Here is a 144,179-nt window from a genome sequence, read left to right as displayed (position 1 = left end):
CTAATTCCAAAACCAGACAAAGATGCCACAAAAAAAGAAAACTACAGGCCAATATCACTGATGAACATAGATGCAAAAATTCTTAACAAAATTCTAGCAAACAGAATCCAACAACATATTAAAAAAATCATACACCATGACCAAGTGGGCTTTATCCCAGGAATGCAAGGATTCTTTAATATCTGCAAATCGATCAATGTAATACACCACATTAACAAATTGAAAGATAAAAACCATATGATTATCTCAATAGATGCAGAGAAAGCCTTTGACAAAATTCAACACTCATTAATGATTAAAACTCTCCAAAATGCAGGAATAGAAGGAACATACCTCAACATAATAAAAGCTATATATGACAAACCCACAGCAAGCATCACCCTCAATGGTGAAAAATTGAAAGCATTTCCCCTGAAATAAGGAACAAGACAAGGGTGCCCACTCTCACCACTACTATTCAACATAGTCTTGGAAGTTTTGGCCACAGCAATCAGAGCAGAAAAAGATGTAAAAGGAATCCAGATAGGAAAAGAAGTGAAACTCTCGCTGTTTGCAGATGACATGATCCTCTACATAGAAAACCCTAAAGACTCTTCCAGAAAATTACTAGAGCTAATCAATGAATATAGTAAAGTTGCAGGATATAAAATTAACACACAGAAATCCCTTGCATTCCTATATACTAACAATGAAAAAACAGAGAGAAATTAAGCAAACAATACCATTCACCATTGCAACAAAAAGAATAAAATACTTAGGAGTATATCTACCTAAAGAAACAAAAGACCTATACATAGAAAACTATAAAATACTGATGAAACAAATCAAAGAGGACACAAACAGATGGGGAAACATATTGTGTTCATGGATTGGAAGAATCAATATTGTCAAAATGGCTATTCTACCCAAAGCAATCTATAGATTCAGTGCAATCCCTATCAAGCTACCAACAGTATTTTTCACAGAACTAGAACAAATAATTTCACAGTTTGTATGGAAATAAAAAAAAAACCTCGAATAGCCAAAGTAATCTTAAGAAAGAAGAATGGAACTGGAGGAATCAACCTGCCTGACTTCAGACTCTACTACAAAGCCACAGTCATCAAGACAGTATGGTACTGGCACAAAGACAGAAATATAGATCAATGGAACAGAATAGAAAGCCCAGAGATAAATCCACGAACCTATGGACACCTTATCTTCAACAAAGGAGGCAAGCATATACAATGGAAAAAAGACAACCTTTTTAACAAGTGGTGCTGGGAAAACTGGTCAACCACTTGTAAAAGAATGAAACTAGACCACTTCCTAACACCATACACAAAAATAAACTCCAAATGGATTAAATATCTAAATGTAAGACCAGAAACTATAAAACTCCTAGAGGAGAAGATAGGCAAAACACTCTCCGACATAAATCTCAGCAAGATCCTCTATGACCCACCTCCCAGAATATTGGAAATAAAAGCAAAACTAAACAAATGGGACCTAATGAAACTTAAAAGTTTCTGCACTACAAAGGAAGCTATAAGTAAGGGGAAAAGACAGCCCTCAGATTGGGAGAAAATAATAGGAAATGAAGAAACAGACAAAGGACTAATCTCAAAAATATACAAGCAACTCCTGAAGCTCAATTCCAGAAAAATAAATGACCCAATCAAAAAATGGGTCAAAGAACTAAGCAGACATTTCTCCAAAGAAGACATACAGATTGCTAACAAACACATGAAAAGATGCTTCACATCACTCATTATCAGAGAAATGCAAATCAAAACCACAATGAGGTACCATTACACGCCAGTCAGGATGGCTACTATCCAAAAGTCTACAAACAATAAATGCTGGAGAGGGTGTGGAGAAAAGGGAACCCTCTTACACTCTTGGTGGGAATGCAAACTAGTACAGCCACTATGGAAAACAGTGTGGAGATTTCTTAAAAAACTGGAAATAGAACTGCCATATGACCCAGCAATACCACTTCTGGGCATACACACTGAGGAATCCAGATCTGAAAGAGACACGTGCACCCCAATGTTCATTGCAGCACTGTTTATAATAGCCAGGACATGGAAGCAACCTAGATGCCCATCAGCAGATGAATGGATAAGGAAGCTGTGGTACATATACACAATGGAATATTACTCTACCATTAAAAAGAATGCATTTGAATCAGTTCTAATGAGGTGGATGAAACTGGAGCCTATTATACAGAGTGAAGGAAGCCAGAAAGAAAAACAGCAAAACAGTATACTAAGGCATATATATGGAATTTAGAAAGATGGCAATGATAACCCTATATGCGAGACAGCAAAAGAGAGACACATGTATAGAACAGTCTTTTGGACTCTGTGGGAGAAGGTGAGGGTGGAATGATTTGAGAGAATAGCATTGAAACATATATATTAACATATATGAAACAGATCACCAGTCCAGGTTCGATGCATGAGACAGGGTGCTCAGGGCTGGTGCACTGGGATGACCCAGAGGGATGGGATGGGGAGGGAGGTGGGTGGGTCAGGATGGGGAACACATGTACACCCATGGCTGATTCGTGTGAATGTATGGCAAAACCACTACAATATTGTGAAGAAATAAGCCTCCAAATAAAATAAATAAATTTAAAAAAAATAAACAAAAAGCTTCTGAAGCATAAGAAAATATTTTCATGTTATCAGTGCAGATAATATTTTAACGGAATGATCATTATGTTCAACTATATTAAAATTCATAGAGTTTATATTTCAAAATATACATTGGAAGCATAGATCAGGAGAAAAAAAAAAACTGTGTACTTACTAATGCACACAGTCATTTTATTTCTATAGAAAAAAACTGGGAATAACCAAAATATTCCTCAATAAACATTAAACAAACCATGGTCCATCCATAGCATGGAAGATTACTTAGCAATAAGTAAAAGAAACTACTAATACATGCTACAACTTGAATGGATCCCAAAATCACTTTGCTGAGGAAAGAAAAGCCAATCTCAAAAGGTGATGTGCTTAACGACTGCAGGTATGCACCATTCTCAAAATGACAAAACTATAGAAAAGACTAAATTAGTGGTTGACACATTAGAAATTTTGGAGGAGTGAAACAGATGTGACTCTGAAGCGATAGCAGGAAGGGAAACTTCATGGTGATGAGACCGTTCTGCATGTCAGTTATAGTATCATTACACAGACCACATGTGACAAGACAGTGGAGCTGTGGACACACACTCTGCCAAAGTCAGCTCTGAGTCTGATGCCCATGAATTGTGAGCTCTGCACTACCTTTGAGACTTCCTACAAATTCATAATTATTAATATAAAAACTTAAAAAGCATATCACACTGTGTTTCCTACTAAAATAGCAAGCATCGACACTCACTTCCAATATCTGGCCTCAGCTTCTTATCATATTCTCTTAGCAACTTGTTGAGAATAAGAGTCACATCTGTGTCTTGAGATTTCGGAGCCAAGACCCACTTCTGGTTTGATGATGTATCTTCATATTCATCTTCTTCCACCTTCCTGGTCCTGTAATTACAGCACAAAGTGTGACATGTAAGTTGTAGCAATGATGCCAGGAAATGTCTTAAGCTTTGGCCTGCCCGAGCACCACTGAAATAGGTAGAAAATTCCCAGTACACTCAGCCCATTCAAAAAACTAACCCTAAAATCTTACAAGTAAAACAAGACACACAAAAAGAATCCAATAAAAATGCCAGTGCTATTAACGTAACATGATGCTTTCATTAAATGTCATAAAAAATATTACAAGTCCATGTTAAATCATAGACATCATAATAAGTAATGCAATTCATGAAGGCCAAGGAGCAGAGAGTCAGGCTTCCTTGTATCAACCTTGAGGTCTTCTGAAGGTCAAGGCAAAAACAACTCACAGCTTCCACTTCTCGTTGCCAAGACCTCATTTTAGCTTAAGGTGAACAGTTTTTGCAGAATGCACTCATTGAAAATAGTTGAGTCTGACTCTGTGTTTCTCATGGAGCACCTTTGGTCTAGGCAGACACAGGGACATAAGGAGGCAATACGCTTGGTCGGCACCCGTGTGGGGTGCCAAGGAAGAGATACTGGTTAGTAAGTACCCTCTGGTGATTTCACATACCTCTACCACACAAACTGATTCACCTCGTGCAGAGCAGGCTTGTTGTTATTGTTCAGCCACTCAGTCATGTCTGACTCTTTGTGACCCCACGGACTGCAGCAGGCCAGGCTTCCTGTCCTTCACCATCTCCTGGAGCTTGCTCAAACTCATGTCCATTGAGTCAGTGACGCCCTCCAACCATCTCATCCTCTGTCGTCCCCTTCTCCTCCTGCCTTCAATCTTCAAGCATCAGAGTCTTTTCTAATGAGCCAGCTCTTCACATCAGGTGGGCCTCAACTTCAGCATCATATTAAGGATTGATCTCCTTTATGATGAACTGGTTGGATCTCCTTGCAGTCCAAGGGAATCTCAAAAGTCTTCTCCAACACCACAGTTCAAAAGCATCAATTCTTTGGCACTCAGCCTTCTTTATGGTCCAACCCTCACATCTATACATGACTACTGGGAAAACCATAGCCTTGACGATATGGACCTTTGTTGGCAAAGTAATGTCTCTGCTTTTTTATATGCTGTCTAGGTTTGTCACAGCTTTTCTTCCAAGGAGCAAGTGTCTTTCAATTTCATGGCTACAGTTACCACCTGCAGTGACTTCAGAGCCCAGGAAAATAAAATCTCTCACTGTTTCCATTGTCTCCTCATCTATTTGCCATGCAGTGATGCCATGATCTTCGTTTTTTTGAAAGTTGAATTTTAAGCCAGCTTTTTCACTCACCTCTTTCACCTTCATCAGGAAGCTCTTTAGCTCCTCTTCTCTTTCTGCCACAAGGGTGGTGTCATCTGCATATCTGAGGTGACCGATATTTCTCCTGGCAATCTTGATTCCAGCTTATGCTTCATCCAGCTTGGTATTTCTCATGATGTACTCTGCATATAAGTTTAATAAGTAGGTTGACAATATACAGCCTTGACACATTCTTTTCTCAATTCTGAACCAGTCCATTGTTACATGTCCTTTTCTAACTGTTGCTTCTTGACCTACGTACCGGTTTCTCAGGAGGCAGGTAAGGTGGTCTGGTATTACAAAAATTAAAATCTTTCTAGTGTCTGTAGCATTTGGCCCTTTAATAGATGAATCCAAATGAATGCTGAGCATCAGAATCTGCCCCAAGCAGGGCTAAGCCCGACAGTCACCTCTCCCGGGTGTACTTGAATGGAAAAGTCTCAATATAACAAGCTAGTTTCTTTAGTGAGTGAGGCCATCTCAGCAGCACAGCAATTTGGGCCTGAAAAGAGGAGAGTCTCCTCTTCAAAGCAGCATTTCCAGGGGGCCTGCTATTTACCAATGCAAAAAAGCCTGTCACACAAATAAAACAAGCAAACTTCTTCCTTCATGGCTTGTCAGTGTGTGCACCATAATAACACATCTTCCTTCACAAAAGATAACAAAATAGAAAATAGAAAATTGCATTGAGGTTTATTTGTCCTGATTAAGTATAAGCTCATCTCTGTTTAGCTTTCCAGATGGAAGCCAAAATGGCAACAACTTCACAAGGGAGTTGGCTTCTGGGACATGTGTTTTTATGTTAATTTTTGTCATTGTTTACTCGCTCAGTCATGTCCAATCCAACTACCTGTGACTCCATGGACTGCACCACACCAGGCTTCTCTGTCCTTCACTGTGTCCTGGAGTTTATTCAAACTCATGTCTATGGAGTTGATGCTTCCATTCAACCACCTAATACACTGTCACCCCCTTCTACTACTCACAATCTTTCCCAACATCGGGGTCTTTTCCAAAGAATCAGCTGTTCGCATCAGATGGCCAAAGTCTCCAATGAACATTCGGGGTTGATTTCCTTTAGGCTTGACTGGTTTGAGTTCCTTGCAGTCCAAGGGACTCTCAAGAGTCTTCTCCACCTCAGTTCAAAAGCATCAGTTCCTCAGCTCTCAGCCTTCTTTATAGTTCAGCCCTTCAATCCATACATGACTACTGGAGAAACCATATCTTTGACTACAGGAATCTTTGTTGGCAAAGTGACATCTCTGCTTTTTAATATGCTGTCTGGGTTGGTCATAGCTTTTCTTCCAAAAAGCAAGCAGTTTTTAATTTCATGGCTGCAGTCACCATCTGCAGTGATTTTGGAGCCCAAGAAAATAAACTCTGTCACTGTTTCCTTTTTCTTCCCATCTATTTGCCATGAAGTGATGGGACTGGATGCCATGATCCTCGTTTTTTGCACACTGATTTTTAAGCCAGCTTTTGCACTCTCTGCTTTCACCTTCATCAAAAGGCTCCTTAGTTCCTTTTCACTTTCCGCCATTTGGGTGGTATCATCTACATATCTGAGGTTACTAATATTTCTCCCAGCAATCTTGATTCCAGTTTGAGATTCATCCAGCTTGGTGTTTCACATGATGCACTCTGCATACTGGAGAGGGAAACGGCAACCCACTCCAATATTCTTGCCTGGAGAATTCTAGGGACAGAGGAGCCTGATGGGCTGCAGTCCATGCGGTCACAAAGAGTCGGACACGACTGAGCAACTCACACACACACACACACACACACACACACACTGCATAGAAGTTAAATAAGCAGGGTGACAATGTACAGCCTTGATGTACTCCTTCCCAGTTTTGACCAGTCTGTTTTTCCACATCCGGTTCTGATTGTTGCTTCTTGACCTGCTTACAGGTTTCTCAGGAGACAAGTAAGGTGGTATGGCATTCCCATCACTTAAAGAATTTTCCATAGTTTGTTGTGACCCACAGTCAGAAGACTTCAGCATAGTCAGTGAAGCAGATGTTTTTCTGGAATTCTCTTGCTTTTTTATGATCCAATGGATGTTCGCAATTTGATCTCTGGTTCCTCTGCCTTTTCTAAATTCAGCTTGCATATCTGTTACCAGTTCTCATACTGTTGAAGCCTAGCTTGGAGGATTTTGAACATTACCTTGCTACCATGTGAAATGAGTACAACTGTGCAATAGTTTGAACATTATTTGGTATTACCCTTCTTTGGGATTAGAATGAAAACTGACCTTTTCCAATCCTGTGCTAGGTTTTCCAAATTTGGTGGCATATTGAGTGCAGCACTTTAACAGCATCACCTTTTAGGATTTGAAATAGTTCAGCCGGAATTCTATCACCTCCACTAGCTTAGTTCGTAGTAATGCTTCCTAAGGCCCTCTTGACTTTACGCTCCAGGATGTCTGGATGTAAATTTTTTAGTATAGTGCTAAAGAACCTTCCTTCTAACACAGAAGACACAGGTTGGATCCCTGGGTTGAGAAGATCCCCTGGAGATGGAAATGGCAACTCATTCCAGTATTCTTGCCTGGGGAATCCCATGAACAGAAGAGCCTGGTGGGCTACAGTTCATGGGGTTGCAGAAGAGTTAGATACAACTTAGCAACTGAACAACAACAACATAATATAATAATATTATAACATAAGTATAATATATAACATCTGTAAAATCTTATGTATATGTCATATGGTATGCACATGATTCTTTTATTAAGTATTAACTAGCTTTAACATAGATCAGAGCAGTATCAGCCTAGCTCTGTATGAATATATGCATGTACATGAAGTTTTGATAATAGTATATGGCATCTATCTTGAAGATTGAATTAATTTAACTTTTCCCTTGGCTAAGATCCCCTGGAGAAGGAAATGACAACCCATTCCAGTACTCTTGCCCGGAAAAATCTCACAGACAGAGGAGCCTGGTAGGTTAAAGTTCATGTGGTCACAAAGAATTGGACACAACTCAGTGACTAAACGATAATAACAATATTAAACTATAATTCTATTTCTTGACAGAAAGCTTAGAATATATATATATCATCCATAGGAACTATAAGTTGCCATGGATTTTTTGCACTGAATATTCACCATCAATAGGAACCTAAAAAATTTGGGACTGATATTCAAGAAGTGATATGCTTCATTTAATTACTGGTAAGACTTTACTTTTATAAATAATATTATCAAATCTAAAATGTTACAGAAGAATATTTTATTTATCACAAATATTAATTTTATCATCTTTAAAAGAAGTGGGTTGAGCATCACTCATTATCAGAGAAATGCAAATCAAAACCACAATGAGGTACCATTACACGCCAGTCAGGATGGCTGCTATCCAAAAGTCTACAAGCAATAAATGCTGGAGAGGGTGTGGAGAAAAGGGAACCCTCTTACACTGGTGGTGGGGATGCAAACTAGTACAGCCGCTATGGAGAACAGTGTGGAGATTCCTTAAAAAACTGGAAATAGAACTGCCATATGACCCAGCAATCCCACTCCTGGGCATACACACCGAGGAAACCAGATCTGAAAGAGACACGTGCACCCCAACGTTCATTGCAGCACTGTTTATAATTGCCAGGACATGGAAGCAACCTAGATGCCCATCAGCAGACGAATGGATAAGGAAGCTGTGGTACATATACACCATGGAATATTACTCAGCCGTTAAAAAGAATTCATTTGTATCAGTTCTAATGAGATGGTTGAAACTGGAGCCCATTACACAGAGTGAAGTAAGCCAGAAAGATAAAGACCAATACAGTATACTAACACATAAATATGGAATTTAGAAAGATGGTAACGATAACCCTGTATGCAAAAGAGAAAAAGAGACACATATGTACAGAACAGACTTTTGGACACTGTGGGAGAAGGTGAGGGTGGGATGTTCTGAGAGAATAGCATTGAAACAAGTATACTATCAAGGGTGAAACAGAGCACCAGCCCAGGTTGGATGCATGAGACAAGTGCTCGGGGCTGGTGCACTGGGAAGACCCAGAGGGATGGGATCGGGAGAGAGGCGGGAAGGGGAATTGGGATGGGGAATACATGTAAATCCATGGCTGATTCATGTCAATGTATGGGAAAAAGCAGTACAATATTGTAAAGTAATTAGCCTCCAACTAATAAAAATAAATGAAAAATAAATAAATAAATAAATTGGAAAAAAAAAAAAGAAGTGGGTTGAGGAAGGACATGGATTGCTGGGAGCCAACCACTGCCCACAGGCCTGGCAACTCAGTCCACAGCAAAGGCACTCGGGCACTGTGGGCAGAGGGCCAGCTCACCTGGGCAGGATCTCATGTAGCATCTTCAGGACTCCTTCCAACTCGCCCCCAGTACAGTCCTCTGCCCCTCTGGGGTCTGTCTTCCCTACTCCCCTCCCCCAGAGACAGCTTACTAATACAGACCAGACCATGCTTTCCACGCTCTGCATCTTCTCCTGCCCCAACACTCTATGTACACAGAAGCACACTAACTCTGAGACAGTTCTCTGTATGCACAGCAGTAGTTTCTGAAAAATACTTTGAGCTACTTCAATAACAGGTATTATAATGAGACTAATTCTCCCTCTAGCGGTGAAGTGGTGATGAGTGTTTTCCTGAAATTGCGTAAGCTTCCTGGTTCAGGGTAGGTGAAGGGGGAGACAAAGAAAAGAACAGCAACAGCTTCTTCAGCACCTTCCCCTTCAGAAGGTGAAACGGGGCACCTGCACCTCTGTGGCTGGGTTGGGGGGAGAGCAGGCAGGCACAGGCTGAGATGCTCTGGGCCAACACTGGGCTCCTCCCAATCCCGAAGCCTCATCAGTTTGTGCAGGACTTCAGAGAAGGAAATCAAAGCTTCCCAGCACTAGGGCCAGACCACCAGCCCTACAGAAAAGCTTACCTTTGTAGAGAACCCAACCTTATCTCAAGGACTCACCAGAATATGAATAAAACAAAAATGTTCTGCTTTTCTAAATTCCAAGTGGGTTATATATAATATTCATGAGTGTTCTGTTATCAGGATTGTTGGATCCTAAATGCCATCATTAGCTTTTTCTTAAAAACAAATCCACGATACACTTACAGTTCAGCCCTCAGATGGTATTTTCACGTCTTACAACTTCTCTTCAACTGCAAGGGCACAGACAAAGCTGGATGTATCCGTAAACATAAAAAGGACCTCCTAAATTTCAGGCAGCACTAAGGCATTCACTTACAGTGTCACTAAGCCCCAGGTGTGACTTAAGTGTTTTTAATGTAGAATAAGTTCTTCCAAGGGTGTCAGAATGGGGTGCTTTGCTCTTCTCAGAGCTGCCAACCTATCACCACAGAGCACAACTGTCAGAACCTTCTCTAGGGCTTTTCAACACCAGGAAGGCAGGCCAGAGCACAAATGAGAACTCTCTCAGAATTAATAATGGTTTTGAAAGGTGAGGGCTTCCCTGGTGGCTCAGATGGTAAAGAATCTGCCTGCAATGCAGGAGACATAAGTTCGATCCGTGGGTTGGAGAGATCCCCTGGAAAAGGGGATGGCAACCCACTCCAGTATTCTTGCTTGGAGAATTCCACAGACAGGAGGAGCCTGGTGGACCACAGCCCAGGGGGTCACAAAGAGTCAGACACGACTGAGTGCCTAACATTTGAAAGGTGATGCTGGACACTGGATTACTTCACATGTCTGTAACCCATTCAAAGAACAAAGATACTTTCAAAAAAGAGGCATATAGCAATAAAATTAGTTTAAAACTTGGATTATTTTCAACCGATTTGCAACTTCTATTATCAAGGCCATGGAATCAACCCAGACAAAGAATATATTAAAGTTGTTACATCTGCCTTGGCAAAATGGAAGGATGAAGAATACCCAGGAACCCCTAGACTACCTGAGTGCTTCAAATCAGACACCCAGGTATCTTCCTACTAAGCACATAAAATAATGAGAACAATAAGCAGATTTCCTTCTAACATGTTAAGTATCTATAGATCGAAACGGCTGATTTTCTAACCCTCAACTGCAGGTCACTTCATCCAGTCAGTAGCAGTAGGAAATTCAATCAGACATAACCTCAGATCGAGATATGACCTGGGACATCTACATTATGCCTGGTGGTGTTTGTTTCTAAACAGAGATACATCCAAGCGGGGTCAGCCTCGGGGAGCACACTACCATTTCCTTCCCAGCTCATTCCTTAGACAGGAAGAAACTTCAGTTGAAGGACCAAGGAGTGTGCTGCTTGGTTGAGAAAGGTTCCAGTGAGTCTGCCTTCCCCAGCACATACAATCCGCCTCTCTTACTCTCAACTCTTTGCAAAGACCAGCAGTCTGTGGCAGGGAGGAACAGGACTTTCTTCCTCACAGTCTGTCAAAGGGAGGGAGGGAGAACTATGACCTTTTCAAATTTATGTCTTGTAGGATTTGTTAATGTGCCTTCCTAGTTCCTCAGGGGGCTTAACTCAGTGGTTCAGTGGTAAGGAACCCGTCTGCCAATGAAAAAGATGCAGGTTCAATCCCTGGTTCTGGAAGACCCCATGGAGAAGAAAATGGCAACCCACTCTAATATATCTGCCTGGGGAATTCCATGGACAGACAGAGCCTAGTGTAGCCCACTAGGACTGTAGCCCAGTCCATGGAGTCACAAAAGTCAGGCACGACTGAACAAGTTCCCCAGTACTTCATGAATTTGAATGAACATGCAAGACCTCCCAGGACTGCACGCTGATACTTGCAGAGCTTATGACCCATAGGAAGGCTCCCTAGCCCCCGACCTAGGAAACGAAGAGGGTATCAAAAGTGTTTGGAGAGTCGAGGTGCTTGGAGATTTTTGGGGTCGTGAGGGGAGCAGAAGGAAGGGAGCTGCTCTAATTTTTAAAGCACAGAGCAGTCTCTAGGCTCTTGACCAGAGATCGAGTCCGAGAGAGAATTAAAGGAACCAAACCCAGAATCTCCATTTATATTTACAGCGACAGGGTTTAACCCTTCTAGTTCCACTGTCCTTCCATCCTCATGAACCATCTTCATCTCTTCCTGGATTATTTTTAAGGTCCCATCAGCTGGCTGGTGTACTGGGAGGAAGGGTAAGGGTGTCCACGGTAAGGTAATTTCCCACAGGCATTAGGTAGAAACCTCATTATCAACTTCAGCATGCTTGCTTCATTTGGGTCGGTTCGTGCATGCTGCTGCGTGTGAAAATGGCTCATACGGAAGGGGAGCTTATGTGCAGCGTGCATGTGCTCGCAGAAGCTGGGAGGGGAATCCTTTCCGAGAAGCAGGGCTCCTGGCTGCCCACCATGCCCCCATCCTCCTCCGTCTGCCTTCACTCCTGCTACTCCTCAAAAAGACCGGTTTAAACTCGGCAGCTCGGAAACCTGACTCCGGGGTCCCGGGAGATTTCAAGGAGGGATATGATACAGGACGTTGATGTGTGTGTGTGTGTGTGTGTGACATACAGAATGTTGGTATGTATCTCTGTGTGTGTGTGTTCGCGCGCCCGGGGGCGCGCGCGGAACCCTGAAACACTTGGGGGAGGGGGAGGAGCGAGATAAAGAGGTAGACACCGGCTTCCCCCAGTGATGCTGGTCTTCGAAATCCCTTAAACCCACCAGACCTTACAAGGTTCAGAAGAGCCCATTAGTCTCGGAGTCCCTGCGCTTCAGGCTGCAGAGAAGGCTGCGGTCGCCTAGCCCGGAGAGGCAGACGGCCGTGGCCGAGGGAGACGGGACAAGTAAAGAGCCTGCGACTCCCCGTCTCCTGCCCGCTCGGCCCCGGCGGAAGACGCCGCAGCCCAGACGACGATGGCCGGGCGCGCCGGGCACTGGGGACCGACGGAGAGCGCGCCGCCGCCCGCCCGCCAGGCTCCGCACCCCGGGCACCACTCACCGCGCGTGCAAGCCGGAGAGCAGGCAGAGGAGCAGCAGCAGCTTCGGGGCCATGCCGCCGCGGAAGGGGGCGCGGGGTCGGCGGCCCCAGGCCGAGGGAGGCTCCCTGCGGGGCGCGGGCCTCCGCTCCGCGGCTTCTCCTGGCCCTCGCTGCCTCCGACGGCGCCGGGCCTCTGCGGCGGGACAAGTGCGGACTCGGGCAGCGGCCGCGCCCCCGACGGCCGGCGGGTCTGCGCGCGCTTCCGCGGGGCCCACGCGGGACGCCGGCCCCGCCCGCGCCCCGGCGCGGGGTCCGCGCAGCGGGCTGGCGGGCGCGGGAGGTTCGCGGCCCGGATACCCGCGGCCCCGCGCCGCCCACCGCGCCCGAAGCGAGAGCCGCGCGGCGCGCAGATGCCGGGCGGTGGGCTCTACGCCGGTCGCGCGGCCGCGGCGCTCGGGGGTGGGGCGGGGAGGCGGCCGCTCCTCTGGCGGGCAGCGCCTCCGAGGCGGCCTGGGAGGGGAGGAGTTCCCCCAATTACACGCTCGACAATGCGCGAGGCCAAGAGAGGTTTGAATGGACCCGGAGCATGAGGCCGGGAAGGGGGCGGGGAGGCTCTGGGATCCCGCCGGGAGCCTACGAGAGGGTCCTAGAATCGGCACCCCTGGGTCTAGAAAGATCCCTGCATCCAGAAAGACCCCTTGCTTTAGAAGTCCCGAAGGGATGCACTCTCCCTGGCATTTCAGCACCGCATTGTGGTTCTCTGCGCTCCCAGACCTCCCAGAACGTCCCCACCTAGGCGCCCTGGCGAAGGCGCGAGATGGTCTGCTGAGCAACCGGTCCTTCGCACACGTCGTTCTAAATCGACTGAACCCCTTCAGTGCACTGCTGAGATTCTGCATGGAAAAGTGGCTTGCTGGGGAGTACTTTGAAAAAAGCAACCCCGGAGTGTACCTTTCACACACAGGGAGAGACTAATACATACCACTGAGCAGCAGTAGTGAAAGAGAATGTTGAAGGTTGGAGACCAAGACCTCTCCCTAGGTAAAAGCAAAAGACATGTGGTTGAAGTATGACACGCAGCTCATCGAATATATTTTCAGACTCAGACTGAAAATTGCCTTTATTTTCATTAGTAATAACCATTCAGAATGTTAGTCTTTCACAATTTAAGTATTACAGATCAGCATACCTTAGACTACATTCACTAAGAGGTTGGCTTTTATATTGGGGAAAAAAATAGGTCTTAGAAAGTATTTTTTTTTTTATTCTGAACTACAGTTCATAGAATTATAAGGATGTGATGTTTGTTTAATATACTGTCAAACAGCTGTGTTCTTAGGATATATGCAAGGGTAAGTAGAAAATTGCCTGGTTTTTCCCTCTTTATTTCTGGGTTCACCAACATGAGCGTGGTTGCAGAGTAAAGTTGTTGATGATGAGGACATACAGATATAGAATAGATAGATAGGGGCTTCCTGGGTGGTGATAGTGGTAAAGAACCCACCTGCCAGTGCAAGAGACCTAAGAGATGTGGGTTTGATTCCTGGGTCAGGAAGATCCCCTGGAAGAGGGCATGGCAACCCACTTATTCTTGCCTGGAGAATCTGGACAGAGGAGCCTAGTGGGCTACAGTCCATAGGGTTGCAAAGAGTTGGACATGACTGTAGCAACTTAGCACACACACATAGATAGATAGATAGACAGATAGATGTATGTATATATAGGGGGTTTCTCAAGTGGAGCTAGTGGTAAAGAACCTGCCTGCCAATGAAGGAGACACAAGAGACCACTGACTCCCTGGGCAGAGAAAATCCCCTGGAGGAGGGCATGACAACCCCCTCCAGTATTCTTGCCTGGAGAATCCCATGGACAGAGGAGCCTGGCGGTCTATGGTCCATAGGGTCGCAGAGAGTCAGACATGACTGAAGCAACTTACATAAAGTGTGTATATAGATACGCTTTAACAGTCAAGCCCCTGGCCTTCTTTGCATTGTCATCTTCTTATCTCTGTCTCTGTCTCTGCCTTGAGCTTGCTCCAGGTCATCCTTTCCCGGGGCCCTTCTGACATTCCCCACTGCCTTCCACATCTTTCTCCCTCAGGTCATGACGCTAAGAAGGCTCCCAACCCTCCTACATTCTGCCACTTTCAACAGCTTCAACACTTCTTCCAGCTTCAAGGGAACATGAACATTTATCATACTCTGCTCTAATATTTCATTTTCTCTATCCAACAAGTAAGTTGAGCATTTCAGAAATCAGTTAGATTATGATCTATTTGTTAATTGCTTATAGAAATATGTTGTCTCCAGATACTTATGTGTGTTGTGAGAAAACTGCATGTAAAAAGAAACAATTCATCTGTGCCTCAGTTTTAACCACAGTAATAGGAACTTGAGTAAAATAACTATCAGACATTGATAAATGAACTAATTTTAACTCTCACAACGGTATACCCATTTCAGAGATGGATGAAACACACAGAGAAATTGTCATTCCACAGCTAGGAAGTTGAGGACTGGGAGTTAACACCCAGGGAGCAGGTGCCAACATTTCTTAATCACTACACCACACTGCTTCTCAGATGAATAGGAACTCAGTAAACATTTGTTTCTTGGTTCTTCACCAATGTTTCAGACTCCTTGCTGTATTCTTTATTATTTCAACATGACTACAGATGCTTTCAAGTTGTTTGTAATAGAAACAGACGGATACTTGAATGTATTTGCAAAATTTCAGTATAATGGCAAGTGTCCAGGGACGTTTTTAGAATACAAACAGTGGAAAAGAAAATGTGATGCCTTTTTTACATCTCTTTATTGTTTATTCTTTTCCTTTCTTGCATATTTTCAATCTGTTATCATGATCTCTTCCGGCTCTTGACTCCATTTATTAGACTTGGCGGGTCAGCTTGACAGGCTTGAATATTTTACCATAGAAAGCACCCCTTTCCATGGTGCTGTCTGAAAAAAGATTTTTTTTAAGCCAAATGAGTTGAGGAAAGGCAAATTCAAAGCAAGCTTCCTGGGCAGAAGTGTGAAAGCAAAATTCAAGGTCAAGAATCTACACTCTTCAAAGGAAAATCTTTCTGGCTTTGATTTTCCTGCTTTGCCCAGCTTAACCAGCTTGGGGATAGGGGACTGTGGCGGGGCAGGCGGGGAAGGGAGGGGCAGACATTCAGAGACGAGGAAGGTGTGTGGTGCGGAGCGGGCGGGTCGGGGTGGGTGGGTGGCCAAGATACTTTACGGAGCATGCGCGATGCTCACTCTCCAGTTTTTTTGTGAGGATTTTATTGCCTCAGTCCTCTTCGTCCTCAGCTCTAAACAAGCTGACAATTCGGTTCCACTTGGAAGAGCGGCATTTGCATTCCATTCCCCAAGTTCCCAGGAAATGGGAAATAAAAAGTAACCTGAGAGGTAAGGGTTGGCGCACATGCACTTCTGAGAGGATGGAACACTCTCCAGTGATGCGTGCTGTTTGTTGCAAATGTTGGCATCTGTTCCAGACTCTAGGCTTCCGGGGAAGACCTGGGGTGGCCGCTGCGTCTGGCAGGAGACTGGAAAGAAGAGCCCTAGAGGGCGGCAAAACTGGGTTACCTATACTTGAGACCTGTACTTGAGACCCTCTCCAACAAATACTTCAGAATCTCTTGCCTAGCCTGACTTCACCTTCTACAGGTGTGAAGAAGTTGGCGAGCTATGGTGCGGAATATAATTGAACTGCTGCCTCAGCTGGTCTTATTCTTTACTGCTTCTGGGTTTTTCTCTTTGAATAAAATCTCTCACACTCTCAAAAGTATACTTATGAATCGCATTACAATGTTTCATGGTTTAAAAAAAAAAAAAACTTTCTTGCTCGATTTTTAAATAATTTTATTAATGTATTTTTAATTGAAGGATAATTGCTTTACAGTGTTGTGTTGGTTTCTGCCAAACATCAGCCTGAATCAGCCATAGGAATACCTATGTCCCCCACCTCCCACCTCCCTCCCCACCCCACCCCTCTAGGTTGTTTTTATTGGAAGAGGGCAACCAGGATGAAACAGTTGGTAGCATCACTGACTCAAAGGACAGGAGTTTGAGCAAATTCTGGGAGATAGTGACGGACAGGGAAGACTGGCATGCTGCAGTCCATGAGGTCGCAAAGAGTCGGACATGACTGGCTGCCTGAAAAACAGCAACAATACACATACAACAAAATGCACTCACCTTAACCGTATGGGCCAATGTATTTTTACACATGTATATACCATATGTATAAGAGTAGCATGTGTTTATAGCCCAGACTAAGATAAAAAGCATTTTCCCAAAGCCCTCTCCTGAGTGCTGAGCTAGCTTTGCTGCCAACACCAACTCTGGTAATCACTATTCCGTGTTCCATCACAATGGACTGGTTTTGCCTGCTCTTGAATCTCACATGGAATTGTGTAGTGTGTCCCATATTACCTGTGGCTCTCTCATCCAACATAATGTGTTCTGGATGTATCCACAATGTCACTTTTTATTCTGCATGTGGTGTTTCACTGTGGTATTCAGTAGGCACACAATATTTAGCTGATGGACATACTCGTACATGTCTTTTGGTTTGGCGTATGTGCTGATTTCTCCTGGCTACATGACTAAAATTGTACTTTTTAGAATATAGGGAAGGCATTTTTGTTTAGTGATAATAAACATTACTAGAGATTTCCAAAGTAGTGGTATCCATTACTACCAATTGTCTGTGTATGAGCTCCATCAGTTCAGTTCAGTTCAGTCACTCAGTTGTGTCCCACTCTTTGCGACCCCATGAACCGCAGCACGCTAGGCCTCCCTGTCTATCACCAACTCCCGGAGTCTACTCAAACTCATGCCCATTGAGTCGGTGATGCCATCCAGCCATCTCATCCTCTGTCATCCCCTTCTCCTCCTGCCCCCAATCCCTCCCAGCATCAGGATCATTTCCAATGAGTCAACTCTTCACATGAGGTGGCCAAAGTACTGGAGTTTCAGCTTCAGCGTCAGTCCTTCCAATGAACACCCAGGACTGATCTCCTCTAGGATGGACCACTGGATCTCCTTGCAGTTCAGGTTACCCAGGTTCAATTCCTGGGCAGGAAACTAAGGCCTCCCTTCAGGAATGCCCACTGCTGTCTCTCTGAGATCAATTTTGTTTGGTTATAGCCATTCTGATATTTCATTCTGGTTTTAATTTCATTGAGCTCCTTTCAAAGTCATGAAAGTGAAAGTTGCTCAGTCATGTCTGACTCTTTGTGACCCCATGGACTATATAGTCCATGGAATTCTTCAGGCCAGGGTGCTAGAGTGGATAGCCTTTCCCTTCTCCAGGTGATCTTCCCAACCCAGGGATCAAACCCAGGTCTCCCACATTGCAGGCAGATTCTTTACCAGCTGAGCCACGAGGGAAGCCCAAGATCCTCTGCAATGGATCTTCCTGACTCAGGAAACCAAGGTCTCCTGCATTGCAGGCGAATTCCTTACTATCTTGTTTTAGAAAGTATCATTCAAGTCTCTTTCCCATTTTTAAACTAGGCTGTTTGTCTTCTTTTTGTTTGTAGAAGATTATGGCATTTTTGATATGAGTCTTTTAATGTGTGTGATGAATATCTTCTCTCAGTCGATGGTTTGCCTTTACTCTCTGCAAATAGAGTCTTTTAATAACCTTATTGCTTTGTATGCTATTTAGCAAATTATTGCCTATCCAGAGGTTATATAAGATAGTCTACTGTGTTTTCTTCTAGAAGCTTTAGAAGAAAGCTCCTTTTAGGTCTAGGCTTCATTTCAAATCAATTTTAGTATATTGTTTAATTTATGAGACAATATTTTATTTACTTCCAAACTGATAACCAATTGATTTAACGTGACTTATTTAAAATACTATCTTACTATCTTTTTTACCAGTTTGTATAAATCATGTGACCATATATGAATGCATTTTTATGAGCTCTGTTCTCTTGATCTATTTGTCAACTTGCATCATTGCCACTTTTTTATTAGTATAACTTTAAAATTTGTTCTTAATATCTACTTTTTAGTACTCTGAATTTATCCTTTTGGCTGTTCTCGGTTCTGCATTTTCGAATGTCAGCTTGAAAAGTTTCCCGAAATCTTAAGACTACTTAATATGAAATATTCACAAGGTTAAAAAGAAATGTGTAAGAATCATATGAAAATTTCCATATATTATAATCTACAGTCCACAGTCTAATTTTGTTAATTGTTGCAGTCATACCTTCAATATCATTTTCCCCCCACTGGTCCAAAATCCTATACAGGATAACACAATTATTGTCAGTTATCATGCCTTTTAGACTGCTTTTAATCTAGGGCAATTGCTTGGCCTTTTGCAGCATCATGACAGTTTCCATAGAGACAAGTGATTTTATAGAATGCATCTCAGTTTGAGTCTGTCTGCTGTTTCCTCATGATCAGGTTCAGGTTATGTATTTTGGGCAGAGATACAATGTAAGTAATGTTGCTTTTCTCAGAGCATCATTGGTAAGTAATGCTGGTTTGTCCTACTGCGGGTCATGTTAATCCCTTGGTTAAATTAGTATTTGCCAGCCTTCTCCCCTGTGAAGTTTCTTTTTCCTTCTTATATTGTTAAATATTCTTTGGAGGAAATTCTTTAAGAACATTTAAGCGTTTTAGTTTTAGCTTTCATTGATGATTCTTGTCTGCTAGCTGTAAAATGGAGAACTGCTAACTCAATTGTTTCTTCTGCATTTATAAATTGGTATTTTATGGTGAGGAAGCACTTCCATGATGCCTCTATTACTATTTTTGATATGAACTCATGACTTGTCTCACTCAATGCATTTTAGTCTATCACTGTTTTTATTTATTGTTATTCTCAAGGTATCCAAGGTTTAGACAGTAGGGGCCTCTTCAACCTGACACCTGGCTCATTTTAGCATGTCTCCAATGTATTTGTTTTAATTTATTTATTTTTTAGTTGAAGATAATTGCTTTCCAGGATTTTATTGGTTTCCACTAAACATCAGCATGAATCAGTCATAGGTCCCCTCCCTCTTGAAACTCCCTCCCATCTTCCTTCCCATCCCACCACTCTAGATTGTTATAGACCTCCTGCTTGAGTTCCTAAGTCACATAGAAAATTCCTATTGGCTATCTATTTTACACATGGTAATGTAAGTTTCCATGTTACTCTCTCCATACATCTCACCAACTCCATCCTCCACCCCCTGACCCTGCCATGTCCGTAAGTCTGTTCTCTATCTGTGTCTGCATTGCTGCCCTGCAGAAAATTTCACCAGTACCATCCTTCTAGATTCCATATATACACATTAGTATAATATATTTATCTTCCTCTTTCTGACTGACTTCATTCTCGGTTCATCCACCTCATTGGAACTGACTCAGATGTGTTCCTTTGTATGGCTGAGTAATATTCCATTATATATATGTACCATAGCTTCTTTATTCATTCATCTGTCAATGGACATCTAGGTTGGTTGCTTCCATGTTCTAACTATTGTAAATAGTGCTCCAGTGAACAATGAGATACATGTGTCTTTTTCAATTTTGGTTTCCCCAGGGTATACGCCTACTAGAGGGTCATACGGTGGTTTTATTCCTTGTTTGTTAAAGACTCTCCATACTGTTCTCCATGTGGCTGTATCAATTTACACTCCCACCAACAGTGCAAGAGGGTTCCCTTTCACCCACAGTCTCTCCAGCATTTATTGTTTGAGGACTTTTTGAGGATGGCCATTCCAACTGGTGTGAGGTGATGTTTCATCATAGTTTTGATTGGCATTTCTTTAATAATGAGTGACATCAAGCACCTTTTCGTGTGCTCATTAGCCATCTGTCTGTCTTCTTTGGAGAAATGTCTGTTTAGGTCTTTTTCCCAGTTTTTGATTGTGTTGTTTTTATGGTATTGACTTGTATAAGCTGCTTGTATATTTTGGAAATTAATCCCTTGTCAGTTGTTTCATTTGTTTTTATTTTCTACCATTCTGAAGGTTATCTTTTCACCTTGTTTATAGTATCTTTACTGTGCAAAAGCTTTTAAGTTTAACTAGGTCCCACTTGTTTATTTTTGTTTTTATTTCCATTACTCTAGAACATGGGTCATAGAGGATCTTGCTTTGAATTATGGCATCAAGTGTTCTGTCTATGTTTTCCTCTAAGAGTTTTATACTTTCTGGTCTTCATTTAGTTCTTTAATCCATTTTGAGTTTATCATTGTGCATGGTGTTATCAGTTCAGTTGCTCAGTCATGTCCAATTCTTTGTGACCCCATGAATTGCAGTACGCCAGGCCTCCCTGTCCATCACCAATTCCTGGAGTTTACTCAAACTCATGTCCGTAATGTCAGTGATGCCATCCAAACATATCATCCTGTGTGGTCCCCTTGTCCTCCCGCCTTCAATCTTCCCTCACCTCAAGGTCTATTCTAATGAGTCAGTTCTTTCGCTTCAGATGGACACAGTTTTGGAGTTTCAGCTTCAGCATCAGTCCTTCCAATGAATGTTCAAGACTGATTTCCTTTAGGATGGACTGGTTGGGTCCCCTTGCAGTCCAAGGGGCTCTCAAGAGTCTTCTCCAACAGCACAGTTCAAAAGCATCAATTCTTCAGTGCTTAGCTTTCATTATAGTCCCACTCTCACATCCATACATGACTACTGGAAAAACCATAGCTTTATCTAGATGGACCTTTGTCTAGGTAAAGTAATGTCTCTGCTTTTTAATACCCTATCTAGGTTGGTCACAGCTTTTCTTCTAAGGAGCAAGTGTCTTTTAATTTCATGGCTGCAGTCACCATCTACAGTGATTTTGGAGCCCAAAAAAATAAAGTCTCTCACTGTTTCCATTGTTTCCCCATCTATTTGCCATGAACTGATGGGACCAGATGCCATGATTTTAGTTTTCTGAATGTTGAGTTTTAAGCCAATTTTTTTCACTCTCCTCTTCCACTTTCATCAAGAGACTCTTTAGTTCTTTGCTTTCTGCCATAAGGGTTGTGTCATCTGTGTATCTGTGTATAATGTCATCTGTGAAACATTATTGATGTTTCTCCCGGCATTTTTGATTCCAGCTTGTGCTTCATCCAACCTGGTACATCCCATGGTACATCCCATGATGTACTCTGCATATAAGTGAAATAAGTAGGGTGACAATATACATCCTTGACGTACTGCTTTTCCTATTTGGAACCAGTCTGTTATTCCATGTCCATTTCTAACTGTTGCTTCTTGACCTGCATACAGATTTTTCAGGAGGCAGGTCAGGTGGTCTGGTATTCCCATCTCTCAGAATGTTCCACAATTTTTTGTGATCCACATAGACAAAGGCTTTGGCATAGTCAATAAAGCAAAATTAGATGTTTTTCTGGAACTCTCTTGCTTTTTTGATGATCCATCGGATGTTGGCAATTTGATCTCTGGTTCCTCTGCCTTTTCTAAATCCCGCTTGAACATCTGGAAGTTCATGGTTCACATACTGTTGAAGCCTGGCTTAAAAAATGTTGAGCATTACTTTGCTAGCAGGTGAGATGAGTACAATTGTGTGGCAGTTTGAACATTCTTTAGCATTGCTTTTCTTTGGGATTGGAATAAAAACTGACCTTTTCCAGTCCTGTGGCCACTGTTGAGTTTTCCAAGTTTGCTAGCATGTTGAGTGCAGCACTTTCACAGCATCATCTTTTAGGATGTGAAATAACTCAACTGGAATTCCATCACCTCCACTAGCTTTGTTCGTAGTGATGCTTCCTAAGGCCCACTTGACTTTGCACTCCAGGATGTCTGGCTCTAGGTGAATGATCCCACCATCGTGTTTATCTGGGTCATGAAGATCTTTTTTGTACAGTTCTTCTGTGTATTCTTGCCACCTGTTCTTAATATCTTCTGCTTCTGTTAGGTCAATAGGGTTTCTGTCTTTTTTGTGCTCATCTTTGCATGAAATATTCCCTAGGTATATCTAATTTTCTTGAACAGATCTGTAGTCTTTCCCATTCTATTGTTTTCCTCTATGTCTTTTCATTGTTCGCTGAGGAAGGCTTTCTTATCTCTCCTTGCTATTCTTTAGAACTCTGCATTCAAATGGGAATATGTTTCCTTTTCTCCTTTGCCTTTAGCTTCTCTTCTTTTCATAGGTATTTGTAAGGCCTCGTCACACAACTATTTTGCCTTTTTGCAATTGTTTTTCTTGGGGATGGTACAGTGTATGGTGTTAAGAATTGCTTTAATTTCATTCTTTTGTATGCAGCTCTCCAGTTCTCCCAGCACCACTTACTGATGCGTCGGTCTTTTCTCCATTGTATGCTCTTGCCTCCTTTGTCAAAGGTAAGTTCCCCATAGGTGTGCGGGTTTATCTCTGGGCTTTCTCACTTATTCCTGTGGTCTGTATTTCTGTCTTTGTGCCAGCACCATGCTGTCTTGATGACTGTAGCTTTGTAGTATAGTCTGAACTCAGGGAGGTTGATTCCTCCAGCTCTAATTCTCCTTCTCAAGACTGCTTTGGCTATTCAGGACCTTTTGTGTTTCCATATGAATTGTGAACATTTTTGTTCCATTTCTCTGAGAAATGCCATTGGTAATTTGATAGGGATCACATTGAATCTGTAGATTGCATTTGGTAGAATAATCATTTTCTCAATATTGATTTTTCCTACCGAGGAACATGAAATCTCTCTCCATCTGTTTATGTTGTCTTTGATTTCTTTCATCAGTGTCTTATAATTTTCTGTATATGCTTATTTTCTCTCCTTCAGTTCAAGTCAGTCACTCAGTCATGTCTGATTCTTTGCGACCCCATGGACTGCAGCATGCCAGGCCGCCCTGTCCATCAGGAATTCCCAGAGCTTGCTCAAACTCATGTCCACAGAGTCAGTGTTGCCATCCAACCATTTCATTCTCTGTGGTCCTCTTCTTCTGCCTTCAATCGTTCCCAATATCAGGGTCTTTTCCAGTGAGACAGTTTTTCACATCAGGTGGCCAAACTATTGGAGCTTCAGCTTCAGCATCAGTCCTTCAGACGAATATTCCGAACTGATTTCCTTTAGGACTGACTGTTTGATCTCCTTGCAGTCCAAGGGACTCTCAAGAGTCTTCTCCGACACCACAGTTCAAAAGCATCAATTCTTCAGTAGCTTCCTTTATAGTCCAACTCTCACATCCATACATGACTACTGGAAAATATCATAGCTTTGACTAGACGGACTTTTGTCAGCAAAGTAATGTCTCTGCTTTTTAATATACTGTCTAGGTTGATCATGGGAGAAGGCAATGGCACCCGTACTCTAGTACTCTTGCCTGGAAAATCCCATGGACAGAGGAGCCTGGTAGGCTGCAGTCCATGGGGTCACTAAGAGTCCGACATGACTGAGCGACTTCACTTTCACTTTTCACTTTCATGCATTGGAGAAGCAAATGGCAACCCACTCCAGTGTTCTTGCCTGGAGAATCCCAGGGACGGGGGAGCCTGGCGGGCTGCCGTCTATGGGTTCGCACAGAGTCGGACAGGACTGAAGCGACTTAGCAGCAGCAGGTTGATCATAGCTTTTCTTCCAGGGAGCAAACGTCTTTTAATTTCATGGCCACAGGCACCATCTGCAGTGATTTTGGAACCCAAGAAAACAAAGTCTGTCATGGTTTCCCCATCTATTTGCATTGAACTGATGGGACCAGATGCCATGATGTTAGTTTTTGAATGTTGAGTTTTAAACCAGCTTTTTCACTCTCTTCTTTCATTTTCATCAAGAGGCTCTGCAGTTCTTCTTTGCTTTCTGCCATAAGGGTGGTATCTGCATATCTGAGGTGATTGATATTTCTCCCGGCAATCTTGATTCCAGCTTGTTCTTCATCCAGCCTGTCATTTCTCATGATGCACTCTGTATATAAGTTAAATAAGCAGGGGGACATTATACAGCCTTGACGTACTCCTTTCCCAATATGGAACCAGTCTGTTGTCCCATGTCCGGTCCTAACTCTTGCTTCTTGACCTGCATACAGATTTCTCAGGAGGCAGGTAAAGTGGTATGATATTCCCATCTCTTGAAGAATTTGTCCCCTTAGGTAGGTTTATTCCTAGATATTTTATTCTTTTTGTTGCAATTATGAATGGGATTGATTCCTTAATTTCTCCTTCTGATTTTTCATTGTTAGTACATAGGAATGCAAGTGATTTCTATGCATTGATTTTGTATCCTGCAATTTTGCTAAATTCACTGATTAGTTCCAGTAATTTTCTGATGGTATCTATTTTTGAGCACATCCTTACTTTCTTGTACAAGACGTTTTTCCAGACTGACTCATAATTTCCTTTTCTCAGCCCTTAAGTCACACTTTCTTCCTGGTTTCTTTTAATTAAAAACAATATTTAGAAAATTTTAGGCAAAAGGAGAAGAGGGTGGCAGTGGATAAGATGGTTAGATAGCATCATTGACTCGATGGACATGAACTTGAGCAAACTCCAGGAGATAGTGGAGGAAGGGAATCCTGGAACACTGTAGTACATGAGATCACAAAAAGAGTCGGACAAGACTTAGCAACTGAACAACAAAAATATTTAGGAAACAAGATCTAATTGTTTTAAAATATCATTGTTTAGAACTAAGAGATGAGAATTAGCTCCACATAGTTCTAATTTTCATTTTTCTTGTTATGAATAGTCTTGAACATTTTAAAATATTTGTGGCCCATTTCTATTTTAGCAAATTATCTTTTCATACCCCTTGCACATTTTTCTATAAGATTTCTTCATATCTTATCCTCAACTTTTGAGCATTTCTGATTTTCTGTAGCATATGTGGCAAGTAATTTCTTCCCATTTGTCATTTTTCATTTGATTTGTTTGTATTTTTCTCATCCTACAAATTTAAAATATTCTTCTGTAGTAAAATTTATCAGTATTTTATTGCATCTTTATTTAACTACATAAGTAAATAATAGTTGGAAACCTTCCCCATACACCGAAGTTATAAAAACATTCCCTCATGATTTATTCTGATCACTTATATATTTATATCTCTAATCCACTTGGAGTACATTCTGATGTATTATGTGAGGCATGTTGCTATTTTGACGTTTTCCAGCTGGTTATCCAGATCTCCACACACTACTTATTCAAAAGTTTAACTTTGCGCTCAGTTGCTCAGTCATGCCCAACTCTTTGCAACCCGATGGACTCTAGCCCACCAGGCTCCTTTGTCCATGGGGTTTCCTGGGCCAGAATACTGGAGTGGGTTGCCATTTCCTCCTCTAGGGGATCTTCCTAACCCAGGGGTAGACCTCAAGTCCCCTGGGTATCCTACATTGGCAGGTGGATTTTTTACCACTGAGCCACCTGGGAAGTCAAAATTTCAACTTTACCCTACTATTTTTAAATACTTTATCATATTCTAAATGTCTGTCTATATTATAGAAATTAGTTATTATTCATGCATATAAATGTTCTGTTATTTTTTATTACTTTTATAGCCTACTTGCTTTCTGAATTCTCCTGATGTTTGAATTAATTGATCATTGATTCTCTAGTGTTTTCCAGTTTATCACATTATCTACAAATAGAGGTAGATTTTCTTTAATGTCATCCAGTTTCATGCTTTCAGTATTTCATTTTTGTTTAATTCCAGGAGCTAATACTTTAAGTAGGATGATAAAGAAGAGAGGAAGGAGTGAAGGAAATTTCTTATTCCAAATCCCATTGAAAAGTCTCTGTGGTCTCTTAGTGAGACAGAGGCATAGGAGAAAGACACGCCCAATAAATTATTATTATTGGGTGTTTTTTTAAACAAATCAGAAATTAATATTGAATTTGTCATATTTGTAGCATCAATGGAGTTAATCAAATGATTTTTCCCATAGATGATTCATAATGAAATTTAAATCATTAAATTTCCTAATATTGAATAATTCTTCCACAGTTGAAGATAAACTGAGAAGTTTTTCTTCATTTTCCATGTTCTTAAACAATTTATTTAAATTGAGGTTCTAAGGTCTCCAAAAGGTTAGTGAAATTCCCCTGTGAAGACATCTGGGCCCTTTGTGTGTACCTGTGTGTGTGTGTGTGTAGAAGTTTCTTTGATGAAGTTCTCTTTTATTCTTCTATGGCAAATTGACCTCCTTAACTTTATATCTCTAGTGGAGTCAGTTTCAGTAAACTTTATTTCCTCCAAGAAGCCATCCATCTCATCCATGTTTCAGTGTTACTGATCAAAAGTGTGCTAAGTAGTCTTTTATGACTGCTGCTTGCTTTTCTTGGTTTTATGTAATTTGTTTCTTATTTTGTGTGTGTTACCCCCTTTTTTCTTTAGTGGATTATAAATTTCATTTCATTAATCCCCGTTCTTTTGATTCATTAGTTGTTTCCACTGTTTTTATATGTGCTATACAATTAAATTTAGCTTTTTATCTTTACTTTACTTACCTTGTATTTTCTTTTGGTTTATTTCATTGTTCTACTTCTAGAGTTTTGAGTGGAAATTTAACTCTTTTTAAATTTTCATTTGTATTGATATAAATGTTTAAGAGTATGGATTTTCTTCTGATGTGCCTTAAATGTATCCCATAGATTTTTATGTGTAATTTTACATTACTTTTGAGTTTTAGAAATTTTGGCAATTTTTGCATCTCCCTTCAACCTTGTGCTATTTAATAGAAAAAAATCTAAATTTCCAGTTGGAAGAGATATTTTAAATTTTATTTTTAATTTCTAGGTTTATCATCAGATAGTTATCATTATTTATGAAATATCTACTTTATAAATATGCCTATATTTCTTAATCTTACTAAATAAACTAATATGAGATTAATTTTGTTACTGGTCCTTGTGAATTTGAAAAGGAAGTCTATTCTTAATTATGAGATGTAATGTCAAAATACATCATAACACCTGTCTCATTATGTTGTTTAATTTTTTTGTATCTTTATTTACTTTTTATTCTCTTGACTTATTTTATCCTAATGTTAAAGTCTTTAATGTGTATGTATTTATATGGGTCTCCTTTCATCTTCTGTCATTTCTGCTTTATATGGGTGATGGCCATACTTTTTGGTGTATTTCTAGGTGTATTCTAACTGGTGTATCTTTGCTTTTAAATGTGTTTTGTTGTGTTAAATCTCCTTATAACTGAATGTTACCATGCCTGATGTTAGGACTTCAAGCTCTGCTTTCTTCTAGTTTTCATTTGCCTGGTATATCTTTGCTGATACTTTCTTTAGCCTTTTAGGATCACTGGGTTTTGTGTGTGTGTTTTTCTGTATCGCATAGAGTTGAGTTCTGCTTTATGAAACTATTTCAAAATATTTTCCTTTTGATAGAAGTAAATTCTTCACTTTTATGATAAGACTTAATTAGGTACCAAGTCTGAACTTTCTCTACATGTGTTCTTTGCTGTTTTTGGATTTCAGTTGGAATACAGAAAGTTTTGCGGTTTTGTCCTGGTGCTTGTAATCCTTTTTCTTATCTAACCTTTCGGCTGTTTGTCGTTTTGAATGCCCTACTCTGACTTTTACCTACTATCTCTACAGCAGACAATGGACTAGCTTCATTTTCCCCTTTCACTTTCCTTCCTCCGCTCATCAGTACAATTCTTCATGCTCTGTCCCAGCATTCAAGATTTATGTCCTACACTTCTGTCCTCATTCCGACCTTTCCATTTTAGGTCCACAATTAAACATATTGAATGCTCACCATCAGTTCTTATAATGAAGATTCCCTGAGGCCTGCCAGGATTAAGTTACAAGCTCTTTACTCCATCAGAAATAAGTATTATATAACATATGACTTTATATTACATGTATAACATAACACATAAGAGTATGTTAACTCTATTAAGGCAGCTGCTTTCTGGTATATCCAGGAATTCATGTTTATTTTCTTCATACACACTGAGTTATTTTTAATTGCTTTGTGTGCTCAGTGTGAGTTTGGATTTATCAGCATACTTGCAACATTTTTGCTCACATTTCTTTCTTTTATATCAGAGCTGCTTTCTAGGATCTCCTTCCACTGCCTAGAATTCCTTTTAGTGAGGATCATTTGGCATCCTTAGATTTTTATTAACCTAAAAATGTCACCAGTGTGTTTTCTTTCTTAAAATGTAGTTATCCCAGGTATAGAATTCAGTTTGAAAGTTATTTTCTCTTAGCTGTCATTGTTCTCTGGCCTCTCATATGCTATGGAGAAGGTATCAGTTTAACTTTAATTTGGCCTTTCTTCCCTCTGCATTTTTTTGAAAATCGCTGTAACTTTTAATTAAACTTAAAAAACATTAAAGAATTGTAGATTCAACACGAACTTGTAAAAATGAAACAGAAAAATCCCACATAAGGTTTGCTAAGTTTCCTCCAAAAGTAACAACTTAAAAAACTGTGGTACAATATCATAAGCAAGATATTGGCATTGATATATCAAGACCTTGAACAGTTCCATCACTGCTAAGGTCTGTCATGTTGCCCGTTTAATAGCTACACCCACACGCTCCCATCTCCACTCCCTCCTGGGTCCCTGGTATGTCCACTCTTTAGTCCTCTGTCATAATTTACAGCACAGAAACCATGATCACCTTTCCCTTCCAGAAGAGTGGGGTGACTCAGATGCCATGGGCCTGCTCTTGCTACATTACACTCTGCGTCTCAGCCACAGCTGTGGCCTCCTGGGCGATTCCCTGCAAACTGTTGGATGAAGGAAAATAACTGCAGCCTGATTTCCAGGTGATTCTGTACACTATGCAGACAGCACGTGAAAGCAGACAGCAGAAGCACTGTAACCTCTCTCTGGGACACCCCTGAAGCGCAAGGAGAAGGGGAGATCCTTTGAACTGACAGAAGCTCAAACAATAGGTCTCATCCGTTTTGCCTAGAAGGAAAGAGGTCTAGAGGTACGAGTCTATTCTTTGTCATGGGCTTTGGCCAGTGGCGTGGCTGGATGGTCAAAGGTTTGGGAGAGAACACAGTTGAGTAATGGTGAAAGGGCGGCCTGAGGAAGGAATATGTGGAGAGACCTTTCTGTGTGCACACAGAAGGAAGACGCATCCTTTATGAATGCTCCCCAGCCAATGACTGCAGCAGAGATGAAGCTTCACAGTTAACTAGGCAGTTAGACCCGTCCTTGGGATGCTAGTCAGCCTCTTTATCCACCCTGTCTAGCCCAGTGGGCCTCATGAGCAAAGTGGGCATGGTAGCAGGGACTGAGTTTTTGCCTAGGTCTAGCAACATGGACTTCCCTCAATAAGGCTGGCCTGGCTACGGCCGCTGCTGAGAGCCCTGTCTGCCAGCGGTAGAGAGCAACACTGAGTCCCCAGAATGGCACTATTTCTCATGGTGACCAGCCAGCTACCTGGTGGCGAGACTGGAGTGCTTCCATCATGAAAGGGGTGATAGTTTACTCTAAATATACAGTTACCCTTCTGCCAAAACCACTGTCTACGGACTTAGAGAATTCCTTTTCCACCCCAGTGTTATTCCATAGACCACACACCATTACTCTGATCAAGGAATGCATCTCACAACAAATAAAGTGTGACAATGGGCCCAACTCATGGACTTCACTGGTCTTACTATGTTTCCCCTTATCCTCCAGAGGCCTTCTTGATAGAACAGAGGAATAGTGTTCTCAACTGAATATTGGTGTACCTTCTCCAAAAGGTACATGTTGGCATGCCAAGGTCCCCCTGTGATGGCTTAGGAAACCAGGTCTTTGTGTCGTGAGTATGACATGTGTGAAACGAGTCATGAGTGTGGAGCCCGAGTGATGGGGTTAGTGCCTAAGGAAGAGACTCCTGAGAGCTTGCTTTCTCTGTCACTGCTCTCTCCTGTGTGAGGATACAACAGGAAGACCACCATTGGAAGACCAGAAACTGGGCCCTCGTCAGACACGGGGTCTACCTTGACCTTGGACCTGCCATCCTCCAGAATTTTGTGAAAGAAATGTTTGTTGTTTCAACCACCCACTCTATGGTAATTAGTTACAGCAGCCATTGAAAACTCATCTATGACACCAGCCAAGTGGCAATATCTAGAAAAATTTTGGATCCTATCTCCTTGATCTTATACTATGCTGGTCTAGAGGTCTCAGTTCCAAAGAGGGGAGTGCTTCCACCTGGGGGCCATGACAAGGATTCCACTGAAAACAGAATAAGACTGGCCGTGCATTTGGAGCTCAGGCCTCTGATCTACAGGTCAAAAAGGAAATTGACTCTGCAGGCTTGGTGATGAATCCTGACAACCACAGGGAAACTGGAGTGCTGCTCCACAAGAGAGGTTAGGAAGAGTATGTCTGGAATGTAGGAGATCTCTTCAGTTCAGTTCAGTTCAGTCGCTCAGTCATATCTGACTCTATGCAACCCCATGAACTGCAGCACGCCAGGCCTCCCTGTCCCTCAACAACTCCTGGAGTTTACTCAAACTCATGTCCATCAAGTCGGTGATGCCATCCAACCATCTCATCCTCTGTCGTCTCCTTCTCCTCCTGCCCTCAATCTTTCCCAGCATCAGGATCTTTTCAAATGAGTCAGCTCTTCACATCAGGTGGCCAAAGTATTGGAGTTTCAGCTTCAACATCAGTCCTTCCAATGAACACCCAGGACTGATCTCTTTTAGGATGGACTGGTTGGATCTCCTTGCAATCCAAGGGACTCTCAAGAGCCTTCTCCAACACCACATTTCAAAAGCATCAATTCTTTGGCACTCAGCTTTCTTTATAGTCCAACTCTCACATCCATAGATGACCAATGGAAAAACCATAGCCTTGACTAGATGGATCTTTGTTGACAAAGTAATGTCTCTGCTTTTTAATATGCTGTCTAGGTTGGTCATAACTTTCCTTCCAAGGAGTAAGTGTCTTTTAATTTCATGGCTGTAATCACCATCTGCAGTGATTTTGGAGCCCAGAAAAATAAAGTCAGCCACTGTTTCCCCATCTATTTGCCATGAAGTGATGGGACCAGATGCCATGATCTTAGTTCTCTGAAGATTGAGATTTAAGTCAACCTTTTCAACTCTCCTCTTTCACTTTCATCAACAGGCTCTTTAGTTCCTCTTCGCTTTCTGCTGTAAGGGTGGTGTCATCTGCATATCTGAGGTTACTGATATTTCTCCTGGCATGTTGATTTCAGCTTGTGCTTCATCCAGCCCAGCATTTCTCATGATATACTCTGCATAGAAGTTAAATAAGCAGGGTGACAATATACAGCCTTGACATACTCCTTTTCCTATTTGGAACCAGTCTGTTGTTCCATGTCCAGTTCTAACTGTTGCTTCCTGACCTGCATACAGATTTCTCAAGAGGCAGGTGAGGTGGTCTGGTATTTCCATCATTTTCAGAATTTTCCATAGTTTATTGTGATCCACACAGTCAAAGGCTTTGGCATAGTCAATAAAGCAGAAACAGATGTTTTTCTGGAACTCTCTTGCTTTTTTGATGATCCAGCGGATGTTGGCAATTTGATCTCTGTTTCCTCTGCCTTTTCTAAAACCAGCTTGAACATCTGGAAGTTCATGGTTCACGTATTGCTGAAGCCTGGCTTGGAGAATTTTAAGCATTACTCTACTAGTGTGTGAGATGAGTGCAATTGTGGGGCAGTTTGAGCATTCTTTGGCATTGCCTTTCTTCTGGATTGGAATGAAAACTGACCTTTTCCAGTCCCGTGGCCACTGTTGAGTTTTCCATATTTGCTGGCACATTGAGTGCAGCACTTTCACAGCATCATCTTTCAGAATTTGAAATAGCTCAACTGGAATTCCATCACCTCCACTAGCTTTATTCATAGTGATGCTTCCTAAGGCCCACTTGACTTCACATTTCAGGATGTCTGGCTCTAGGTGAGTGATCACACCATTGTGATTATCTGGGTCATGATGATCTTTTTTGTACAGTTCTTCTGTGTATTCTTGCCACCTCTTCTTTATATCTTCTGCTTCTGTTAAGTCCCTACCATTTCTGTCCTTTATTGAGCCCATCTTTGCATGAAATATTCCCTTGGTATCTCTAATTTTCTTGAAGAGATCTCTAGTCTTTCCCATTCTGTTGTTTTTCTCTATTTCTTTGCATTGATCACTGAGGAAGGCTTTCTTATCTCTCCTTGCTATTCTTTGGAACTCTGCATTCAAATGGGTATATCTTTCCTTTTCTCCCTTGCTTTTCATGTCTCTTCTTTTCACAGCTATTTTTAAGGCCTCCTCAGACAGCCATTCTGCTTTTTTGCATTTCTTTTTCTTGGGGATGATCTTTTTTCCTGTCTCCTATACAATGTCACAAACTTCTGTCCATAATTCATCAGGCACTCTGTCAGATCTAGTCCTTTTAATTATTTCTCACTTCCACTGTATAGTCATAAGGAATTTGTTTTAGGTCATACCTGAATGATCTAGTGGTTTTATCCACTTTCTTCAATTTCAATCTGAATTTGGCAATAAGGAGTTCATGATCTGATCCACAGTCAGCTCCCAGTCTTGGTTTTGCTGACTCTATAGAGCTTCTCCATCTTTGGCTGCAAAGAATATAATCAATCTGATTTCGGTGTTGACCATCTGGTGATGTCCATGTGTAGAGTCTTCTCTTGTGTTGTTGGAAGAGGGTGTTTGCTATGACCAGTGCATTCTCATGGCAAAACTCTATTAGCCTTTGCCCTGCTTCATTCTATACTCCAAGACCAAATTTGCCTGTTACTCCAGGTGTTTCTTGACTTCCTACTTTTGCATTTCAGTTCCATATAATGAAAAGGACATCTTTTTTGGGTGTTAGATCTAGAAGGTCTTGTAGGTCTTCATGGAACTGTTCAACTTCAGCTTCTTCAGTGTTACTGGTTGGGGCATAGACTTGAATTACCATGTATTGAATGGTTTTTGAGGTTGCAACCAAGTACTGCACTTCAGACTCTTTTGTTGACCATGATGGCTACTCCATTTATTCTAAGGGATTCCTGCCCACAGTGGTAGATATAATGGTCACCTGAGTTAAATTCACCCATTCCAGTCCATTTTAGTTCACTGATTCCTAGAATGTTGATGTTCACTCTTGTCATCTTCTGTTTGACCACTTCCAATTTGCCTTGATTCATGGACCTAACATTCCAGGTTCCTATGCAATATTGCTCTTTACAGCATCAAATCTTGCTTCTATCACCAGTCCCATTCACAATTGGGTGTTGTTTTTGCTTTGGCTCCATCCCTTCATTCTTTCTGGAGTTATTTCTCCACTGATCTCCAGTAGCATATTGGGCACCTACTGACCTGGGGAGTTCATCTTTCAGTGTCCTATCTTTTTGCCTTTTCATACTGTTATGGGGTTTTCAAGGCAAGAATACTGAAGTGGTTTGCCATTCCCTTCTCCAGTGGACCACACTCTGTCAGACCTCTCCCCATGACCCGTCCATCTGGGGTGGCCCCATATGGCATGGGTTAGTCTCATTGAGTTAGACAAGGCTCTGGTCCATGTGATCAGATTGGCCAGTTGTCCGTGATTGTGGTTTCAGTCTGTCTGCCCCCCTGATCCCCTCTGTCAGTGCCTACTGTCTTACCTGGGTTTCTCTTACCTTGGACTTGGGATCTCTCCTCACGGTTGCTCCAGCAAAGCGCAGCCACTGCCCCTGACCTCAGGCATGGGGTATTTCCTCTCGGCCGCTGCCCCTGACCTCCTGCCCTGACTAGGGAATATTTTAGTATTTTCATGTTCTGTGATAAAGAACTTAAACAAAAATCTGGGTCAGCGTGTCAGGCAAAACACCATCACCAACTGAAATGTTTGCTGAGGGTAAAGCGAATATGAAATGATTAGTGGATGGTGGCATTTATAAATACTAGTTATAATGATGTGACCAGTTTAAAAAAATTAGTCTAATAGTTATGAATATTTCTTCTTTATTTTGGTATAAATATGCTTTTGTGTAAATAAAACTATTGTTGTTTTCTTACCTCTATTATCCCCTTATCTAATATAAAGGATGTTAATAACAGTTAATTTTATGTCTCATTATTTAAGTTATAAGATACCAGAGGATAAGTGAACAGTACCCAAAGACTTCATGTTCTCTTCTAGAGAAAGTGTTAGCATGTTTTGGGTTGTAGGTGCGTTACATACATGTGTGCTCAGTCGTGTCTGTCTCTTTGTGATCCCATAGATTGTAGCCTGCCAGGCTCCTCTGTTCATGGGATTCTCTAGGCAAGAATACCAGAGTGGGTTGTCATTTCCTCCTCCAGGACATCTTTCTGACCCAGGGATCAAACCTGTGTTGTGTCTCTTGCATTGCAGGTGGATTCTTTACTCCTAAGCCACCTGGGAAGCCCGTGTAGGTAGGTTAGTTGTATCATACACATCTCTTTAAACCATATGTATTTAATTTCCAAATAAAGACAGTAACAAAGTTACTAAAATGTAGGTAGGTTAGTTGCATCATTTTAGGCAGAAATACAACTTTGTTACTGTCTTTATTTGGAGATTAAATATGGTAGAAGAGATGTACATGGGTGCCAAGTTGGCGAGGGGAAGACTGTAGTGGCATTTTGATATGTCAGCTTGGTTAGGCTGCTGCTGCTGCTGCTAAGTCACGTCAGTCATGTCCGACTCTGTGTGACCCCATAGATGGCAGCCCACCAGGCTCCCGTCCCTGGGATTCTCCAGGAAAGAACACTGGAGAGGGCTGCCATTTCCTTCTCCAGTGCATGGAAGTGAAAAGCGAAAGTGAATAGCTCAGTCGTGTCCAACTCTTCGAAACCCCATGGACTGTAGCCTACCAGGCTCTTCCGTCCATGGGGTTTTCCAGGCAAGAGCACTGGAGTGGGGTGCCATTGCCCTCTCCGTTGGTTAGGCTACTGCCCCTGATTATTTAATCAGACAGGCATAAATCTAGCTGCTGTTGTAAAGGAATTTGTAGGTATAATTAAAATCCCTAATCAATTGACTTCAAGTTAAGGACATTTTCCTCAGGGGGCCTTGATCTAATCCGGTGTAAAGCCGTGAAAGCTGGGTTGAGCCTTTCTGGAGAGAAAGAGGCAGACACTGAGAAAGAGAAAAGACTCCCAGCCGTGGGCAGCATCTTCCCCCAGTGTCCCTGGAGTCCCAGGCTGCTCCTGACGGCCCCTTCCTAATGGCCTCTCTGTAGACTCTGAGCTTGCCCAGCCAGGCCCGCAGTGTGTGAGCAATACCTATGTATATCAGTCACATACATCTATGTATTTATAAATCTATATATGTATCTCTTACAGGTTTTCTTCTCTGGTTTATTGCTGAAGAATATAAAATCATGTCAAAGGAGTCACAAAAGTATTCAAGCTACTTCCTCTAACAGACAATGCTCAGGAGTTCAGAAGAGTGGTTTCCAATGACCAGAATTTGCCTTACCTTTGCTTCTTTCATGCCCAGATACTTCAGTTAGAATACTTTGCTAAGAAAATCCCCTCCATATAATCAGGATCTATTGACTCACTCCTGTAAGCAAAAACAACTGGTTGGAAAAGTAGGAAATATTTCTTTTCCCTTCTCTTATTTACCATGTGAAAATTTTAGGATGTTGAAGATTAGGTATAGTTTCTAGTAAAGCATGGAACTTTCAGGAAGAAATTAAGGTTAGAAATTAACCATTTTAAATGTGAGGTATTCTCAAGGACAAGACATGGTCAGTAGCTATATGCAACAAAAGAAAATAGCCAAGCTTTTCTTAAAGAGTTCCCACAACCCACCTTCTCACCTTTTGTCATGTGGAGTCAAGAAAAAAATAAAATTCTGATTCGGACTATGTTTTTTAAATGGCTTAAAATAGTGATGGGGCATAGTAGAATTTAAAATTAACTTATTTGAAAGTAAGGTGCACGTTTTCTGACATGCTCCAGTTCAAACTCGTCTAAAAAAGATGCTGCAGACAAAGTCTGTAGGATCAGTTAGATCCACTCTGGAGATAACTGAAGCAGAGGGATTGGGAACTGTAGGAACTCAATAGTGGATTCCCAGTCCAAGGCAGAGTGAACACAAGTCTGAATTTGCTCAAGTCAATTTTGATTTATGCCTGTTTTCATGGTGTAATTATCAGTCTTGAGTCCTCTTATAAGTGCCCTAGTGTGAACAATGAATTCCTAATTTACTCCCGTTATGTTTTGAGAAAGTACTTGATATGATTTTAATCTTTTAAAGTGTATGTAGACTTCTTTCATGGCTCACAAATTGCTCTATCCTGGAGAACAGCACAGGTGCACTTGTAAAGAAGGTGTGTATGTTCTGCTGTTGCTGGGTAGAGTGTTCTATTAATAGCAGGTAAGTCAGGTTGGTTAGTAGTGCTCTTCCTGTCTTCTGGCTCCATGCTGAATTTCTGTCCAATTGCCCTATCAGTTACTGAGAGTAGAGGAGCATTCATGTTTTCAACTATTATTGTTGAAATATCTATTTCTCCTTTTAATTCTGTCATTTTTTGCTTCATATATCTTGGGACTCTGTCCTTAGGTGTGGATCTGCTTTGAATTTTTAGATGTTCCTGATGAACTGATGGTTTTATTGCTATAAAGTGTCCTTTTTGTCTCTAGCAATACTTTTATATTAAAGTTGTTTTTTTCTGATATTGCTATAATCATTCCAGCAGTCTTTTGGTCTTCTGTACGCATGCATGGTGTATCTTTTTCATCTTTTTGCTTTCAACATATTTGTGCCTTTGAATCTGAAATCTCTCTTATTGACAGCCTGCTGCTGCTGCTGCTAAGTCACTTCAGTCGTGTCTGACTCTGTGCGACCCCATAGACGGCAGCCCACCAGGCTCCCCCGTCTGTGGGATTCTCCAGGCAAGAACACTGGAGTGGGTTGCCATTTCCTTCTCCAGCACATGAAAGTGAAAAGTGAAAGTGAAGTCACTCAGTCGTGTCCGACTCTTAGTGACCTCATGGACTGCAGCCTACCAGGCTCCTCTGTCCATGGGATTTTCCAGGTAAGAGGACTGGAGTGGGGTATTGACAGTCTACAGGGGGGTAATTTTGTAAAATTTAGTCTGACTCTCTCTACCTTTTGATTGGACTACCAAATGCATTTTTAACATAATCATTGATATGATTGAATTACATCTCCTGCTTTGCTTTTTGTTTTCTTGTATCTTCTTTGGTCCTGTGTTATTCCTTTTCTGCTTTCTTTTGTGCTAGATATTTCCTAGGGCACCACTTAAATTTCTTTGTTGGATTCTTTACTCTTTTTTTGATTTTACTTGTTTTCTTAGAGCAAGGAGATTAAAAATGCATATTATTAATATTTCATAGACATTGATCTATTTGATGGTGCTTTACATGGATCTTCCAAATCCCCCAGTATTCTTGCCTGGGAAATCCCATGGACAGAGGAGCCTGGTGGGCTACAGTCCATGGGCTGCAAAAGAGTCGGACACGACTTAGCGGCTAAATAGCAACACTGAGTGTTTCAGTTACTGTACTTTCATTTTTATTTAAATTTTATTTTTCCATTTATTTTTATTAGTTGGAGGCTAATTACTTTACACTATTGTAGTGGTTTTTGCCATACATTGACATGAATCAGCCATGGATTTACATGTGTCCCCCATCCCGATCCCCCCTCCCACCTCCCTCCCCATCCCATCCCTCTGGGTCTTCCCAGTGCACCAGGCCCGAGCACTTGTCTCCTGCATCCAACCTGGGCTGGTGATCTGTTTTAAACTACAGAGTTTCTAGTTGGTTCTTTTTCAAAGTTATTTCTCTATTGCTGTTATCTATTTTGTGAGACAATGTTGTCCTACTTTTCTTTATTTTTTTTTATTTTTTAATTTTTAAGTTTTTAAAAAATTTTAACTCCAAAAACATTTTGTGTGGGGGTATAGCCGATTAACAATGTTGTGGTAGTTTCAGGTTAACAGTGAAGGGACTCAGCCACACACACACATGTATCCATTCTTCCCCAAACCCCGCTCCCATCCAAGCTGGCACATAACATTGAGCAGAGTTCCATGTGCTATACCATAGGTTTTTGTTGGTTTTGGATTTTAAGTGTAACAGTGTATGCACTGTGACCTTGGTGTCCTTCAGTTCTTTGAACATATATATAAAAGCTGATTTAAAGGCTTCCACTATGCTGAACATCTGAGTATCCCAAGGTTAGTTTCTTTGAATTGTTTTGTTTCCTATATATAGGCTATACTTCCCTGCTTCTTTGTATATCTCATAGTATTTGTTGAAAACTGGGCATACTAGATTATTTTAGTAACTTTGAAATCCAGTCATCCCTTCTGGTCTGCTGGTTGTTGTTGTATATTTTATTGTTGAAAATTAGATCTTTTTTTTTTTTTTTTTGCTGTTTAGTAATTTTCCTTGACTGGTGTTGGTATTTCCTGTAGTATGAACTTTAATTTTGTTTAATTTTTAGTTTTGGCTTTGTAGGTGTCATTCCTGGATCAGCATAGCTCTGTGCTCTTTCTTTACTGTTCACACAGCCCTGAGTATGCACAGGAGTTTCCAGATCTAGCAACATGTCAGAGGTTTTCATAGTCCACTACAGAGATGTGAGTCCCTACATTACCTTTTTACATTTTTGGCTGGACTCTTTTTAGCCCCAGCTCACATCACAGCCTGAGGAGCCTGTACAGTTTACCTTCCCTAACTGCTACTGATTTTTATTGTTATCAACACCACCCTGGGAATGAGGCTTTGCTGTGGGGCTGCAGGTCGGGACAAAAGGTGCCGTTGGTCTCCACGGGGGCACGCAGGGAACTGGCAGGGAGGGGGAGGACCCCCGAGGCAAAGTGTCGCAGACGCCACTGCTGTCACTGAGGTCAGCAGTTTTCTTCAACAAACACTACTTTAATTTGTTGTGTGCCTTTAGCTAAATATCCAGAGTTCTGAGATGGTTGCTTTAACAATCTTGCCATACTTGTCATTGCGTTTTGAGGAGAGACGATGTACTGAGGTGCTTGCTTCACCATCTGGAAGTTTCACCTCTGCATAGTAAATTATATGGTCATTTACCTAAAGGGTCTGCCTGCTACTCAGGCCAAGCCAATTGTTGCTGTTTAGGAGGTTGTGTTCCCAGTGTTGTTATGTGGAATAGGAATAGGTTTGCAAAAATTTCAAAAGTCTTATCTTATAAACTCTAACCCAAAGAGGTTGCATCACATCTAGTCCACCCACTTTCCAATATTCTCTCCCTTCATCAGTTTACTGTCACTGAGCACCTGTCACTGGCCTGGAATAGTGTTCACTGCTAGGGAGACCACACATAGAATATACAATAAATTGGACTTAAATTACTATATTGAGTCACTTAAACCTAATTTCAAATTTTCCTTTTTTAAAAATTTTATTTTCAATTGGAGGATAACTGCTCTACAATATTGTGATGGTTTCTGCCATACATCAACATGAATCAACCATAGGTATACATATGTCCCCTACCTCTTGAACCTCCTTCCCACCTTCCTTCTCATCCCATCCTCTCTAGGTTGTCACAGAGCACAGATTTTCCTTTTAAGGATGTACACTGTAAAATGTAGTATCTGATATTTGGCTTTTTATTGTTGTGCAGAAGCTCAGTTGTGTCCAACTCTGTGACCCCATGGCCTGCAGCATGAAAGTCTTCCCTGTCCTTCACCATCTCCCAGAGCTTGCTCAGACTCATATCCATTGAGTCAGTGATGCCATCCAACCATCTCTTCCTCCTTCACTTGTCTTTCAATTTGAATTCAGAAAAACTAAAGAAAACCCTTTCTTCAGACTTTTATACTAGGGAAATTCTAAGCAGTAAATATTTTTCAATCACAAGTTTCCGTAAAGAACCCATGCTCATATTGTAAAGTAATTAGCCTCCAACTAATAAAAAATAAAACGAAAAAAATAAATAAATAAAATAAACTACAGAGCCACTGAGATTGGAGTTGAGATATCTATTGAAAATGGCATCAACAAACACATAATCATGTAAATCTTTGATGAAATGAACCTTTTTGCACACTTCAAAAGGATTATATCACTGCAAACCTGGCAAGTAATTGCAATGATCAGAGTAATTCATATTCAAATATTCACCATGTTTGTTTATGGTGTTGTTAGTCCCAGATGTGCTAGTATTGTAGAAGAGACATTAAGAATAATTTTTAAATATTTAAAATACTATTTTCACTGAGAGAACTATAGCATTTCCAATTAAAAAAAAAATAAAGTTCTTTGTGATTTCAAGCTAGTTCTTACAGTGGAGCTGTATTGCTTGAAGACTCTGTGTCATCATAGTTCTGCTGTCTCCTTGAGTAGACCCCCCCCCCCCCCCCGCCCCAGTCACCTTAATCATTTGCACGGGTGCTCAGCGAGGAACAATCACATCCAGACACTGGGTTCTAGCCAGTCAGTGCTCCTCACTCTTCGCTCCCTGCAGCCTTGCTCCTTCCTTCCTCTCTGTGTCAGATGAGGAGAGTGCTACCATGACAGGTCTATTCTATCAAGAGGAGTTTCTAAGATCACAGAAGCACAGAAATCTTATATAAGAAGGAACAAACTTAAAGGTCACATTTTCAGTATAAAAAAAATATTCTCCAGAGCATTCTTAATAGATAATCAGATAATCATTCAACCAGTGCTTAAAGCAAGATTTTCCAATTTAGTTTACATTTTTGTTCTAAATCAACTTCCATCTGGAGGCAATTGCATGGTATTGTGAAGCCAAATTTAGAAACTATGAGAATTGAAATATATTTTTTCCTAATATGTGATAAGATTTGAGCCAATGGATTAGCCTCTTCGTGTTTCAATATCCTTACTGGCTCAATGGACATGAGTTTGAGCAAGCTTCAGGAGTTGGTGATGGACAGGGAAGCCTGGAGTGCTGCAGTTCATGGGGTCACAAAGAGTCAGCACAACTGAGCGACTGAACTGAACCGATCCTTATTTGTAAAATAGACATTTCTCATTTACCTTACTTTCCCCCTAACTTATCCCAAAGGAGACACACAGCCTTATTCCTTAAGCATCAACATAACAAACATATTAGGAGATTTACATAATCCTTGTCAACATTAAATGGAGGTATTACTGTACCATTTTAACTGAGATACTCTAGAAATATCTGAACCAAATTGTGTATATAAGCATTTAGGTCAACTTTCACCACAGCCTGCCCTAAATAGACCCATCTCTTTCTAAGAAACAGGGAAGTAATACTGATTGCTGACTTATTAGAATATTCTATTTAGAGTGATGTCAAAAGAAATATGTTCAATACTCTGGTTCTAAAAGTAGGTAGTGTAATTTATAATTATTTTCAAAAATTTTATTTGCTACCTGGTTATCATTTTTCCCAAGGTGATTCTTCATTATATCTTCATTAAAAATAACAAACACTGAAATATCTATAATACAAAATCAACAGAAAACTAACGTGATCCTTTTCACTAAATTTTACTCAGATTTAAGGCTGAGCAGCATATAAATGCAGCAGTAACCTCAAACTGGAATTCCCCTAGCAGGGCTCTGAGGGTTTCCTGTAACAAAGGCTAGAATTTGTCCAGAAATTATTGCAACCTAATATGGAACCTAACATTTCCCATTAGGACTGAGATGTTCAGAGTGTTTGTGTGTAGCCTTTTAGATCCAACCTATACTATATTTTTCTCCAAACTACAATGCAAAGCTAAAATGTGAAGACTACATAAACAAATATAAATAAACAGTAAATAAAAAAAGAAGTTGCACAGTCAGCATCAGATTTGCCTTTGGTTTTGGCTGATTTTATGCTGTGGTATAGTGGAAAGTGAAAATGAAAGTGAAAGTCGTGTCTGATTCTTTGTGACCCCATGGACTATACAGTCCATGGAATTCTCTAGGCCAGAATAATGGAGTCTCCCTTCTCCAGGAGATCTTCCCAACCCAGAGATCAAACCCAGGTCTCCTGCATTGAACCCAGATTCTTTATTAGCTGAGCCACAAGGGAAGCCCAAGGATACTGGAGTGGGTAGCCTATCCCTTCTCCAGTGGATCTTCCTGACCCAGGAATTGAACCTGGGTCTCCTGCATTGCAGGTGGATTCTTTAGCAACTGAGCTATCAGAGTAGAATGGAAAGCACACCATTTGCATATACGACCATTTGCAAAAGAGAAACGCTTCTTGTGTGAAGTTTTAAGAGCATCCTTTTTGTTGACCTTTACTATTCTATTATGATAGCCTGAAATAAGGCAGAGAAGGGGCAATGGAACCTCTATATATTTAATGAACCAGGGATGCCATAAATGGGCACCAGTCTTTTTGAAGAATGTAGTAGTTCTGTGTATCTCTCACACTACTGTGATAAAACATAATGAGTTCAGTTCAGTCTCTCAGTCATGTCTGACTCTTTGCGACCCCATGGACTGCTGCACGCCAGGCCACCCTGTCCATCACCAACTCCGAGTTTACTGAAACTTGTGTCCATCGAGTCAGTGATGTGATCCAACCATCTCATCCTCTGTCATCCCCTTCTCTTCCTGCCTTGAATCTTTCCCAGCATCAGGGTCTTTTCCAATGAGTCAGTTATTCAAATCAGGTGGCCAAAGTTGGAGTTTCAGCTTCAGCATCAGTCCTTCCAATGAACAACCAGGAATGATCTCCTTTAGGATGGACTGGCTGGATCTCCTTGCAGTCCAAGGGACTCTCAAGAGTCTTCTCTAATGCCACAGTTCAAAAGCATCAATTCTTCAGCACTCAGCTTTCTTTATGGTCTAACACTCACATCCATACATCTATACAGGAAAATATAATACTTGATCTTGAATCCTATGGAAATATTTCTCAGAATAAGTACTTGGGAGTTTTCAGTGAGTGAATGCTATAGGCATTTATATAGTTATTCAAGATAAAAGACTTATGAATATATGCCTATATGTATGTCCATGGCCATGACCATATCTGTGTCCATCAAACATGCTGAGGTGTATGAGGTTTTAAGAATTGAGTTCCATGAAGTAGTCAATTTAGGTGGGTTTAACTTTGATATGTGAACTGTGAACTTCCAGATGTTCAAGCTGGTTTTAGAAAAGGCAGAGGAAACAGAGATCAAATTGCCAACATCCGCTGGATCATCGAAAAAGCAAGAGAGTTCCAGAAAAACATCTGTTCCTGCTTTACTGACTATGCCAAAGCCTTTGACTGTGTGAATCACAATAAACGATGGAAAACTCTGGAAGAGATGGGAATACCAGACCACCTTACCTGCCTCCTGAGAAACCTGTATGCAGGTCAGGAAGCAACAGTTAGAACTGGACATGGAACAACAGACTGTTTCCAAATTGGGAAAGGAGTACGTCAAGGCTGTATATTGTCACCCTGCTTATTTAACTTCTATGCAGAGTACATCATGCAAAACGCTGGGCTGGAGGAAGCACAAGCTGGCATCAAGTTTGACAGGAGAAATACCAATAACCTCAGATATGCAGATGACACCACCCTTATGGCAGAAAGTGAAGAAGAACTAAAGAGCCTCTTGATGAAAGTGAAAGAGGAGAGTGAAAAAGTTGGCTTAAAGCTCAACATTCAGAAAACTAAGATCATGGCATCCGGTCCCATCAATGGAAACAGAGGCTGACTTTATTTTTGGGGGCTTCCAAAGTCACTGCAGATGGTGATTGCAGCTATGACATTAAAAGACGCTTACTCCTTAGAAGGAAAGTTATGACCAACCTAGATAGCATATTAAAAAGCAGAGACATTACTTTGTCAACAAAGGTCCATCTAGTCAAGGCTATGGTTTTTCCAGTAGTCATGTATGGATGTGAGAGTTGGACTAGAAAGAAAGCTGAGCACCAAAGAATTGATGCTTTTGAGCTGTGGTGTTGGAAAAGACTCTTGAGAGTCCCTTGGACTGCAATGAGATCCAACCAGTCCATCTTAAAGGAGATCAGTCCTGGGTGTTCATTGGACGGACTGATATTGAAGCTGAAACTCCAGTACTTTGGCCACCTGATGCGAAGCGGTGACTCATTGGAAAATACCCTGATGCTGGGAAAGATTGAAGGTGGGAAGAGAAGGGGACGACAGAGGATAAGATGGTTGGATGGCATCACCGACTCAATGGGCATGGGTTTGGGTGGACTCCGAGAGTTGGTGATGTACAGGGAGGCCTGGCGTGCTGTGGTTCATGGGGTCACAGAGTTGGACACGACTGAGCAACTGAACTGTACTGAACTTTGATACCATTTGCTAATAGTCATAAAATCCCTCTTATGAGAGGAAAAAGAAACCGTTCCTTGCATACATGTTATCCTCTAACAGTAAGCAGATGGTCTACATGCATTTCTTTGTATCACTCTTCACAAACAGCAGAAGGAAAGGCATGGAGGACTGAGCAGTAACCTTACCTTCAGGGAGCACTCTATCGAGCAGAGACTGGTGGAGCACTGTATCATGGAGATGCATGTGATGGAAAGAACTTCTGGTTCTACCTGTTCACCTCATCATGGTTGAAGTCAGCTTTCTTTTTACATGCCACCCAGAAGAATCAGACTGGAACAGAGATGAACAGCTAAGTAAGAGGTTTTTTCCCCAAGTACTTTCATCATGGTGATGGGTTTCCTTTACATCATTTTTAGAAAATGAGTCAGTACACCCACCAAAATCTGAAATATTTTCAGAAAATGGCATTTTCCCACAAGATCAGTTTCATTTTTATTTTTTAATGAACATTTTAAGGTTCATATACAAAAGCTTACAGAGCAATAAGTCAATCATGAAATAACATACAGGGAAATAAAATGGAAAATAAGTCATTTACAGTTTCTCACCACTGAAGCACTATACTCTGGCTGCAGTGAATTGCGGTCAGTGTTTCAGACAGTGGATGCTCAGGTCAGATGCCAAGACTGTCATCACACTACTTTTTGTTTTAAGATCTTTTCTTTCTTGGTCGTTGTTCAGTTAGTTGGTTGGGGGTGGGTGGTCAGAGGGAGAGAAGTAAGTTTCACTCCCACTCCACCAAAAAAAATTTTTTTAAGCAGTTAAATTTTAACTTGGGGAAATATTTTATCTGTTAATCTAACATACTATATACTTCTATTATTAAATGTCTGCATAAATATTTATTTCTTAACATAAGATCATGCAGTAGTTTTAATTTCAGAGCAATTAAATTCTTTAATTTCAAAGAATTATCAAAGGCAATTAGTTTTGTACATAAATGCCCACAGTTTCATTTTCAATGCAAAATGTGCTTTGTGATATCAGTTTCTTGTGAGAGTTGGTCAAGTAATAATCATGGAGCATTTCCTAAAATATTTATTTGCTGGGAAAATTTGTATGAAATGACATCTGAAGTATAAAAAACATTGTTAGGTAACACTTGGAACAGTTAAAAATATACTTGTTTGTAAACTATCAGTGTAAGGTGCTGAGCATCTGAGTGTCAGTTCCATGACTCCTGTTTTCCTAGAAAGTGGCTTGATTTATTTATCAATGTGTCATCTCTGAAACATCTGACATTATATATAGAAACATCAAGGCAATATTATTGGTACATATAATTAAACATGCAAAAATTTCCTGAAAGATAGTGCCCAAATAAGGGAGGCCCACCAAGTTCAACCTCTCCTTGGTGCCGTCACTGACGGATGGCTCTCTTGGAGTTTGGGAGCACGAAAGCTCACTTTGGAGAGGTAGCCCCTTTAATCACCGGCTCCCTATTCAAATATGTTGCCCAGTAGACGAGGTTGAAAGTGCCAAACAGAACTGGGAATATAATTCGGGACATTTTGTCAATCTTGCTGATGCTGTTGTAAGTCTTTTTGTTTTCAGAAGTCTTGTCTTCAGGTTTAACTGAGGCTGAAGAGGCATTTGTGGTCCCTGCAGGGGTCTGCTCCTTCGGGATGTTTGGGGGGTGGGTCATCTTCCCAGTAGTGTAAGCATTTGTTGACTTATTTATTGTAAGTTCACGCTCCTTTTTCTGCAAAACAGAAGAAGAATGTAAGAGCATGATGTTTGCAAGCAACTATCAGTTCTCTTCTAAGGGTTTCTCTCTCAAAAGAGACAGAGACAGACAGGGGGATCAGCTGATCTCTGGTGGAGGACACCCTTCCACAGACTTCTAAGCTCAGAACCCCCCATGGCCAGTCTTGGATGTGAAATTCTAGAACAGGCAAAATAGTTTACGGTAGAAAGGTTAGGAAATGGCTCCCTTTGGTGCGGCGAGGACAGGAATGGACTGGGAAGGGGCCCGTGGCCTGGAGTGTGACGACGTGCTCTGTATTCACAGGGTCTGGGTTATACAGGTGAGCATGATCGTCAAGTCTTCTCAGGAGTACCCTTAGTGTTTCTGAACTTCATACTCTGTCAACTTTGCTTCAAAAGAATCAAACAGTGAATGAATATTGAACTCTAATTAGTGATATGCTTGCTGAAGTATATAGTGGGAAATGCACCATTCACTTTGAATCCATCAAGAATTAAGATGCATTGACGGACTGAGGAGGGGTGGAGGGATGAAGGCTAGACAGATGTTAGGTGACATAAATGACAGATAGGTGGTGAAGACACAAGTGTGGTAAAAAGTTAATAGTAGAGGTTTTCATTCCGTAATTCTTCAACATTTCCACATGTTTGAAAATTCTCATGACAGAATGTTGAGAAAAATTCTGTTCTTTTATCAAGTTAACACAGTCTCATTGAAGTAAATTTAATGAGATTTAAATTAAATTTCTCTGTCTTGGTGATCAAGACAGAACACTATCAGCACCCCAGAAGGTCACCATGACCCTTCCCAGTCCATTTCCATCCTCACCACAGCAAAAGGAACCTCTATTCTGGGTTTTAATACCATAAACTATTTTGCCTGTTCTAGAATTTCACATGCAAGACAATAGCAAAGATTGGTAACAGCAAATATCCATCAATAGATGAATAGTTAAACAAAATGCACACACACACACACACACACACATATATATGCATATACACATAGCTGAAGTGACTGACCATGAATATACATATATATGAATGCACTTTGGTTGCTAAATCGTGTCTGACTGTTTTGCAGCCCCATGGACTGTAGCCCACCAGGCTCCTCTGTCCATGGGATTCTCCAGGCAAGATTACTGGAGTGGGTTGCCATTTCCTCCTCCAGGGAATCTTCCTGACCCTGGGATCAATCCTGTGTCTCCTGCATTGCAGGTGGATTCTTTACTCCTAAGCCACCAGGGAATCCTTATACTATATACTAATACACACACACACACACACACACACTAATACACACACACATACACACACACACACACACACAGTGGAATACTATTCAGCCATAAAAATGTAGAAAATCCTGCCATTTACAACAGGGATGGACCTTGAAAGCACTGTTCTAAGTGAAATAAATCAGAGTGAAATAAATCAGACAAGACAAATACCGTATGACTTCACTTAGAAGTGAATAGGTATAGGGTAGGGTGGGGAGCAAAGTGGATGAAGGTGGTCAAAAGGTACAAACTTCCAGTTATAAAATAAATAAGATCAGGAAATATAGTGCACAGCCTGGTGACTCTAGTTTTAAAACAGAAAAGAAAATATATTAACTGTTAAAAATATGTGAAAAGTAAAAAGCAGAGAGGAAGGACATGGAGAGGGGGCAGGAAGCCGCAGTGGAAAGTGAGGTTGAGTAAGTACGCGTACAGACCCAGCCCCAGGGAGCATGAGAACCCGGGCCCACGGCAAGGATGACCATGAGCCTCAGGGCAGAGCAGGGCCTGCAAGCAGCTTTCCAGGAGCGCCCTTTGCGGACCCTGTGGCTCTGTGCACACCCGTGCGGGGCTGCTACCAGCCTAACAGACTAGCTCCATCAGTGTCTTGTGCAGCCTTCATGTCCTGGGGTAACCAGGGCAGAGCAGACACTGGAGGACAGAAGGGTGGTCTCAGGAGCGGGAGTCCTGCTTGGGGGAGGCAGCGCACGAGCCTTAGGACCGCCACAGTGGTCAGAGACGGGCCCCTGGTGCTCTTTCAGGGAAGACTTGCTGCCCAGCTGAGGGCATAGTGGCCAGCAGACCACTCCCTTCACAGTCAACTTGAACTTTTTTCTCTCTCCTTTCACAGGTGTTCACCCCTAAAAGCTGCCTGGCATCCCCAACTCTGAAGACCCCAACAGGTAATGATGACAAACAGATTGGTGTTCAAGTTTTCTCCACTTATAAGTAAAAGCCAGTTCACACAAAAAGAGTAACGATACACTTCCTTATTTGTGATCACCACCACGTCTAAAGTATGGCTTGCTGGCCGGGATGCCTGCAGATAGCCTGATGCCTCCACTGGCCTAGGGCATGGGACCCCCTGCTCCACACCTCTGGGGGCAACACGCAGTCTTCTGGGAGATCAGTGCTAGTCTGGAGTGAGACAAGCTACTTTACCTCCAAGCCCTCCTCTCCCTTCTGGGCTGTGTCCAGACCTGTGATGAGTGGGAAGGACAGGGAGGCCACGTGTGGGAGAATGAGGTGGCTGACGATGATGACAGCCCACTTGACAATATTCAGGGTCTCTCTGCCACTCCACCTTCCTCCCAGGCTCACAGACATAAGCCTGACGGCCTCAGCTCCTGCCACACCTCCCAGCTGGCTGCCCCACTCAAGGGGGCCACCTCCAGTCGACCCTCACCAGGCCCATAGCAAACGTTTACTTCCTGGCAACACAGGGCCAGGAAGCCCCTCTCCCCAGACTTCAGGCTTGTCGGGGTACGAACATCCCCGTGGCTCTGCCTACTGGGACCCTTCAGTCAAGAGCCCCCACAGTCCGACAGCCCCCTGTCTCTGCAGTGTCCCAGCTCTCCGCCAACCGCCCGCTCTGCTCAGCTGGCCCCTGACCCCGTTACCTCCCCCAGACACACCCATCTGGGAGCTTCGTGCCTGTCAAGGCCCGCCCAGGCACCTCTCCCCTCCCCTCCTGCCATCAGGGACCTGATACGGGACCACTAGGCCTTCCTCCATCTCCACACAAGTGAGCTGAGCCTGGAAGCAGATCTTTCTTTCAGGACTGAAACCTTGGCGTAGGAGTGGACTCATGGTGCTTGGAAGTAGGAAGAATCTGATGGGCCAGGTCAAGTCAGAACTTTGAACTTTTCGTAAGAAAAGAACAGTTGTGTTGAATGCAAAAAAAAACCCAGTTGTATAGCTGTGGGTGTGCACCCCTGAGTGCCCTCAGCAGCAGCAAAGTATCTAGGCACCATCATGGGTCTGGGGTCCAGTCTCCAGGAGGGCCTTCCAGGACTGCCTTCGTGATGATTTCCAAAGGACAGAGGGAGTTTCACGTTGAAGTCTGCTCTGGCAACTCTGGCCTGCTCATCTCTCATCTCTCACTTGCTTGTTTGTTTTATGTATGGTATAATTAGCTCTCTACCATGTGCTATGTCTTTTCTCTTCCATGTATGTTATTTTCTTTTCCCCAAGGACCTGGTTCAAGTTGGAATGTTGCACAACCTTTTTCTTCAAATATTTTTTAGATTCAGGCACCAATCTCTTTCTATATACTCAGCACTTAATTGCTCTGCACAGAAAAATGCTTCCCACAATAACTCATGCCTCGTTTAAGCAAGCCAGATCATCTCATGAGTAGAATCAGGTGTGTTTGCGGTTGTGTTGCTTTCAATAATTCAAATGTTCCCTTCATGACCTTCAGCCACCTTGCAGAAGACAGACTGCATGGTGAAGTGGCAAAAGAAAGAGCAGAACAACTGTGCAATTCACAACTGGGTAATTCAAAACTGGGTAAGCAGTCCCTGAACAGACAGAAGGTACTTCATCAGAAGTAATAGGCTTGAGTATAAACAAGCCCAAGCCATCCACATGAAGTCAGATCTTTCCCTTGAATGAAGCTGGTGACTGAAAATAAAGTTAAAACAGGACCTGTCATAAGACTTCGTAAGGTCCGTGAATATAAGGGAAGGAATCACTTTTCAGGGGGAGGGATGTAGGGAAGAGAAACATTTGCTCTTATGGTTGGACATAAAATCCGGCCCATTTTCTGTGGAGTAAGGAGGAAAATGAAGTCAGTACCTTAATCTTGGCTGCTTCCAAGGCTTTTTTTCCATCCCAGGCCCAGCCTCTCTTTGTGAAATAGTTGACGGTGGCAAACTCGATCAGCGCAGAGAACACAAAAGCGTAACACACGGCTATGAACCAGTCCATGGCTGTTGCGTAAGCCACTTTGGGCAGAGAGTTCCGGGCACTGATGCTGAGGGTCGTCATGGTCAGCACCGTGGTCACCCCTGGTCAACGATAAGGGGGGACAATTGGAACAAGGGTCAGCTCTAGTACCGGACCCCAGCATAACAGCCCAGCATGAGACAGAGACAGAAAGAAACTGTCTCTCAGTCCAGGTCTCTCCTCTTTGTACGATTCTCACGGCAGAACACATTCATTTAAAACACTGCTTAGTCTGCTTATCTTGTCAGTTGTCTGCTTCGCTAGAATATAGATCAAGGCGGGCAGGAATCAGGTCTGATTTGTACACATGCCCCTGTTGTCCTGACCTGACCCTGCAGAGAGTGGATGCCCAACAGGGATAAGTTAGGAGACTGGGGCATCTTTGTGTTCCTCAGAGAAGTCCAGCTGAGATGGGCAGGGACGTCCCCCCGGCTCTGGGGAAGCACTTCACAAAGACTCACTGCACCTGACAAACTGTGGGCTCCAGAAAACTCATGCAGCAGACTTGCTTTCACGTGGACTAACGGAGCCTGCAGACTCTGAGGACGCGAGTGCAACAGAAGTGCCACATCTGAATCTAGGTCTTGGCACGCCCTCTAAGAAAGATCTGGGTCACCTTGAGGCTGCTGTGTAAGATGCCTGCAGCCATCTGCCTGGTCTTCTAGGGAAATCTGCAGTGAGCATACAGCAGGTCTAGGTCCTCAGAGGGAGCTGTTGAGCCTTTATTGGGCGTCTGCTAGGGGCCAGCCCCTGACCGAAGCTACGTTCTGGATGGGTGTCAATATTCACATTTGGCAGGTGAGGAGCTTAAAGATTTAAAAATAGTAATGTGCTCAAATTCACCAGCTGGCAAATGAGAGCCAGTACTAGGATCCAGGTCTGCTGAACACTTACAGCCCATGTAGTTTCCACAAGCTCACAGTTTTGCTTGCATAAGGGTGCATGTCTGTGCATGGGGTGTGAGTGCAATGCAGCTGTTCCAGTGGACTGTGTGCCGCTCTCCCCAAATTCAGAGGCTGAAGTCCTAATCTCTAGAGCTCAGAATTACTTTCCAGATCTTAGAAATATGGTGTTTACAGATGTAATCAAGTTACAATGAGGTTACAAGGGTAGACCTTAATCCAATATGACTGGTATCTCTCTCTCTCTCTCTCTCACACACACACACAGGGAAAACCCCATGTGAAGACCAGAATTATGCTGCCACAGGCCAAGAAAAAACCAGAAACTAGGAGAGAGGCCAGACACAGAGCCTTCCTTCAGAGAAAACCAATGCTGCTGATTTGGGACTTGTAGCTTCCAGAACAGTTAACTCCAGGCAGTTGATTCTATTGCTTAAGCCCTCAGTGTGAGGAACTGTATTAGACCAGCTCCAGAAAATAACATCAAAAGAGTGTACTGCTGCTGGTGGCCATAGCAGCTTAGTATCCGTTCAGTGTCATCCTTCAGAGATATTTACACACCCTCACTGAACATGGCACTGTGCATGGAATTGATGCTTAATGAGAAATCAGTGGTCATCTCTGATTTTTCTTAGAGATCCAGTTCATCATTGTGATAGACAGCAGTGCTCTGTGTGTGACCTTAAACAGGCTTCTTCTGTCTCCTTGAGTCTTTTAACATCCTAACACTAGATGAAAATCTCTACGAGGAAGCAGACTGGAAAACAAGGCATTCTCCAAACTAAAATTTTTTCCTTGCCCACCTAGTAATGTTCTCCTAAAGAACACTGTCTAGCCACAAGCCAACCCCCACACCTTCCTGACGCTAAACCAGATGAGGCAGATGAAGCACGTAGTTGGAGGCAGACAGCTGGTTGCACAGGAGGAGTCCTGGGCCCTTCCTGGGAATCTTCAGGATCCCTGGCTTCTTCCACCTACAGGAGTTTTGGCAGGAAATGCAGGGCACCTTTCCTTCTTTGGAAGAAAAAGTACAATAGGAAGAGCTGAGGTGGAAACAGTACTTTACAGTTTAGAATGATGTGAATATCCATTACAACTCACCCATGAAATTACTTTTAATGTTGAATTTGATGAAATGAGCTTCCAAGGAAGAGTTAAACACTGGATCACGTCTGCTGTGTCAAGGTACCAGCTAGCTGGATCTGGCTAAACTTGATTTATGTCTCAGGGATGTCAGATAATATTCTAGATTCTTATCATACATATGTATGCATATACACACATATCATACATGCATATATCTCATATATGTGTTTATTTACAAATTTGTTGTTCTTGTTCAGTTGCTTAGTCATTTCTGAATTTCTGTGGTCCCCTGGACTTTAGTCTGCCAGGCTCTTTTGTCCATTGAATTTTCCAGGCAAGAATACTGGAGTGGGTTGTCATTTCATTCTCCAGGGGATCTTCCAGACCCAGGGATTGAACCCCCATTTCTTGCATTTCCTGCATTGATAGGTGGATTCTTTATGACTAGCACCACCCGGGAAGCCCATATTTATACATACATACAGTATGTAGAGTTTCCCTAGTGGTTCAGTGGTAAAGAATCTGCCTGCAATGGAGACCTGCGTTTGATCCCTGGGTCGGTAAGGTCCCCTGGAGAAAGGAATGGCAACCCACCCCAAGTACTGTTGCCTAGAAAATTCCATGGGCAGAGGAGGCTGGCAGGCTATAGTCCATGAGGTCGCAAAGAACTGGACCTGAGCAACTAACACACACACACACACATACACGGTAATATGTATTATATTTTATATATATATTACTATCATATTGCATTTTATATATATAACCTATTACTATCATATCACATGCAACATATTGACTGCAACTTGGGAGTTAATTTTGAAGCACCATGCATATTTCAAAGAAAACTGCCTGATAACATAGAAAATAGTACTTTATGAGACTTGTGAAAATATTGTAGCAAAATCTCATGTAAGACAGATTGCTGTAGATTTCAAAAACACTGTCCTGCCCTGCCCCACCCCACCCCCCCAAAAAAAAACAGGCTACTGGTGAAAGGCTTTTCAGGAGGGAAACAATGATCAAATTGCTCTGAACCCTCCTTCAGAAAGCAGCCCTAAATCTAGTCTCTAAGACTGAATTTGTTTTCAAGGCCACAGAATAGACAGGCAGCTCTAGGCTGTAGTTTTGGGATGTTAGACTAGGCAGAGCACAGTCTGCAGGCCTGGGTGAAGTACACTCACCAAACACTGTCCTGGCGGGAACTGATTCTCGGTTCAGCCAAAAGGACACTTGTGACAAGATCACGGTCATTATGCAGGGGAGGTAGGTCTGGATGACAAAGTACCCAATCTTCCTCTTCAGATGGAAATGAGCTGTCATGATTGTGTATTCACCTGCAAATAAGCAAGTCGGTGCAGTCAGCCACCTAAAGGAAGCCCTCCAGCCCCGCCCTCTGGTTCTTGACCCAGGTCACAGTCTGCTCCGGAGTCTCCCTTCTCTCCACCCTCTCTTGGGACAAGCATTTAATCGTGTTGTTCGGGTGAAGGAGAGGCTGGTTGTTTTATGAGTCTCTTGACCCCCTGCCTCTGAAGAGCCTCCGCTGGCGGATGCTTTTCTGGGGAAAATCAGATTTGTGTGTTTTCCTAATCCCTGGTTACAATCTGTGCCGCTCTCCACCTGCCCCCCTCACTGCTACTGCCCTCGGGATTTCAGGATTTAGCCTCTCTACATATAACTCAGGACATCACAGAGCCCTGTCGCGGGTGGAGGGTTTTTCCTCATTTCCCAGCCAAAGAGGGCTGGCAGGGGTGGTGGGCTTCCAGGCCCCCACAGGTTCAGCGCCCTGCCCCTGGCTGGGGGTTAGAGGCAGCAGACCCAGGAGGCGGCAGGTCCTGACCGCGCCGAGCTCCCGCGCCTCTCAGGGAGAGCGAGGGTGTCTCCTCGGCGATGCCCCAGTGCCTTGTCTGGATCTGCCTGGTGGTGTGGGAGGCGAGCGCCGACCTCCCCTTCATCGCGGAGAACGACGCTGCACTGACGGTGAACTGGTAAGGAGCCAAGGCGGCTAGAGGGGGAGCGGGTGAGACGGGCACCTTTGCTGCGTGAGTCTGCATATCCCTGGGGAGACGGGAAGGATGCTTCCAGACGTGAAGGCAGAGCTGAGTTGATCTGAGGACAAGAGTCCTTTGACTGATTGGAAAAATCAGATGGTGTGGCCAGCGAGCCTGGCAGAACTGTGGACGTGGGTGGAGGGTCGGGGGCCTCTGCTGATGTGGGCCCCAGATGAGGCCATCTGTTTGAGGGTGGTCAGACTGCAGCATGGGCACAGTGTTGAGACGTTTGAAACTGGTTGAAGTGTGGACGCTCGCTGCTGGAATCAAAGCCCAGCGCTCAGTAAGGTCAGCTGCGCACGTGTCCCTATATGCCCTGCCTCACAGCACGAATTAATATCACGTGTGGCAAAACCTGCTCCTGTGGTTCTTTTCATTCTGTTTTATTTTTGTGTCGAGAATAGCAATATAAGATAACATTCAAAAAAGGTCATTTTTTGGAATGCAAATAGGGGCGGAATCCCATTGAAAAATTTCACAGAATGACATGAAACAGTAGCACTCTTGACTAGCATTGCAGCCATGCCACCTTCCCACTTGTTCCCGTAAAACCGGGCCTGCTTACTCTTCCTTTCCCTTGAACGCAGCAACAGTATGTTGCAGCAGCCTCGTCCCAGGCCTGCCAGGCCCTTTCCGAGGAACCAGCCCTCTCCAGTGGACAGGCACGGAGTGGACGGCTGCAATGTGTGTCCCGTGCTTCCAGCCAGCTCCCAGGGGTGGTGATGCTGACAGAGCGATGCTGGATGCTAACTGGGGGACCATCTGGGGCTTAGAACTCATGCTGCAAGCAGGACTCACTCCATCCTTGTCCCACATTTCTCCTGCCATTTGGCACCCTGGAGGACCCTCCCCTGCTCACAGCCAAGCTGGTGATTGCTGGGGTCTGAGGACACCGCATGTCACTGTAGGCCAGGAATGCACCGTGCTCCTTCGGAGACCCTGCCCACTTGGCATCGGGTGAAGCCAGGCTTGTGCTGCCCTGAGGGTTCAAGCCCGCCTGGTGCCTGCGGGAGTTAACTGCACCCACGAAGCCCTTGGCTATTTCTACGAGGCTCACTGTGATTTCCAAAATTCAACCCCTGGGGAAATCCCTGAAATGGTCAAACAGTGAAACAACAGAGCAGGTAAACGGGAGGATGTGCAGGCAGCGCTCTACTTTGCTGCAGAGGCTGCTGCTGGTGTCTCGGTGCTCGGCAGGCCTGTTACATAAGCAGGGCCCCGGGTCACTGATGCTCATGGGGGCAAACGCACCTCGGATTAACGGCCCTCGTGACCCTCAAGGCCGGGACACCGCAGCTGCGCCTCCGTGCGCGCCGGAGGAGGGGCTGGACGTGGCGGCTCCCTGTGGCTCAGCAGAGCCGGGGCTTCCCCCCGGCGTGCGCCCGCGCGGGGTGCGCGAGGGGAGGGCTACTACCTGTGCTGGTGGTGATGTTCTCCGTGCCCACGGTCTGCCCCATGAGGTGGTACTGGTTCAGCCTGGAGCCGTCTTCTGCCACCACCACCGACTTGGCGGTGCCGTTGGTCCAGACATAGACGACTTCGGAATTAGGATATGCGTCTGCATGGCAGGAGACAGAAAGTGGTGCAAGCCTGGAACCGTTTGCAGCCTGGCACAACCACACATGTTTATAAAAGTAGTGAGAGGGATGACTGAAGAGTGGGATGCCCTACAGAAAACACAGGCGGGCAGACCAGGGCAGACAGCTCGGCGGTCGCAGTCCTTCTCGTTTCTACAGGGCGGAGCGCTCAGAAGTCAGGCCCGGTGCTTCCCACGGGCTGTGCAGGGGCCGACCACAGGGCCTGGGGCTCTCCCAGCTCCGTGGTCCGGGGCAAGTCTCCTGTTCTATGCTCAGTGCTTCTACCTGAGAACGGGATTGTGACAATGCCCACTTCTTAGGCCAGTAGTAACAATGCCTGCTGTCCACTTGTTACAATGGAGCTGGCGAGAGCTCCCTCAGGGTGTAACTCGTAGAGCACCTTATCCACGTTCATTAAGAGTCGAAGTAAACACGATGAATCACCCAAGAAGCAATGAGTCAGTTCACTGTGCACACACCAAAAAGACAGTCTGCAAACTGGGAGCACTCAAACCAAAGCATGGATTGAGGCTCAGGGGTACAATGTCATAAAGCAGCTTGTGTAGCTGGAAAGAGTTGATGGTTTATCATTCGAAGTGGTTGCTTACAATATTAGAATTTTCTTAAGTGATACAGAATTGGTCAGTAGTTACCTCACATCAACCCTAGGAAACAGTTTAAGTTTTGCTTCTCATTCTTAGAGACCCAGGTCAAGTCAGCCTTACAAAATAAGCTAAGTTAAGCTTCATTTGTAGGAGGAAGCTGGTTGTCTGCTCAGTGAGTTTTCGTGTCTGGTCTTCATTTGTTTGTGGTTCTAACAACTTGGAGCAGCAGCTGACTACATGAGCTCCTCTAAAGGTCTCACTTTGCAGAAGGCACTTGTCTGATTGTCTGCACTGTCCTGGCAGGCAGGTGACGCAGGCAGCAGGAACTTTAACCCTGGCGTCATGTCTGTGACTGTTTCCTTACATTGCAAAAGGCACCGTGCAAATGGGCCTCAAAATCAGGAAATTTCCTAGATGATCCCAGTGGCCCCAATATAACCACTTTAGTCCTTAAAAACAGAACTTTCTCAAGCTGAGGCCAGTCAGAGAGACCCAGCTCTTAGAGATTCAAAGCAGAAAGAAAGGACTCAACTTCTATTGCTGGTTTTAGAGGTGTAGGAAGGGGCCATGACCCAAGGCATGGGGGTAGCCCTTCTATGGGCAAGAATGACTCCTGGTGACAGCCAGCAAGAAACAGAGGCTTCAACCTGCAGATCATGGAACTGAATCCTGCCCGCAGCCTGAGGGGCTGGACTTGCCCCTAGAGCTTCTCGAAGGGAGGGCAGGCTTGCTGACACCATGATTTTGGCCATGCGAAACCCAGAGCTGAGACCCCAGGCAGATTCACTGCCTGACCTGTAGAACTAGAAGATAATACAAGTGTTGTTCTGTTTTTTAATGTTTTAACTATTGAGATACAATGGACACATATCATTGTATAAGTTTAAAGTGTACAATGTCATGATTTTATATATGTATATATTATAAAATGATGACTACAATAAGGCTGCTTAATAAATACGTGGTTTCAATTAAACTGCTAAGTTTGCGATAACATGTCATGGCAGCAGAACACAACAGGTGGATGGAAAAGAAACAGAAGACTGTCTCCCAGAGGAGGCAGACAAATATACATGAACGTGTCATATGTGAGGTGGTAGTGAGTGCCACAGGGAGGCACACGCTCTGCCGAGGGGAGAGGTGCAGTTCTCAGGGGGCAGTCTAAGGAGGTGAGGAGGTGACATCACGGGAAGCAGCAGCTGGAGTGTGTGCTGGTGGAGGGGAGGGGGCTGCAGGGCCCAGACGCTGGGAGGCACGGCGGTCGCTGACCTGGGAGAACCAGGAGCATGCTGCTGGGGACCAGGGTCACAGGCTTCAGGGGACAGCTGGGGTCGCCTCCGCACAAGCGGCTCCTGGGGAGCGGCTGGCGTGAAGGAACTTGCATGCGTTGAGTGTACCTTGTGTCTCTCGAGGCCCCCCGATGGTGAACCCACACATTACAGCCTGTGGATCTGCACGGCTGCCAGACACAGCACCCTGTGCCTGCTGCACAAGCCTGTGACCTTGGCTCCCCGCCTGACGTCGACCCCAGACGCAAAGAGCTATGTGCCCTTACAGGGAGGCCTCGCAGGCATCTCCGGAGATGGGCAGGAGGGCAGGTTCCGGGACGCCACCAGCCAGGGCCTGGTGCACGGCTCATGGGCCCGGTGCAGCCACTGCTGGGCAGACGGGCAAGGGTGCACGTGTGGCCACAGGCCTCCACAGAAGGTGCCAGAAGAAGGGTCACGTCAGTGATGAGCAGTGCTCCTTCCTACCAGTGTGCGAGTTTCTCTGCTGGTGCACATCACTACCCGTATTCTTGATTTATGCATAAAAGAGCATTGTTAGTGGTCATGTATGGAGGTAAGAGTTGGACTGTGAAGAAAGCTGAGCACCGAAGAATTGATGCTTTTGAACTGTGGTGTTGGAGAACACTCTTGAGAGTCCCTTGGACTGCAAGGAGATCCAACCAGTCCATCCTGAAGGAGATAAGTCCTGGGTGTTCATTGGAAGGACTGATGTTGAAGCTGAAACTCCAATACTTTGGCCACTTCATGTGAAGAGTTGACTCATTGGAAAAGACCCTGATGCTGGGAGGGATTGGGGGCAGGAAGAGAAGGGGATGACAGAGGATGAGATGGCTGGATGGCATCGCTGACTCAATGGACATGAGTTTGAATCAACTCCAGGAGTTTGTGATGGATAGGGAGACCTGGCATGCTGCGATTCATGGGTCGCCAGAGTCGGACACAGCTGAGCGACTGAACTGAACTGAACTGAATATTTGAAAAATAATAAAACAAGTATGGAGCAAACACTGAGTTAACACAGAGGGGACTTCCAGGCCCTCTGTGAACTCACTTTCCCCCCACAGATTCTATTCCAAACTTGACGAAAATCACATGATCAGTGCATTGTTTGCTCTGTAGCTTTACAGAAATCACTAAACAAAGTTTTTTTTCCCTATATTTTCTTCGTAAAATCTGATTGTGTTTTTTACCCACTTGAATCATGTTTTCTTTACATATTCTGATATACATAATTTTTTGGTTCCATGTGTTGTAAACATCTTCAAGTTGTGCCTATATCACTTTGCTCACTTAAAAAAAATTTTTTTTGATAAATGGCAGTTTAAGTGAGTTAAATTTATCAACCTTTTAATCTCTGCATCTTATTTCGGAGGCTCTCCTGATGTTATCCATTTAGGATCAAAGCTGGAATGCTCCATCTTTAACCATTAGAGCCTTGATACAGGGAGCCAACTTCTGCACATATTTTCCTTTATAAGTATCCAGTCGCACCCTCTCCATGAGATTTTCTGTGCCGCCACCGGAATCATTAAGCAGTTCCTCCCGCCCACATCCTTGCAGGGCCTGTTCTGACAAGTAAGGTCTCCTTCGGCCACAGGCTCTCTCTGTGGAATTGTCTGTTCTGCCTTCTTTTTCTATCGTGATTTCAAGCCCCTTGTCTTAACCACACGGAGTGTAGAATTCTAGAAACCAGCAGCTGGAAGAGCAAGGAGTTCCCTTTTCATCTTCACCCACACACATGTTAGAATCAGGCTTTCCCCAAAATATTCTGATGAGATTTATGCTGGACCTGAACTGGCTCTACAGATTTAGATTGGGGTGACATCACATCCTAGGTATCGAGTCTTTTTACCAGGGCCGTGATGTGTATGTAGCTCTCTGGAGTGCCAATGACGGATAATAAGCTTTTTTTAGTTGCAGTGTTAAGTGCCTGGCACCAAGCTTTCAACTGCTGATTGCCAAGGCACTTGTTTAAAAGGCATTCACCCCACATGAGCATGTTCCCAGATACTCCACTAGATAAAGCACCAACCTACCCATGCAGCTCCCCTTCAAGAAAACCCAAGGTGACCTAGATAACTGACCGCTCGAGGACCTCAATTCTCCCTAGTTGGAACACCTAATTCCCCTTCTTACGTTTTGAGTTTGCCAATAAAACTGGAACTGGTGAAAGCCTAAGCACCCCGCCCTGGGCCCCAGTAAAGGCAGAGCCCCACGTCTGTGTCTCTTCTCTCTCCCTTACCCGTGACGGTGCTGTGTGGCCTGGGTGTGCCATGTGCTGTCTGAGACCTCTGAGTGATGAACCTGGTCTTTTCAAAGCTCCCTCTTCCTGGCGGTTGCTGCTGAGTGTGTTGTGCAGTCCTGAGAGGAAGCACGAAGGCCTGTCCAGCCTCGGCACTGGCTCCCGTCAGAGAATGTGTGACTGGGCGGCCATGGCTCGAACGGTCCCAGATGGGCACCCCAAGCATTCCGAGTCTCGGTGTGTGTCTGGCTGCTAATGAGGACCTGAGGGCAATGCAGAACAGTGCTCTAGGCGGACACAGCTTCCAGTGAAGCTGCATCACTTTCCTCTTTAACTGGGTGTTCTCCCCTCAGTGTGTTATTCAACATGGTTCCAAAACCCAGCGTGTCCTGTCTCTGAGCAAAGCCGCAGCTCCCAGGGTTGGGAACCCAACTTCTCAGAAGGCTCCTTGGCGAGGGGGGAGTTAGAACCCTGAGAATTAGTGACACGATTCCAGTGCCATGTGTGTATTAGTAAGATATCAAACAGAAGGACGTAAATAGAGCAGCAGTGCTCACCAGTTAATGGGATACCACGGATGCCACACTTGAAGGGGAACAGCAAGTGGAGGCTGAGTGTTCTTGTCATGTGTTTTTTAATTCCATGACCTTCCAAGTCTCAGGTAACACAGAAGTGTGTTTTCACATGGACTGCACTGGAGCCCTCCAGCACAAGTGCGTTCTGCTGCAAGTTCCCTTCTCTGTTGGGGGGGACATGGCCGGGGTGGCGTGGGGGCGCTGACGATGTGCTCCACCCTGGCAAGCTGCTTTCCAAGTGTCTGGCCACAGACACAGTCAGGCTTATGCTGATGGCTCCCTGAGTTTCCCGTACACAAGGTGAGATTTCCCTCTTTCTATTATTCACAAAGTACAGCACCCTGAAGACTGCAAGGCCATGGCCTGAGACAGACTGGAGCAGAGTGGCCATGCCAGGTTCTGGCCGGGGCTGAGTGTGGAGTGGGTGGTGGACGGTGATGAGGCTCCCCGATATCCCCAGACTGGCACAGGCAGCTTGCACCCTGCTGTCTTGAGCCCCGTCCTTTCCAGCGCCTGTGCCCCAGGGCAGGCCGGGCTGCTGCTCTGTGAGGCTGGCCCCACCCTGGCCACGTTCACATGGAGGAGGGCTGCCCACGTCCCACCAGCACCCCTCATCCCAGCCCCAACCCACACACCACACGGGCTATGAGTCTGTCCCCTGCCCCAAAGAAGTATGGGGGCCCCCACAACCCCTGGAAGATGTGAGCTGGCTGGCAAAGGTGAATCCCAAAGCTCAGAAAGGACTGCAAACCTTGGGGCAATAGGTCTCAGTGACCTGGGCAGTTCTGAGAGCCAGGGATGACTGGGTGCAAAGACATGTGTCAGAGCAGAGAGCACAGAAAACGATGCTTCCCCCGCACCTTCCCTCCTCCCTCAACCTGCGGAGCTACCTACTCAATGCCCAGTGTCCTTGAGGAAGATGGGAAGAGAGCAAAGAGCAGGTGACATGGGGAAGAGGGGGGCCTTTGGGACGAATGAGGCTTTCGGGAGGGGAGAGGGTGCCCGCCTGGGTGGCCTGGAGAGAAGCTGACTAGGATGTGGTGATGTGGGAGTCTGGGGTCGTAGAGGTGCAGTCGTGGCAGGGTACAGACCAGACTGCTGGGCATGCGGTCCTGACTCTCCGTGGGACTGGGTGAGGCTGGGCAACGGTCCTGACTCTCCGTGGGACTGGGTGTGGCTGGGCAACGGTCCTGACTCTCTCCGTGGGACTGGGTGAGGCTGGGCAATGGTCCTGACTCTTTCCGTGGGACTGGGTGTGGCTGGGCAACGGTCCTGACTCTCTCTGTGGGACTGGGTGTGGCTGTCCTTGAGTTCTGGGGCCAAGGGGCATGCAGACCCCGGTCTGTGCTTCAGGCTGAGGAGAGGCTGCCTCTGTTAACCTGCAGGCTCGCTGGCCTCAAGGCCTCTTTCTCCACTGCTGATGGGGATGGGGTGGGGAGGATTATACCACTTATCTTACAATAAGGACCCCAGAAAATGAGAATTGTAATTAGATAAAAGTTACTTGAAATCACAGAGTAATGTATGAATGTCAACTACAATGCACACTAATAATTCATATCCTCTTGTTTTTCAAGCTGCTAGTATTAAATGGCCTATTGATATCAATGACATTTAGCAGCTCTAAATTCTGCTCTTTGTGTCAGATGCGTGGCAGCCAATCTCTTAGCTGGTACAACAGTAAACGAGGCCATCAAGTTTGCCATGGCACCATCATCTGTCATGATTTAGAGCTCCAAAAACATAACGCTTGCCTTCCTCCAACTATGCATCAGCGGAGCTAGGCAAGAAGGTTCGAAACATTTTCACCCACAGCCAACTTGGCAATTCATCACTGCTTTCTGAGCAGCTCTGTTCCCAGGGTGACATTTCCTATCTGTCCTCTTCTGGCACTGCAAATCCTGAATAAAAGGCCACAATGGCACATCAACCCCTTGTTTACAAGGCCTTTTAGAAGCCGCGAGTTTTTGTCTAACTATGAGAGAAACATTTTGGCATAATCCCGACCTTCACTGTGAGATGACCTTCCACAACCTCTTTATGCTCTAAGCTCTGCTTTCTCATCTGCAGATGGGGAGAAACAATCTGGAGGTGCTTCAGGGTCACATGAATTCATGACAATCAAGTATTTACCATATGCCTGATACACAGTAGATCCAGAGTAAATAGCAGCTATAAGGAACATAGCCACAGGTTGGATAGGAGTTTTGTTTGCTGTCAGATCCAGTCTCATGAGAAGATCTTTGTACATGAATTCACTTTCTAATTGTCAGTCAAAAGCAAACCAAGTGTGCGGGAACCGCTGGTGAGTCTTATGTGACAGGCTACAAGACAGCGAGGAAACCTCTTCTGCTCTGGGCGTTTACTGCCTACGTTAGAAGAAATACAGGTTACGAGGTAATTAGAATTGTGATGATTTGCAAAATGTATAGGATTTTAGTTTTCTAACACCCGTGTCTTCAGTTTTCCTCCTTCTAAAACTGAGGTAGGAATCGGCAGAGTACCTGTCCCAGGGGACCTCACCAACCATCAGCTGTGTGACCCACCTGTCTTCAACTGCCCCGTCAGTCTCCTGAACTGAAAACCAAGTCAACACATGACACATCAATTCCATAATCTAAATGAGAAACTTTGTAAAACATAAATGTCTGTGGATACATGATCTCTAATGACCTATGAGACACTCCGCATCCCTGCTTTCAATCAAGCAGGTACCAATGAGATCAGTGGGGCTTTGCCAGGCCTCTTTCCTTGTCCAGAATCAGCTGAGAAGTGAGTGGAGCTCTCTGCAGATGGAGATGAGCAGTTAACATTGTTGCTCTGTTACCCAGAAAGCAATAGTGGAAGAGTGAGATTTGCTAGTCAGATGGCCCATCACCACCCCACAGTTGGGTCTCTGTAAAATTACCTGGGGTCACTGACTGCCCGCTGGGCTGAGGCAGAGCTGAGAGACCATGCTGTCTGTATCTATAGACTTAAGTGGAACCAAGTCAGGGAAGAAGACAAAGGACTGTCACCCTCTGAGAAGAAGGGCTGCTTCCTTTGTGAAGAAGAGAGGGAAGCAGATCAAAGGCCAGGAATATGAGGATCAAACCCCTCCACACACTTTCCTGTCCCCTTCATAAACCAATTAGCTTTTTACACATTCATACCAGTAGCTCCTTCCAATCACTTCCCAATTTCTCATAGAAAATAGCATTTTGCGAGTCACCTGGTCTTAAATCACGATGTCATCTTTGACTCATACACGGGCCCAGAGCCCATCTCATAATCCACTTCTCACACCGGCCACAACCCTGCTCTCAGCTCTCATCACCTCCACTGCTTCGTGACATTCCAAGCACTTGTTTTCACTTCCAAAACAATGACTTCAGCACATCCTCCCCTTACTTCACATCACTGCTCTATTTCTACATTTTGGAATTTAAGGCCCTTCCTGCTGGAAGCAGAGAATAAGATGTTAGATGGCATCACTGACTCAATGAACATGAATTTGAGCAAACTCTGGGAGACAGTGGAGGACAGAGGAGCCTGGCGTGCTGCAGTCCATGGGGACTGACTTAGCGACTAAACAGTAACAGCGTATAACAACAACAACAACAGCACGGGGTCACAAAGAGCCATGACTGAGCGACTGGACAACAATGACAACATCTGAACCGTGACACTGCCCTCTGTCTTCCCCAAAGGGGGGCGTCCAGTGCCTCCACGAACTGATCCTTTATCCATGATGCCTTCTTCCATCCAAATCCTCAGGCTCAGTTCAAAATATGACCCCATGAGGAGCTTCCCTACACGGCCCTCAGTTTCACAAGGGTTTTCACCCGGTTATTTAATCTGCCCAGCATTAGCTCCTGGAACGCTGGCCATGCCTGTCTCCCACTGTACCTCGCAGGTGCTGAGGGCAGACCACTCCCGACACAGCTGCTGGACGGTCGTCAAGGGCAACGAACGCACAGCACAGACAAAGCTTCACCGCGTCTCTGAGGCCCCACACCAGGCTCCCTGAAACCTGCACCCTAGACACCCGCAGAACAGCAGAGTCGCTGGCATGACGAAGGCAGCGGCAGAGCTGTAATCTCACATGTCTGAACTCTAAGAGCTCAACCTCATGACACTTACCCCTGACGGCCCGAAATTCTGTCTACTGGAGATCCACCAAAATAGTGTCCATGTCCACCTCAGAATATATTTTCATGAATCCAGATGTTTTCTCATGAAACTTGGTCTAATACTTAAGGCATAACTTCACAAATAAAATGAACAACCAAAAAAGGACCATTTCCTTCTCTAAATAGTCTTGATTTGTTTAAGCGCTTGCTTCCAAATTTAAGCCATGCCATTAGATCCTGATGCTGGGAAAGATTGAGGGCAGGAGAAGAGGATGACAGGGGATGAGATGGTTGGATGGCAAAACCAACTCAATGGACATGGGTTTGGGTGGACTCCGGGAGTTGGTGATGGACAGGGAGGCCTTGCGTGCTGCAGTCCATGGGGTCGCAAAGAGTCGGACATGACTGAGCGACTGAACTGAACTAAACAGAACTGAGCTGAATTATCTTTAAGGAATTTTCTTATAGACTGGGAAATATAGCTCTAGAAGCCAGGAATAATTTCAATAACTCTTTGAATTCTTGAGAGTAGATATAACAGTAAGAGAAATGTATGTTAATTCAGTTCTGCCTGAGAGAAGCCAGAGCATGTGGCTCATCAGAATAATGACACTGTCTGCATTGCTTTGTCTCCTAACAGCAGAGAGCTGTTAGATTGCGTAATTTGAAACTCATTATCACATTTAGCCTCCGCAGCCTTGGATGCCAAGGGTAGAAGTGAGCTATTTGACCAAGCAGCTATTTTTAGTAAATCCAAAAGATAAAAGAAAAGTAAGAAAAACACTTCACTGAATAGTATTTCTCCTCTTAAAACTAGTCCTGAGCTGATGAGGAAAATCTTTTAAGCTGCCTTATATATCATAGTAATGATAGTAACAGCAAATATAAATAAGTGATCACATCTATTTCAAACCAATCTTAAAATATCAGGCAGATAAAAAGAAATTTGGTATGAGAGTTTAATATGAGCTCAAGAAATGTTTATATTGATTTTGTCTATGAAGTTAAAGAAATGAGTACATTTGTGTATACACAAATTTGTGTGTGTGTGTGTGTGTATATATATATATATATATAAATTGATCTTGTTTTGTTTGGTTGAATGTAGAAATGAAGAGGTCCTATTAGATGCATATTTTAGCTTTGAATATGATAAATTATATAACCATAGTTGGGGAGTCGCTGAATATGAGATGATATGAAGAAGGGTTAAAAGCTCGCATACGTTCTTTCACCAAAAATTGCTTTGTGCTGCCTGCCCTGCACACCACTGCCATTAAATCTGAACATCAATTTGACTTGAATTTATTTAGACAATGATGAAAACTAACAATCTTTGACTTTCAGTGTTCTACCTTTGATCAAGTGAAGAGCATAATTTTCAGGTGCAAAGAGTGGCAAAATTTTAAGTGCCTGCCATAATGACTGAGGGTTTCCTAAATGAGGTGCCCTAGGGATCTTTGGAAGGGTTTGTCCCAACTACTGATGTGCACAGCCACCGACCGCAGTAAATTCTGGTGAGAGTCGCTTTCTATTATACTACTTTCCCCAAGTAAATGTATGTGCTATCTCTACATGGCATTTGAAAAAAAAATGATTTATTCCCATGTGACTCAATTTTGGTTCATCATACATACTTACTTCTAATCCCCCAAATCCCTTTGGAACTATAGAAGGAAATTAATTTTAAAGGAAACCCTCAGAAATAAAGGAAGCTCCCTGCCAGTAATGGCAGAGTGGCTATTAGTAGGTAATAACTATTAACTTTGGACACACATGAAACATAACTCCTTGAAGGCAGTGGAGAGTGAACAAGGGCAGGAGGGCCCCAGAGAGGAGCTGGCACTTGGATGCAGGGAGTGGCTTCTCTTTAAAAAAGACAGAAAATAATCACTTGACTCCAGCCAAATACCACAGAAAAGATGCTGCCCTGCCCCAACCCAGGCCCCCAAAGAGAGTGGGGAGCTAGGCTTTCCCCTCAGCAGGTCTGTGGACAGGTCCAGCCTGAGGGGGCAGGGCAGCACCGAACCCACTCTCTGTAGGGGCGAGAGGACGAGGGGAGCCTGGACCCCCACCAACGAGCAGGAGCAGTCCTGCTGACACTTGCTGGGGCTGCATCACAGGGGGCTCAGTGGAGGCTCCGATGCCTACCACCCCAAGGCCAGCCTGCCCAGGCGGTATCAGGGGACACGGGTACAGAGTCCGAGCTCCTGTATCTACCCAGCAGTAGCCAGGACCCAGGCCCGCCTCTGTCAACAGAAGCTGAGGGGAAGCTTCAGTTCAGTTCTGCTCCATTCTGTTGCTCAGTCGTGTCCAACTCCTCACAACCCCATGGACTGCAGCACGCCAGGCCTCCCTGTCCATCACCAACTCCTGGAGCTTGCTCAAACCCATGTCCATCGAGTTGGTGATGCCATCCAGCCATCTTATCCTCTGTCGTCCCCTTCTCCTCCTGACCCCAATCTTCCCCAGCATCAGAGGGGACGCTTACCTGGCAGTAATAAGGCTGTGTTGTACCTTTCCCTGCAGAGCAGTGATTGTAAGTCTAGCCAAAACACAAGATGTCAATAAATATAGAGTGTCATAAAATACAAAAAATGTCCAGATTCCAATAAAAACACATGTGTCCTAATCATAACCAGGAAGATCAAACTGGATTTTTTGAAAAATCAATAGATGTCAAGGAAGATATGACAGAGACGTTAGAATTACCTGCCAAAGAGTTTTTGAAGCAGCCACCATAAAATGCCACAATGATCAATTACAAACATGCTTGAAACAAATTTAAAAAAATAGTCTCAGCAAAGAAATAAAAGAGAGAAACAAAAACTAAACATAAGTTTTAGTATTTGTGTTGGTCTGCTTGGGCTACCATAACAAAGTATTATAGACTGGTTGACTTAATCAAATTTATTTTCGCACAGTTCTGGAGGCAGGCAAGTCCAAGATGAAGGTGTTAGCGGATTCTGGTGAGGACTTGTCCTGGCTTACAGAGGGCCGCCTTCTGTCTCTGTATTCACATAGCTTTTCCTTGTTGCATGCATGTGGAGACAGAGAGATCTGTCTCTTCCTTTGCTTATAAAGGCACTAATCCTATCAGAAGAGGGTTGTACTTTTATGACCTCAACTTTAGTTACAAAGGCTCTACGTTCAAATGCAGTAACATTGAGGATTAGGGTTTCAAAATATGAATTTAGGAGGCATAATTCAGTTCATAACATTCTACTACTGGCCCCCACAAAATTGATGTCCTTCTCACATGCAAAATATATTCATTCCATCCTAGTAAGCCCCAAAGTCTTAAATCATTCCAAGCATCAACTCCAACATCTGAAGTCCAAAGTCTTATCTAAACATCTAAATCAGATATAGGTGAGATTCAATTCATCCTGAGGCAAAATTTGTCTCCAGCTGTGAACTTGTGAAACAAGTTATTTTGTTCTAAAATACAATGGTGGGATGGGTATAGGATAGACATTCCCCTTTCAAAAGGAAAAGAAGGGCTGATAAGTCTCAAGCAAGTCCAAAACCTAGCAAGCCAAGTTCCACTAGATCTTAAAGCTCGAGAATAATGCTCTTTGGTTCCGTGTTCTGGGGAGCAGCCTCACACACACTGCCCTGCAGGGAGCAGCACTCAGGGCTCTGCCGATGGCAGAGGACAGGCCGTCTCGCTCCCTGGCCCGTGCAGGCTGCACCTGGGCCAGGACTGGCAGCCCTAAAGGTCTCTGAATCACTTTGGGGCTCATTCTTCCTGCTTCTGTTGAGATGGCTTATAACACCATGGGTAACCTTTTATTTTGGTGTTCCGCCATGAACAAACTTCCTCATTTTTGCAATGTGAATATAAGAATTTCCCAAATCTTTAAGTTCTGGATTTTTTTTCATTTTGGCTTAACAATTCCTTCTTTAATTCATCTGTTGCCTCTCAAGAGGAACCAAACAACTTCTCCAGCACTTTACATAGAAATTTCCTCAACTAAACATCCAATTTGATTACTGACAAAGTTTACCTTCTACAAAACACTAGAATACAAGGTAGTCAAGTGCTTTGCCAATTCATAATAAGGAGCATCTTTCCACCATTTTCCAAAACCTGTTTCACATTTCTTTCTGAGACCTCACCAGAAAACCTTCAACATCCAAGTTTCAAGCAGCATTCTATTCATGATCATTTGGGTATTCTCTAAGAAGACGAAAATTTTCTCTCTAGTGCTTTTTATTTTTCTTTCTGAGCCCTAACCAGTATCTTCAATATCCTCATTTCAGCCAACAACAGTCCCTTCATAGCAATCTCAGCTTTTTTAAACATTCACCACAAACTTTCCAGTCTCTATCCCTTACCCAGTTCTAAAGCCACATCCACGTTTTCAGGCATTTGCTAGAGTAGCATCCGCTTCTCAAAACCAAAATCTATATTAGTAAGGGTTCTCCAGAGAAAGAGAAACAATAGGATATGTGTGTGTATATCATCTCTATATAGACATATGTGTGTATATATAAATACACACACATATATATGATCTATTATAAATATACACATTTATGTATTTGATTTATTATAAGGTGTTGCGTCATGAAGTAATAGTAGCTTGAAGTCCCAATCTGCAGTCAGCAAGCTGAAGACCCAGGAGAGCTGATGGTGTAGTTCCAGTTGGAGAACTGTTAGGCTGGAGACCCAAGAAGAGCTGTTTCAGTTTGCATCCAAAGGCAGGAAAAGTCCAACATTCCTGCTGAGGGCAGTTAGGTAGGAGGGGCTTCTTACCCATGGGAAAGTCAGCTCTTCTGTTCTATTTCAGGTCTTCAACTGATTGAACAAGGTCCACCCACATTAGGGAGGGCAATCTGCTTTATTCAGTCAACCAATCTAAATGTTAATCTTATTAAAAAATATCCTCACATGCACACCCAGAATAATGTTTGACAAGTATCTAGGCATCCTGTGGCTCAGTCAAGTTGACACATAAAATTAAAGAAAATAATAACCATAATAAGACGCTCACTAAATGGGTTCATCAGCAAGATGGAGGGAACAAAAGAAAGTATCAGTAAAATTAAATATACAACAATAAAAATTAATTAAGTTTATCTGAAAAATAGAGTATTGGCTTGCACCTCTTAGGCCTAAGAAGCCTGTACTCAACCATCCTCTAGACTGGAGAAACAGTCAGTGACAGAGATGTCAGTGGTTTAAAGGATGGGGGAGCTTACATGTCTGAAGCAAGGTCCTGGGGCAGCACCCCACCATGTGTGCTGGGTGGCCGGCAGGACATGGTAGCCACCTTTGCTCAGGGGGAAGGGGAGACCACAGGGGGAAATAGTACCAAGTTGGCTCATCAGTTACCAGGGAAACCACCAAAGGGACCCAGTCCCCACTACCCCTTTGATAAGAGGAGTGGAGTTGTGACCTAAAGCTAGAACAGTCGTTAGCTGGGGCCTGGGACAAGTATGTAAGTCAGTCGTGTGAGTCGGGTGTAGGTGTATATCCACTGGTCAGGCAGGGGATATACACAGAACAAGAGAACAGCCATCTTGAGGAGCCTGACCATACACAGATGCAATAGAGAAAAATGCAAAGAGCCTCAGAAGTTTCAGGAATATAACAAAAGATTTAATATTCACATCATTGGAATCAGGAAAGAAGAAGACAAAGAGGATGGGGCAGAAAAAGTATTCAAAGTAATAACTGCTGAAACTTCCTAAATTCGACCAAAACCTATAGATTCAAGAAGTAGAGCAAATCTCAAATCAGATAAACCCAAAGAAATCCACACTAATACACATGTTAGTCAAACTTCTGTAAAGACAAAAAAAAAAAAAGAAGAAGAAGCTGGAAAGCAACAAAGAGAAAAGATATCTCACCTATAAGTAAAATATGATTTGAATTACAGTAGATTTCTCATGAGAAACCATGGAGGCAAGAATAAAGTAGCACGTTTTTCAAATGCCACAGAACTGTCAGTACAGAATCTTATATTCATTAAAAATGTTCTTCAGGTATGAAGAGAGAAATCAAGGTATTTTCAGATGAAGAAAAACTAAGTATTTATTGCCAGAAGCCTATCCTAAAAGAATGGCTAAAGGAAGTTTGCTAAGCAGTTATAAAGGAGCCTGTAGCCCTCCAGGCTCCTCCGTCCACAGGGAATCTCCAGGCAAAAATACTGAAGTGGGTTGCCAGGCCTGCCTCCAGGGGATCTTCCCAACCCAGGGATAGAACCCAGGTCTCCCACATCGCAGGAGGATTCTTAACCATCTGAGCCACCAGGGAAGCCCAGTTTTACTATAACATTTATTTCAAAAATGTTTTATTTTATTTTTATGATAAAATAATTTTTAGTTATAAAAGAAGAAATCTTGGGACACTGGGAGTACAATAAAAGAACGCCACAAGTAAAAATAGAGAAAAAAATACCCATTTTCTCTTGAGCTTTCAGAATTAAGTTTGATGGTTCAAATGAACACCACAATACTCTCTGACATGATTCTACGTGAATACAGACAAAATGTTTCACTATCTTAGGATAAAGGAACTTTGCTTTCATATGAACTGGTAAAATAAGAACAGTAAACTATAATAAGTCATGTGTGTATAAAGTAAAACCTACAGCAATAACTAAAAATATATATAAGAAGATACAAACAAAACATTATAAATTAAAAAAAAATGGAATCATAATAAATGTTCAGCTAACCCACATGGAGTCAGGAAAAGGAAAACAGAGAAATATAAAGCACAGCAGAAAACCAAAAAATCAAATAAAGTGGCAGACAGGCCTTCCAGAAAGTGTAAATTATGAGAATACACCAATTAAAAGATAAAGACTGGCAAAGTGAACTTAAAAATATGACCCAAATATACATCAACTACAAGAAATTCATTTTAACATGATGATTAAGCAAACAGAAATATATATATATATAATATATATATAAATATTATATATATATATATTTATATATAGACCTGCACCTTTAACATGATGATTAAGCAAATGGAAATATATATATATATAAATATATATATATAAATAAATATTTTATATATATATTATATATATATAATTCAAATGTAATCAAAAGAAAACAGGAGTGGCCATATAGATTTCAGGTAAAGTAGACTTCAAAAAAAAAAGAAATTACCGCAGACAGAGAAGAACATTATGCAGTCATAAAGGGTTGGGTCATCCAGAAGAGACTATAAGCCTGAATGTGTGTGCACCAAAGAATAAGTGAGAAATACATGGAACAAAACAGTACTGTACTGAAAGTAGGAATAGTTAATTGCACAATTAGTCAGAGACTTCAACACCTCTTGCTCAACAACTGATGTAGACAGAAAATCATCAAACAGTATAGAACTCACAACAGCATAGTCAACAGGATCTAATCAGTACTTGTAGGGCATTCCGCCAAGTAACTGCAAAATACACATGATTCTCAAGTGTTCAAAGAACAAATACCAAGATGAATCCTCTGGGTCGTGAAATAAACCTCCATAAATGTAAGAAAGGTGAAGTCATATAGAAGGTGTCCTCTGATTATAATGGAATTAAACTAGAAATCAATAACAGAAAGATAACAGGAAAATCCCAAACTGTTTAAAAATTAAATAACCACATACAAATAATCAATGTTCATATGGAACATCTGAGAAGTGACTCAACATAGCAATGACTACCATGCAATAAGGAGTTCTGAGGTGGGTAATGGAAATTGAGTCATTAAGGGTCCTTGGAGGAGGTGACCTGCAATCTGAAAAGCGAAAACAAGAAAAGAGCAGCCTGGTGCAGGGCTAGGGATAAGGAGTTGTTTTCCCGGGAGCATATTCTAGAGGGCAAAAGCCTCCACTTGCATTCTCTGTTACAGGCAGAAAAATCAGTCTGAGAGGACAAGTGTGTGTGCCCTACTGACTCTCCAGCTTTCCCAAGCAGACTGAGGCTCATCTTGAGTTTATTTACATATAGTATCTAAATGCTTCTGAATGAATGTGGAAATAACACCAAAGTATATCCATGGTTCTTACTTGTGAAAATAACTTACAGCTGCCAAATTTCAGAGGGCAGGCATGGGCATCCATTGGGAAGTCTTCAAGTTGCATTGGGCACTCTGCAGAGATGGTCAAGCTGAAAAACAAGAGATGGGGACCTTTAAATGACTCATCAACTCTGTTTATTAGACACCATGTTCCAGAAGGCATGTTAAGTACTCCACTCATTTTAATTAAAGTATTTTATCACATTGTCTAAACTGTTGCATCAAATTACATAGGATTGCATTGTAGGTGAATATCATTTAGAAATAAGGTTTATTTATTTTTTATTTTTCAGTGGGTTTTGTCATACATTGATATGAATCAGCCATAGAGTTACACGTATTCCCCATCCCGATCCCCCCTCCCACCTCCCTCTCCACCCGATTCCTCTGGGTCTTCCCAGCCCACCAGGCCTGAGCACTTGACTCATGCATCCCACCTGGGCTGGTGATCTGTTTCACCATAGATAATATACATGCTGTTCTTTCGAAACATCGCACTCTTACCTGCTCCCACAGAGTTCAAAAGTCTGTTCTGTACTTCTGTGTCTCTTTTTCTGTTTTGCATATAGGGTTATCGTTACCATCTTTCTAAATTCCATATATATGTGTTAGTATACTGTAATGTTCTTTATCTTTCTGGCTTACTTCACTCTGTATAATGGGCTCCAGTTTCATCCATCTCATTAGAACTGATTCAAATGGATTCTTTTTAATGGCTGAGTAATATTTCATGGTTTATATGTACCACAGCTTCCTTATCCATTCATCTGCTGATGGGCATCTAGGCTGCTTCCATGTCCTGGCTATTATAAACAGTGCTGCGATGAACATTGGGGTGCACGTGTCTCTTTCAGATCTAGATTCCTCAGTGTGTATGCCCAGAAGTGGTATTGCTGGGTCATATGGCAGTTCTATTTCCAGTTTTTTAAGAAATCTCCACACTGTTTTCCATAGTGGCTGTACTACTCAGGAGTTTTGTGGCTTGATGTATCTGTACATACATTACCACTTGTAAAGCAATTTGAGATGCTTTTAAAAATAATTTATTCTTTTATTCTCCCATCACTTACCAAGAGTAATCTAAAAAACTTCGCTTGACAAGACTGAAAACATATTTTTCTGAAATAATTTATAAGCTCAAAAATATAAATGTGGAATAAATGCACAGTCTATGTTTTGACCCCTGAATATTCGTTGGAAGGACTGATGCTGAAGCTGAAGCTCCAATACTTTGGTCACCTGATGGAAAGAGTCAACTCATTGGAAAAGACCCTGATGCTGGGAAAGACTGAGGGCAAGAGGAGAAGGGGGTGGCAGAGGGTGAGATGGTGGATGGCATCACTGACTCAATGGACATGAGTTTGAGCAAACTTTGGGAAACAGTGACAGACAAGGAAGTGACAGGCAGACAAGCATGCTCAGTGCATGGGCTTGCAAAGGGTCAGACCCAGTGAGTGACTGAACAACAGCAAGAAGCTTTAACCAGAAGCTGGCTATAATTATCAGGTACTGGGATACAGCCATCAAACTTCAGAGTAAGTGAAACAACAACTTTCTTACTGTTTTTAATCCAAGGCTGGTCTTCCAGATAGAGATACCATCCATTATCACCGTCACTAATGACTAAAACAAGACTGGTCATAAGAGGTACTGGTCTGTGCCAGGCACTGTGTTAAGTGCTTCACCTGTATTAACACATCTAATTAGAATAGCATGATTTATTGCTATTATCATCCCAGTTTCAAGGTAAGAAAGTAAGACATGGATATTAACGGATCCCGACAAGAATGCACAGACCCTAACGACAAGTCCTCCCACAGGCTCTGTGACCTGAGGCTGTCTGTATTTGCAGAGTTGTCACTGTGGTGCTTTTATTTCTCTATGGAGCTACTAATTAGGTAGTAAATATAAATTTCTTTAGGAGTTAATCTTCTGTTTCTCAATGTTTAATTCTATTATTTAAAATGAAAAATAATTACATAAAATGAAATCAAATTGCACAATTTTCTTTTTCTTTTTTTTTCATTTATTTTTATTAGTTGGAGGCTAATTACTTTACAATATTATAGTGGTTTTTGCCATACATTGACATGAATCAGTCATGTATTTACATGTGTTCCCCATTCTGAACCCCCCTCCCACCTCCCTCCCAAGGATGTTACAATTCTATTTTGTTATATTAAGTCTGGATCTTGCCTATGTGCCTGGGATGAAAATCAAAATATACAATCATTTTTGTCTTTACTGCTTCCTTCTTTCAAGGTAGATTAACCTTTTGCTCTTTAATTGGGCACATAATTTACACTTGACAATTCCAGATGGAGCAGTCAACATATGTATTCTCTGAATGGAGCTAAAACATGTGTCAGTGGAAGGAAGGTGTGTGTCCATCACAGAGAGGAAATTTTCTGGTGGTCTGGGGGGACCACTTCCCCCAAAATGGAGTCAGTTCCAAGGGATGTGAGTGCGCATGGATGAGAATATACCATAAAAGTTTCATATTCAGGCAGGGAGATGATATTTAAAATTATATGCCACCGATGTTCATAGAAGAATATGGAAAATGCAGAAAAATTATAAGAAGATTATAAATACATATCATTTCACTTATAATTTCACCTTGTACATTTTGTCCAGATTTTTTCACAGGTATATACGTTCTTGTTTCATTTTTCTTGGTTTATAAAATTCAGTCTTTTGGTTACCCAACATTAGAGTAGAGGTATTTCCCAAATCATTAAAATCTCTACAGAATCATGACTTTGAAAGGTGCAATATTTAATTGTAGCATGCAGATGTGTAAGTATGTGTAGAATATGGATATATCTGTATATGTGTGGACATCTTCAAGCATAAACTACATAAAACGGATTATTATTAGAGACTACGAAATAATTAAGGTAAAGGAATATTTATTTAGTAGAACTAAAAAAAGAGGACTTAAAAACCACAGTCTGTGAGGAGGACATTCAGCCAACATAAAAGAAAATAGTGTTACTTTATTCGTTTGTTAGTAACCTTAAGCCATTTGTTAAAAGCAATAGTGGGACAGAAAACTTAAGTGAGTCAAATATGTTCTAGAGAATAAAACCACAATGACCCAGTAAATCTAGAATTTTCTTGAGAAACAAATTCATAGCAGGGGAATAGAAAGCATATACAAAGCTACAGTGCCGTGTACAAAGCAATAAATGTGAAAATGAGCACATGAAGAAATGGTGATGTGGGAGCTCAGAGAACGCTGATGACTGGTAAAGTCTGTCTCATAGACAGCCTCCGTTCCAACAGCTGACGGCCCTGGTGTAAGGAAGACGCTGGGCTCGGCCATGGGAGCAGTGCGGGGCGGTGGGCGGGGTGCTTCAGGTGGAGCCGATGGTCCTAGCCCTGTTGCTGGGCGCGCAGACCCCAACCAGCAGACCCAGTGCTGCAGTCGCAAGTCGCCCCCACCCAGGTCAACAATTTCTGGCTGCACTCCCACCACCAGAGTAATGTAGAGAGGGTCCTTCCGTGGCAGAATCTCCTCTCAAGACACTAGCATGTCTGTGAGCTCACACAACTGGGCTTCTGTCCCTTGGAAACCATCCCTTGGCCCACTGGGTCTGGAGGCTGCCTTGAAGCCAGATGTGTTGTCCGGGTTCTTGACAATGTGGTGAGTTGTGGTTAACTCCTCTGCCCCTTGCTTAGAGCTGGTTCTCTGCTTCAGTATCCAGGCCCACGGGGGCCCCTGCATTCCTGCTGTTCCCCCTAATCTGTCAGAGAAGACCCCTGCAGGGAGACTTGGCCTCCCACCTTTGTCACTCTGCCCACCCCTGACTTTTTCTCCTTTTCTTCACATACTCCTTTTTCTTGGCTAACACCATGTGTTTACAAGAGAGGTGAGGAGCCATCCCTTCTGTAACTGTGGTCTTAGCATCTTATGTCTTGTTTTATTCTGGTTGTTTGGCCCTGAGATCTAGGCCAAGACTATTGCACTGACATTTTACAATGGCAAGAATTGTATACCAAGGAGTCTGCTTTTAGCATACAGCAGGAGAGAGGGTGGGTAGAGACAAGTAGAAAGAATTTAACTGAATCTAAAAAGAAAACTCTTTTGAAGAAAAAAAATAATTCCAGTAAAAATATAAAAAAGATTCTACAATTACCATCTCAATAAATGCTATCATTAGAGCCTCACAGATTGTTCCCCCAATTTAATAGACTTCCTTAGAATTAGAATTCCAAACATCAAAAAACCATACTTAATTTATGGTAGCATCTCTCCTCTAAGGGATAAATGTATTATTCAGATAAATTCCCCAATAGCAAATGTTTCAACCTTCAACCTTAGTAAGAGAACATTTAAAATTTTGATGCTTAAACATTTTTTAAAAAGGCTTTTATAGTACTCAAATGATATCTCTAGATAAGAGAGACCCTTCCATTCACAGGATACTTAAAATGTAGCGTCCCTTAATGTATAATCAACCTTCTTCACACAAAATTGAGATCAAAGCAATTCACAGAATATGGACTGTCCTAGCAAAGGAGCTAGTCAGGACACCTCCTAGAAACACTTTTCTCAAAAGGTTAATGAATGTGTTTATGGAAAAACTTCAGTGAATTACTGGTAGATCCAAGAATATGGTTTTCTTCCCCAAAGGTTATATTTCTGTTTTACTTCCAATTTCTAAAGACATTCAAGCATTAACTTATTGGAACATAAGGTTCATTTTTAATATCTTAATTTTAGGGCTGGGAAAAGGGCATTTTGTGACTCAAGCTGTTTGCTTCAACTTGGATGTAAACTCCCGAGAGAGCTTTTTGTTTGCGCAGGGGCAGCCCACAGTGCAGCATGCTTTAAGATGCTAAAACAGCCAAATTCTAGAGTAGCTTTGCCATTAATAAGGAACTGTGAGACTTTTGTAAACTGCCTAACCTCTCTGGTCCAGCCTTTCCAAATGGAAAAAAAAAATAACCACTGCTTTATTCTCTGGGGGAAAAAAAGAAAAGTTAATAGGTGTGAAGAGAGATTTCTACCCAATATGCTCTTCAGATCCAAGCCTTCTTCATATACATGAAAATACTGCATGAATGCAATAGAAGGTGTTGTGGCAGGCAGCATAATGTTCCTGCAAAGATGTCCATGTCCTAATCCCCCAAACCTCATGACTTGTAAATATGTTACCTTAAATAGCGGAAGGGCTTTGAGGATATGATTAAGTAAAGGCCTCTGGGAGATGGGAGATTATCTTGGATTATCCAGATGGGCCCAGCAGAATCACACAGGCAGAGTGTCAGAGGCAGAAGCCATGCAATGGGAGATTGGTTCAAGATGGCAGAGTAGAAGGGTGCATGCTCACCTCCTCCCATGAGAGCACTGAAATCACAACTAACCATTGAACACTCATCGACAGGAGGATGCTGGAACCCACCAAAAAAGATACCCTATCTCCAAAGAAAAAGCTGCAACAAGATAGTAGGAGGTGTGCAACCATAATAAAATAAAATTCCATAACCACCAGGTGGTGACCCACAGACTGGAAAACAATTATCCTGTAGAGGTTCTCCCACGGTTGTGAAGCTACTGAGCCCCAGGTCAGACTCTCAGCCTGGAGATCTGGCAAAAGGATTAGGAATCCCCAGGGAATCTGACTTTAAAGGCCAGCAGGATTTGATTGCAGGATTTCCACAGGGCTGGGGGGAAACAGAGATTCCACTCTTGGAGGACACACACAAAATCTTGTGTGCACCAGGACCCAGGGGTTAGGAACAGTGACCCCACAGGAGATGGAACCAAATCTGCCTGACAGTGCTGGAGCATCCCTTGCAGAGGCATGGTTGGCGGAGGCCCCCTGGGGACAAGGGCACTGGCTGCAGCAGTTCCAGAGGTACCTGTTGGCAAGAGCCCTCGTGGAAGTTGTCACCATTGCCCCTACGATAAAGCCTGTTGAGTCCAGGGCTGGGTTGCCTCAGGTCAAACAACTAACAGGGAAGGAGTTCAACCCCATCCATCAGCAAACAACTGAATTAAAGTTTTACTAAGCAAAGCCCTGCCCCACAGAACTAGAACCAGTGCTATCCATGGTCAATCTCTCCCATCGGGAGCTTCATCCACCAGAGGGCAGATGGCAGAATCAAGGCTAAATTACTAGAGCTGCAGAATGAAAGCCACAATAACAGAAAGTTAACCAAAACGACAAGGCAGAGGATTATGTTCCAGATGAAGGAACAAGAGAACACTTCAACTAAGTGAACTAAATGAAGTGGAGATAGGCAACCTTCCAGAAAAAGAATTCAGAATAAAAATAGTGAAAATAATCCAGGATCTCAGAAAAAGAATGGAGGCTATGGAGGCAAAGATTGAAAAGATGCAAGAGATGTTTACCAAAGACCTAGAAGAACTAAAGAATAAACAAACAAAGATGAAAAATACAGCACAATACCTGAAATGAAAAATACACAAGAAAAAATCAATAGCAGAATAACTGAGGCAGAAGAATGGATAGGTGACCTGGAGGACAGAATGATGGACATCACTGCCACAGAAGAGAATAAACAGAAAGGATGAAAAGAAATGGAGACGGCCTAATAGGCCTCTGGAACAATACTAAACAAACCAACATAGCATTATAGGGGCCTCAGAAGGGAAAGAGAAAAAGGACCTGATAAAATACTTGATGAGATAATAGCTTGTTTAACATGGAAAAGGCAATAGCCAGCCAGGTCCAGGAAGTGCAGAGTCCCAGGCAGGATAAACCCAGGGGGGACATGCTGAGACACACAGTAACCAAACTGACAAAAATTAAAGACAAAGATAAAGATATAAAAAAAGTGCAGAGGAAGGGATATTCCCAAACTCATTCTATGAGGCCACCATCACCCTGATACCAAAAGCAAAGATACCTAAAAAATTATAGGCCAATATCACTGATGAACATAGATGCAAAAATCGTCAATAAAATACTAGCAATTCAAATCTAACAATACATTAAAAGAACATAAAGGGAACATACCTCAACACATAAAGGCCATACAAACCTACAGCTAACATCATACTCACTGGTGAAAAGTTGAAAGCATTTCCTCTAAGATTAGGAACAAGACAAGGAAGTCCACTCTTGCCACTTTTATTCAACCTAGTTTTGGAAGTCCTAGCTACGGCAGTCAGAGAAGAAAAAGAAGTAAAGGGAATCCAAATTGGAAAAGAAGAAGTTAAACTGTCATTGTTTGTAGATGACATGATATTATACAGGCTTCCCAGGTAGCACAAGTGGTAAAGAACCCACCTGCCAATGCAGAAGACATAATGAGACATGGGTTCAGTCCCTGTGTCGGGAGGAGGAAATGGCAACCCACTCCAGTATTCTTGCCTAGAGAATCCTATGGACAGAGGAGCCTGGCAGGCTATAGTCCATGGGGTCTCAAAGAGTCAGACATGACAGAAGCAACATAGCACACGTGATACTATACACAGAAGATCCTAAAGATGCTCTGAGAAAACTACCAGAACTCATCAATGAATATGGTAAATTGCAAGTTACAAAATTAACACACAGAAATCTGTTGCATGTCTATACACTAACAAGAAAAGACCAGAAAGAGAAATTCAAGAAACAATTACATTTACCATCACATCGGAAAGAATAAAATAGTAGGAATAAACCTACCTAAGGAGACAAAAGACCTGTACTCTGAAAACTATAAGAACCTGAAGAAGACTCAAACAGAAGGAAAGATAAACTGTGTACTTGGAATGGAAGAATCAATATTGTCAAAATGACTGTACTACCCTAAGCAATCTACATATTCAATGCAATCCTTATCAAATTACCAATGGCAATTTTTTAACAGAATTAGAAAAAAAAAAAATTGTATGGAGAGGTAATAGACCTTGAGTATCCAAATCAATCTTGAAAAAGAAAAACAGAACTGGCAGAATCAGAATGGCTCTCTGACTTCAGATTATACCACAAAGCCACCATCATCCAAACAGTATAGTACTGGCACAGAAATAGAAACACAGATCAATGGAACAGGGTAGAAACCCCAGAAATAAAGCCAGGCATCTATGGTTAATTCATCTCTGACAAAGGAGGCAAGACTACAAAATGTTGGAAAGACTGTCTCCTCATCAAATGGTGCTGGGAAAACTGGATAGCTATATGCACAAAACAATATTCTTCTCTAACACCACACACAAAAGTAAGCTCAAAATGTTTAAAGACCGAAAAGACCTGAATGTGAAACTAGACACTCTAAAACTCCTAGAGGAAAACATAGGCAGAACACTGACATAAATCACAGCTCCCATAATAATGGAAATATAAACAAACATAAATGGGACCTACTTAACCTCAAAAGCTTTTGCACAACAAAGGAAACAACAACCAAAACAAAAACACAACCACAGACTGGGTAAAAAGATTTGTAGATAATGTGACTGAGAAGGGATTAGTCTCCAAAATCTACAAACAGCTCATGAAGCAAGCCAATCAAAAAATGGTGAGAAGATCTAAACAGATCTTTCTCCAAAGAAGACTACAGACGGCCAAGAGACACATGAAAAAGTGTTCAACATCACTAACAATTAGAGAAATGCAAATCAAAACTACAATGAGATATCGCCTCACACCAATCAAAAGGGCTATCATCAAAAAACCCACAAGCAATAAACGCTGGAGAGGGTGTGGAGAGAAGGGAACCCTCCTACACTGTTGGTGGGAATGTAAGCTGGTACAGACACTATGGAGAACAATATGGAGGTTCTTTAAAAAAACTAAAATTAGAGCTACCATATGACCCTGCAATCTCATTCTTGGGCATATATCCAGAGAAAAAAACTGGTCTGAAAGGATACATGCACCACAATATTTATTGCAGCACTGTTTACAATAGCCACGACATGAAAGGAACCTAAATGTCCATCAACAGAGGAATGGATAAAGAAGATGTGGTATACATACACAATGTAATATTACCTAATACTACTCAGCCATCAAAAAAGAATGAAATAATGTCATTTGCAGCAACATGGATGGACACAGAGACTGCATACTCAGTGAACTAAGACAAAGCAGAAACATCACATGACATCCCTTTTATGTGGAATCTAAAAAGACATGATAGAAATGCATGTATTTATAAAACAGACTCACAGATTTAGAGAATGAAGTTATGGTTGTCAAGGGGAAAGGTTGGGGGGAAGGGAAAGTTGGGGAGTTTGGATGCACAGCTACACTCTGCTGCATTTAAAATGGTTAACCAACAAGGACCTACTTACTCTACAGCAGAGGGTACTCTGTTCAATGCTATGTGGCATCCTGGATGGGAGAGAAATTTGGGGGCGGATGGACACATTTGTATGGATGGCTGAATCCCTTTGGTGTCCATTTGAAACTGTAACAACATTGTTAATCTGTTACACTCCAATACAAAATAAATTTTTTTTTTTTTTTTTTAAAGAAGAAACTTAGCAGAAGGGAAAGTCAGAGAAATTCAAAACCTGAAGACTCGACCTCATCATTGCTGGTTCAAAGACAAAGGGAAACATAATGAGGAATGTAAGTGCCCTGAAGGAGCTGAGAGAGGAACCCAGCTGACAGCAAGGATATATCTACTCAGCACCATGACCACAAGAAACTGAATTCTGCCAACAGCCCTATACTGCTGATCCTGTCCGTGATAACCACTGTCTGGCGGCTTACACCTCACTGAAGGCATACCAGGCGCCATCTAAGAGGCTGGAAGGAAACTCGAGGAGCCGCAGGAACTGCAGAGGCATTTATTCTCTCCCGGCTGGCGCAGCAGGCGTGGTAGCAGACACGCTATACTCTCTCTTCTCGTGGCTGATCCACGGACAAGGCGCGTTGCAGCAGTAATGCCGCTGTTTTCTAGGTGGAGCTCACATGCGCCGACAGCCAAAGGAGCTCGTGAGGAAGCGAGCACCTAGTGACGTGCACGCGCGGTGCTGAAAATGATCTCAGCTGTTACCTAGCCATTATCGACAAAACGTGGGGTGAGAGAGCCGAACACGCCATCCTAGCCAATTTGCTCTCTCCCCACAAACCCGAGTGAGCTTGGGAACAGATTCTGTCCCACGGTCTCTGGCTAACAGGCCAGATCATCAAACATCTTGATTTCAGCTCTGGGAGACCCAGAACAGAGGAACTAGATTTCTGACCTACAGAACCATGAGATAGTAAATTTGTGCTGTTATAGGTCACTAAGCATGCGGTCACTTTTTATTATATTATAGCGAAAGGAAAGTATTGCACCAGATAATCAACCCAAACTTTCCTTCTACTTCAAGACCCATCAGAATCTACGCCTACTTGACTAAGCCCAGCTAATTTCCCTCTGCTCATAAACCCTGGCTTTTGATTTCTGCCAGGTCAGGCTCAGCTCTATACACAGAACTTTTGTTTTTTGAAGTAGGGAAAAACAAAAAACAAAAAACAGTAGATGATGACTGTATAGTACGAATTCAGAGAGTGTGTGGTGTATGCAGATCTGTGCTGACCAGATCCCTTTCAAGGAAGGCCTTCTGCCCGCTGCAGGGGTACGGTCAGTGGACAGCCCCGCTGTCAGCTCTTGGAGGATCCACTTGAGCTGCAGGGAGCCAGCTTCCTCAAGGCCATACTCTTCCCAAGGAAGTTTGTACCTGTGACTAAGGCGGGAAGTGGACAGAGAGAGGCTCAGCCATTTGGGCTCAACATGGGCCACTCTGACAAGTTCTTCATGAGGCTGGCTGACTCCCTATAAGGCCCACGTTGCAGGCTGTGTCCAAACCTGCTCCTCACTTTATTCATCCGTTAATTCCTAATAAACAACTTGAAACTTGTTACCCTCCAAAAGAAGTGATGTGGTGGCAAAAGCAGAAGTTAACAGAATTGCCGTCACGAACCCTCGGGATGCAGGTGGTTTCTTGAAGCTGGAAGAGGCAAGGAAAGGCTTCTCCCCTAGAGAATCCAGAAGGAATACAGTCCTGCTGCCTGCAACTTGATTTCAGCCTCATAAGACCTTTTTTAGCCTCGTTTTGGACTTCTGATCCAAAGAACTGTGGGATAAATTGTGTTTTAGGCAATAAATTTGTGATAATTTATTACAACATCAATAGGAAAATAATACAAAATCTGATACCTGGAAGTTGGATGCTACGGTAACAAATACCTAGAAAATGGGGGAAACGATTTGGAACTGGACAATAGGAAGAGGCTGGAAGAATTCTGAAATTCATCACAGAAAACACCTGGACTACACTGAACTTGAAATGTGAATGTTGATGATTCTGTAATGAGAACTTGTAGTGAGAAGCAAGGTAGTTTAAACCTACATTAATAAACACACTGTTTCCTAGCAATGTGAACATTAAAGGCCCTAATAATGAGGGCTCAGAAGGAAATTAGGAAACTGGAAATTGGGGACAGGAGATTTCTCGCTGTACAGTGACAGAAGGCTTATGTGGAAAGCAGAACTTATAAAAGATTATAGTAAGCTAAACAATGCCCCTCAAAGATAGCAGGTCCTAATTCCGGGAAATTGCAAACATTATCTTATATGGGAAAAGGGTCTTTGCAGATGTGATTAAGTTAAGGGTGTTGAGATGGGAAGACTGACAAGATGGGCATGAAATGCATCATAAAGACACTTAACAGGGAAAGGCACTTAACAGACACTTAACAGAGGAAAGAAATGTGCTGGATGAAAGCGCAGCTATTTGAAGATGCTGTGCTGCTGGCTTTGAAGATGCAGGAGGGTGTCCTGAGCCAAGGAGTGCAGATATGCAGCTCTGGAGACTGGGAAAGGCAGACTCTGGCCCAGAGCATCCGGAGCCCTGCCAAAACCTTCATTTTGATCCAGTGATACAGATTTCAGACTCATGGTCTCCAGAAATGTAACAGAATAAATATGTGTTGTTTTAAGTTGTCAAGTTTGTGCTAAAATTTTTTATAGTAGCTACAGGAAACTGATACAATAATGAAATTAGACCCTTAGATGAGGAGAGTGCAAGCAAAGTGTTAAAGTTGTGGACTCCTCCTATTGCTTATAGTAAAATGTGAGAAGAAATAGATTAAGGTAAGAACTGCCAATGAAAAAGGGACCAGGACTTGATTTGGGAAAATTCTCAGTTTATCCAGGTTGCAAAAGATGCTATAATTAGGCGATTCATTGTGAGGAAAACAAATACTTAAGAGGAAGCCAAGGGTGTGGTTGGACAACCTTCTGCTACTGCTTCAGACTCTGTGAGGAAATTAGGCGTGTGATTCATGGATTGTCTCAGTCATGCTAGCAAAAGCCAGGAATAAGGAATGAATTATTCATAAAAGAATTATGGAGGAGGTCTAGTGGTGCAAATTCTTGAGACATATGCAGGAGACCTACATGATTCTTAAAAATTTTTACCAGCGGAAACACTGTCAGTTTAGACTGAAAAGGACAGACAGAAGCCAAAATGAAAGAAGGGTATCAGAACCCCAACATTCTATATGCAGGAAATAGGTAGGAAAAAAACTACTCAACTGGAAACATGTGCTATCTTTCATGAAAAAGAAAGGATAACTCCAACGGCAGAGTTTTAGTCACAGGTAATTAGTCCCAATAACCGCTGGATCATCGAAAAAGCAAGAGAGTTCCAGAAAAACATCTATTTCTGCTTTATTGACTACACCAAAGCCTTCGACTATGTGGATCACAATAAACTGTGGAAAATTCTGAAGGAGATAGGAATACCAGACTACCTGACCTGCCTCTTGAGAAACCTGTATGCAGGTCAGGAAGCAACAGTTAGAACTGAACATGGAACAACAGACTGGTTCCAAATAGGAAAAGGAGTACATCAAGGCTGTATATTGTCACCCTACTATTTTAACTTATATGCAGAGTACATCATGAGAAACACTGGGCTGGAAGAAGCACAAGCTGGAATCAAGATTGCCAGGAGAAATATCAATAACCTCAGATATGCAGATGACACCACCCTTATGGCAGAAAGTGAAGAAGAACTAAAAAGGCTCTTGATGAAAGTGAAAGAGGAGAGTGAATAAGTTGGCTTAAAGCGCAACATTCAGAAAACTAAGATCATGGCATCTGGTCCCATCACCTCATGGGAAATAGATGGGGAGACAGTGGAAACAGTGTCAGACTTTATTTTTTTGGGCTCCAAAATCACTGCAGATGGTGACTGCAGCCATGAAATTAAAAGACACTTACTCCTTGGAAGGAAAGTTATGACCAACCTAAATAGCATATTAAAAAGCAGAGACATTACTTTGCCAACAAAGGTCTGTCTGGTCAAGGTTATGGTTTTTCCAGTGGTCATGTATGGATGTGAGAGTTGGACTGTGAAGAAAGCTGAGTGCCGAAAAATTGATGCTTTTGAACTGTGGTGTTGGAGAAGACTCTTGAGAGTCCCTTGGACTGTAAGGAGGTCCAACCAGTCCATCCTGAAGGAGATAAGTCCTGGGTGTTCATTGGAAGGACTGATGTTGAAGCTGAAACTCCAATACTTTGGCCAACTCATGAGAAGAGTTGACTCATTGGAAAAGACCCTGATGCTGGGAAAGATTGGGGGCAGGAGCAGAAGGGGAAGACAGAGGATGAGATGACTGGATGGCATCACCGACTCAATGGGCGTGAGTTTGAGTAAACGCCGGGAGTTTGTGATGGACAGGGAGGCCTGGCATGCTGCGATTCATGGGGTTGCAAAAAGTAGGACAAGACTGAGCGACTGAACTGAATTGAACCAAATTAGTCCCAGGCCTTGAAAACTACTGCTGATTGCCAACAGGATTTAGAAATTTGGGTGGAACACTGCTTCCTTTTGTCCTATTAGATTCTTTGCTTTCAAATGGCAATATCTTTAACTGTTATCCTATGCTTGTCCCACCATTGTATTCTGTGGGTAATAACTTGTGGGCTGAAGCTGAAGCTCCAATACTTTGTCTACCTGATGCGGTAGAACCAGCTCCTTGGAAAAGACCCTGATGCTGGGAAAGGTTGAAGGCAGGAGAAGGGGGTGACAGAGTAAGAGATGGTTAGATATTAAGATAGCAACACCGACTCAGTGGACATGAATCTGAGCAAACTCTGGGAGATAATGAAGAACAGGGGGCCCTGGTGTGCTACAGTTCATGGGGTCACAGAGAATCAGACATGACTTAGCAACTGAGGACAGTGAACAACAACAAATTTGTTTCTTGAGCTCCACAAATTCACAGATAAGAACTGTGCCTCAGGGAAGCTCATACAGCTGATTTAGATGATTCAGATTTGGAACTTGGGAGCTGATAAGATTTAGTTGAGATTATGGACTTTAATTTGATTCTGTAATGGCTTGAGACTTTGGGGGATACTGGCATGTGATTAATGTTTTTTTCATGTGTGACAGACATGAATTTGGTGGGCAGAACATAGACTGTGGTAGACAAAACAATGATTTTGCCAAAGATGTTCATGTCTTAATCCTTCCTCTTCCTACTTATAAACATAAAACCTACTATGGCAAAAGGGACTTTTCAGATGAGATTAAATTAAGGATTTGGGGATGGGGAGATTACCCTGATTATCTGGGTGGGCCCAGTAGGCACCAAGGCTACTGATAAGGAGATAGGAGTGTCTGAGTTCGAGGGGGAGATGTGGTGCTGGAAGCAGTGATGGTGGGAGCAGTGATGCTGGACCATGAATCGAGGGGTGCAGGCAGCCTCCAGAAGTTGGGGAAGGTAAGGAAAAAACTTTCCACTAGGGAATCTGGAAGAGACACAAACTTCCCAAAGTGAGACATGTTTCAGACCTCTGGTCTCCAGAACAGTAAGATAATAAATGTGTACAGTTTTAAGCCACTAAATTTGTGGTAATTTGTTACAACAGCATAGGAAACTAACAGATTAGTTTCAATAAAATAAAATAATAATTACTAATCCAATAACCAGCTGTCAAATAATTTTCACAAAGTTGAAAAAGAAATTTCATTTCGTCAACTTATAAATAGCTCACAGAGTGCTCAATTCCGTTCAGTTCAGTTCAGACGCTCTCATGTCTGACTCTGTGCCGCCATGGACTGCAACACGCCAGGCCACCAACTCCAAGAACTTGCTCAAACTCATGTCCATCAAGTCAGTGATGCCATCCAACCATCTCATCCTCTGTTGATCCCTTCTCCTCCTACTATCAATCTTTCCCAGCATCAGGGTCTTTTCCAGTGAGTCAGTTCTTCGCATCATGTGGTCAAAGTATTGGAGCTTCAGCTTCAGCATCAGTCCTTCCAATGAATGAATATTCAGGACTGATTTCCTTTAGGATGGCCTGGTTGGATCTCCTTGCAATCCAAGGGATTTTCAAGAGTCTTCTCCAGCACCACAATTCAAAAGCATCAACTGTTTATCAGTCAGCTTTCTTTATGGCCCAACTCTCACATCCATACATGACTACTGGAAAAGTCATAGCTTTGACTAGATGGACCTTTACTGGCAAAGCAATGTCTCTGCTTTTTAATATGCTGTTTAGGTTGGTCATAATTTTTCTTCCAAGAAGCAAGCATCTTTTAATTTCATGGCTGCAGTCATCATTTGCAGTGGTTTTGGAGCAGAAGAAAATAAAGTCTCTCACTGTTTCCCCATCTATTTGTCCTGAAGTAATGAGATTGGGTGCCATGATCTTAGTTTTTTTAATGTTGAGCTTTAAGCCAGCTTTTTCACTCTCTTCTTTCACTTTCATCAAGAGGCACTTTAGTTCCTCTTCATTTTCTGCCATAAGGGTGGTTTTATCTGCCTATCTGAGGTTATTGATATTTCTCCCAGCAATCTTGATTCCAGCTTGTGTTTCATCCAGCCCAGAATTTCACATGATGTACTCTGCATATAAGTTAAACAAGCAGAGTGACAATATACAGCCTTGACATACTCCTTTCCCAGTTTGGAACCAGTCCATTCTCCATGTCAAGTTCTAACTGTTGCTTCTTGACCTGCATACAGATTTCTCTGGAGGCAAGTCAGGTGGTCTGGTATTCCCATACCTTTAAGAATTTTCCATAGTTTGTTGTGATCCACACAGTCAAAGGCTTTAGCATAGTCAAAGAAGCAGAAGTAGATGTTTTCCTGGAATTCTCTTGCTCTTTCTATGATCCAACAGATGTTGACAATTCGATCTCTGGTTCCTCTACCTTTTCTAAATCCAGCTTGAACATCCACAAGTTTTTGGTTCATGTTCTTTTGAAGCATAGCTTGGAGAATTTTGAGTATTACTTTGCTAGTGTGTAAGATGAGTACAGTTGTGAGGTAGTCTGAACATTCTTTAGGATTGGAATGAAAACTGACCTTTTCCAGTCCTGTGGCCACTGCTGAGTTTTCCATATTTGCTGGCATATTGAGTATAGCACTTTCACAACATCATCTTTTAGGATTTGAAATACCTCAGTTGGAATTCCATCACTTCTACTCGCTTTGTTCATAGTGATGCTTCCTAAGACCCACTTGACTTCACATTCCAGGATGTCTTGCTCTAGGTGAGTGATCACACCATCGTGATTATCTGGGTCATGATGATCTTTTTTGTACAGTTCTTCTGTGTATTCTTGCCACCTCTTCTTAATATCTTCTGCTTCTGTTAGGTCCCTACCATTTCTGTCCTTTATTGAGCCCATCTTTGCATGAAATGTTCCCTTGGCACAAAGTGTTCACTACCATGAAAATCACAGCCTGGATAATGAAATGTACTGGATGTTTCATGCAAAGTACCCTGGCTTGATCAGTGACTAAGGTCCAGGCTGCACCTCCACCCTTTTTACCCCTTCCCTCCCCATCCCTCTTGGCAACCACAAGTCTGTTCTCTGTATCACTATGTCTATTTTGTTTCTTAGATATGATTTGTGTCCTATTTTAGATTTCACACATAAGTGGTATTGTATGTATTTGTCTTTCTCTGTCTGACTTACTTCACTCAGTATGACAATCTCTAGATCCATCCATGTTCCTGCAAATAACGTTATTTAATTCTTTTTGACAGCTGAGTAATATGCCTCCACTGGTCACTCAGTGGAAGCATCACCTTCCTCTCACAATGCTGCAGTGAATCTCAGCCTATATGTGGAATTTACTTGAGGACTCTTGAAATTCAGTACTCACACAGTACTTAATGATTGGTGTTATGGGGAAAAGGCAAGGCTTAATTTGGCTGTGACATGTTTCCAAGTGAGCTTTCAGAAGGGACATGCATGTGTGTGTTAAGTCACTTCATTTCTGTCTGACTCTGCAACCCCATGGACTTTAGCCCACCAGGCTCCTCGGCCCATAAGATACTCTAGGCAAAAATACTGGAATGGGTTGCCATGCCCTCCTCCAGGGGATCTTCCCAACCCAGGGATCAAACCCCAGTCTCTGTATTGGCAGGCGGATTCTTTACCACTAGTGCCAACTGAGAAGCCGCCTGGAAGGAACACAGAAATGCCTAATACACAAGTTTCTACTGGCAGTGGCTGCACCCAGCTGAAGCGCGGCTGGGTCTGGAGGTGGCGGAAGTCTGGCACTGCAGGTGGCATTACCACATGCAGCACCATCACTGTTCCATGGCCTCCCCGAGCTGCTCTGGTTATTCCCGTTGGGTGGGGCTGTGCAGGGCCCTTTCAACGCTCGGGAGACTCTTCCTTGCTCTGCACCTGAGTCACGTCCTCAGACAGAAAGCTGCAGATTCATATCTGCATGAGGAACATATTTTGCACTGGGTAGAGATGGGGGAGGTCTGTGAAAGAAGCCTCGTTCTGAGGATTATATGCTTCTTTTCCTTATATTTGATTTACCTCTAGACTGGCAAATAACAGAGGTTTACTCAGGCATTACAAACACTTGGTCTTTTTACTAGTATAATATGTGCTTATTTACATGTCCACATATTATGTATTTATTAAGTCACTGGAGCTAGGTACAGATAGCCCTACTACTGCTTCAGAAACTTCCCCATGAACCCTGCTTAATGTCAAAATCTTATTCATTGGAGCTTTCTCCCTTATACTCCTACGCTTAGAAGAACTGCAAACTTCTTCAGTAAATACAAGAATACATGAATGCATTTCTCTTCCTGTAAACAATCACTGTTCTGTGTGTCGTGATAAACAGTGAAATACCAAGTTCAGTATCTGTCAGCTAGGCATGGCTGGTTTTCCCAGAAACTAACTAACTAACTAACTAACTAACTAACTATATAAAACTAAAGCTCAGTTCTCTAAAACAGAACTTTCAAACCCTAAACAGTGACAAATTGGGAGCAATGCATGTTGGAACTCAAAGGTCACTGCCAGGCACAGCTGGCCCCACCCTGTCTTTTCACTAACTAACCTGTGCAAACTGGTCCCTTCAGGGACAATCATAGACCTACTGAAATTGTGTTTAATCCAAATCAGAACTGCAAGCCTAGTTTTATTCAGGATCTGGCCATGATGCCTGTCCTGGTTAGTTGCCCTCCTGAGGGACCTTCACCTTAGCACTTACCCTGGCCTAACCAAATCTAAAGAAGGGGTTTGGTCTGTGATAAAGATGAGAAGAGATACCAAGTTTAGCAGGTACAGTCCAGGTAGGGGTGGGGAGCAGTCCATGAACAAAGGGTGCAATGGCTTGTTTAAAGGCAACAGAATTTAAATTCAGTGAAGGACAGCCTTGTAGAAAGCAAAACTTAGGGCCTTATCTGAAAGTATCAATAATACTAACTAAAATGATCTGTATTTTTGTTTCTACAACTGTAAAGTTCCACACTTAAAAAAAAAAAAAAAACTGTTATTGAAACAACATAATGAAACTCTTCCTTTTAGCAATGAAATCAAATTCTACAACTTACTTCCAGTTTGTGTTACACATTTCATGTCATCCTAAAGCTAACTGATTCATTTTGTACTCGTCAATGTAACAGGAATGTACAAGGGACCAATCATCAGAATTATATTCTGCTAAAAATCCTCTTTGAACTTGCACTGTTCATTAGGACTATCATTCCCCTTCAGCTGTTGGAAAGAAGATGCCAGAAATTCTTCTATCTTTTTGGAAAACTAGTAGATGAGTGACAATTTTACAAACAGTTATATTTCTTAGCAAAAAGGGATATAAGCTTTATTGATCTATTTGTATTAACATAGCTATTTCTTTTTTAATGCTTGTGTTTGTCAGGAAGACACTATGATTGATGTGAGAATGGAAAATTTTGGTTAATTTTTTATGTGTATCCACACACCCAGTAATACACCATCTTAATAAATCAAATGTAGGAAGATAAACACAAGCCTGGGCAATAAAAATAATGCTTCAAAAAAGAAACAGCACAAATATGCAAAGACATTCCTTTCTCAAAGTGAAATTCAAGTACATCTCTAATCACAAGGCATAATGCAATCAACAGTGTCATGGGGGAGTAGATAGTGAAATGGAACAGACCCAGCTCCAAAGCTCAGCTCAGTCTCCACATGCCCACATTCCCTATAAAGGGGATTATATTGATATAAAGCTTATCTTACAGTGTTAAGTCCCAATGTACCAAATACCAATACAAATGTTTTGTACAAAGGCTGACACACAGTAAATGCTTTGAAAGTTCTAGAGAAGTAAAGGTAACATCAGTGAAGTGAGGGACTAGGGACAAACACAGCGAATAAACTGCAAAAATGGTCAGGATCAACTTTTTATGGAACTCTGGCATCAAAAAATAAAAAAATAGCCAGAGAATATTTTGTAAAAAAAATAAAAGCCTGAAAACCTGTAAGCAAGTTCTGTAGCATTTTAATTTACCCTGGTACCAGCCCCCACTCTCCAGCTCTGCAGTGGTCTTGAAAATAGGAACTCACAGTCCTGGTGCAGGTCACTGGTAACAGGAATGATATGGACTTTATTCTCACAGAATGTTAGTTGCTACTTTTGATCTGTCTTGTGGGTCCTGAAGGACTGGCTCAAAGGTTTGCCTTTGTTTCAACTGACTTAGAGGTGTCTTCCTAGGGTATTTGGGTTGAAAACATCTGAAGGTAAATATATCCAGCACGGTCACAGGGGCAATGGATATGGATGGGGCAAGCAAGAAACAGATGGAAAGCCTAGAAGGAGAAGCTGAAGGGGAGATACTTGGGGAAAGAGGGGGTATAACGTGCCCACATATTCCAGAGAGTCTAGAAGGCCATGTGCATGCTCAGGACTGAATACATGCTCAGAAGAGACCCAAGAAGACCCTAAGTTCTCATTTCCAGCTGACCCTCAGGCTCTGAACATGCAGGAAGTGAAAACTATGGCAAAGTTGTAAACTGCTTGGCTAAGCTTTAAAAAGCACTACAACATACACATGAGCTGATCCACAAAGACTGAAAGAGTTTTTATTTTCTGTTTTTTTGTTCCAGGTTATTAAGGAATCTCTATCAAACCACTAGCTGACCATTAATCTAGTGAGTGACCACACATGACAAAGAATACAGATTTTAAAAAGTTGTTGAGAAAACTCACTAAACAATACCACAGAAAGCAAAGCAGGAAACTCTATTGATGGAGCAGGATCTGATTTCCTGAGTTACTATATTTTGATAATCAAAACATCCATTTCAACAAAAATTTAAGAGGCATAAAAACAGACCCCACAAAAATAGATATCCCATTTACAAGGGAAAGAAGAAATGAACAGATGCAGTCCCTGAGGAAGCAAAGACACTGGATTCACCAAAAATCTCTTTAAATTAGTTGCCTTAAATGTCAAGGAGCTAAAGAAAATAATGGGCAGAGAAATTAAGCAAACCTAGAGAACAACAGCTCAACAAAGAGCAAATATCAATAAAGAAAGAAAAGGTATCATAAGAATCAAACATAAATTCTTCAGGTCAAAAGATATCAATAATTGAAAGGAAAAATTCACAAGAGGGTTTCAATAGCAGATCTGAGATGGAAGAATCAGCAAACTCGAAGATAAGTCAAGTAAAATTATCCAGCTCAAGAGAGAAAAAGATTGAATGAAAATGAATAAAGCCCAAGAGACCTCTGGGAAACCATCAAAAATATCAAAATAGGGACTTCCCCACTGGACCAGAGACTAGGACCCTGTGCTCCCAATGCAGGAGGTCTGGGTGCAATCCCTGGTCTGAGAACTAAATCCCACACACCGCAACTAAGAGTTCCCGTGCTGCAACTAAGATCCTGCATACCACAACGAAGATCAAAGATCCCACGTAACACGACTAAGACTTGGCACAGTCAAACAAATAAACTGATTACATTTTTAAAAAGAATACCAAAGTGTACACAATAAGAGTCCCAGAACAAGTGAAAAATGAGAAAGCGGCAGAAAGAGTATCTGAAGAAATAATGACCAAAAATGTCTTCATTTAATCACAAATATCAACATCAAAGTTAAAAAAAACTCCAAGTAGGATAAACTTAAAGAGATCCACACTAAGACACATTATAATCTAACTGTTGAAAGCCAAAGATGAAGAGAGGATTTGGAAAGCAGCAAGGTTGAACTAACTCATCTTGCCCTGGACTGATTCCCATCAGAAACCATGGAAGTCAGAGGCAGTGAAGGAACATGTTCAAAGTGCTGTTAAGAAACTAAATATCCTTCAAAACTGAAGGAGATACTAAGATATCCCAGATAAACAAAAGCTGAGGGCATTCACTGCTGATAGATCTATTCTATTATAGACACTAAAGGTAGTCCTTTAAGTGAAAACAAAAGAGCATAGGAGTAACTGTGAGTCACGTGAAGAAATGAGGAACACCAGTGCTAATAAAGACATAGGTAAACAAAACATAAAAGCCAGTGTTATTTTTATTTTAGGTTCATAAACCTCTCTATTATACGATTTTAAAGACAATAAAATGGTAATTATAAACCCATGTTACTGAGTACTCTCTATTTAAAGATGCAATTTGTGACAGTAGCAACATAAGAGGAGGACAGAACTATAGGGTCAAACTTTTATATACTATTGAAACTAAGTCAGTGTCAATTTGAACTAGATTGTCATAAATGTAGAAGCTAATGTAAATCCCCAGAGTAAGCTTTAAGAAAATAACTAAAAAATATACAGTAAGAGAAGTGAGATAGAACTGAAATAGTGCATTATAAAAAAATAATTAAATACCAAAGAAAGCAATAATGGAAGAGTTGAGGAACTAAAAACAATTAAGGCATAAAGAAAGCAAATAGACAATCACTTCTTGAAAGACCCTATCCCCCAATATAGTCACATGCTGAGGTACTGTGGATTAGGATTTCAACATATGAATTTGGAAGGACACAGTTCAGCCAGTGACAACATCCCTTACTACATTATTTTGAGTCCTTCCTTGTCAGTAATTATATTAAATCTAAATGGAAACAAACACTTCAATTAAAAGCAAGAGATGAGTAGAATCAACAAAGAAATATGAACTAACTATATACTCTCCATAAGGGATTCACTTTAGTTCCAAAATTGAAAGTGAAAAAAGTTGAAGTTGAAAGTGAATGGATGGGAAAAAGCAAACATAGCCAAAAGAGAGATCAAGGTAAAAGTTTTAACAAGAGACAAAGAAGGACCCTATATAATGACAAAAAACTCAATCAGTTAAGAATATATAGAAATTATAAACAAAAATGAACCTCAAAAGTATATGAGGCATAAACTGACAAAATTCAGGAAAAATAGACAGTTTTACAATAATACTTGGAGATCTCAACATCCCACTTCCAGTAATGTTAGAAAAACCAGAGAGAATGATGACAGGGAAGTAGAAGGTTTAAACTACGCTATAACCCTAGTAGACCTACCAGACTTATACAGAGAACTTCACCCAACAATAGCCCTCTTTTCAAAGGCACGTACAACACTGTCCCAGACAGACCACACGAACAGCCATAAAACAAGTCTCAAAAAATTTCAAACTATTGAAATCATACAGAGCATTTCCCTTGACAGCAATGGAAAGAGACTAGGAATCAGTAACTGAAGAAAAATGGAAAATTCCTCAAATATGTGAAAATTAAATAATACAGTCCTAAATAACAAATGGATCAAAGAATAAATCACAAGAGAAATGAGATAAAACTTTGAGATGAATGGAAAGAAAAACACAGCATTTGAAAACTTATGGGATGCATTCAAAAGAGTGCTCAGAGTGAGATTCAGAGCTGTAAATAGCCTGCATTTAAAAAGAAGAAAGATTTAAAATCAGTAACCCAATTTTACATATTAAGGAACTAGAAAAAGAAGACCTAACTAGACCCAAAGCTAACTGAAGGAAGGAAATAATAAAAACTGGCTAAGTGAAACAGCAAATAGAAAAACCTCAGCTTTTCTCTCAGAGAAGCCAAAGGCTGTGCTGCCCAATGAGACCCACAGAGCCAGCCTTCCCCAACGCAGATGCCGTAGTTTTCCACGCCCGAATCTCTTCTTCCAGAATTCTAAACGCTGTGAATAATGGACATTAGAGCAGGATTTACTATGTTATCTAACATATTTTAACAACCCAGAATCTTCCAAATGATGACCACATCCTTCTTTGGGGAGCTGACAGGAAGGGTGGTGTTGGAGCACGCGGATAAGTAGACGGGACAATTGCTAAACTCAGCTCGATGGCTGAGCCCCATCTGAGTGGTGGCTGCAGCCTCCTTAAAGCAAGGATTGGGTTAGATTTTCTCTTGGCCTCACTGAACAGTGGGGATGTCTTTGTTCAGACTTAGAGACTCAGTGATTTTCTTCCTAGACTGTTCATGGAAAGAGAGTCTGGAGACCCTTCCTCCTGGGGGCTTTGGTTTTTGCTAAGGACACAAAGAAGAATCTAAGGCCTTTACGCGATGCGAGAAAGCTTATTAACAAAAAGGAGAGAAAGAGCAGATCAGAGTCCGACACAACTGAGTGACTGAGCACACACAGAGAAAGAACAGAGAGAATACTTTGAGGGTAAACTGCGCCAGGCCAAGGGAGGCAAATGGCCCTGCAGAGCTGGAGTGTAGAGCTTTTAACACAGGGTTATCTGCATAGTCCAAGGGGGTCACTGATTGACAGCTGCATGTTATATACATTGATGCTCTACTGAACATGCACTTCCAATAATTCAGTCTGTTATAATTAGATGTATTTATTCATGGCATATTTATGAGCAGTTAATAAGTCCAACGGCTGCCAAAGGTTACTTTAGTCAGGATGGTGTGAGCCCTGCATATGTGCTAGACTAGGGAAAGTCCTGCCAGTTGGCCACGGGGGGTTCTTCCGGCCCCCTATTTTTGGAGTACTGTATTGGAGGCGGGGTTGGTAAATTACTTGGTGGATTAGGCGGCGAGGGTCGGTTAGCTGAAGGGGCCGCCTCTTCTCGCTCTCTGCTAACTTCCTGCCTATCAGGACTGCCCATCAGTATCATTCCTCTCAATTTCCATGACTGTGGTTTGGCCATCACTCTCTTCTTTTCACTTCACATTTCAGAATGCTCTACTGTCTACTCTGGCAACTCATTTTGTGACAGTCTATCATTTCCAGTAAGTGGCCAGACAAATATTTTGGAACTGTGTGGAGTTTCTGTGAATCAGGAAGAGTTTCAGGTTTTTCTATCATTTAAATTTCTGAGCTCAAGGCTACCAGTCCCCAAGTGTCATCAACTTATGGAAACTGCATTACTTGTAGAAAACAGTATGATAAAATGTGCCCTAAAAAGTCCCTTTCTGAATTAGTTTTTAGCCCCACCACACAGCGAAGAGCCTATGAGTAACACTGACTAGTCTTCATGATGCAAGTTTGCAAAGCAGAGAATAAGATACTTGTAGCACAGAAGCTGAGCATAAAACAGGAAAAGTGACAAGACGTTCTGCTTATCATTAGTAGGCTTATCATAAAAGACGTATGCATTCTGAAACTCTAGATTTACCAGTGAGCAACCTGTACTTCTCCAGATTTGTACGGAATTCAGAGTGCAGTGAGGAAGCCGTGCATAGTGGGTTGGCATGGTTTGGACCGTACTGTAGCTTTTCACTGATGTCTGGGTGTGTTTGCTAAGAGAGCCAAAACAAAGTGTCACAGATTCAAGGGCAAAAACCACAGACATAAATTTTTTCATGGATCTGGAGGCTGGAAGTGTGAGATGGAAGCCAGCCTGGCGGCTGCTGAGGCCTCTCTCCTCAGCTTACAGACGCCTTCTTCTCCCTGTGTCCTCACAGTCTTTCTGTGCGTAGCTGTGTCCCCATCTCTTCTTATAAAGACACCACACATAGAGGGCCAGGAGCCATTCTAAAGACCTTTGTTTAACTTAATTATCTCTTTAAAGGACCTATCTCCAAACACAGCCACATTCTGAGGAATCGGGGGTTAGGGCTTTAACACACAAACTTGGCGGGAAGGACACAATTTGTCCCACAACAATAACGAAATCACGTGCTTCTTACCTGCAACACGCTCCCCCACCTTTCTGACTTAACAAAAACTATGGCATACAGACTAAAACAACAAGGAAATCTACCTGAATTGGTGAATTTGGATCGTTGAAAGTGACTTTACAAAGGGGGGTGAAGACTTGGCATTTGTGAGACATTATGTTTCATTTCATATGCCTTTTATGAGATCTTCTGAACAGTTTTTTTTATGGCTGCTTTGCAGAGACACCAAGAAACTTTTGGTTCATTTGGGGCCAACATTAATGCACATACCCAGAGACACCTCAGAGCCCTAAGAGAGAGATATATATAGGCAATCTATTCCAAATAGTCTTTCTTCTCTTGTATGACTCAAGAGAAGGAGACCCCAGAAGTGCTGGGTTCTGAGGAAATTCAAGATCGAGGAATGGCCGAGGGTGGGAAGGATGTAAGCTGACAACTCTGGAGGAAAAACGTGTAATGAAAGGGAGGTGGGTGGGGGCCCCTCCATCCCTTCATAGGAAAGCCTGAGCAGGATCTGCTTGGCTTTCACAGAGACCCTGACCAGCCTGGCTGACAACTAAATGACTTTCTCCTCTGGCCAGTAAAAAGAAAAGCTTTTGAAATGCTGTGAAAAAGCTTTTCTCACTTGTGTTTACAAAAACCCTAGAACACGGGTACTATTTTTATACCCATCTTACAAATGAAGTTACAAAATCTCTCCCATGTCGCACAATTAATGGCACAGTTAGGATTCCAACCCAAGCAGAATAGTTCCAGTATGTGCACACAAGTTGGCGTCAAGTCAGGAATTTGCGAGTCAGTTAACAAGCTCTGTATCCCTAACAAGACACTCAGTGTTTCCAATTGTCTTGGCTTCTGTGTTCAGAAGGACTCCCTGAGAGCCAGGGCAGACCAAGTGCCAAGGCAACATTGCCAGTGGAGGTGAAAGGCCCGCGTGGCCAAGCGGACAGGCAGGACAGGAGGGCCAGGCAGCCCCTGGGAGCCAGGGCCGGAAAAACCAACAAAACACTAGCGGAGCAGTTGCTATTTGGGAAGAACTCTGGGCCACATTCCAGACCTTGACAGATGAGCCTGAGGGGGTGTCCTACAGGTCACCATCGTGTGGTCAACGTGGGACCACACAAGATGAAATCAAGGCTTGTGTTTTACAGAGCATCAGCAAATAGACAGGCTGGGCCATGGAAACAGAACAATTTTCAGAGAGGAAACTGGTGAATAAGACGATGAGATACCCAAGGGCCTGATGCTCTGCTGGCCAGGCTGTGCCTCTGGGTCTGTGTGGCTTTAAAAGTTACCAAGTCTCAGTTCAGCTCTTCAAAAAATGGAAAAATATACTCCTAACATCTCTAACGGAGAGCACACGCGCCTTGAATGGCTAAAATAACAGGTATTAGCATCTTCCTAATGTGGGAGGAAAGGAAGAGTCTGGTGAGCACAGAGCCCAGGGAAGCACAGGTTTATGCAGAGAAGGACGGTGAATGCCTGTAGAGGGGGATCATGCCCCAGCGTCCAGAGGCCAAGAGATTAAGATGAAGGCCAATGAGGGGAAGTGGGTCTCACCAGGTTCATCCTCAACAATCAGGGACCGGCTTTTATAAACACGTGGCAGACAGAGGGCAACAGCCTAGAGCCGTGTGCTCGACATGCTGCTGATCTGCTGCATGAGCAGCAGTCCCTACTCCAGGGCATCTGGGAAGGAAGGAGAAGGCTGGTCAGTCGAGGGGTCAGGAGAGGTTCTGCTCCTTGCCCTAGAATTCCCAGGGGCCCAAAGCAGAAGGAACTAGCCTTGTATACAGAGAACTGGTTCTTGCCTGCCTTTTATTCTTCTGAGATATCATCACACATTTTTAACACTATTTCACTTGGACTATTTCCATACTTTTGCACATTTTTGTCCCTAAGTCTAGAACACTCTTGCAAATCTCCCCCTCAACCCACAAAGCCATGCCCCCCACAACTCAGCTCAGTCTTCCATCACTTCCTCTGATAACCCTGCCTCCTGCCCACCAGCCCAAGAAGGCAGGTCCCCACGGTCCTGTTCCCAAATATGCCTGCCTCCATCTCCATGATATCCAGGGTCTACAGATGGTATTTATGTGCCATCTAAACTGGAGCTGGCCTGTCAGTCCGTCTGTCTCCTGCCCTCCATCCTTTTCTCCCCTCTTGCTCCATCCCTTCATCAACTGAGAGAAAAAGGGGAGAAAAGGATGGTTCAGTGAAGAGCTCACAGGGTGAAGGGCAGGAGACAGACTGGCTGACAGGTCAACTCCAGAGATCGCTGCTTACTTATCTAAATTAACACACAGGGAGATGAGCAAAACCGACCTTCCTCTTGCCTCCCCCTCCTGTTTAATAGTTTAACGATAGACTTTCAGCTGCAAGATTAAGGCTCATCCCCTCAACGCCCCCCACACACCCACACAGGCTCACATGCTGCTCTGGCTCTGGCACTGACATCCTCTGTAACGTCCTTCCACAAGCTCGGCCTTGCACCAGGAAAACAGAGTAGGGAAGGAGGAGAATGACCTCCAGATGTCTGTGCAACTGTCCATTTTCCAGCCCGGGGATGAGTACAGCTTGTGCGCTTGGCGGGGAGGGATCACTCTCCATGCAGGGATGGGGAGGCCAGCAGAGCCCCACAGGGACAGCTCTGTCGTCTGCCGGCCCTTTAGACCCGCTGCTCAGGGAGAGGCCTCTGCTGCTCAGCACCCAGGGAAAGGGTTTAACAACGTGTTGAAAATCAAACCAAAATGTCGAGCGCTTGCATCTTCGTGTGCAGCCTCAGAGCCACACGGTCTGAGTGTAATGAACATGGAGTTCAGCCTTCCTCTGTCCCTTTCAGGAAACCCTGGTGCCGTTCAGGCATCCTCATGCATGCATTCCTTCACACTGTGACCTCAGAACAGCGCTGCTTTGCAAGACAAATCTGGGAATCATTGTTGACACTTGTCGTGCACATATCTCTCCATTTCAATTCCACCAGCAAGTCCTGTCAGTTTGCCTCTAAAATGACTGTTTCACCTCATTTCTTTGGTTTTGTCTCCCAAAGATCTGCCCTCATCTCCTGCCTGATGTGGCAAACCCCCAAAGAGCACTGTGTGATTCCACTTGGAAGCCTGATTCCTCTAAGCCCTGTTCTTTTTGCAAGACAGCAGATACCGAAACTTAACCCTCTGCACTTCACTCCCAGCTTCAGCCTTTCCTTCGCTCCTTAAAACGCTGGTTCAGGACACCAAGTCAATGCCACCTTGTCTTTCTGGCTGCAATTGCAAAGTGACTTAAGAGAACCCTTTCCTGGGCCCACCCCCAGGAAAGGGCCTTTTCTGTTAGTCTCTCCCATGTTCTTTTTCTTCTCTGTTTTAATAGTAACAGAGAATAACATTTTCTATGTCTATATTTAAAGGTGTGAGCTTCCTGGGTGGCTCAGTGGTCAGGAATCCACCTGCAATGGAGGAGACACAGGAGACATAGGTTCGGTCTCTGGGTCTGGAAAGATGCCCTGGAGGAGGGAATGGGAGCCCACTCCAGTATTCTTGCCTAAAGAATCCCATGGACAGAGCAGCCTGGCGGGCTACAGTCCATGGGGTCACAGAGTCAGACACGACTAAACACACACATTATTGACCTTATTAGTACTGTCTGAAGCACTGTGGGGAAGAAATAGGTTCAATAGTAAAAACCAGATTTGCAATGTTTATTATTTTTTGTTGGATGCCTTTAAAATATTTAGAATCTATTTGATTTTTCATATGTTTAAACGCTTTTTTAAAAGTCGCTTTATTAAAAGAGGAGTGACATCATCACATTGAAGGCCCAGTCCCTTTCCCTCCACAAAGATCAACAACTGAATAGCTCTTCATGAACAAAAACAGCTCTGAGAGATGTGGAGCCCACACTCCACTTCTTAGGAGAAAAGGTCTGGGTGAGCAATCAGATTCCACAGTTATTCTCAACACTTTGCAAAGGTCCTATTTCACTTACATGCAATGAAGACTGGCCAAACCGATGTACAACATGGCTAGAAAGAGGAAGAAAAACAGGGGCTACTAGGAGCAGCCACACAGCAGAATGACCGTGTCTCACGGCGACCTGCTCTGTAGACAAAACCGGCAGTCACCAGTGAGGGAAGCGAAGGCAGCCAAGCCGTCATCGACACCCTGCAGACCTCACCAGCCTTCGCCCCACAGGCATCTCACTGACACAGCCCCCCGAGTCTTCCCCAGTCCCTCTCCTGCGTCCCCGCCAGAGCCTGGGCACCACACCAGCAGCCCAGGCCTCTGTGTCTGCATAAGTTCCCGCCGAGATGTCGCCACTGACGCCCACCACCACGGACGCACTGAGGCCAGCCCACCCAGCAGGACTGTGAACACTGTCAGCCTCCGCTACAGTGAGGCCACAGGAGAGCACACCAGAGCCGGGGGCCCCACCACAGCTGGCGGGCCCGGACTGGGCCCTGACTTCTGCCGCTGACCTATGCCACTACACTCCCCTGCAGCTGGCCCTTCTTTCCTGCTGTGTGCCACCACGCCCCCAGCCTGACCGTCATGCCACACCCATGGCATGATCCAGCAGTCACGAGTGCACACAGACAGTCAGGGCCCCCGTGGTTGGCCTTGCCCCTCCATCATTACATATGTGTCTGCAGCTGGCCCCACAGGTGAGGGCATGCATACCACCAGTTCTGGCCACCACCACAATCGTTAAGTCCTTATCCAACAACAATTACTTGATGTGAATGTAAACGGATTGAATTTTCGAATCAAAAGGTACAAAACACGTGGATGGACAGAGAAACATGACCCAATCATACGTGGCCTATAAGAGACTCACATTAACTTTAAGGACACAAACTGGCTCAAAGGGAAGGCACAGAAAAAGATATTCCACGAAAATGGAAACTGAAAGAAAGCAGAAATAAGTGTACTTATATCAGAAAAAAACAGACTTTAAACCAAAACTGTAAGAAGAAACAAACAAGGTCATTACATAATGATAACAGCTCAATTCACCAACATGATATAATAATCCTGAATATGCATGCACCCAATATCAGAATACCTAAATATATTGACCAAATACTAACAGACCCGAAGGGAGAAATAGACACTACAATAATAGTAAGGAACTTCAATACCCCATTTGGAACAATACCATTGCTTCAACTTTCACTATCCAGAAAGGAAATGAATAAGGAAAGTTGGACTAGAAATATACTTTAGACCAATGGACCTAACATCCACATCAGAACATACCACCCAAGAGCAGCAGGACACACACTCTCCATGAGTGCACGTGCAACATTCTCCAGGATAGGACACAAGAAGTCTTAGCATACTTGAGAAGACTTAAATCATGCCAAGTGTCTTTCTGATCATGATGGTATGAAATTAGTGATCAACATCAGGAAGAAAACTGGAAAATTAATGAGTATATAGAAATTAAATAACACTCTCTTGAATGACCAAAAGGTCAAAGAAGAAAATCTAAAGGAGGGTCAAAAATATCTTAAAGCAAATGAAAATGGAAATATAATACACAAAATCCTATAGGCTTTCTAACTGGCTTCATCCGTCTACATTTCTGTTTTTGTGCCAGTACCATACTGCCTGGATGACTATAGCTTTGCAGTATAGGCTGAAGGTAGGAAGGTTGACACATCCACCTCTGTTCTTCTTTTGCAAAATTGCTTTGGATGTTAGGGGTCTTTTGTGTTTCCACACAAGTTGTGAAGTCATTTGTTCTGGTTCCGTGAAAAATACCATTAGTAGTTTGATAGGTATGGCACTGAATTTATACATTGCTTTAGGTAGTACAGTCATTTTCACAATATTGATTTTTTTCAATGCAAGAACATGGTATATCTCTCCATCTCTGTGTGTTGTCTTTGATTACTTTCATCAGTGTTTTATAGTTTTTTTTTTTTTTTTTTGCATACAGGTCTTTTGTCTCTTTAAATAGGTTTTAAAGTGAAAGCGTTAGTTGCTCAGTCATGTCCAACTCTTTGTGACCCCCATGGACTGAGTATGCCAGGTTCCTCTGTCCATGGGATTCTCCAAGCAAGAATACTGCAGTGAGTAGCCATTCCCTTCTCCAGGGGATCTTCTCAAGCCAAGGATCAAACCCAGGTCTCCTGCATTTCATGCAGATTCTTTACCAACTGTTCCTAGGTACTTTAATCTTTTTGTTGCAATGGTGAATGGGGTTGTTTCCAGAACTTGTTTTCCTGATTTTTTAGTGTTAGTGCACAAGAATGCAATGAATTTCTGTGTATTACTATTAAATCCTGACTTTACTATTTGGAAAAGCTCAGAGATAAACCCATGCACCTATAGGCAAATGATATTTGACAAAGGAGGTAATACTATACAATGGAGAAAAGACAGTCTCTTCAGTAAGTGGTGCTGGGAAATCTGGACAGCTACATGTAAAAGAATGAAATTAGAACACTTCCTAACACCATACATAAAAATAAACTCAAAATGGATTAAAGGCTTAAATATAAGGCCAGAAACTATAAAACTCTTGGAGGAAAATATAGTCCAAACACCCTTTGACATAAAGCACAGATGATCTCTGACCCACCTCCTGGAGTAATAGAAATAAAACAAAAAATAAGCAAATGGGACCTAATTAAACTTAACAGTTTTTGCATAGTGAAGCAAATTATAAATGGGGTGAAAAGACAACCCTCAGAATGGGAGAAAATAAAAGCAAATGAAACAACTGACAAAGGATTAATCTCCAAAATATGCAAGCAGCAAATGCAACTCAACACCAGAAAAAAAAAAAAAAAATCAAAAAGTGGGCAGAAGACCTAAACAGATATTTCCTCAAAGAAGACATACAGATCACTAATAAACATATGAAAAGATGTTCAACATTGTTAATTATTAGAGAAATGCAAATCAAAAGTACAACGAGGTATCATACCCCACACTGGTCAGAATGGCCATCATCAAAAAATCCACAAATAATAAATGCTGGAGAGGGTTTGGAGAAAAGGTAATGCAAACTGCTACAGCCACTGTAGAGAACAATATGGAGATTTCTTAAAAAACTAGGAATAAAACTACTAGACGACCCAAAAATCTCATGAATGACCATATGCCTTGAGGAAACCATAACTGAAAAAGATACACATACCCCAATGTTCATCACAGCAGTATTTATAATAGCGAGGCCATGCAAGCAAGCTAGTTGTCCAGTGACATATGAATGGATAAAGAAGGTGTGATACATATGTACAATGGATTATCACTGAGCTATAAAAGGAACACATTTGAGTCAGTTCTAATGAAGCAGATCAACCTACATCCTATTATACAGAGTGAAGTAAGCCAGAAAGAAAAACATATCATACATTAATGCATATATACACACATATATATATATGGAATCTATATACAGTCTATGCACATAAATATATGGAACCTATAAAGACGGTACTGATGAACCCATCTGCAGAGCAGCGAAGGAGACACAGGCATCAAGAACAGACGTGTGGACACAGCAGGGAAGGAGGGGCGGGCAGATTGAGGGAGTAGCACTGAAACATACACATTCCCACATGGAAATCACACGGTCCATGAGACTGCTACTTGACACAGGGAGCTCGATCTGGGGCTCAGCGCAGGCCGAGAGTGGTGGGATGGGGAAGGCAGAAGGGAGGGCCAAGAGGAAAGACACATAGGTATATCTATCACTGATTCATGTTGATGGATGGCAGAGACCAACACAATTTTGTAAAGCAGCTATCCTCCAATTAAAAATAAATTTTAAAAAATCCTATGGGATGCTGCAAAAGCAATGCTAAGAGGAAAGGGTACAAATGTCTCAACTAGAAAAAAGAAAGAAATAAAGAAAGATCTCAAATAAATACCCTAACTCTATACCTCAAGGAACTAGATAAAGAACAAACTAAGCCCAAAGTTTGCAGAAGAATGAAATAACAAAGATCAGAACAGAAATATCAAAAAGACAGACCAGGAAATAACAAAGATTAAAAAAACTAATGGGTTTTATTTTTAAATGGGAGCAAAATTGACAAACTTTTAGCTAGACTAAGAATAAAATAGAAAAGACTCAAATAAATAAAACCTGAGAAGAAAGAGAAAATTTACAACTAATATCACAAAATACAAAGAATCATAAAACCATAAAATATATGCCAAAAAATTGAATAACTTAGAGGAGCCGTATAAATTCTCAGAAATATACAACCTTCCTAGATTGTTATAGGAGAAATAAAAAGTATGAACAGATGAAAAATTAGCAAGAAAATTTAATCATTATCAAAAATCTTCCAACAAAGAAAAGTGTTAAGACCAGATGGTTTCACTGATGGATGCTACCAAACAGTAAAAGAACTATGAAAACAATCTTTCTCAGTCTCTTCCAAAAAACTGAAGAGGAAAGAACACTCCCAAATTCATTTCACAAGGTCAGCATCACCTTGATACCAAAGCCAGACAAGGATACTATAATGAAAACTAGACAAAGTCCTAGTTAATCTAGATGCAAAAATTCATAACAAAATATTAGCAAACCAAATTCAACAGCATATTAAAAAGAGCATACATTATAATTAAGTGGGATTTACTCCAGAGATGCAAGGAATCAATAAATATGATACACCACAGAAACACTTTGGCCACTTGATGCAAAAAGCCGACTCACTCGAAAAGACCCTGATGCTGGGAAAGACTGAGAGCAAGAGGAGAAGAGGGTGACAGAGGATGAGAGAGTTGGATGGCATCACAGATTCAGTGGACATGAATTTGAGAAAACTCTGGGAGATAGTGAAGGATAGAGAAGCCTGGTGTGCTGAAATCCACAGGGTTGCAAAGAATTGGACATAACTTAGTGACTGAACAACAACAATCACATAAATAGAATAAAAGATAAGGATCTTGCAATTAACAGAAGTATTCACTGAAAATGAATTCATCCTTCCATGATAAAAATAAGATCTCATCACAATAAAAACATTTAACAATTTCAGTATACAGTATGTCTCAATGTAATAAAGGCAATATATGACAAGACTGGGGCTTGCCAGGTGGCGCTAATGGTAAAGAACCTGCTCACCAGTGCTTGAGATATAAGCGGTGTGGGTTTGATCCCTGAGTCAGAAAGATCCCCTGGAGGAGGGCATGGCAGCCCACTCCAGTATTCTTGCCAGGAGAATCCCATGGACAGAGGACCATAGGGTTGCAAAGAATCAGACACAACTGAAGCCACTTAGCACACGCATGTGATAAGACCACTGCTGGCCTCACACTCAACAGAGAAAGTCTAAAAGGCTTTTCCTCTAATATAAGGAATAAGACAAGAGTATTCACTCTCACCCCTCTAATTTGACATAGTTACTACATGTTCTATCCAGAACAATCTGGCAAGAAAAATAAATAAAAGGCACCACATTGGAAAGAATGAAAATTGTGTTTGTGTACAAATGATATGATCTTATATATAGAAAAACCTAAAAACTCCCCATCAAAAACTTATTGGAACAATTCCATACCTTAATGACAAAATATCTGAAAAATAAAAACATCTCATTCTGAATAGCACAAAAAAACAATAAAATACTTAGGAATAAATTTAACCAAGGAGGTGAAAGATCTCTTCACTGATACTACACTTGATCTTAGCTAAAAGGCCGAGAAGCGATTAGATCTCTTCACTGAAAAGAACATGATTTTGAAGAAAGAAATTAAAAAAGACACAAACAAATGGAAAATTTTCACATTCATGAATCAGAAAAATAAATAGTTAAAACGTCCATACTACCCAAGATTGTCTATATATTCAATATAATCCTTTTTAAAATTGAAAGGCATTTTTCACAGAGATACAAAAACAATCCCAAAATTTGTATAAAACCACAAAAGACACTGAATAGCTAGAGCAATCCTGAAAAAGATGAACAAGGCTGGAGGCATTATGTTTCCAGACTTAAATTATACTACAAAGCCATAGCAATCAAAGCAGTATAGCACTGCCTTAAATTAAAACCACTACAATATTGTAAAGTAATTAGCCTCCAACTAATAAAAATAAATGAAAAAAAAGAAAAAAAATATATAGCAACACAGATCAATGGAACAGAATTGAGAGTCCAGAAATAAACCTTCTAACATACAGTCAATTAATATACCATACACGAGCCAAGAATACTCACTGGCAAAAGAATAATCTCTTCAATACCTAGTGTTGGGAAAACTGGATAAACATATGCATAAGAATGAACTCAGAGCCATATCTTACACTATTCATAAAAATTAACTCAAAACAGATCAATGACTTAGACATAAAACCTGAAAAGAAAAAACTGCTAGAAGAAAACACAGGGGAAACGCTCCTTGACATTGGTCTTGGCAACCACTTTTTAGATGTAACAAGAAAAGCAAGCAAACAAAAATGCTTCTGCACAACCAAAGAAATAATCATCAAAGTGAAAGCACAACCGACAAAATGGGAGAAAATATTTGCAAGTCATATATCTGATATGAGTTTACTTTCCAAAAAATATTAAGAACTCATACAACTCAATAGCAAAAAAAGAAAAAAAATCCAACTTTCAAAATGGGCAGAGGAACTGAAAAGACATCCTCCCAAAGAAGACACACAGAAGACCAACGGGTACATGAAAGGATGCTCAACAACTAGTTGCTATGGAAACGCAAACAAAACAACAGTGAGACACCACGTTACACCTATCAAAATGTCTATCATCAAAAAGATAAGAGATAAAAAGTTTGGAGAGGGTGTGGAAAAAAGGGAGTCCTCCTACACTGATAGTGCATATGTAAGTTGGTATAGCCACTACAGAAAAAAGAGAAGTTCCTCAAAAAATTAAAAATTGAACTACCATATGATCCAGCAATCTAACTTTGGGGAATATTTCCAAAGAAAATGAAAACTAACTCTAAGAGATACTTGCACTACATGCAATGCTTATTGCAGGATTTTTCACAATAGATAAGTTATAAAAACAACCGAAGTATTCATCTCTGGATGACTGGAAAAAGAGAATGTGACATATACTCCTATTTACACATCCAAGAGAATATTATTCAGTCATGAGAAAGAAGATAATGCTTCTATTTGCAATAACTTGGATAAACCTTAAAGGCATTATGTCAGATAGAAAAAGGCAAATATTGTATGAATTTAAAACTCCAAACTTCCAGAAATGAGAGCAGGCTGGTGGTTACCAGGGCTGGAGGGTGGGTGAATTGGGGAGATATTGGTAAAAAGGTACAGACTTCTGGTTAAGAACGAATCAGTTCTAGGCATCTAAAGTAGAAGGATGGTGATTAGAGTTGTAATACTGCATGACAGGTTTGAAAGTTGCTAAGACAATAGACCTAAAATGTTCTCTCTCACCACAAAAAAAGATATGGTAATTATGTGACCCAGCAGAGGTGTTACTAACATGGGGGTGGTCATCATGGTGCAATGCATAAGGCATCAAGTCAAACCGCCGTACGCCTTAACCTTACACAGCATTACATGTCAATTATTCTGATAAGACTAGAAAACATATGTATTTGTCTATATAAAAATACAGTTTTAAAAAGATTGTATCATAAAGGCTTTAACTTTTTCAAAGCTATTCTAAAATTTTACTTAGGTCCGAGGATTCTCGGTGTCCTCTGTCGTCCCTTCTTTGTGTGTGTTAGAGCAGAAAGGTGGCTACTGCTGGCCACAGCGCTGAGTGTACAACCATCAGGGCCAGTGGAAAAGTACGACCCCTGAGAAACATTTCAGCTCTGCTGGATTAGGCTGCGTTTCCACCTGAACTTTCTGTGATGATACGAACAGCCTATATTTGTGCTGTCCGATACGGAATCCCTTCTTCACGCTAGCTATTGACCACTTAAAATATGGCCAGTATGACTTAGAAGCTGAATTCTCAAATTTATTTAACCTTAAAATTAACAACAAGATACAGTGGCTACTGTATGAGGAAGTACAATTACAGGAAAAACAAAACCCAAAACTCATGATCCCATGCCCCTTGGGAAATATCTTTAGCATCAAGGACTCGATGCCTTCATTCTTCTCCATAAACATCAGACACGTGCATAATCCTTTTCAGGGCTAACACAGAAATCCTCAGGGCATTATCCACGTAACTAAAAGGCAGTGGCCTCTCTGATTTATGCGATCCGCAAGGTGTTTGTCTGATATTTATGAAGCAAAAAGTGGCAGTGTTAGTCGCTCAGTTGTGCCTGACTCTGTGACCCCATGGACTGTAGCCCGCCAGGCTCCTCTGTCCACGGGATTCTCCAGACAAGAATACTGGAGTGGGCAGTCATTCTCTTCTCCAGGGGATCTTCCTGACCCAGGGATCCAACCCTGGTCTCCTGCATTGCAGGCGGATTCTTCACCATCTGACAGATTATGCGTGAGATGAGATCATGCACAGGTTACGTCTGAGATGAGACACCAATTTCAGCATCCTAGAAGGACCCTTCATGTTTCCCCAGGCGAGGAGACGCAAGCACTTCTCCAGGAGCCCTTCAGCTCTAGAGTCAGCACCCTGGCGTCCCCGTGGCATGGCAGGAGGTACAGACCAGTTGTGTGCCAGTGAGGGTGTGGTGCTAGGACGGACTTCCTGACTGTGAGAAACCTCAGGTCAGTCGCAGACACACCAAGTCATCTCATAGCAACACTGTCCAGAAATGCAGCATTTCACTTTCCCTGAATGAGTTTCGGTGAGACCAGAGCTTCCCTTGGGTTTCACACAAGGCCCTCCTAAGCCCATTCCCCCTAAATGCAAGTGGGTAGGGCGCCACCTGCTGGAGATATAGTAGGTATAGCAGGTAGGTGAGTTGGGCATTTGGACTCTACTGATGGGCTAATGCCTGTGTATTCATTTTCATCTGCTTCATATGCCTCATCTATGAACAGGGATGATGATGGTACCAAGCTGTTAGGGTGATTTGAGGATTAGATGGCTTTATATTTCTAAAGTGTCTGGCACATAAAAAAGGCTACATAGTTTTTTTGAAAAGCAATTAGCAGCCCAGGTCAAGAGGTGCTCTCCGTTCAACATTACTCAGGGTCTGGGCCTTACCTTTATGAGGCTGGGGATGGGTCTAAGACCAAGTCACTAGCCAGCAGCTGCCTGGGACTTGCCGCCCACCGCCTCCCACCCACTGCATCCAAAGAGAGGTCATAGAGATTCCTCAAGACTGCGGGAGCTGTGGCCCTGAGCTTAGAGTCCCTGCCTGGACAGGGAAGCCCGAGACTCCAGCCCACAAGAGCACAGTGGAAGGAGCCTAGAAGTGAGTGTCTGACAGCTTTTGTTGGTTCAGAATCTAAGAAGACAAAAATGTGCTGGAGTTGTCCATCTGCAAAGGATGAAGTAATCCAATTTAATGGTCTAAATCGACATTAACTGCAGCGAATTGACCCAGGATAATTCCAGTCACGTTTTCAAGCCAAGTATCCAAGAAACCTGTAGTAAGATGGCCTCATGTGGCCCCAAAGTATAATTTGTTAGCCAAACATAAACTTGAATCCATATAAAAAATTGGCAGAGACTTAAGCACTGAGCATGTCTGGGGGAACTTTCCAGGTCTCCCTTCCAAATCTGTCAAACTAAGGGCTGAGCAGTGAGATACCCCAGATTAAGGGAGGTGTTTTGTTCATTATGGTTTGTGTATGTGCGTCACTCAGTCATGTCCGACTCTTTGTGACCCCATGGACTGAAGCCCACCAGGCTCCTCTGTCTATGGGAATCTCCAGGCAAGAATACTGGAGTGGGCTGCCATTTCCTTCTCCAGTCACTATGTTTTACTCTTCACAAACATAAACTCCTCTTCAGGGCCAGGAGCCCTCCAGACTCCATGGACTAAGAAATCACAAGAATCATGCATGATCAAGACATAGGCCCTTCCCCAAAGATGCTCCAAAGTTCAACAGGGACGTCAGATGCAGGTGGCAAACGCTCCAGGCAAGATTACTCAGGGGCTGTGAGTGGGGACCCTGAGATACGCCAGGGCCAGCAAGCTGGAGAGCAGGAGGCTTCGGGGCGCAATCTGGGGAAGTCTGGGGCCCGGTGCTGGAGGAAAAGGAGGGAGGCTGGAGGTGGACACTGACGGGGAGACGGAGGTGGGAGCGGCGCAGGACAGCCAGGTCCCCAGGCCCTCTTTTAGGAGGAGAGGTCGTCTTCGGTCACGTCAGTTCACAGGCTGCACTGAGATGTGTTTCCCGCAGGGAAAGAAGGCTGGTGTGATATAACCTCAGACTCACTGTCACACGTGCACTTTTCTATTGCTGATCACAGCCCATGTAGCAAAACAGGCCGCTGCTTTGTTTTCAGCTCCACAGGTCAAATGTCAGCCAGGAAGTAACAGGGACCAACCCTCCTCCCCTGTTGGAGGGAGGCAGTTTGGTAGTTTTTACAGAGTAACATGGAAATATGTACTGAAAGGCTTATGTTTTGACCAGTTCCTGGAATTTATCCAATGGATAGAATTATGTGCTTGCATTTACAATTTTTATCATACAGGAAAAAAGTTAAAATGACATGCATTTCTTTAGGGACTATATAATGACAGGATACTGACCCGATGGATGTAACAGATCACAAACTTGAGAGCAATGTTCAATGACGGAAAAAGGCGCTCAATATACTTTAGATCATAAAGCTATTTACAAAACAATTTTCAGAGAATGAGACCACTCAATATCTATAGGAGAGCATGTGTGGACACACGCAGATATACACACGTGTATGCGGGTGTGCCCGCACATGTGGACACATACATGCGATACAGACCAAACCGTCAACATAGATTTTCTTTGGTCTCGGTGTCATAACTGTATTCCATACTTGGTGATTTTCCTTGTTTTACAAATATTTAAATGATGCATTGATTCTAATCATTAAAATAAACGTTATCTTAAAAATTTCAAGATCTGGCCAATATATCTACTGGGGTCATGAAAGACAATGGTATTACATGTAGTGATGTAGACATTCTTAAACACATACCAGTGCTTAAGTTACAAACTTCTAGTTATATATGTATAATCTCCTTCAAATACATTACCCATAAATCAAACACACGTACACATGTACATAATCTCATTCAAGTAAGTTACTTATACTAAATGGTCCCTGCCAATCACTATGCAAAAATGTGACTGCGTTGCCTCCCAGTGGCCATTCAAGGAATAGCTGTATATATGATTATGTTCTCAAACACATTCTCAGAGCCTGCAGGTACACGGTACTGAAAGTAAGAAATACACAATAACAAACAATGGTTCAAAGAGATTAAAGTAAAACAGCCATGTATTCATGACCACTAAATGATCAAGTCAAGATCTGAACTTAAGTGAGCCTGCCTCCAAAATCCATGCTCCTTTCTCTTCCTATAGCTCTGATTCAAAGCAATGATTTCTACTAATAATGAAAATCCAAACGGGGTGTAAACAATCATAAAAATATGCCTTTCTCAAAATAAAAACAGCACAGGGAAATGCATAGTGTGCCAAAGAGATAATGCAGAGTGACTCTGCTCTGCCCAGGGCCCTTTTCCCCAATGCGGGGCGTTGTATGACCACGACGGCAGTCTCAGACACCTGCCCACGGTGTGGACACAGTGATCCTAGGTCCAGCTGCAGCCAGGATTTCTGACACCACGTGATACCACCAGGCCCGCTTCCTTGTCAGTGCTTTCTTGCCTGCTGAGGTTTCCTGCACCACAGACTAGAGAGACTGGCTCTTCCGTCAAGGACCCAAAGACCAGGAAACTGAGCCCTGTGTGGTCCTCACAAGTCTGCACCTTCAGAAGGGATGCAGGAAAGAGATGAGAGCTGGTCACTATCTCCCAGCTCACCTGTTATAAAGAAAATGTGTCATGAGGTTTGGTACATGCCCTCCTGTGGTCATGTCCGAGCTTGCAGGGGAGTGAAATCAAAATTCACTCAATGATGATCTGAAGTTGCACCCAGTGAAAAACCCCAGGTAATTAGCGAGGCCGGCCAAAAGGGCAGTAATTCGGTCCCTGGGTGGACAGAAGCCGTGCTCTGCATTCTGTGCCTCTTCTCTCCCCAGCTCTGGCAACAACAACCCACGGAAACTGCTGCGCTGGGGGTCCCCTTAAAGATGCCGGGCCACTGGCCTGGCATCCACAGTACACCTCTGGGTATGGCTCTGTAAAACCTATCACTTTTATTTGCTACAAGATCATCCTGAAGGAAATTGCAGAGCATTTTAAGGGTCCTCTCTTTGATTGTCCAACAGGAAATGTCTGTGGCTCTCTTTGGACTTACCTTTTTATCATCAGATCCTATAAACAGATTATGCATAGGTGGTAGAAAGTTCTTTGGAACTGAAATTGTAGATCAGCTCTAGGCAAGCACCAAAGGCTTTTTAGAAGACATTTTTGGAGCAAATGGCATCAATAGCTTATGTTTCCTTAGCTTCTTTGGAATCACCTAAGGAATTTCATCCATCTGAATTGTGTGCGTCTTTTAATATTACCTTAAATGATTTCAGGAGCATGGTGGGGATTTTACACAAATGAATCCTGCCCATGTACAATAATCGCTATAGAGTTACTTTTCAGAAGTTGGTAACAGTACTTTTCAAATATTTCTCAATATATATCTCAGGTTAAAAGTGTAGGATATGAACCCTAGTTTCTACTTCATGTTCATGTTTCATCTTTTTTTATTAGATCCAAAGTCTGAATAAAAATTTTTAAATACAATTTTAGTTGAAAAAATGTGCAGAATTTTTATATTTTTCCCAGTGTTTGGTATCATAAGTAACATGATAGTAGAAACCTTTGTGCGTAAATCTTAGTCCTTACTCCTAGCTGTTTCCTTAAGACGGACATTACATGGAAATTACTGGGTCACAGTGTACCGCTGCTTTTATAAGATCTGGTAGGAGTGACCAAGGAGCGAGACAGAAGGGCTGCACTTCTGAGGGCCCAGCGACGGGGTGAGGCCTGGGTGGGGCTCTGTGCTCTGTCTAGCGAGTTAGGAATGCCATCTCACCATCTCTGCTAAATCTGTAGATTAAAATGCTCTCAATAATAGCTACAGATGCATCATACTATAATTCCTAATGCTTTCAAGTGTAGCTCGTTCTACTTTCCACATGTATAAGACTGAAAAACAAAACTGGTTATCAACTTTGCAGCTCATTAGCAGCAGGCTTCCTCTGCATGAAGTGAAGTGAAGTCACTCAGGCGTGTCCGACTCTTTGCGACCCCATGGACTGTAGCCTGCCAGGATCCTCAGTCCATGGGATTTAAATCATTGCTAAGTTGCTCTGGTTCTCACCACTTCCTTCTGGGCATGACACTTTAACAAAGGCGAGAAGGCCATTACATGTCTAATAACGCTGCATCCCTCCGATTACCAAATGTGGTGGATTAAACAAGGAAATTGCTCATACCAGAATTCAAATTCCTGTTGCCACCACCCCCTTCATAGCTGTGGGACCTTGGGCTGATTATCAAACATTTCTGACCTCTATCTTTTTGTTGGTTAGTGGAAATGGTGTCCCCTAGCTGGCTGGGCTGTTTGAGGACTGAAGGGCTGCACGTACTTGGTAGGTTTTTGGTGCAGACACTTGGTAAGGGGCCCCTCTGCTGCCTCCTCCCCTTCTGGACAAGAGGCTTATCTCACTGCCCTGTCCACGCAGCCATGCGCAGGACAAAAGCATCCCATTGTCTTAGGCAATGGACCAACTGACCTCTGCAGGGCAGGAGCCAGGTGTGAATCAAGGACAAGAATCTATGCAGACTGGGGTATTTTTAACCTAAGAACATAACACAGGTGCACGGAGGCCCACCCAGGGCCCCCTCTGCGGGGGACCCCAGTCCCAGCCAGGACGCAGGACTCCACACTACTCTCTGCTCACAGGCTGAACACAGCGCTCTTGGTGTCACTGCCCAGTCTTCCTTTCCATAGCATGACGACCGAGGACTAAATGTCAGTCCTTGAGATATTCCTCAGCTTTCTACATACTTTCTGCATGAAAAAGGCACTGATGTGATGTTCAGGTATTGATGTGATGCTCACAACTCCTATCCCCATCTATGGTTGAAACACCTTCCAGATCAATGCAGGGAAAAAGGAAGAGTAAAGACTGGAACAAAACACCAAGGTGTGTGTGCACATCACTGATCAGAATCCTTACTGGGTTGGTATAGGAAAAATCATGAAAAATAAAAAATTAAAAAAAAAAAAAAAAGAAAAATCATGGCCTGTTGTCAAACAGGTTTGGGACACAATAGGCCAAAGCGTTCCTCAGAATTACGTTAGGACATGCAGTCTTTGAAGATGACTGTATTAACATTATTTTCCACTACAATTATCCTTTTAAATATAAACTTTATTGTGAATAATTATAACTAAGATAGAAAATATCTATAACAGCTACCAAATGAATGTACCTTTTTAAAAACTTGGATTTTGTGCTTTTTTCTTTCCTTTTCTCTTTTTCATTAATTTAAAAATATCTTCTAAAGTCTACTTAGACCCACCATGGAAGCTGAAAAGCTATAAAGGCGTCTTTCTCACTGGTCAATTTATTGATTTATTCAGATGCAATGAATAATTCAGAATTTTCAAAAAATGACTAATGATCATTTTAAATGACAAATGCTAAAATTCAACCTCAGTGCTGGAAATGTTATAAAACCATACTATAAATAGACTTTTAAAACTTCAAAATACTGGACGATCACAACAAAAAAGGGGTCCCCTTAGACTTCTAAAATAAAATCTGTTCAATTTTCCCTAACTTACATCACCACTTTTCTAAAGATGCCCTTGATCTTGAATCAAACAAACAAGTATGGATAAATACTATGAAGTCATAGTAGCCCAAAGAAATAATCTACATGGACATCAGTACAGGCATGGACATCAGTACAGGCAAGTCAGAAGGTAAAAAGCACCCATCACACACACACACACACACACACCCACACCCACACACGACAAACCCTCAAACTAGCCTGCTTCTGCACGGCAGCGCCCGCCAGCGGCACACACCTCATGGTGTAGAGCAGCGTGCCGTCGTCTCACACTCACACACACACACACACACACACACACACACACACACACACACACACACACAGAGCGCCCTCCGGCGGCACACACCTCATGGTGTAGAGCAGCGTGCCGTCGTCTCACACTCACACACACACACACACACACACACACACACACACACACACACACCCCTAACTAGCCCGCTTCTGCACTCACCGCATGGTGTAGAGCAGCGTGCCGTCGTCCTCCAGGCGCAGCAGCTTGTTCGGCGTGGTCATGTTGTGGGCGATGGACTTCTTCCCGTTGTGGAAGAACGTGTCTGGAGTCCAGATTTTGCTGGCGAGGAGATTGTTGAGAGGAAGGCGCTGCATGGGCCCTTTAAACCGAAGCCTCTCGTCTTTCCAGCTTTGTCGGAAAAACACGTCGATGGTGTACTCCTAGCCCAAGGAGAGGCAACCAAGGGACCGTCAGCGGGGGCAGCCCGCGGCCGGCGCCGGCAGGGTTTACAGTGGTCCGGACCGGCCGCAAGCGAACTCACCATTTCCGTGTCGGACACGGGGCCGAAGCTGGTGACGTAGATGTCCGTTCTCACCTGAGTGATACGCTCTGAAACACAGATACAGGTTCCTCGTCAGGGCCTCAGCTCACAGCTCAGGGGGACATAACTCAGGGTGCAGTAAACGGGGTCAGGGCGCCTAGTGGACTGTTCTTGTCAAAAAGGAGGGAGGGTCAACTCATGGTTTAAGTAAATGTCCCTGATGAAAATGCAAATAATGAAGAAGGACTAAACACTTTCCTCTGGGAGTGGATTTGCTAGGGGGTCCTCCTCACCTAACGGAGCAGGTTCAGATGTACACATGCAAAGCTGGTGGAGCCAAGGGCCCTGCACACGCCTGAAACGCACGGGATTCTCAGCACACAGTCAAGCCAGCTGCACCCTGACAGCATATTTTACTACTCATTTAGTTTCATCAGCTTTACAGGGTCAAAGTAAAAACTGATTACGGCTCTAGTGAAAAATTAAACCTGTAATATGCAACGTGTAAAGAACACTTGCACTAAAAGTAGTTTTCTGAAAAGGACTTGCAGAGACAGGAGGGTATGAGGTTGATGATAAAGTATTTCCTAACATAGGGCAACCTCAGCTTCAGTATCACCCAAGAAGTGGTTTCTCCTTAAGTGGACCAGATGGATGTTACCATAATCTGGGGAGAAAAAGGAGTTTTCAGGGAGACCACTTCCCCTGGCTTCTTGCATCTGGAAAATGACAACATGCAGCAGCCTTGGCAACACCACCAATTCAAACTGCTAGCAGGGAAGCCCTTTGAGGAACTGTTTGAATCACGTCAAACGTAGGCTTGAGATTGGGTTTAAGCAACAATGTGCCTTGGGCCTCGAGGGCCCCAGCAGGGCCCACACCCACCTCCGAGTCCGGGCCTCAGTCTGTTGTCGTAACCATCCAGCAGCCCATCCAGGATCCTGGTGAATATCGTGATGTTGTCATCGGTCTCCGCTTTTACAGAGCTGGTTGGCATTTGTGAAAAGCTTTTTAACAGAGAAACAAGAGAAGGAGTTTAGACTTTGTTAACTGTTTCTTACAGTTTGTTCTCAAAGTATAGAAACGGGGAATGATATGTTGACTTGTCTTGGAGGGAGGACATCTAAGAATGATCTCCTGTACCATTCAGGCTGTTTTGCTTACATAATCCTTATTCTTGAATATCTTAAAGTGAAAGTGAAGTCACTCAGTTGTGTCCGACTCTTTGCGACCCCATGGACTGTAGCCTGCTCCTCAGTCCATGGAATTTTTCAGGCAAGAATACTGGAGTGGGTTGCCATTTGCTTCTCCATTGAATATCTTAAACAGCCCTAAATCTTGAATAGCCAGTCTGAGAATGCTGGCTCTGGGCTGGTCACCCATCAAATCAAACTCCATGCCTCCCAGACTCTGAAGAACTCTTTGAGTTGATGCTGCAGTCATTTTTAAGGCATATTAGTCACTGCACGTGGACTGGCAGCACCTCACCCACCTGTGGGGCGTTTCAGCAGTTTGGTTCAAATACAGAGAACTGAGCCTTCGTTTTGTTAGTTACTCCACTGCAATGGGCTATGGGATACCAGGGGACATTACAGTTTCTGTCTAATTTGAAAGTAAGATTGCTGGGCCCACATTTTCCTGCATTCTTGACTGCGACCACTTGTGCTGTGAGCATTATGCTGGCGTGGATCACTGGTGGGGGGCGGTGGTGGGCTTCCGCACCATCAGCTCTGCCGGCTGCTGGCACGCTCCTCTCAGTCAGATCAGAAGCTCTGAACCCAGGCTGAAAACCCTGACTTTAGGTGATGTGGCCCCAGAGCAGAGACTCAGGGAGCACAGTGTTCTGTGACCAACATGTCAACTTACAATAAAACCCCAAGTTTTATTGAGTGGGTGGTTCACAGGAAGAATGGTCTAATTTGTACAATTCAGCAACACACTTATTCAGGCCTCAAAAGTCTTGTGTCAAAAAAACATGTATGCCAATGGAGTAGGTGGAAATGAGAACCGGCCCTGAGCAGATGTGGGCAAGCTGAAGAAGTTATCAGCAGGGAAAGAAAGCCACAATCTAGAAGATGACTGAACACCTGAACATCACGGGTTCCACCTCAGAAGTCCATCCATTGCTACCTGTTCAGACATGCAGATAGCAAGATGTGTGTTATCACCAAGAACCTGACCTGCCATCTGGCTTGGCTTCAAGGGGAACTCATCCTGCTGAGAGCCGGCTGTGGCTCCATGAAGTCAGCACCCCTGGCACTTGGGAGGAGAACAGGGGGCTCCTGGGGCCCCTCTGGTGTCACTGTGAGGCCCCACTCTGCACACACGCGTTCTCTTCTGAAGTAGCTGCAGTGAAAGCCGAACCTCGCCATCAGCAGGAGGTTCTCAGGCAGCACAGATGTGTGCTGCCCCACCCGCTTCTTGAAAATTGGTCATTTTCACCGACTGCGTCTAAACAGATCAATCCTCTAATGGCCTAAAGTGTCTCCCTTTTGAATGAACGCCTATAATGCTCTTTGGATCTAATTTTCTCATCACCATTAAAACGCATATAGTTGAAGTTCTAACAACCTAAAATCCAGTCCTGTTAGACTGAATTATGTACCTTTGGAGCCCACAGATACATTTTTTTTTTCCTTTACTCTGTGACTTAGTATTTAAAAATACTGAATTCCCTTTTCTCTGACATCCATTGCAGTTTCACAAAGAAAGACAAAGCACTCAGCCTTGAAAATCTAATGTCAGAATGAAGGGCCTTAACCTTGTCCTCCAAATTTATGAAAGAAAGTTTGTGCATGGGCCCAGCTGAGCAACAACAGAGCAACTATTGCTCAAACTAACTCTGGCCTCAACATCCACTTCGTGTGAAGCTCACAACAATCACCAGTTTGGTTACTCAATTCTAGGTTTTGTCCAGGTGTCCAATTTTTGGAAGGTCCCGTTGGCTCTTTAACTGAGAAGAGAGGTGACAGCATGCAAACTAGCAGAAAAAAGCTATCACTTGTATGTGAAATCTAAGAAAGCCAACTTGTAGACACAGACAGTAACCAGGGGCCAGGCTGATGGAATTTGGGAGTTGTTGTTTAAGGTTACAAACCTGCAACTAGAAAAAAAATAATTTGGGGGAATAATGCACAACGAAGTAATTCTAGTTAATAATATTATGTTATAAACCTCAAAGTTAATAAGAGGCTAGCTCTTGTTTCCATCACAAAAAGGTAATGACAATAATTATGTGACATGACAAAGGTGTCAGCTACTGCTAAGATGGTAATTACACTGCAATATATAAATGTATCAAATCAACATGTTACATACCCCAAGTTACACAATGTTATCAATTCTATCTTAATAAAAAACATAAAAGTCACAATCAAAAAAAAAGAAAAAGCATACCTTAATGTTTCAAGTACATTTTAAGAACTATTGCATTATCTGTTATGAATATATTCTTAAATTATATTTGCTCTGAATAGCCTTGACTGTCAGAAGACAGACCATGGGGATGGCCACAGATCATTTAGTCCCATCATGTCTCCAGGAGCACTGCCTCCTAGACACCCTTGCAGGAATTTCAGTATTTGCCCCCTTTTGCTATAACTGTTTCTTGCATTTATCTGTGGACTTAAAAAAAAAAAATAGGTGCCACGTCTGGGGATTTGCCATGATTTCTTCTCTGTATTTACTGAAGGTAGGGCCTAGGATGTCACAGATAGTTTCTTTAGAAGTCCTGAAAAATGCCTGTCGGGGCAGGAGTAGAGGTTCCTCTCATGAACAACTGGAAAGTCCTCCTCAGTCCATAGATCCTTCTCAGAAACCATTCCTTTGCAACTCGTGGCTATAAAACGCACCGTCTTCACAGCTATGGAGAGGAAGGCCTCCCCTTACGACTGAAAGCAAATGGTGTGCCAGCATACAGGAGACTCTCAGAGTGGCCTGGTGAACTGTCTCATGCATATCAAGTTGTATAATTTTACAGACTGCCCTTGATACACAATGACTTCAGCTTGCCTTGTTCCATTTGGGCTAGGAAAACAAAACGGCACACAAATACAGGGCTGTGCCTTCAGCGAGCAGTTCCATTCAGTGAGCAAATCCACAAGGCCTCCCGGTGGAAACACAAGACACCCCCAGCCCTCTGGGGTGCAGGAAGCAGGCTTCAGCTTGCGTCTTCACGGGTCTGGGTAAAACCAAAGAGCTCTGCCGGCCCTCAGGTCAGCTGTGAGTGCACCGCCACTCCTAAGGTAAGCTGAAGGCTCTGTTCTTGCGGGAGGCAGACTCTGTGAACTAAGTAAGACTAGCTCCATTATTTTTGACGACAATTTTATATAAAGTAGAAATCCTTGAAAAATGTGGTGATTTTCCCTTCAGTATCAGGATTAATAAACTAGGTTGTCTGAAAACTTGAACTGTTTTCTTAGAGTTAGTGCATGTTTTCTACAAATAATGCCACTACAAATAACGTCCATGAAACAGCTGCAACATTTTCATATTACTGATGTTTCAGAAATAGGACAATAAAAATACAGATCCAACCACTCATGTTAAAATATCCTCGTTTTTTACATCTTCTGTACAAAAGGCACACAGTTTGAACGCTGAGCCCCACGTTCCCGGCTGAGGAGGGAAGGTGATGGTTGGGACATGAGCAGGGACACTAGTGGGACCCAACGCTCAGGCGGTGGAAGGACTTCCTCAGACGCCGTGACTGGCCCCGCCAGGCTTAAGGGTCTGGGTCTTTCAGGGACTTCTGACGAGGTGGAGAAGGGAACAGGCAGCCAAAAATGTGGTCCACCAGTGGTTTACTTCACAAGCAGAGTTTTCAGAACAAAAACATGCATGACTTTAGACTCAACTCCAGTAACTGTGCAAACTTCCCTCCTGTCCCTGTGGTCTTACCTCTGGTGTCTTCAGGGCATTTGAACCTGTGACTTTTGCATTAGCTTCTTCCGGATTTCTAGACCCTAGAGCCTCGGCCTTAACTGACCCAGGAGGAACAGGCACTGGTATTTTTTAAGGTCCCCAAGTGATCTTCATGTGAAGTCAGAGGGGAGAGGGATTGTTCTAAGAGGGACCTAGATAGCTAAGTTGGAAACAGGTTGCTCTGTGAACCAGCTGCCAAAGTGACTCCAAATGACCCCAGAGAGCACCTGTCTCCATCACATCTTCACAGAGGTTCACTGTCCCAGAAGCTCAGCTCAGCAAAGGCATTGTGGATGGCGACCGTGTGCCTGGCATTGTGGCGGGAACTGTGACATGACAAAGGTGGCATCCCTAACCTTGGGGTCTAAAAGAATGGGCCATGTTCCCAGAGGATTCCTGAAGAACATGATTGCTTCAGGAGTCTTATATGCAGGGCATCCTAGGACCCGAAAGTAGAGAGATCAAGCTTTGTATGAGGTCAGAAGAAAGGAAAGCAGACCTGAACCTTCAAGCATGAAGATCAGGTCTCAAGCCAAAGGAAGGGGTCTGTGAGTAGTGGCACTAAGAAAAAAAATTGGTAGACTGGGATTAATATATACACATTACTATATATAAAGCAGATAACTAATAAGGACCTACTGTATAGCAAAGGAAATTCTATTCATTATTCTGTGATGACCTATATGAAAGAAGAATCTACAAAAGAGTAGATATAAGTATAACTGATTCACTTTTCTATACAGCAGAAACTACCACAACATTATAAATTGACTATACTCCAAAAAAATTAAAAAGAAAAGAAAAGTATTGACATTTGCAGTGGGCATGTAAGAACCCTAGAGAGAAGAGCCCTGTGTGGGGGTCAAATCACAGCATTTTCAGGTGACAAGCTCCACCTCCAGGATCTAGCCTCTCAACAGGGGCACTGTCTTTCCTTGTGGCCTCAGGCACCTCGGGGATGACAGGCTTATCAGAGGCAAGACTGGAGGTGGAGAGAGCCAGTGTTCAGGACATGCAGGGCTGCAGAGGTGGGATGGACAGGCCATCAGCAGGGCTTCTGACTCGAGCTGGGGAGAAATGGGGAGGGAGGAATCTGAATGCAGCAGGACCAGGATCCCAAGTGCGCTTTCTCCAAAACCAGGGATCAAGGTGGGTGAATCCTGCAGTAGAACCCATGCATTACTCTGAAAGGGGAGAGTTGTATTAGTCGTCAAATATAAGAGTCTTTTTGTTTTTGAGGAAACTTTACTCCAGTGTAACTTTTCTATCAGGGTGAATGCCTCTACTAGTAATAATAACATTGCAGTAGAGTCCACCTTTAAAGGTGTTTTACTTTATCAAGTGATGCTTGATGATGCCTCCTTATTTCAGTATTTTAAATGGTTCAAGTTGAACAGTTACATCATCATTTCTGGGGAAGAAAAATCTTTTGAGTCTCGTACCACAAATGGTGCTATTGATGGCAATATGTGATGCATCTCTTGTGATCTCTGCTTATGCTGACAGTTATTTTCGATTTCCATAAAATGGTATAGATAATTGCATCTGCAGACCAGCTTTAATGTGAACTTACTTTGGGACTTGAACAGAATTGCTTTTAAGCAACAGCTCGTCTGTCTTCTTGAACTGCATTTCTTTTTGCATTCTTTCTCCAGTATACAGTTACTTCTGAGAGAAGTATCTTCAGTTTTATTCGCTCATTACTTTAAGCTCATTAAATAAGTACCTCTAAATGGCACTGTTTTGTGATGTTTTCCTCAAATTTCCATTACAAACCACTTTAGTTAACTATGCTAAAATATGTAAACTTTAAAAAATACCATGGTGGATATAACCAGACATGAAAATAAAACTCAAATTTCCAATTAAATTGTTTCCTCTTATGATGGAAAATATGGATCAGTTGGCACGTGTGCTTTATGTAGATAAAGCTGTGTCCATAAAGCTTTATGCCAGAACTCTTAGGTGGCTTCCACGTCAAAAGTGCCCATGGTCCTGCCCATCACTCTCTGGACAGAGCTCAAGCCCACCCCACCCCTGCCCACCACCCTGCATGTAGATATTCCACGCTTGTCCCCACTACTGCAGCCTGTTTCAGGATCCTACAACCTGCAAGATAGGACCCAGGTGCCTGCCTTACAGGCCACACCCCCCTCATCTGACCCCAGACTTCCCTAGACTCATCCCCTTCCTTTCCCCCAGCTACAATGGGTGCTCCACAAATGTGGTTATAAAGCACATGAATCATCCCGGTGCTTATTACATGTGGGTCTCCCTCCTCCCTAACTAGTCCCATCAGTAACTACATCAGGTCTTTGAAAAGTATCTCATTCACCCTATATTCCCTTTGAGGTATTGCACCATCCTCAGCCTCTCATCTGAAGAGAGGCTCTCCCACGGAAGATCTGTCTGCTCAAAGGTCTCTGCTGGCTCTCTGCCCTGCTCTTGCCCCTGCCTTACCCAGGGTCCCAGTGAAATCTTCTGTGGCTGCTCCTCCCAGTGCCAAACCCATGGGTCCAGTCTCAGCCCTCAGCTGACCCCATCCCCTTCTTACAGTGCAGGACATGGTCTCTTTCTTCTTAACTTCTCTGGCCTCTTCTCCTTAAACCTGGCATTTCCCAGGGCTGTCTAGAGACACTCCTTCAGTCTAAACTCAATCTCTAATTGATCTCATTCAATCTAATGGCTTTAAATATCTCTCTCAAGTTCATGTCTTCAGTCTCAAACTCTGTCTCTCTGACTCCACACCTGTATGCCCAATGGCCTGCCTGGCCGCTTGGATATCTAACAAAGCTTGCACAGGTCCAGAACTGCACTCATGATTCTCAGTGGCCTCCTCCGCTGCTGTCAACAGCAGCTATTGAACCCACCACCTTCTCAGGCCTTCATTCATGTCCACGGCAACCCATCAACCCATCCTGCTGGCCAAAACGCCCCTCCCCTGGGGCACTGCCTTTGCCTCTTGATTGCCTTTCCTGGCCCCTCCTTTACTAAGCCTCCCCACCCAGACTCTGAGTTTACTCTCCACTTACAGCCAGTCAGCTTTACTGTTTGGAGTTCTGCTGTCATCTCAATGGGATCAGATTTCACCCTTCAACGGCCAACTGCTTGTCCTGATGCTACCCCGCATGGCCTACAGATGAACTGACTATCCCCACCCACGCTGCCTCTCTGGCCCTGCCTCCCACCCACCTTTCCTGTCCTCAGGCTGGCCTCTTCAATCACCTTGCCTCTGCTGCTCCTCTCAACAGTCCGATCATTGCCACCAAGATAGGCTCATTCTTCAGACATCTGCTTGAGTACATCTCCCAGCACTCACTACCTCCTACTCTGAATTACTCTTTACAGCAATCCTTGTGACCCAATTGATAAGTATGTGCTTCCTTACTGCACCAGAAGGAGACCTCCTGGAAGGCAGGTTTTGCTCTGCCCATCACAGGGTCTCAGCACCTAGAACAGTGCCTGGCACCTAGGAAGGACTCAGCAGACCCTGACGCAGCTGCAGGACACCATCCTGCCGAATGCCCAAACCCTGACCCAGAACCTGTAACTGTGACTGTGTGCCCTTACACGGGAGGGAGGCTGCCAGCGGGACTAAGCGTGTGGACTTTGCTGTGCCCAGCCCATGAGCCTAGCAAACCTTGGTGCTTCTTGGTCACAACGCCCAGAAGGATACTGAACTTAGCACTCCCTTCTTACCTGGCCATGTTTCAGCACTTAGCATACACGCATTGATCCTTCACATCAACCCTGTGGTGTAGGATCTGTTATTACTGTCACTTGGAGATTAGGAAACTTGAGCTGCAGGCAGGCTTAGTAACTGCTGCCACAAAGAGCAGCTTCACTGTCCTCTGTCACAATGATACCTACATCCCTGAAGTAGGAACTAAATTGATTATGGAGTGATGGCCCAATTTCTTCCTGTTGTTAAAAGTGAAAATGAACTGGCCCTGGGTTTCATTTATTTTTAGGTTTGCCTTTTGATCTTATCTTGAGATAAATTGTTAAATAAATGCAAATAAAACACAATTTTCAATGAACTGCTAAAGTCTGTTTCATTGTACAACTTAATTTTCCTATAACATGGTTCCCTCTCTATTACATTATATTTCATAGCATATATTTTGTATTTGATTTTATTCAGGCTACAAAAGACTATCTTTAGAGCAGTGCTATTTGAGTTCTAGGTTAGAAGATTCCAATGTACAGATTTTTCCCCATTCTATCCCTTTTCATTGCAGCTTAAATATCCAGACATTCTGGAGAAGGTCCTGCATTGATGGTGCTAGCCCAGGCCCCGAGCCTGGGGATGGACCCTGACTTTCCCACTTTTCAGTGATGAAACTTAGACATGTTTCTCTGTTTTCGATCACCTTAACTCTTTTCACCTACAAAGAGATGATTCTGTGAAAATTAAACAGTACATTTCTCTTGAAAATGCATTCTGGAAATGAAGAAGTACTCATGTAAGCACTTATAACTATTGTTGCTGCCACCAGAATTCTACTTTTGATTCTAATATTTTCCTTTGAAATTTCACACCAATTAAAATATGCATGTTATGCAATTGTACCTTTGTATAAAAAATCCCAAAGCCCACATTCTCCTTCTCCCCTTGAAGCAAGCCAGTTACTCATCTTGGAGCTGATGGCCAGAGAAGGGCTGGCTGGGTCAACTCTGGCTGACTGTCCGTCTAATCTTTGCTTAGCAGTTTAAGTTTATAAGCATGTAACTTGGAAATATTTTGTTTTGGTGCCTTAAAAAAGTGTTGGCATTACTCTGTAGCAGGGTCTTAGTTGGGCTTTCCTGCAATGCAGGAGACCCCAGTTCCATTCTGTGTCAGGAAGATCGCCTGAAGAAGGGATAGGCTACCCTCTACAGTATTCATGGGCTTCCCTGGTGGCTCAGATGGTAAAGAATCCGCCTGCAATGCGGGACACTTGGGTTTGACCCCTGGGTCGAAGGGCAGATCCCCTGGAGGAGGAAATTGCAACCCACTCCAATTTTCTTGCCTGGAGAATCCCTATGGACAGAGGAGCCTGGTGGGCTACAGTCCATGCGGTCGCAGAGTTGGCCACGACTGAGTGACTAAGAACAGCTCACACAGGGTCTTGGTCACTTGAGATGTTTACCATGTGCGAGGTCTCTGGCCATCCCTGCAGCCTCCATGTAATGCCTTCTCACCTATGAGTGTCCTATCCGCTTCACAGCACTGCTCTGTGGTTTTATAACTGTCGTGATGACCATTCGTCCTGGTCTTGTGAATTTGCAGCTATGAGCAGGAAAAACTTTCCATGTGGAGATTTCCCTCTTGCCATTTAAAAAGACATCCTGAGTATGTGAATGACTCAGAGAGAGTGCACTTTCTGCTCTAGTTGAGAAGAGAACTGTCCTTGAGAACGTGTATGAACAGGCCCTTTTCATGAAACCAACAGTCCCGGTTAGCATGCTTGTGTAGACAGATAAAGAAGAACCTTATCTGTTCCTTTTCTTAAGCTACTTCTACAAGAACCTGCCTATAATTGCCAATTATAGAATACTGTTTTCCAGACTATTTGAATTATAGCACCCATGTGATAAAATTCTAATGCATTTTTTACTTTCTAATAGATAAACCTCTAAAAAGTGTTTAATATTATTAAATGAATCACATTTTACCATATAGTTGAGTTGATAATCCTCAAATCTATCTTACAATTATCACTGATCTAATCAAGTCTGAAAAGTATGATTTTTCAGATGATGATAAACTAACTTCAGATTAAATTATATTTTGACCTTACATTGACGCAAACATCATTTCTGTGCTGGTGTCTTTACACCATGTATGCGTGATTACTGGTTAAAATAACTATAATCTCTCAAATTATACCATGCCTCTGAATGTGACATCACACAAGGCCGACAGTCAGATATGTCTCTGTTCTGTTATACACTTGACTCATGCTCTGTTATATAACCTAACAGAAGAATTACAAAGGCTACTGAAAATGAGCTACTGGTGGCTCTGATCAAATTTAGAAAATAAAAGGGAGAAGAAATGAGACTCATATTTTCAAAGCAATTTCATCTTATTTTATATAATCACCAAATACATTTTACTTACCACATACAAATTTCCTGATCACCAGCTCCACACGTTTTTCGCAAACAGTGTATGATTTTGTATTGCACAGAAGCACAAGCGTCCTGCCTCTTTCCTCTGCTCTCTGACTGAGAGCAGTTTCCTATCACTCTCTTTCCCCTTCACCAGTTGTCTGATTTTCTTTACATATTTACAGGTATCCACATTTCTTTTGTCCCACAATGTGCAAATTATGGCCTTTCATGCTTCCCTGTTCACCTTTCTTTAGACCAAAATTACATAAACTCTTCCTTTGGAGGAAGATAACAGAGCTTACGAAGCTCTTTTTCTCTGTAATCTCAGAACGGAAAATTCTCTCTACCCTGATGCAGAGAATTCCTTTCAAAATTATGCCCCCTTCCTCTATAGATCAGTCTGACTTAGACCTTCCCTGAAAACCGTGTGCAGTCAAGACAAGAACCCCAGGACCGCCCGGCAGGCTTCCTTTGAGGACAAAACCCCAGCACAACCAGTGTGGTAAACCCCCCACTTAGCCATCTTTTCCTCTCGTCTTCCTGACTGTAAGCCAGGGCTAATGATGCTCAGCTCATAAGTGTCCTCTAAAACACACAGTGTCACAATAGGCACTGCATATTGCAATAGATATCATTTTGTCAAGATTTTAAATCAAATAAGTGTTCTGAAACTTTCTTTGCAATTTGATAAAATTATTCTTAAGCTCATTTACAGTAATAACAAAGTGAGAGGAGCCTTGTATGAAAAGGGAAATCGATAGGGCCTTGTGCCCCTAGACGTCAAGATGCCTTCTGCTGAAAACCATACCCTACTTGACTTCCCACTTTGCTACAGATCTTGGTCCCCAGAAGCAACTGGACGCACAAAACCAAGAGCTAAAAGCACTCAGGGGAGCTGACGTAAAATTCCACTTACAGAAAGATCTAATAGAAATGCTCTAAAATACTTAAAGCAATTGTAGGATGGATATGTTCACAGGTACGTAGGAAAACAACTCAATGTCTGAAACAATGCAAACGCCCCTAACTAGGGAAGTAGCCCATGACAAAGCGTTCATGCACTGCAATACACTTGTCCATTCTACGTTATACACTTTAAGACCTTGTGGTAACAAAGTATTGGTGTGAAGAAAGCACAAAAACACAGAACTGAAAATACAGTATGATCCCAACTGTATAAAGCTAGGCATAGAAGCAATAGAAAGAAACACACCAGAATGGGAAGAATGATTGTATCTGTGTGGTGGAATTAAGGATATTTTCCTTTTTCACATACTATTCTGTGTTTCATTAATTTCTGCAGGGGTCATTTTAGGATGGACTATTAAACTTGTATCTGACAGGTTCAAAACTTCTCCAACAACTGTCTAAGGAGATTAAGGGGTATTCTACTACTCGTTCTGTATTAGCTTCTAGAAATTAAGAGTTATCTCTCTATTTTGAAGATGACCTCAGAAAGTCATTAAATTGAGTAAGAAATTAAGTACAGCTGCTTCTAATGGTTAAACTCCATATGCACATTTCTTCATACTTCAGACTTTCATCCACCAGGTAAGCATAGTACCTTCTTGACTATAGAATATGCAGATTCACAGAAATATATTCGACTAAAATCTTAGGAAAAAAATACATGTTTCCAATCCTAGCATATTTCTTACCTCTGAAATATTGATAAATATATACAATATATCAGTAAGCAAACTACCTACCTAATGTAGTAACTTGGAAATTTAAAATATTGTGTTTGATTTCACTTGTAAACACACTTCTCAGGCAGGAGGGATGTATGTAGGATGTATGTGGGAACACTAAGGTTAAATCCTAGAAGATTTAGCAGCAGGAGAGCCCTTGGAAGGGAAGACATTCACTGAACAGGTAAGGAAACCAAAGGTACAAGTAGGGAAGTACCCATTCAAGACGAGCAGCAAGGTTAAGAATAACAACCGACACTGCCCCAAGGGAACGCCCTGACTGGCTAGGAGGCCGTCCCACGGGCATGGGTAGCATGCTCTGTCCCCTTCACGGTGCTGAGGGCCGGACAAGTCTCTGATGGAGCTGGAACACAGCCCCATGCCGTCATGTACCAGCCACACACCTGGGGACGGGCATGGACCTCTCTCTCTCTGCTTTCTCGTCTGTACAGACCTGGGAATGTCAGAAGTACAGAAAATGTCCTGAGAACAAGGAGAGAGGGTCATGGACTTTGGAGGGGCCTCCTTCCTGCCAACTCATGGGGATGTATTGCAGAGCCACTGCGCCCTGCGGATGCTTCCATGATTCACACAAGGGCAACCTTCACCACTGATTGTCACATAACGGGTGTTTGGCGACTTCTGTCCTAAAATGTAACTTCTTAATTACACTCCACCAACTTTAAGTTGGGGTCTCCCTGGTGATTCAGGGGTAAAGGGCCCGCCTGCCAAGGCAGGAGACACAGGTTCAATCCCTGGGTGGGGAAGATCCCCTGGAGAAGGAAATTGCAACCCACTCCAGTATTCTTGCCTGGAGAATCCCATGGACAGAGGAGCCTTGTGGGCTTTGGTCCAAGGGGTTGCAAAGAGTCGGATACGACTTATCGACTAAACACACCACCAACTTCAAGTTAGAATCCTTGTGATTAGCCACAACAATGTTGGGAAGAAGAGGACAGAGTCAGCACCTCATAAGAAGTTTGTCAGGAACGTGGGTTATCACTGGTTTGATGAAAAACTATTAGAATCAGTACACTGATACTAAAGGCCAAGATGAAAGAGCTTAAAGGCACTGGTAACACCAAATGCCCTGGTGTCCTGCAGATCATCAGACACATGCAGTTTCTGGTGTCTGCGTGTGCATTCCGATGGCCACAGTTCAAGGCCTTTGGCTCAAGTCAGGACCACTGGGAGTCCTTGTCAGTGCCACCTAGGGTAGGCGTGGCTTTAAAGGCAAATTCCGTCACAGAATGGAACTAAGGACAACAAAGAATGTTGCCCACTGCTTTGTCCAATAAGCATTAAATGTCCTTCATGCAGGTCAGCTTTTGAATCCTGCTTTAACCTGAGTGGGAAGAAACACAGCTTACTCTGAAACCATCTTCGGTTTCCACTTCTGAAAACATAATCTGCTTCTTTTCTCTAACTGACTTCAGAGACCTCACAATTGGAGCAGCCTTGCTTGGAATGAAGCGTGGGGTAAGGCAGGGACTCTTATAAGGCTATGGGACTGCAAAGGTGGTCAAGGAGGGCTTGCTGATACACTGCTCAGCAAAGTTTCTAAAAGGTACTTGTGCCCTGAAAATTGTAAAATCAAAGCATAGACAATAACTTACCCAAAGTGACTGGCTAAGTTCATGGAAATACAAAACAGAAGGAGGTTTTTGATCATGATAAAGCTAGAGAACATTCCATTGTCCATTCCCAGTAAGAATAACAGCTGAAGCAGATGAATTTGGAAGAAGAGCTATTCCTTTCTCCACCTTGATCTTGAAGCTGAAAGGGGAAAAAACATAAACATGACTGTTGTCATCAAACAGCTCCTAGAATCAAATCACACTGCTAACACACACAATTCATACAGAAAGGAGCCTGGCTGTCCTTGTCCATCATGGCTCCATATCAGGAGTTATCTGTGTTCAATGGCCAGTAAGTTGGGGTGTAAAAAGAAATTACAGTAGGCTTAATTTTCACCTTTACTCAAGGTGCAGAATCATTTTCCTAATTTATCTTTCCCATGTCGCAAATTCTTTGTTTTACTTTTTCCATGTGACCAAATGACCCTCTAGTCCTATTATTAGAATCAATGTCTGAAGTTATCTAACTGTATTTTACATCTGTCAAATCCACAAGTGGAATAATTTTACCTTTCTGAAATATTTGCCACGCGTCAAAGCCAGCAAGCTACTCCTTGTTCTGCAAGGTGCTATGAAAAAGTATGTGGAAAGAGGGGAAAAAAGGCACATTTAAACAGGTCTTCTGCAAGATCACGACAATATAAGAACTGCTTATAAAGAAGGCTGCCACTTTCTCAGCAATCTGTCCCCATGACTAAAGAACTTAGTAATCACTGCATTTGGGAAAGTCTCTCGGCTCTGGGTTATATGCTGGGCCCTAATTAATGCATTTGAAAACCAGGCAGGCACAATCCCTGGGCTCTGCAACTAACCCTAGAGAAGGGATACATTTCTCAATATGCGCATAATGCAAATGGATAGACATCATATAGGAGCACCGCGTGTTCAAAAGAAACATTTTCCCGAGGAGACCCCAGGCCAACTCCGGAAGAGAGAAACACACAACAGGTACTTCGACCTCCGAAACCAAGGCCATGGAGTTGAGAAAGGCAGGACGGGGATCGCCTGGGTGCGTCCAGGGTCTGCTCTCCAAACCCCGGGCCGGAGTCCCGGCGGCGAGCACGCGGCGCTGCATGCGGGAAACCCGGGCGGCACCTCCTGCCGCCCTCAGCCTGGTGAGAGTCGGGACCAGGCTTTGGGGGAGTCGGGACCCCCAAAGACAGGCTGGCTCCCACAGTCTCGGGACCGCTGCGGGGGCTCGCGGGCGCGGGGGTGGCACTGCAGAGCTGCAGCCTCCGCGCCCGGGCGCCGGCGGCCGGGTAGAGTCGGCCGCCCGCCCGGTCCGCAGCGGCGCGCCCAGCGCCAACCGTTTGCCCACCCTCCCCGGCTCGCTTCTGGCCCTGGCAGACCTGCCCTGCTGCCGCCCCGGGTCCGAGCGGAGCGTCCTGCCGCGCGGCGCTTTCCTCCTCGGCCCGGAGCGCGCTGTGCAGCGTCGGCTCCGTGTCTCCCGGCCTCGAGCCGCCAGCGCGACCGGCTCGCGCCCCCGCCCCAGTCTCGAGCCCGAGCCCGCGCCCACCGCGCAGGAAGCGCCCAGCCCGCCGCGCCACGGAGCCCGGCGGCTGGCGGGGTCCCCGGGGGGCGTTTTCGGCCCTCGGCTCGGGTGACCGCGGCGGGAGCCTCGTGCTCCAGTTCCTACCGGCAGGTCCGTGGGTCCTGCGCCCTGGCGGCCCGTCCGGCGGCGCCGCGCTGCTCTAGACGCCCCTGCCCTCCCGCTCGGGCTGCGCCTCCGCAGTCGCCGGGGGAAAGTTTGGGCTCCCGGCCGCCCGCGGCGCCCCGCCTGCCTCCACCGCCCTCCCCGAGCCAGGCAGCCTCGAGGAGAGAGCTGCGGGCCGAGCCGGGGCCGCTTGCCCTCCCGCCGCCGCCCGCAGCTCCTGACCCCACGGCCCCGGTCCCGCGCGCCAGGGCTTACCCCGCGCACCGGCCCGGGAAGGCGAGCCGTCGGCGAGGGCGCATCCTCCTCCCCCGTCTGCTCTCCCCGGCTGGCAGGCGCGGAGGCCGGTGCGGCGTCACCGCCCCGTGCAGCCAGCGCGAACTTCCCCGGTACTCCCGGGCCGAGCGCCTCGGGCGCCCCCCGCGCTCCCGCCGCCGCCCTGCGGCTCAGCTCCGCGCCCGAGGCCGCGCGCCGCCCAGCTGCAGAGCCCCCGGCGCCCCCGGCGCGCCGGCGCGCGCTCTCACCTCGCCCGAGCGCTACATGTCGGCTCCGGCTCTGAGAAAAGCTCCTCTGAGGAGGCGCTCCGGTAGAGGCCGCCAGACTCTCACCAAACGCGCCCTGGCCCCGGGCCGGCTGCGAGGAAAGGGGAGCGTTCGGGGACCCCGGCTTGGCCAGCTCTGGGACAGGCCACGTTTCTGCTGAAGTTTCTTGGTGGCCTGCGGGAGTGTATCGGCGTCTCGTGTCCCTCTTTTTAGGACTGAGATGGAAAGGGGGTGTCCAGGCAGCCGCCGAAGGCCGGGGCGCCGAGAGCTTTCCTGTCTCAGGACCAACCCTGAGCGCCTTTCTGGCCGGGCCTAAGTCCTGCCTCTGTCCTCCACGCAGCCCCCTGTGCCTGCAGCGCCTACTCTCTATTGGAAGAAAACTGGCCTCTTTAAAAAATTGTAACTCATTGCTATGGGAAGGAAAGTCAGTAAAATGGATTAATTAGAATTAAACGCTTACCTAATTGCTCTGTACATTTGGGGAGGCTGGGAAGTTCCCTTTCTGGACAACAAGCCTCCTTGTCAGTGACAACAGGACTTAGGGTCTGCAGAATTGAGAGTGGGTCTTGGACGTGAATTCTGCTGTAGGGCGTTACCTCCCGCACCCACGAACACGTGAAATTCCATTATTGCGGTCATGTTCGTCTCTGCCTCAGCGTGCCTACTCTGAGTGCTGAGGCTGGCTGGCACAAATGACGCTTGAGCAGGATAGGGAGGCAAAGCAGCACAGTTCAGGTTTTAAGATGGCAGCGTCAGATTTTCTCCGGAGGGGATGCCTCTTGGCTATGAGAACACCCAGGGGGAGATGGTCAATATTTAAATAAACCCAGCAAGAACCTGGTGGGCAGTGTATTATCATTTCTACGTCTCTGACAAAAGACAGAGAAAGACTTTGAGAGTCAGAGTCAAAAGACTCTGACTGAATTGTTTACAGTCACTCTTAACAGAATAATTGTGAGAAGGGCAAATTTCTAACTCTCCTCCAGAAAAGATCTTTAATCATTCAGTGTGTGAAGTCACACTATCCTTAGTTATGTTTAATACAACGCAGTCCAAATCTAAGCTAACTGCTGGCACTTTTGCACATGCCAAAAATTCTAAGATTTTCTAAAAATAGCAGCTTCTAGATATATTTCAGAAATAGGACAGAAAAATACATAAATGTTCCAAGTATAAGGAAGTGTTATTCTGAGTATACACTTAGTCATAGTATTAAATAGTCCTGATTCCAGTGGTTTTGCATGAAATATAAATTGGATAAGATGCTTAAAGGCTTTTCTGATTCTGAAGTGAATAAATTGAACACAGACATTTCTTAATTTTCTAATTACTCAAAAATCATAGCACTAAGATAAAGTTCATTGAAAATCAAAATTATTAAATTTAAAGCAATAAAAATCAATATAATTGTAACCTACTAAGTGTTAGAATTCTAGGTTTAGAGATACCAGTGATAATTACTCTTTTCCTAATATTAAATAACACAAGGCAAGTCAAACAGTTCAAATAACTAGTGAATTTAAAGCCTTAGAGATTACTAAAGGAAATCATTTAGTAATTTTTGCAAAGAAATGTAGATCAACCAGGGATTATTTTGTATTAATGAGAGTTACAGATACTGATTTTTAACAATAATACTTTAATGGATTTAATCAACTGTAAGAATTTATGTTCTTTTCATGAATTATTTTTAAAATTTCCATGCCTTCCCTATCAGTCTAATGTCAATACATATTACTGAACACATGGAAATTATGTTTATTGAGAGCTAATCTTTAAATTTTATTTAACCGTGTGGCTTAAATACGTGATTTCTCCATGTGATGAAATGGTAACCCCATCTCTTCTCTTAATATTTATGAACATATAAAGAGCCATAGGTTGGACCTGAAAGGATAGTGAAATAATAAGGCATACCTTATAGAAATTCACATGTTAGAAGAACATATATTACCATTTCATAATATTTGTTTTAATATGAAATTCAGTGTTTGCCCTGGGAAATTATGGTCTATCCACTTAATTCACATTTGGTCTATTAGCATCTTCCCTTGTGTTGAATGACAGAAAGCAAAGTAGTCATGGTTCTGGAAAGCAGTAGAGGGCACCACAGTTCCACGTAACCTTGGATAAGTCTCCATAAAAGTTTCCAAGTGAGAGACTAAAATAGCTGAATCTAGGGAAGCCAGGCAATGGGTGGACACCCTCTATTCCATCCAGAACAGAGGCAGCACAGCTAGGCTGTGTTTGTGGCAGTAGGTGAAGTAGAGATGGCTAAACAAAAAACGGTACTGCCATAAGGAAGCAGAGCTTGTTGAGAAGTTGAATGGAGAGTCTTCTAAGCTGAGAGTCTTTGCGACCCCATGAACTGCAGCATGCCAGGCCTCCCTGTCCAACACCAACTCCTAGAGACCACTCAAACTCATGTCTGCATCAAGTGGCCAAAGTATTGGAGTTTCAGCTTCAACATCAGTCCTTCCAATGAACAGCCAGGACTGACTTCCTTTAGGATTGACTGGTTGGATCTCCTTGCAGTCCAAGGGACTCTCAAGAGTCTTCTCCAACACCACAGTTCAAAAGCATCAATTCTTCGGCACCCAACTTTCTTTATAATCCAACTCTCACATCCATACATGACCACTGGAAAAACCATAGCCTTGACTAGATGGACCTTTGTCGGCAAAGTAATGTCTCTGCTTTTTAATATGCTATCTAGGTTGGTCATAACTTTCCTTCCAAGGAGCAAGCATCTTTTAATTTCATGGCTGCAATCACCATCTGCAGTGATTTTGGAGCCCCCCAAAAATAACCAGAAGACAAAAAATGTGGAGCCAAGGAATCAACTTCTTACAGGGAAGGTGTCATTGAATAGTTTCATTGGTCAGGGAAGTACGTGTTCCAGAACAGATTCCCCATAGCAGCTGTATACAGAAAAAGTGTTGGGAAGAGACAATTCTAGGCTAAAAGCATGAATGAACATTACAGGTCCAGTCTATGGTGGGGGGAAATTTAATAAATGTTTGAGTTTTTTCATTAATGGAATCATAACCACATTGATTCACATGTACTCCAAGTGGATTTATTAGTGCTCTGCCCAAGCAGAAGCAAGAGGGTCTTGATTGTTAAGGAAACAGAAATGTCAGTTCTGACTAGAAGAAGAAACAAAATTCCTAGGATAAGATGGCAGTTTATTGGTCCTTTAATGAACCAGAACCTGGTGGTCCGGAGTCGACGAAGAGCGAGTGAAAGAAGGAAAGAGGCTACTATTCCCTGGGTTACACAGCCGGCTTCCGGGCTCCAGGGGATCAGCCAGAAGTAGAGAAATAGAGAAAGACAGAAAGAAACAAAGACACGGCGACCAAAGCTCTGATGGAGCAAAGGTGTTTTAATCAACATGGCATGCGCATATATACTGTCTTACAAGCAAAGATAAAGATTAAAATTCCAGACTTACAAAACATAAGACTATCCCTATCAACGAGAGAGTTGCAAACAATCACCTCTTACCATTTGGCTCATAAAAAGGAAGAGGGTACTTATCACCGTAATGAGAAATGCCTGGATTCCTCAGCCCTGAGAAAGGCGTGCCTCTCCTCTTAATTCCTGAATATTCAGGAATCAAAAAGGGCCAGAGGGTTCCTGACAGGTCCGAAACAGCACACAGGAAGCCTTTTGTTAAATGCTTCCCGACAGCAGTTGATTTGGATTTTGAAAAAGAAATTGGACAGAAAATATCAGAAAAAGGTAAAAGTAAGAGCAGGATTAAAAGTAGGATGGTATGGGGCACATTAAGTGATAAATGTTCCATTCACCAAAATCACACTCTGTATTTTTAGTCCATCATTGATTCCTTTTATTGTTCATTTTATTTATATTAGAGTTATCATATTAGTTATCTGAAGGCTACATGTAGACTAAGATGTGTTTAATTAGTCGGCGCTATTTTAAAACAAAGACAACTTAAAAACCAGAAGATTTCACATGAATCAATGAGTAATAGATGAATTATTCTATTCATAGATTAATTGCATCTAGATGAATAGGTAAATTGTATCTATTCAATGGATGAATAAGTAGATTTTTGGCTTTTCTTAAAAGAAAAACAGTCAAAATCAAATTTAGCAATAGTGGACATACATTACCACCTTCTCCCCCAACTGTCACCCACTTATACTGGGCATGGGATCCTCAGAGAAACATGGTCTCTTTTGTTTTTACATCTAGGCTGACTCCTTCACTTATGTTACCTGGCAAATAGAAGCACATCAGTCTTTGTTTTGGATTCCATTTTATCTTCTTTATTGGCTTGTTAGTCATATCTATTTATTTTGTTTTTATTAGTTTCTCTAAGGTTGAGAATAAAAATCTCTAAATTATTATGCATGCATGCTAAGTCACTTCAGTCATGTCTGACTCTATGACCCTATGGACCATAGCCTGCCAGGTTCCTCTGTCCATGGTATTCTCCAGGCTACATTGGATGGGTTGCCATACCCTCCTCCAGGGGATCATCCCAAACCACAGATCAAACCCAAGTCCCTTATGTCTCCTGCATTGGCAGGCACATTCTCTACCACTAACACCACCTATACCTACCTTTAAGTGACATTATACCACTTCATATGTACTATATGAATCTTACAATCTTATACTTGTATATTGGAAGCTGTCCTATTTTCTGTTGTTGTCACACTTTACTTCTACATAGTTAATCAGTCAAATTTTACTTTATCAGAAACCTACTTTTAAAATTGCAATAAAATGTACATAATATAAAATTTACATTTTGATTCAGTCGGTTAGTCATGTCCAACAATGCAACCCCATAGCAGCATGCCAGGCCTACCAGTCCATCACCAACTCCCGGAGCTTGCTCAAACTCATGGCTGTCAAGTCAATGATGCCATCCAAACATCTCATCCTCTTGTCCCCTTCTTCTCCCGCCTTCAATTTTTCCCAGCATCAGGGTCTTTTCCAATGAGTCAGTTCTTTGCATAAGGTGACCAAAGTATTGGAATTTCAGCTTCAACATCAATTTTTCCAATGAACACCCAGGACTTATCTCCTTTAGGATGGGCTGGTTGGATCTCCTTGCTGTCCAAGGGGCTCTCAAGAGTCCTCTCCAACACCACAGTTCAAAAGCATCAATTCTTTGGCACTCAGCATTCTTTTTTTTTTTTCTTTTTTTTTTTTATTTTTCAATGGGTTTTGTCATACATTGATATGAATCAGCCATAGGGCACTCAGCATTCTTTACCGTCCAACTCTCACATCCAAACATGACTACTGTAAAAACCATAACCTTGACTAGATGGACCTTTGTCAACAAAGTAATGTCTCTGCTTTTTAACGTGCTGTCTAGGTTGGTCATAGTTTTTCTTTCAAGGAACAAGCATCTTTTAATTTCATGGCTGCAGTCACCATCTGCAGTGATTTTGAAGCCCAAGAAAATAAAGTCTGTCACTGTTTCCATTGTTTCCCCATCTATTTCCCATGTAATGATGGGACTGGATGCCATGATCTTAGTTTTTTGAATGTTGAGCTTTAAACCAGCTTCTTCACTCTATTCTTTCATTTTCATCAAGAAGCTCTGCAGTTCCTTTTAACTTGTTTGTAGTTTCCTTTGCTGTGCAAAAGTTTTTAAGTTTAATTAGGTTCCATTTCTTTATTTTTGTTTTTATTTCCATTACTCTAGGAAGTGGATCATAGAAGATCTTTCTTTGATTTATTTCATCGAGTGTTCTGCCTATTATTTCTTCTAACAGTTTTATAGTTTCTGGTCTTACATTTAGGTCTTTAATACATTTTGAGTTTATATTTGTGTATGGCATTAGGAAATATTCAAATGTCATTCTTTTGCATGTAGCTGTCTAGTTTTTCTAGCATCTCTTATTGAAGAGGCTATCTTTGCCCCATTGCCTCCTTAGTCACAACTAAGGTACCCATAGAGAGTGTGGACTATCTATCTTGTTCTATTGGTCTGTATTTCTGTTTGTTTGTTTGTTTTGCCAGTACTGTACTGTCTTGATGACTGTAGCTTTGTAGTATAGTCTGAACTCAGGAAAGTTGATTCCTCCAGCTCCATTCTTATTTCTCAACAGAGCTTGACTATTTGGAGACTTTTGTGTATCCATATGAATTGTGAAATTTTTTGTTTTATTTATTTATTTATTTATTTTCATGGAAGCTCTTTTTTTATCCTCATCAACGTCTTCCTCACCTCCGAGGCCCTGGCCCATCACCGGTTGCCCCGCTCACCTGATCTAGGCCACATACTGCTTCTTTCGCTTACTCTTCTCCGGCTCTGCGTGTAAAAGTTCCAGTTTCCTCTTGGAGAGGGTGAGCTTGGGCCCCCTGTCCCTCTCGGTCCCGAGTCTGGGGGGCGGCCGTGACCCTCTGACCCTGCCCTGGGGTCTGCCAGCCTCGGGGGACTCCCGGTCCTCCTCCATCATCCCTGTGTCCTCTGGGGGTCCAGGCAGCCGGGCCATCTGCCCCCGCGCCTCCAGGCCACCGGCCTCCGTGGGTTGCATGTCCACGTCGCTGCCCTCCGGGGCTGCTGGGGCCCAGCCGTGGCCGTCAGGACCAGGAGTGGAAGGTTCACTGAGAGGGGGGTCTTCTAAGCTCACGTCCCCTGGACCCCTGGACTTGAGCATGTACAGAGGCCTGACACAGTTCGTGGCACCCAGGGAGCAGCTGTTGAAATGACAGGAGGCGTGACCACGGGCCTCTTCCCACTCAGCGTCTTAAGGATCTAAAAGCTGATGACAGAAGGGTTTCTGAGCCGGCGAGCGGGGGAATCACGGAGAACACACGCCTTACATGCACAAACAGTTTCTTTCGTCATGGACCTTGGCAAATTTTGCACGATCTGCCTTGCAAATAAATCTTCAAAAATGCCTTTGATAAGGGTTTCCCTGGGGGCTCAGTTGGTCAAGAAGCCGATTGCCAAGGCAAAAGACGTGGGTTTGATCCCTGGTTCGGGAAGATTCACATGTCGAGCAGCAGCAAAACTAGGGCAGAAGACCCTGGGCCCTGAGGCCCAGGCTCTGCAACAGGAGAAACCACTGCAGTGAGACGCCCACGCACCGCAACCAGAGTCGCCTCTGCTCCCTACACCCGGAGAGAGCATGCGTGCGGCAATGAAGACCCAGCACAGGCAAAAACATGTTTTAAATTATTTTTTAAATGCGTTTGATAAGGACTTCCCAGGTGGTCCAGTAGCCAAGACTCTGTGCTCCCAATGCAGGGGGCCCAGGTTCAATCCCTGGTCAGAAAACTAGATCCCGTGTGCCACATAAGCGTTCACATGCCACTACGAAAGATCCCGCATGCCGCAACTAAGACCCAGGGCAGCCACATAAATAAATATTTTTTAATGCATTTGATAAATATCCCAGAGCCTCCTAAAAGCCCGAGGGTGCCCCACTGTGGGGGTGTCCCAGCCCGAGCCCCATCGTTTAAAGCCCTCCTTCCAGTGCTGGCAGCCCCTGTCCACCACCTCAGTCTGAGCTCATTTTCCTGCTCTGACCCCGGTGAGAGCCTCGCTCGTGCCGCCCCGGGCCCCTGACCCGGGCAGGCTGTGGAGCCTCAGCACCCACCCCCAACACACTGGGCCACCCAAGGCGCCGGAGGAGGTGGAAATGAGTCTCTAAAACATTCACTGTTTCCAAGGTGCCCAGGGTGATTCTCGAAGGCCAGCCATGGGCCCTTCAGGGGCAGGCGACACCCCAGGGCAGTCAAACCCCCCACCCCCCAATTCTACCACTGCCAATGGGGCCTGCAGAGCTTTCTGGACCCTCCTCACACCACCTGGGGACCGAAAGTTCCTGTTCCTTACTCGTTCACTCCTGCCCTGAGGCTCTGGCTGGAACGGTCTCTAGGGAAAGCCCAGGTGCCCACGACCAGGGACCACCCCTGCTGCACGGAGACCTTTCCAGACGGGCTCCACCCGCAAACCAGCAGGCTGATCCGCACGACTCGCCCTGTGAGCACCTCCTCCCCGCTGACCCGTGGCCTCGGTCACATGCACAGAAGGACCCCAGACCCGAGTCAGCAGGGGATCCCCCTGGGGCCCTTTCCCTTGGGTGGTGACAACTCCCGAGAAAGCTCACTTGCTCTTTGGATAGCTGATGTTCATTTATTCCAGAAGGAGAAAATGAACATAAACCCCATAATCTACCAGCAGCCATAACCATTGCAGATCCAGAAACTGGTCAGAATTGCTGGAATTCACAAAGCAGACACCCGCTCTTGTGACCCCACCCCCAGCAGAGCAGTGAGTGTCCCTGAGAGGCCCCAGCCCAGAGCCCCCCACCAGGCGTGGGGTCGGGGATGCTGATGAGGGCCTCATTTGGGGCTCATAAGCCCACAGAATCTTTCCTGGCAAACCAAGAAATGCCCGGCCAGGCCCTCCAGGCACTGGTTCAGGGTAGAAGAACTTAGCAGCACACCTGTCCTGTTCTCCAAGGGCACCTGGCGTCTTAAACCACCAGGAGGCCAGGGTTGCCTACTACACCTGTGTGATCCATGAGAGTGAATTTGACTTGACTGAGATTCATTTTGAGATTGACTAATTGTAAACCCATGGTCTCGTCAATCTATCTTCCAGGTAAACTACCTGAAGACTTTTGTTCTTACTTTAAAAAATTGGGAAGAGGAATGAACAACCAACGTAAATGTCACAGTGAAGCTTTTTCTAAAATGTAGCCACACTACTGGGCTGGGCAGAGTTCTCGGAGCAGGCCTGCAACCGCCCTCCTGAGGAAGGTCTGCCTGCAAGGCTGCCCTCGGCCTGGCCTCTGGGAACTTGGACTTGAGGGGGCCCCCAACCGTCCCCAGAGACAGGAGCGGCTGCTGGCTGCCTTGTTCGGGGACATACCTCTCTCCAGATGCCTTCAACAAAGCCCAAATGATTCTTCCTGTGACTGGCCTTGAGGTGATGGAGCCTGTTTCTCTGCCTCTTCTGGAAGCCGGCCCTGGTGCTGGCCGTGAATGTGGCCCGGGTGAAGCTGCGATGGCCGTTCCACAGACCAGCCATGGTTCGGGTGCTGGGGGGTGGACCTTTCACTTAATGAGAGGAGAGACCACACACCTTCGTTTCATGTCACTTGCTTCCCTCCAGAATCCTGCGGCCGGCACCCTATAGGCCCTTTTGTTGCCTCCTTCTCCACCTGCCTTCAATCTTTCCCAGCATCAGGGTCTTTTCCAATCAGTCAGCTATTCACATCAGGTGGCCAAAGTATTGGAGCCTCAGCTTCAGCATCAGTCCTTCCAGTGAATATTCAGGGTTGATTTCCTTCAGGATTAATTGGTTTCACCTCCTAGCTTCCCAGGGACTCTCAAGAGTATTGAGACTCTTCTGTACTTCAGTCAGTTCAGTCGTGTCTGACTCTTTGTGGCCCCATGGACTGCAGCACACCAGGCCTCCCTGTCCATCACCAGCTCCCGGAATTTGCTCAAACTCATGTCCATCGAGTC

General features: G+C 43.3%; 2 protein-coding genes and 2 pseudogenes across 3 annotated transcripts in view; all 4 read right to left on the bottom strand.

Moving 5' to 3' along the window:
- The window catches only part of GABRG3 (gamma-aminobutyric acid type A receptor subunit gamma3), a 794,189-nt gene extending 781,327 nt beyond the window's left edge, over window positions 1–12,862 (bottom strand). For both annotated transcript variants that reach the window (XM_065906450.1, XM_065906449.1), the window contains exons 1-2: window positions 12,732–12,862; window positions 3,376–3,524 (exon numbers count right to left, since the gene is read on the bottom strand). In XM_065906450.1, the coding sequence (XP_065762522.1) occupies window positions 3,376–3,524; window positions 12,732–12,784 (202 nt within the window). In that variant the 5' untranslated portion in view covers window positions 12,785–12,862. The remainder of the gene's footprint in view (window positions 1–3,375; window positions 3,525–12,731) is intronic.
- A 33,379-nt stretch (window positions 12,863–46,241) lies between these two features.
- On the bottom strand, window positions 46,242–132,574 carry GABRA5 (gamma-aminobutyric acid type A receptor subunit alpha5). Its single transcript, XM_065906393.1, has 9 exons — window positions 132,489–132,574; window positions 119,045–119,166; window positions 118,160–118,227; window positions 117,838–118,058; window positions 73,252–73,334; window positions 56,229–56,372; window positions 53,948–54,100; window positions 50,626–50,837; window positions 46,242–46,541 (listed from the first exon to the last, which is right to left on the bottom strand). The coding sequence occupies exons 1-9, from the start codon at window positions 132,572–132,574 to the stop codon at window positions 46,242–46,244; spliced, it is 1,389 nt and encodes a 462-aa protein (XP_065762465.1).
- Window positions 108,160–108,250, bottom strand: LOC136147715 (U2 spliceosomal RNA; annotated as a pseudogene).
- An 8,391-nt stretch (window positions 132,575–140,965) lies between the features above and the next one.
- Window positions 140,966–143,739, bottom strand: LOC136147368 (uncharacterized; annotated as a pseudogene).
- Window positions 143,740–144,179: the final 440 nt, after the last annotated feature.

This window comes from Muntiacus reevesi, chromosome 15 (assembly GCF_963930625.1).
Source record: "Muntiacus reevesi chromosome 15, mMunRee1.1, whole genome shotgun sequence".
In the NCBI taxonomy this organism is placed as follows: domain Eukaryota; kingdom Metazoa; phylum Chordata; class Mammalia; order Artiodactyla; family Cervidae; genus Muntiacus; species Muntiacus reevesi.
This window is presented reverse-complemented; position numbering and strand designations above follow the sequence as displayed.

What these genes read in the sequence shown, in the direction of transcription:
- GABRA5 (XM_065906393.1), bottom strand. Translation starts at nt 132,574, where the DNA reads ATGGACAATGGAATGTTCTCTAGCTTTATCATGATCAAAAACCTCCTT. An exon ending in CCCTCTGAAATTTGGCAGCT is followed by an intron (nt 56,373 to 73,251) that starts GTAAGTTATTTT and finishes CCTGCCATGCAG; the next exon opens with ACGCATATCCTAATTCCGAA. An exon ending in TCCCGCCAGGACAGTGTTTG is followed by an intron (nt 50,838 to 53,947) that starts GTGAGTGTACTT and finishes ATCGTTGACCAG; the next exon opens with GGGTGACCACGGTGCTGACC.